The sequence below is a fragment of the Ovis aries genome, chromosome 7 (genome assembly GCF_016772045.2).
Source record: "Ovis aries strain OAR_USU_Benz2616 breed Rambouillet chromosome 7, ARS-UI_Ramb_v3.0, whole genome shotgun sequence".
In the NCBI taxonomy this organism is placed as follows: Eukaryota; Metazoa; Chordata; class Mammalia; order Artiodactyla; family Bovidae; genus Ovis; species Ovis aries.
Genome location: NC_056060.1, coordinates 73,897,596 through 74,022,672, shown reverse-complemented (window position 1 = coordinate 74,022,672; position 125,077 = coordinate 73,897,596). Strand labels below are relative to the sequence as shown.

Here is a 125,077-nt window from a genome sequence, read left to right as displayed (position 1 = left end):
ATTAATTCAGTGATGTGAGTATAATTTAAAGCAAATTTTCATAAAATGTTTGATAAAGATGAATAAATACTAAAATGTTTTTGAGTGTTTTATTAAATAAATACTTAAATGTTTTTATTTTTGTAATCACAGAATTTTATGTGGCAAAGACTTTTGATCACTAAAGCAATTTTATTCTTGTTAGCAAAGACTATTTACTCTTAAATTTTAAAACCAGCTGTTTAATCTGGACATCAGTAAGGATCAATTTTAAAAATTCAACTTTATAGTTGAATTAGTTCTTCTGAAAGGAGTTTTTGTTGTTTGCTGTGGAGATTATTTTGAGAAAGGGCAGCAGCAATGGTTTGAGAAAAGAGTAATTGGATGTAGTGAATGTTACTGTGTTGATTATTTTGTTAAATTTTGGTCATGTTCTTCCAGTTTTTGCTCTTGTACATAAGTTAAAAAGAAGACTTTTAAACTTGAATTTTAAGTAACTTTTACAGTTGAATTTTAATGGTGGTTACATAAGCTATACGCCTAATCCTTCTCCAGGGAATCTTCCCGACCAGGAATCCAACTGGGGTCTCCTACATTGCAGGCAGATTCTTTACCAGCTGAGCTACCAGGAAAACCCTGAAGCTATAAATAGCACAATAAAAAAAAGTTTCAACATGCTAACTACAAAGGACATTTTAGAATGCTCTTCATTTTTAAGCATACGAAACCACTTCAAATTTTATAAACAAAGCATTCCACACCTTCCTTGTGAGACATACATGAGGGAAAATTCAAAGAAAAATAAAATAAAATTTTTAATAAAAATGTTTACAGAAATGCTAACTTTTTAACCTCAGCTAGTTGATATTTCCTAATTTGGTCTTTTTTCCTTTCACCATGTTTTGTCTTGGTGTATTTCCCATGGATGTCTAAAAAGCCCAGCTCCTACTACTGTAATCAGATGTGGCAGGAATCTAACGGGTAATGTTAGGAGTGTTTTCCTGTCAGTTTCTGAAAGCCAGATGAACTCTAAGACTGCTTTCTGACCTGTACTGACAGACTGTATCATGACTGTCTACAGCATCATTGGGTTTATTTTCAGTCTCAAATGTCAGAGTTCATTATCTCAGCCTTTAAAAAATCATACATCTACTATTATGCTGTTTGCAATATTTGTTCGATTTAATAAATATTTTAAAAATTTCTTTTGTTACATAATGACATTTTCTTATGAGATGTAAAATGGATTCTTTTAAAAAATAGTTACTACAGTAATATTACCTCATGTTGCATGATTGCCCAGTCTCTAGATAGGTATGTGCATTTTCCAGGCAAAAAATTTCATAAGTTTTCATCAGCTTCTCAGAGATTGGTGATCTAAAAAAGTTTAAAAATATGTAACAGTCTACATTTTACTTCTTGTTCTGTTTTAAAGGTTCATGTTGTAAATGAATGCTTCCAATTCATCTAGTAAGAATTTTGTCACTTTTCATGCAAATATTTAAAGGATAATGATTTAGAGTCTTGAAATGTTTTGCATGTAATTACTACAATACCCCATTGTATACAATAGAATGTGATTTGTATCCAGATAAGTTTTAAGATGTATTTTCTTTCGAGTTAAAATAAAATCTGAGAAGAAAATATTCTGTATATGTGGGGATATAACTTTAGTGTCCAGTAATAAGCTATATAAATATGTTCTTGAGAATGTCATTTTGTACAGTTTGATGTTTAATCTTTCACATAACCAACTAATTCACAATCTGTGATTTTTATAATTAAAGTGATATTTACAATCAAAATGTAGATGAGATACAGTTGGGGCTTAAGTGTAAATTTTTTAACTTAAGCACTCCCCTTGCAGAGTCTACAGGCCTTGATGTGTTCTGCAACAAGGACTGTCTCCCAGGGGATGTGCTGGGATTTGTAGACATGCTCTGGGAGGGAACATTGTGTTCTTCAATTTATTTCCTAACCTACTATGCTTGAGACCGGACTTCCTTCTGTAGGTTGAAGTCAGAAACTATCACACATCCAAACAACCCCAGCTGCTTAAGATATGGTTTATAAGGGTGAGTGTAGGAAGGGGTTTGCTAGTAATCAGAATTGTTGTTCATTTGCTAACTCACGTCTGACACTTTGACTGCAGCACAGCAAACCACTCCGGTATCCTTGCTGCGAGAACCCCATAAACAGTATAAAAAGGCAAAAAGAATCAGAGAGACACAGTCAATATGTTCTGGACCTGTCAGGTAATCCACAGTACACCCATGAGCACCTCAGTTTTCTGATTCAACATTATTCTTCCAGAGAGCTCTTGGCTTCCTCATTAGAACTGTATATGTGTGTCTGTTACTTATTTTAAAAGGAAGTAATAGCTATATTGTCTTATTTTTACCTTACAATTAGCCCTCAAATATGTTAGTAGAGAGCACAGATCTCTTAAGGGTAACCATTCCATATTATTCACTTGAAACTCATTAAAAGAAAACTTTGGTGACTTTTCCATGATATGGTTTCCTAGCTAGAACAGAAAGATTATAGAATTTTGTTTAGGGAGCTTTAGGTGTTCCATGTCACAATTGGTTCAGTTCAGTCGCTCAGTCATGTCCAGCTCTTTGTGACCCCATGGACTGCAGCACGCCAGGCCTCCCTGTCCATCACCAACTCTAGCAGTTTACTCAAGCTCATGGCCACTGAGTCGGTGATGCCATCCAACCATCTCATCCTCTGTTGTCCCCTTCTAAGCTTGCCTTCAATCTTTCCAAGCATCAGGGTCTTTTCAAATGAGTCAGCTCTTTACATCAGGTGGCCAAAGTACTGGAGTTTCAGCTTCAACATCAATCCTTCCAATGTACATACAGGACTGATTTCCTTTAGGATGGACTGGTTGGATCTCCTTGCAGTTCAAGGGACTCTCAAGAGTCTTCTCCAGCACCACTGTTCAAAAGCATCAATTCTTCAGCACTCAGCTTTCCTTATAGTCCAACTCTCACATCCATACATGACCACAGGAAAAACCATAGCCTTGACAAGACGGACCTTTGTTGGCAAAGTAATCTCTCTGCTTTTTTAATATGCTGATAGGTTGGTCATAATGTTCCTTCCAAGGAGTAAGTGTCTTTTAATTTCATGGCTGCAGTCACCACCTGCAGTGATTTTGGAGCCCCGAAAAATAAAAGCCACTGCTTCCACTGTTTCTCCATCTATTTGCCATGAAGTGATGGGACCATATGCCATGATCTTAATTTTCTGAATGTTGAGCTTTAAGCCAACTTTTTCACTCTCCTCTTTCACTTTCATCAAGAGGCTCTGTAGTTCCTCTTCACTTACTGCCATAAGAGTGGTGTCATCTGCATATCTGAGGTTATTGATATTTCTCCTGGCAATCTTGATTCCAGCTTGTGTTTCCTCCAGCCCAGCATTTCTCATGATATGCTCTGCACATAAGTTAAATAAGCAGGGTGACAATATACAGCCTTGACGTACTCCTTTTCCTATTTGGAACCAGTCTGTTGTTCCATGTGCAGTTCTAACTGTTGTTTCCTGACCTGCATACAGGTCAGGTGGTCTGGCATTCCCATCTCTTTCAGGATTTTCCACAGTTTATTGTGATCCACACAGGCAAAGGCTTTGGCATAGTCAAGAAACCAGACATAGATGTTTTTCTGAAACTCTCTTGCTTTTTGGATGATCCAGTGGATGTTGGCAATTTGATCTCTGGTTCCTCTGCCTTTTCTAAAACCAGCTTGAACATATGGAATTTCAAGGTTCACATACTATTGAAGCCTGGCTTGGAGAATTTTGAGCATTACTAGCGTGTGAGATGAGTGCAGTTTTGCGGTAGTTTGAGCATTCTTTGGCATTGCCTTTCTTTGGGATTGGAATGAAAATTGACCTTTTCCAGTCCTGTGGCCACTGCTGAGCTTTACCAATTTGCTGACATGTTGAGTGCAGCATTTTCACAGCATCATCTTTAGGATTTGAAATAGCTCAACTGGAATTCCATCACCTCCACTAGCTTTGTTCGTAGTGATGCTTCCTAAGGCCTACTTGACTTCACATTCCAGGATGTCTGGCTCTAGATAAGTGATCACACCATCGTGATTATCTGGGTCATGAAGATCTTTGTACAGTTCTTCTGTGTATTCTTGCCACCTCTTCTTAATATCTTCTGCTTCTGTTAGGTCCAGACCATTTCTGTCCTTTATTGAGCCCATCTTTGCATGAAATGTTCTCTTGGTATCTCTAATTTTCTTGAAGAGATCTCTAGTCTTTCCCATTCTGTTGTTTTCCTCTATTTCTTTGCACTGAAGGCTTTCTTACCTCTTCTTGCTATTTTTTGGAACTCTGCATTAAAATGGGTAGATCTTCCTTTTCTCCTTTGCTTTTGGCCTCTTTTCTTTTCACAAGCTATTTGTAAGGCCTCCTCAGACAACCATTTTGCTTTGTAGCATTTCTTTTTCTTGGGAATGGTCTTGATCCCTGTTTCCCATACAATGTCACGGACCTCCATCCATAGTTCATCAGGGATTCTGTCTATCAGACCTAGTCCCTTAAATCTATTTCTCACTTCCACTGTATAATCATAAGGGATTTGATTTAGGTCATACCTGAATGGTCTAGTGGTTTTCCCTACTTTCTTCAATTTCAGTCTGAATTTGGCAATAAGGAGTTCATGATCTGAGCCACAATCAGCTCCTGGTCTTGTTTTTGCTGAATGTATAGAGCTTCTCCATCTTTGGGTGCAAAGAATATAATCAATCTGATTTCAGTATTGACCATCTGATAATGTTCATGTGTAGAGTCTTCTCTGGTGTTGTTCGAAGAGGGTGTTTGCTATGACCAGTGCATTCTCTTGGCAGAACTCTATTAGCCTTTGCCCTGCTTCATTCTGTACTCCAAGGCCAAATTTGCCTGTTATTCCAGGTGTTTCTTGACTTCATACTTTTGCATTCCAGTCCCCTATCATGAAAACGACATCTTTTTGGGGTGTTAATTCTAGCAGGTCTTGCAGGTCTTCATAGAACCGTTCAACTTCAGCTTCTTCAGCATTACTGGTCAGGGCATCAACTTGGATTACCATGATATTGAATGGTTTGCCTTGGAGATGAACAGAGATCATTCTGTAGTGAGACTGCATCCAAGCGCTGCATTTTGGACTCTCTTGTTGACCATGATGGCTACTCCCTTTCTTCTATGGGATTCTTGCCCACAGTAGTAGATATCATGGTCATCTGAGTTAAATTCACCCATTCCAGTCCATTTTAGATCGCTGATTCCTAGAAAATCGACCTTCACTCTTGCCATCTCCTGTTTGATCACTTCCAATTTGCCTTGATTCATGGACCTAACATTCCAGGTTCCTATGCAGTATTGCTCTTTACGGCATCAGACCTTGCTTCTATCACCAGTCACATCCACAACTAGGTGATTTTTTTGCTTTGGCTCCATCTCTTCATTCTTTCTGGAGTTATTTCCCCACTGTTCTCTAGTAGTATATTGGGTACCTACTGACCTGGGGAGTTCGTCTTTCAGTGTCCTGTCTTTTTGCCTTTTCATACTGTTTATGGGGTTCTCAAGGCAGGAATACTGAAGTGGTTTGCCATTCCCTTCTCCAGTGGACCACATTTTGTCAGAACTCTCCACCATGACCCGTCCGTCTTGGGTGGTCCTACACGGCATGGCTTATAGTTTCATTGAGTTAGACAAGTCCATGTGATTAGATTGGTTAGTTTTCTGGGATCGTGGTTTTCAGTCTGTCTGCCCTCTGATGGAGGATAAAGTGAAGTCTCAGTTGTGTCCAACTCTTGGTACCTGTACCTTCCAGGCTTCTCCATCCATGGGATTTTCTAGGCAAGATTACTGGAATGGGTTGCCATTTCCTTCTCCAGGGGATCATCCCAACCCAGGGATTGAACCTGCATTGCAGGCAGACTGTTTACCCTCTGAGCCATAAGAGGACTTGGAGAAGGATAAGAGGCTTATGAAAGCTTCCTGATGGGATAGACTGACTGAGAGGGATACTTGCTCTTGTTCTGATGGGCAGGGCCATATAAATCTTGAATCCAATTTTCTGTTGATGGGTGGAGCTGTGTTCCCTCCCTGCTACTTACCTGGGGCCAAACTATGGTGAGGTGGTACATTCCAAATTAGGGCTTCACTGGTGGCTCAGATGGTAAAACGTCTGCTTGCAATGCAGGAGACCAGAGTTCAATCCCTGGGTTGGGAAGATCCCCTGGAGAAGGAAATGGCAACCCACTCCAGTATGCTTGCCTCCCATGGACAGAGGAGCCTGGTAGGCTACATTCCAGGAGGTTGCAGAGTCAGACACGACTGAGTGACTTCACTAAACTAGGTGGAGGTAATGAAGATAATTACCTCCTTCAAAAGATCCCAGGCAGGTACTGCTACAGTCTATGCCTCCAACCGTGCAGCAGGCCACCACCAACCCACGCCTTCGCTGGAGACTCCTGGACACCCACAGGCAAGTCTCCTGTGGGGTCACTGTTCCTTTCTCCTGGGTCCTGGTGCACAAGGTTCATGTTGGGGCCATGCTCAGTAAATCTTTAATCCAATTTTCTGGTGAAGGGCGGGGCTGTGGCAACCTCCTTCAAAAAGACTTATGCCAGCATGCCCTTGCAAGTCTATCATGAAGTTGGTTTCAGATTCCCAGGTTGAAAGCAGTGATTTCTCTCAAATCCCGACCCTGATACAGAGCTCTTCATTTTTTACAGAACTCTTGTTCAATATTGTGAAAATTTTTTTGTATGAATTCCATTCTGTGTGAAGATGCTAGTCAACTGGAATTGACTTTTGTGTTTCTGTTCTATGTTTTCTCCAATAAATATAGTGATAAAACATGTGTGTCGAATAAAAGAAACAGACTCAAGCCAGTATGTTATAGATGATGCCAGAAGAGCAGAATTTTTGTTTTGATTTTGTCTTTGACTATAATTTGCTATATACCTTTAGGCACTAGCTCTATCTTCCATGAGACACTATGTCCTCACATAAAATGAAAAGGTTGGACTTGATATTTTCTAGGATCCCTTTCAACACTAGGTGGTTCAGAGGTTAAAGCATCTGCCTCCAATGCGGGAGACCTGGGTTCAATCCCTGGGTCGGGAAGATCCCCTGGAGAAGGAAATGGTAACCCACTCCAGTATTCTTGCCTGGAGAATCCCACAGACAGGGGAGCCTGGTAGTCCACAGGGTCACAAAGAGTCGGACATGACTGAGCGACTTCACTCACTCACTCACAGACCAAGCATGCAAAAACAAAGGAAATAGTTATACTGTTATTATTAGGGTACTGAAATTTAACAGAAGAAAAATTAACCCCTTTTGACTGAGGGAATACAGTTGAAGGAGCCTATTCTTATCCTGTCTGTAAATGGTTTGTAGACACCCCTCTAAGAAAGTTTTAAGTTTCTCCAAAGAGAAACAATGAGTTAATAGCTTTAGAATTGCCATAATAGGAGGTTGTAAGTCTCAGTCATAATTTTTGTTTGAATCACAAGGTTTAAAGTGACTGCTAGGTATTACCCAATTCAACCTACTATCCAAATAGTTCTAAACTGAAATCACCTAAACGAGATAGTTCTTTGTTTAAAAAGTAAAGTGGGGTGGGTTGGAGGCAGGGACAGGGTAGATGCCAAATTAGCTATGTAGTTCCATAATTCATTCAACATATTTTGCTAGCTATCAAGATGAACATGTAAATGAAAAAGAGAAAGAAAAAGAAAATTCCCTCTGGGATGCTCAATCAGAACTGAAACAAAAAACGAGAATTTTTTTTTAATGTAAAGACTACCTCATTACAAGCATAGAGCTCATTATAAACATAGAACCTTAGAAAATAAGACCCTTGTAATAAATTCAAGCCATTTAAAATTTGCAGAGTGCATTATCAATTTAAATTTTTAAAAATAGAGTAAGCAGAACATAAAACACTACCTTTGTTCATTAGAACATTTCTAAAATTTAACAGTGCTCACTGCCGTAAGGCATTTTTAAGAATATTTCAAAAGTTATGTTAGAAAACAAGATTAACAAACGTCTGTCAGCTGTTCTCTTACAGTGAAATTTTTTCACAGAAATGAGAAGTTACTTGCCACAAAAAAGTTACATGAGATATATATGGATACATTCGTGTTGTAAAAACAACCTCAAATACAAGAAAAGCAGAAGTCCTATCTTGATCGTTATAATGTGATGCAATGTAATGTGCTCAGTTCAGCTCAGTTCAGTCGCTCAATCGTGTCCGACTCTTTGTGACTGCATGAATCGCAGCACGCCAAGCCTCCCTGTCCATCACCAACTCCCAGAGTTCACTCAAACTCATGTGCATCAAGTCGGTGATGCCATCCAGCCATCTCATCCTCTGTCGTCCCCTTCTCCTCCTGCCCCCAATCCCTCCCGCATCAGGGTCTTTTCCAATGAGTCAATTCTTCGCATGAGGTGGCCAAAGTACTGGAGTTTCAGTTTCAGCATCAGTCCTTCCAATGAACACCCAGGACTGATCTCCCTTAGGATGGACTGGTTGACCTCCTTGCAGTCCAAGGGACTCTCAAGAGCCTTCTCCAACACCACAGTTCAAAAGCATCAATTCTTCGGCACTCAGCTTCCTTCACAGTCCAACTCTCACATCCATACATGACCACAGAAAAAACCATAGCCCTGACTAGACGGACCTTTGTTGGCAAAGTAATGTCTCTGCTTTTCAATATGTTATCTAGGTTGGTCATAACTTTCCTTCCAAGGAGTAAGCATCTTTTAATTTCATGGCTGCAGTCACCATCTGCAGTGATTTTGGAGCCCCCAAAAATAAAGTCTGACACTGTTTCCACTGTTTCCCCATGTATTTTCCATGAAGTGATGGGACCAGATGCCATGATCATTTCCTGAACGTTGAGCTTTAAGCCAACATTTTCACTCTCCTCTTTCACTTTCATCAAGAGGCTTTTTCGTTCCTCTTTACTTTCTGCCATAAGGGTGGTGTCATCTGCATATCTGAGGTTATGTGCTCAGGCATGTCCAATTCTTTATGACCTTATGGACTAGACCACAAGGCTCCTTTGTCCATGGGACTTTCCAGTGAGAATACTGGCGTGGGTTGCTATTTCCTTCTTAAGGGGATCTTCCCAATCCAGGGATCAAACTAGCATCTCATGCATCATAGGCAAATTCCTTACCATTAGCGTCATGATAACAACTGCATTCTCCTCCCAGGAATAATCACTGTTGCCATTTGGAGGGTTTTTTTCCTTTGTATGTATACATTCACATACAATGAAATATAAAATTGTGGTTTTTTTCATAATAGCATTTTATAAAGGTTGGAGTTTCTATGAAAAACAGGATGTTGTACATATTGTTCTGAAAATTGCTCCCCTTTTCCTTCCAATTAATGACATATGTTGGAATTCATATAGAATTTCTCTCCTAGGGTTATCTTTTTCATCCTGAAACACGAACATTTTCCTGACTACTATTAAATCTCTGCCAAGAGCATGCACAAACGTGCTGTCCCATGTCTCTGTTCTCTACTTCTTAAGAACTGACTGTATAATCTGTCTCCACTTTCTCACCACCTATTCCCTGTTTTACTTTAGGATTTTAGAGTTATAGAAAAGTTAATATAATATCTGTGTTCCCATTATATTAGTTTTGTGTGTACACTTGATTTGATATATGTATATATTATGGAAGGATCACCCCAATATGCCTAGTTAACATCCATCACTACACAGTCACAATTTTTTTTCTTATGATAATATCTTTTAAGATTTACTCTCAGCACCTTTCAAGTATATAATACAGTATTATTAACCACTGCCACTATACTGCACATTACATCCCATGACCTATTTATTTTATGACTGGAAGTTTGTATCTTTCGTCCCCTTCACCCATTTTGCTCACTCTTCACTCTCTGCCTCTGGCAACCACCAATCTTTTCTCTGTATTTAAGAGGTTCTTGTGTTTCACTTAGCATAATGCCTTTTAGCTCCAAGCATGTTGTTGCAACTGGCAACATTTCATTCTTTTATATGGGTAATATTGATAATATTTCATTGTGTGTATATATACACACATCACATTTTCTTTATCCATTCATCCACTGATGGGCTCTTAAGCTGCTTCATGTCTTGACTTACAAATAATGCTACAGTGAACATGGAAGTGCAGACACCTTTTCAAGTAAATGTTTTTGTTTTCTTCAGATAAATATCCAGACACAGAACTGCTAGATCACATAGTACTCCTTTTTAAAACTTTTGAACAACTGGAGTGGGTTGCCAGTTCCTTCTCCAGGGGATCTTTCTGACTCAGGGATTGAACCTGGGTCTCCTACTGTGCAGGCAGATTCTTTACCATCTGAGCCACCAGGAAAGCCCTTTGTACAACTAACATACTTTTTTCTGTAGTGGCTATTACAATTTACAAATTACTACAATGTAAATTTACCCAATTTACATGCCCACCAACATTGTACAAAGATCCTCTTTTCTGTACATCTTTGTCTTTTTGATAATAGCGATTCTAACAGGTGTGAGGTGATGGATTAGTCGCTCAGTCGTGTCCCACTCTGCTACTCCATGGATTGGGGCCCACCAGCATCTTCTGTCCATGGGATTTTCCAGGCAAGAATACTGGAGTGTGTTGCCATTCCCTTCTCCAGGAGATCTTCCCGACGAAGGAATCAAACCAGGGTCTCCTGCATTGCAGGCAGACTCTTCACCGTCTGAGCCACTAGGGAAGACTTTTGAGTCACTATTTGTGAGATGATATTTCATTATAATTTTGATTTGCATTTCACTGACTGAACTGAAATGAACTGATGATTAGTAATTCAGTCTATTTTTAAAGACATAAAATATTACAGATGAAGTGAAAACATCTTTTAATTACTGCCATATTCCCATCTCATGATTTGCAGAGGCAATGATTGTAATGAGTCCTTCCAGTTCATTTTTTTACTTTCATGCACTTACTTGTACATCTGTAACCAAATGTACAATATTTTATGTTATTTTAAATGTACATCAATGGTATCATTCAACAGTTGCTCTTCTTTGATTCAGCATTACATTTTTAAAATATATCCATGTTTATAATTTATAGATTTAATTCATTACCTACTGTATGGTATTTAGGGGCTTTCCTGATAGCTCAGTTGGTAAAGAATCTGCCTGGAATGCAGGAGACCCTGGTTTGATTCTTGGGTCAAGAAGATGCACTGGAGAAGGGACTGGCTACCCACTCCAGTATTCTTAACTATACCACAATTGATATATTTATTCCTCTAGAATGGATAGTTAAATTATCAATGTTTCATTAAAAATACAATAGACTTCTTAAGGGCAGCTTTAATTTTATAGGAAAATTGAGTGAAAAGTATAGAGTTCTGACATTCTACCACCTGCAGCTCACAGCCTCCACCACCATCAACATCCTGCACCTGTGCAGTACATTTGTTACAACAGAGGAAACACTGATACATCATTATTAACCAAAGCCCATAGTTTACATTAGGGTTCACTCTTTGTGTTGTATACCCTATGGACTTGACGTATATCCACAATTAGAGCATCATACAAAATAATTTCATTGCCCTAAAAATCCCCTTGCTCCACCTATACCTTCCCCTAAAGCTTTGGCAACCACTGATCTTTTCACTTTCCCCACAGTTTTGTCTTTTCCAGAATGTCATATAGTTGGAATCATACAATAATAGACTTTTCAGATTAGCTTCTTTCACATATTAATATGCAATTTTATATTAAAATTATGTACTTTGATGTACAACACAAAGAGTGGGCTCTAATGTAAACTATGAAGTTTTTGTTCATAATAATGTATCACTGTTGGCTTGTCAACTGTAACAAATAGATCACACTGATGCAAAAATTAATCGAAGTTGGGTAGGGAACTATAGGGCATATGGGTATTTTTCCTCCAGTTTTTCTGTAAATTCAAACTGCTCAAAAAAAAAATCTCAAGTTAAAAAAATAGGCTTATAAACATTAACTCAAAATGGATCAAATTAAGAGTTAAAAATATAAAATTCTTAGAAGGAAACAGAGACAAAAAATAAATATTTGTGACTTTGGATTAGGCAATAATTTCTTGTTTAAGTTTACTTTTTAATTGAAGGATAATTGTTTTACAGAATTGTACTGGTTTCAGCCAAACAACATGAATCAGCCATAGGTACACATATGTCCCCTTCCTCTTGAACCTCCCTCCTATCTCCCTCCTCATCCCACCCCTCTAGGTTGTTACAGAGCCCTGGTTTGAGTTCCCTGAGTCATACAGCAAATTCCCATTGGCTATCTATTTTACATATGGTAATATAAGTTTCCATGGTACTCTCTCCATGCATCCCACCCTCTCCTTCCTCCCCCTACCCTGTGTCATTAAGTCTGTTCTCTGTGTGTCTCCATTGCTGCCCCGCCAAATAATTTCATCAGTACCATCTTTCTAGATTCCATATGTATGTGTTAGTATGACGTTTTTCTCTTCCTGACTTACTTCACTCTGTATAATTGGTTCTAGGTTCATCCACCTCATTAGAAATGACTCAAATGCATTTCTTTTTATGGTTCAGTAATATTCCACTGTATTCCACAGCTTCTTTATCCATTCATCTGTCGATGGACATCTAGGTTGCTTCCATGTTCTAGCTATTGTAAATAGTGCTGCAATGAACATTGGGGTACATGTGTCTTTTTCAATTTTGGTCTCCTCAGGGTATATACCTAAAGGATTAGGCAATAATTTCTTATATATGACGCCAAAAGCACAAACAATAAAAGAAAAAAGATAAAATGGACTTCATCAAAACCCAAAACTTTTATGCCTCAAAGGATATACCATCAAAAAAGAAAAAAAGACAATCTGCAGAATGAAATGAAAATATTTGTGTGATATATCTGATAAGGATCAAGCATCTAGATTATGTAGCCATCTTGTAACTTAATAACCAAAGATTAAGAGCCCAAGTTTTAAAATAGGCAAAGGATTTGAATGACATTTCTCCAAAGAAGATATACAAGTGACCTAGAAGCACATGAAAAGATGCTCAACATCATCTGTCATCAGAGAACAGCAAATCAAAACCACAATGAGATATCATTTCACACACTAGGATGACTATAATAAAAAGAGATGCATGGTAGCAAGTATTGGCCAGGATATGGAGAAATTGGAGTTCTCAAACATTGCTGATGGGAATATAAAATGGTGCAGTGACTTTGGAAAGCAGTTTGGCACTTCTTCAAAATATAAGCAGAGTTATTATCAGTTCAGTTCAGTTCAGTCGCTCAGTCGTGTCTGGCTCTTTGCAACCCCATGAATTGCAGCATGCCAGGCCTCCCTGTCCATCACCAACTCCTGGAGTTCACTCAGATTCATGTCCATTGAGTCAGTGATGCCATCTAGCCATCTCATCCTCTGTTGTCCCCTTCTCCTCCTGCCCCCAATCCCTCCCAGCATCAGAGTCTTCTCCAATCAGTCAACTCTTCGCATGAGGTGGCCAAAGTACTGGAGTTTCAGCTTTAGCATCATTCCTTCCAAAGAAATCCCAGGGCTGATCTCCTTTAGAATGGACTGGTTGGATCTCCTTGCAGTCCAAGGGACTCACAAGAGTCTTCTCCAACACCACAGTTCAAAAGCATCAATTCTTCGACACTAAGGTTTCTTCACAGTCCAACTCTCACATCCATACATGACCACTGGAAAAACCATAGCCTTGACTAGACGGACCTTTGTTGGCAAAGTAATGTCTCTGCTTTTGAATATGCTATCTAGGTTGGTCATAACTTACGTCCAAGGAGTAAGCGTCTTTTAATTTCATGGCTGCAGTCACCATCTGCAGTGATTCTGGAGCCCCAAAAATTAAGTCTGATACTGTTTCCACTGTTTCCCCATTGATTTCCCACGAAGTGATAGGACCAGATGCCATGATCTTCGTTTTCTGAATGTTGAGCTTTAAGCCAACATTTTCACTCTCTTCTTTCACTTTCATCAAGAGGCTTTTAGTTCCTCTTCACTTTCTGCCATAAGGGTAGTGTCATCTGCATATCTGAAGTGATTGATATTTCTCCCGGCAATCTTGATTCCAGCTTGTGCTTCTTCCAGCCCACTGTTTCTCATGATGTACTCTGCATAGAAGTTAAATAAGCAGGATGATGGTATACAGCCTTGACGTACTCCTTTTCCTATTTGGAACCAGTCTGTTGTTCCATGTCCAGTTCTAACTGTTGCTTTCTGACCTGCATATAGGTTTCTCAAGAGGCATGTCAGGTGGTCTGGGATTCCCATTTCTTTCAGAATTTTCCACAATTGATTGTGATCCACACAGTCAAAGGCTTTGGCATAGCCAATAAAGCAGAAATAGATGTTTTTCTGGAACTCTCTTGCTTTTTCCATGATCCAGCGGATGTTGGCAATTTGATCTCTAGTTCCTCTGCCTTTTCTAAAACCTGCTTGAATATCAAGAAGTTCATGGTTCACGTACTGCTGAAGCCTAGTTTGGAGAATTTTGAGCATTACTTTACTAGCATGTGAGATGAGTGCAATTGTGTGGTAGTTTGAACATTCTTTGGCATTGCCTTTCTTAGGGATTGGAATGAAAAATGACCTTTTCTAGTCCTGTGGCCACTGCTGAGTTTTCCAAATTTGCTGGCATATTGAGTGCAGCACTTTCACAGCATCATCTTTCAGGATTTGAAATAGCTCAACTGGAATTCCATCACCTCCACTAGCTTTGTTCGTAGTGATGCTTTCTAAGGCCCACTTGACTTCACATTCCAGGATGTCTGGCTCTAGGTGAGTGATCACACCATCATGATTATCTTGGTCGTGAAGCTCTTTTCTGTACAGTTCTTCTGTGTATTCTATAAGGTCCTGTAATTTCACTCTTGGGTATTTACTCAAGAGAATTAAAAACATATGTCCATTTTGTGAGAGTTTATTTCTGTACAGAAAGCAAACTTATGGTTACAAAATGGGATAGAGAGAAAGAGAGGGACAAATTAGGAGTATGATATTAACAGATATAAACTATTATACTGAAAATAAAGAAGCAACAAGGATTTACTGTATAGCACAGGAAATTATATTCAATATCTTGCAATAACCTATATGGTATATAATTTGCAAAAAAAAAAAAAAAAAAAATTCAGTAGCCTGGAAACTCCATGAGGGCAGAGACCCTCTATCATATTCTCTGCATTATTCTCAGCACCTAGGATTAGTAAAGACTTACTATTGGTCCTATGAATGACTGAATGGATCTGCCTTTTAAAATTATACTGCTGCATGTTATAATTACATAAATCTATCACAATTTACTTAAAGACGGCCCTTTTAATGGACTTTCAGATTGTTTTTTGCTGTAACAATGCTATTCTAAAGATTCTTGCATGTGTCTATATTTTTTTGTCATTGCATGTGACTGTGAATAGGCAGGGAGCCAACAAGAAATGAATAAATTAGACTATATCCTGTCCTTTTTCCTGACAGCATTTCTATTTCCTTTTCCCACTGCGATTTAAAGTGCCCCTGTACACAAAGTAATTTTCAAACATAAAGAAAGCTTGTTTCTTTTAGTAGCTCAGATTCAGAGAGAAAGTTTCTGCTTTATCATCAAGATTGTATTCTCCGTCCCAGTCTAGTTAGATTTAACATTCTCTTTTAACTCAGAAATCAGCATGGGATTAAAAGAAGATAGAATGAGACCCTTACGATTACCTCTGCAAATAATTTTCAGTTTGATCTTTTGTCATCTCATCACCTTATTCATCTCTGTTGGCTCCCTGCCTGTACAGGTCTTCAACAAATTCTACTAAAATGTTAAAAAGTCCAATACTAAAGATATTTATTGGTATTAGTATTTATTAAAATGTTTTTTTTTTAAGTCCAATACTGAAGCTATTTATTGGTATTTGTATTCATTTTATATTCAATAACTTGGTATATTGAAGTAAACAAATATGTATAATTTAAGAAAATTAGAGGTTAAAGTCTGCTTCTGGAGGGAGTCTTCACAACATGTTTCACCTCAAGGACAAAAACCAATCAACTAAGAGTGTTTATGGGCTGTGTTGTGAAGAATTATTCAAATTCTTTTGATAGGAATTGGTTGGTTTAGTCGCTAAGTCATGTCCAACTCTTTGGGACCCCATGGACTGTAGCCTGCCAGGCTCCTCTGCCCGTGGGATTCTCCAGGCAAGAATACTAGAGTGGGTAGCCATTCCCTTCTCCAAGGGATCTTCCCAACCCAGGAATTGAACCTGGGTCTCTTGCATTGCAGGCAGATTCTTTACCAACTGAGCTATGAGGAAAGTCCTTGATAGGAGTGCTACAATCAATTACTGATAGGAGAGAAGGGGTGGAAGATGAGAAGTCAATGAAAAGGACACTAAAAAGGGAGGAGAGTATTCCCAGAAAAACAAAGAGATCCACAGTGTCAAATGCTAGTGGAAGGAGTCAGGACGAGGGTAAAGAAAACCCATGGGCTTCTTGTTTAACATTTAAGAAAGCAAATTAGATAATATATGTGATAAGGTTGCTGCTGCTGCTGCTGCTGCTAAGTCCCTTCAGTCGTGTCCGACCCTGTGCGACCCCATAGACAGCAGCCCACCAGGCTCCGCCGTCTCTGGGATTCTCCAGGCAAGAACACTGGAGTGGGTTGCCATTTCCTTCTCCAATGCATGAAAGTGAAAAGTGAAAGTGAAGTCACTGAGTCGTGCCCAGCAACCCCATGGACTGCAGCCTACCAGGCTCCTCCGTCCATGGGATTTTCCAGGCAAGAGTATTGGAGTGGGGTGCCATTGCCTTCTCCGGTGATAAGGTTAGTGGTCAAATTATAGTGAGTTGGGGGGGATTAAAGAATGAGGCAGTAAGTATATTTCTGAAGTTTTTTGATTTGTGAAATTGTTAGGTACTACATGCTAGAACTGATTTTATTAGATATAGTTTTAAAATCTACATTAAATCTAAGATTAGACTACATCTGAATCAATGTAAAACCTAAAGCTAAGGCTATCCGTCAAATGACTTTGTAGCACCTGATTTTAAGCAGTAAGTTTTAGTACCATTAGTCTAGCTTTTATCTCATATTTGTCAAACAGAGAGACATGAGGGAACTACATCAAGGGGATTAGCTAAACCACCTGGAACAGTGATTTCTCAGTGTGCAATACCCTGACCAGTAGTTTCCACATCACCTGGCAACTTATTATAAATGCCAAGTCCCAGGCCCCATCTCAGACTTACCAAATCAAAAAACCTTGGGAGCCTGAACCTAGCCATTTGTTTAACAAGGTAACTTGGTTGCACTCTTGTGTTATTGTATTATAATGGCACTTTCTTCTTAAATAAGACACATAGTTATTAAGTTACTAATCTACTTGGTGGGCTTGACCTAGATTCTGTACTGCCAAACTCTTTCTAGGGGTTAGAATCAACTGAAAGTCTTTGAAGGATATTGTGGTCTATTGGCCAGCTGTGATATAGTAAGAAAGCTGAAGAAAAGATGCTCACTCACATTGGGCACCAGTGATCCTACAAATGGGAGAAGAGCCTCTCCTTAAACTCCCTGGAGCTTAAGCAGAAGTCTCAGGTACCCAGAGCCAATTCCTAACACCTCAAAACTACATACAGTCATTTTTGACCTATTTGTCTATGAAGAACATGCTCTTTATTGAATTTTTGCCTCATTACCCATTCAAAAAATGAAGATCATGGCATCCGGTCCCATCACTTCATGGGAAATACATGGGGACACAGTGGAAACAGTGGCAGACTTTATTTTTGGGGGCTCCAGAATCACTGCAGATGGTGATTGCAGCCATGAAATTAAGAGATGCTTACTCCTTGGAAGAAAAGTTATGACCAACCTAGATAGCATATTCAAAAGCAGAGACATTACTTTGCCGACTAAGGTCCATCTAGTCAAGGCTATGGTTTTTCCAGTGGTCATGTATGGATGTGAGAGTTGGACTGTGAAGAAAGCTGAGCATTGAAGAATTGATGCTTTTGAACTGTGGTGTCGGAGAAGACTCTTGAGAGTCCCTTGGACTGCAAGAGATCCAACCAATCCATTCTGAAAGAGATCAGCCCTGGGATTTCTTTGGAAGGAATGATGCTAAAGCTGAAACTCCAGTACTTTGGCCACCTCATGCAAAGAGTTGACTCGTTGGAAAAGACTCTGATGCTGGGAGGGATTGAGGGGCAGAAGGGGACGACAGAGGATGAGATGGCTGGATGGCATCACCGACTCGATGGACGTGAGTCTGAGTGAACTCCGGGAGCTGGTGATGGACAGGGAGGCCTGGCATGCTGCGATTCATGGGGTCGCAGAGAGTCGGACACGACTGAGCGACTGAACTAACTCACCCATTTGTAACATGTGCCCTGCAAAAATTCTCCCCACCTCCCCTCTTTCCTTGCCTTTTTTTTAGTTTGATATATTCTGTGTGGAAGAGGATGTGGCAGGTTTTTTGTTTCGTTTTGTTTTTGTTTAGCTGCACTAAGTCTTATTTGTGGTACGTCGGATCTGTTGTTGCAGCGCACGAATCCCTAGTTGTGGCATGTGGGCTCAGTAGCTGTGGCGCCTGGGCTTAGTTACCCTGCAGCATGTGAGATCCCAGTTCCCTGCCAAAGGGATTGAACAAGGATCCTTAGCAGATTCTTAACCACTGGGCCACCTTTCCCTCCCCGCCCCCTTTTAACAACAGTTTATTTGTATATCTATTACATTGCTGTGTTACATATAATTTTACATAATAGTATAATTTTATACTGCATTTCAAAAAAATTAGATCCTTTAAAATCCTTTAAAAAGATCCCATCTTCTTGAAAGTGTGCTTCTCCTTCTGAGTTCTGGCTTGTAATTATTGAAGGTCTTTCCTAAGGTAATTAAAACCTGGCTTCTTTGTATAATATCAACCCAGTGTCTGAAAATCAATTATCTAGCCAGTATTTATAGGCAGTGTTGACTCCACTGAACTTGTGCTCACTACTCAAGGCCCTCTTACTTTCTTACTGTGGTTTGGTCCTGATTACCTCCACTGGTCAATCTGTACTATGGGCATGAGGCTTGAAGTGGCAGCCTCACGTTTGCCAGCCCTGTGTATGCCAGGGAAAGTCTAAGACCAAACCCCACCATTTAGATCAATAACTGCATGTCTCATATTTGTAAAAACTGGCCAAGAACATTTATTTTCAGTGGGTTTTTTTAATAAATTGTAAATGACCTTTACTAATTTTGTTTATAGCAAAACTTATAGCATGAGTTTAATAGATATCTGCATCATCAGTTTCAAAGCATTTTAAAAATAATTTTAATTTATTTTTGACTGTGCTGGGTCTTTGTTGCTGCTTGAGGTTTTCTCTAGTTGTGGTGCAGAGGACTCTCATTGTGATGGCTTCTCTTGTTGCACACATGGGCTCCAGGGTGCACGGGCTTTAGTAATTGCAGTGTTTAGGTTCAATAGTTGCAGCTCCCAGGCTTTAGAGCACAGGCTCAGTAGTTGTGGCACACAGGCTTAGTTGCTCTGCAGCATGTGGGATCTTCCCAGACCAGGGATCGAATTCGTGTCTCTTGCATTGGCAGGCGGATCCTTAATCTCTGAGCCATCAGGGAAGCCCTCAAAGCACTTTTTTTTACCAATAACCTTAAGAGTGACATCTTTGTTTCTCCTTCTGAACTTTGTCCTTAGTTTATCTCGTAATTGTACAAATCTCCAACATTCTGTGCTTCAGAATTATCACGTTACCTTGAAATGACTGATGATGTTTACGATTGTTTTAAATTCACATATTCAGCATCTTTGTAATTCATTGAAAAGTTTTCCAAATTTTGAATTCATTGCTACCAAATAAATGCAGGTCCATTATTATCCTCTATTAATCCACATTCCAAATAGTGCAATGAAAAATCTCAAATCACTAATGTTTATTAATAATCATGCAATAGCATTAACGACAATGTTTCAATTTGTCAACATTTAAATTGACAGTATTTTGTTGAAAAACTGTTGAAATGAAAATAATTTCTCCTGCCTCAAAAATAATATTCCTTATAAATCATGCTTTGGTTTGAAAGGAAAAAGGAAGAACATTTATGAAAGTTCATATAAAGATACATCTAGTACATTCTATAAAGTGTATTTAATAAACTCAGTTTCTTCAAGAGTAAGTTGAACTGAAATTTCTGACTACTGCCTTAAGTTTATCCAGATTTTGAAATTAACATTTTATTTTCTGTTATGCAAACTTTCCATAAAATCCTAAATTTGAAATACTTCACTTAAAGACATTTCTATTGCAAGAGAGAAAACCCATAAATTAGTACCATAATAATTATAAAAGGGTAAAACAGCTGGAAAGAAATCCATACCTCTTTTGCTATTGGAATAGAGGTGAGGAATGTTTTTCCAGGTCTAAAGCAAATCAACAAGAAGGTGAAAAGTTCCCAGTTGGTAATAATTACCAATTCAAACTATAAAAGGCTAATATGTATTATTACCAGCTTAGAAATCTTTATTGTCAGACTTACACAGATCTTCCTGTGCATATTCAAAGGACAGTAAGATAGTGATTTCCAATAATATATACCTATTAATGTATCATTAATAACATTGTCAGGAATATTATTAACCTACATACGCTACATTTTTCAAGGTTCTCAATATATAAATGTTTCAAGTAAGTATCCAATATAAATTCTGATGATATAAGTTGGCATTTCTTAAAAAGATTCTACTTCTGTATGTGGTATTTCAAGAACAGTATTCACAGTATTTTTATGTTATAGAGAGTGCTCCCATTAGAATTCTAATTACATTTATATTTCAAAATTTAGTAATATGTAGAACCACAGAAGAGAGGAACAATAGTTGTTTCTTCAAGAGAAAGAAGTTCCCTATTTCTTGTTGCTTTTCAAAATAATATGAGTCTTATTTTACACCTAAATGTCAATTAAACAAAATTCACCCTAATGCTTTCAGATGAACAATTTAATTTTTAAAGAGTTGGATGTTTAAAAGACAGACCTTTTTGATGCAAGTTTTAAAATTTACACATAAATTACTTCTATGACTTTGTAACTACATTTAAATTTTCCTTTAACAATGCTGTAGGAGGCATAACTTCCTCCTACAGTCAATATCTGGAAGAGCAAGTTTTCATGCGCTATCGCTGTCAATACAGACACTCTGTTCTTGGAGCTTAAAGGCTGCTTTTTTCTAAAACGGGGATTGCAGCAAAGATTTCTAAATGGGTACAAGACATTTTAATTTTAAGTGGCCATTTTGGTACATTGATTTTTTTTTTTTTAAGTTTATCACAACTTAAATAAAACTTATGAAGGAAGAAACAGACAGAACAGGCTCCATCTTGAAAATAGGACTCCATCTTGGGCTGGACTGTGGACCTTGAGCTATATGCCCAGTATCTATGGAAATGACATACCAACTGGAAAACCAGACCCCCCAGATGGAAGAACCGCAGGGCTCATACCTAGACTCTCCATTACCTAAAAAAATACCCTAATTATCTATGTAACCAAATAGAATCATAAATTTTATTATGCTTATTGGGGTATGACCACAGGCCTATTGATAATTGTCCACTGTTAACTACCTAGGCTTAAGGTATATGAATCACGGGGTTAACTTTGATTGTATCTTTCTCTTCCTTTGTTCAGACTAGTTTCAGGGAATTTGGGGAGGTGGGTTTGGGCAGGTACACTTATGGTATATAAGATTTTCACAAAAAATCATTGGGGTCCTTGGCTAAGAGGAGACCCTGCCTTAGGCCGGCCGGTGTAATAAACTGCACTTCACTATCTGCATTGTCCTTCTGAGTGAGTTTGTTTCCCGGAACACATGGCTACAACACTCACTTCTAGTTTCATGAAAAATTAAAATATAACAGATACAAAGAGAAGAATAGAAGTCTTCCTCTGGTCAAATAATTTCACTTCTCAGAAATAACCACTGTTGACCCTGTAGACTTTTTTTTAATGTATACAGTAGCATAAAAATCCCTTTGACAATTAAATAAAAATGAGCTCTATATATGGTTCTGTACAGTTTCTTCATTTAAAAATGTGTATGAAGGATCTACCTAATTTTAATAGCTACATATTATAGTACTCGTCTTTAAAAAGTATTTATTTATTTGGCTACAAATAATTAGTTGCAGCAGGCAGGATCTTCCATCGCAATACACATGCTCTCTAGTTGTGGTGTGCAGGCATAGTTTCTTGGTGGCATGTGCGGTCATCGTTCCCAGACCAGGGATGGAACTCATGTCCTCAGCACTGGAAGAATTCTCAACCACTGGACCACCAGGAAAAAGTCCATATTATTGTATTCTTGTAGCATAGTTTAACCAGTGTTCTATTTACAAATATAAGATATTGTTAGATTTTTAAAAATTACACGGATACAGTGACTATCCTTGTATACATATTTTAATCCTTTTATGCAAAGTATAATTGACAAGTCAAAGTTTCTGTGAATTTTTTTATCAAACTGCCCTTCAGATAGGTTATATAAATTTATAGCACCACTAATAGTATATGCAAGCACCTGCTTCATATTCACTTTATAATGTATATACTTTTGTTCTGTTTCAATATTTTTTTATCACGAATGTGAATCACCTTTTCAAAGTTCATAATTTTTCTAAAGAAGTGAGATAATTTAAATCAGTCCTTTTCTTTTATGGCTATACTGTTTTTCTAAATCTATTGCTGAATCCACCATCTTTTATTCATTATTCTGAAATGTCATCTTTGTCATATATTAGATTCCCTTATAAATATCTCTTTCTGGATTCTTTATTCAGCTTCATTGATTTATCTGATTGCTAAGAGTTTCAAGTACTGTGGCTATAACAGTTTAAAATTCTTGTGAAACTAATCCTTTATTAGTTCTTAAAAAAATTTTTTTTCCATCTACTGTCATATTTCTAGAAGACTTTTGGGAGGCAGTCAGATCTTTTTATTGTGGTAAGCTATATATGGAATTTACCATTTTAACTATTTCTAAGTGTATGGTTTTGCTGTGTATATTCACACTGTTGCACAACCATCAACACCATTCATCCTCAGAATCTAGGCACATTTTAATAATACTTGTTCAAGTCCCAAAACATAATGCTGTTGATATTCTGGTTGTTATTATACTCAATGTATAGATTCCTTTACAGAGAAACACTATTTTGACCACATTAAGTCTTTCTAACCAAGCACAATGTTTTTCCATCTCATTCACTCATTAAACACTAACTTAAACATCTATGGAGTGCCTATTACACCAGTCATTCTACTAGGCGCTAGAGATACAAATATAACTACAGTACTTTATCTGTTATCATGTTGGTTGGTTGGTTGAATGACTGAGTCGTGTCTGACTCTTTCAACCCCATGGACTGTAGTCCTTCAGGCTCCTCTGTCAAGGGGGTTAAATCCAGTAGGGGAGAGACTAAGCAAACAATTGCACATGTAAAATTGTGCAATTTTAAGCTTTAAGGGAGAGATACATAGTGGGTCTATATTAAGTGATTTGATCTCACCTTGGGGGTCTGGGCTGTCTTCCCTGAAGACGTGACAATCAAGCTCACTCAGATCATACTCAAATATACTCAAATCACCTTCAATATCTTCCAACTGGCTTCAGAGAAACCCAGCACATTTCTTAGCGTCAGGCAAGTGTATGCTTCTCGGTTCTTGTCTCGTCACAACAATGATTTGGAGCGATGGACATTAAAGCCCTCAGCACGTCACAGCTCTCAGGTCTTGAACAAACCATGTCATAACCTCTTAGACAAATCAGTGTTACAGCTCAATTTTATTTAAAGATAGCAGGAGAATCCATCCTCGAAGAAGAGAAGAGAGTGGAAGAGCGCAAGGCCATGCATGCGCGGGGTGGGAGTTGGGGGTGGGGGGTGGGGGTTGAGAGAGAGAGAGAGAGAGAAAGAGCGCAGGCACACGGGGTGGGGGGGGGGGAGGGGGGGGGAGGGGGAGAGAGAGAGAGAGAGAGAGAGAGAGAGAGCGCGCGAGCGAGAGAGCGTGCACGTGTGCACTTGGCTCCTACTTTTATATGTTTTCTCCCCCCCCCCCCCGCCTGTCATATGCAAATTGGGCTCAGCCAGGAGTGCTGTTCTACCTGAAGTCCTCACTCCAGTCCTCGAACCTTTCTTTGACCTTCCTTTGTTCTATTTTCGCAGGCTTTTCCCTTTCTTGTCTTTTAGCCACTGCCATTTTGGACTCCTTTTCCCTATTCTACCTACCTAGCATTCCCCCCTCAAGAAATGGGAGGCCCAATTCTTTGGGAATAGGGGCGTCGAGGTCTTTCTGGCTACTTCCTGCTGAACTGTGACGAGACAAAAACCGAGGAGCATACACTCGCCTAACATTAGGTTTTCCCCGGAGTATAAAATCTCTTAAATAGTATTATATGGTATCTTCTTTTCATTTTCTTTTCTTTTTTTAAATTGGAGTGTAATTCTTTACAATGTCGTGTAAGTTTCTGCTGTATAACGAAGTTACTTTCTAACTGGGTCTTTTCTGTTTATGGGAAAGCTATTGAACTTGTATATTAAATTTGTAAATAGCTGCCTTGGGATTTTCAACTGTTTTTGAGGGAACTCATTCTCTTTTTTTTTTTGTACATTTTGCCTCAGCTAGTAAGATAGGAATGTCTGCCAAAACTTTCATTCTTTGGGAAGTTTTACATTCACCTCTGTGAACGTAAGAGTGATTTATCTATTTGGTGAGATGGTGAGAATATGACATCTGCATTGAATAGAATTAACAAGTGAAAGGTGACCCATCTCTCTTGGCTCTTGATAGTCAACGAGAAAGGCAGATCCCAGTGCACTCTGCAGCAGGACTGTTTCACATGTTTGCTTTGTTGACATAGCTCTCCTGCTATAAACAGGATGCTTGAGTTCCACACACTGTGTAACTTCACTGTGTAAAACTGTTAGGCCAAGAAAAAAACTGGATATCTTATATCTTGTATTTTCACCTATTTTAAAATGAAATTAAATACTTAATGGAAAATAAAATACTTAATGGTGTCAGCCTGAGTTTGATTAAAGAGCATTCTGTCCATGAAGTACTTATTACTCACCAGATCCAACAGTCACCAAACTTCATTGATTGCACATTCATCATAAAAAAATTTAAGTATCTATTGCTAAAGTTTACTTAATCATCCACTATTATATGTACTATTATATAATTATATGTACTTGTATATATTAATTATACATATATTGTTATATGTACTAATATAATGTCATTTGTATTACAATATTTACATGGAATTGAAATTGCTAAAAGATGAGATTTCTAAAATAATTTTTACTTTACTTATTAATGATTCTCAAATATTTTGCTTTCAGCAATACTTATTATAATTCCATTTTTAAAAACATCTTAGTTTTACATTTTGAATATAAAGCATCTTGAAAGTTTTATAATACTCTCAATTTATTTCACTTCTTGGTTTTAATGTCTATAATGTAACTTATATGCAGAGTACATCACGAGAAATGCTGGGCTGGAAGAAGCACAAGCTGGAATCAAGATTGCCAGGAGAAATATCAATAACCTCAGATATGCAGATACCACCACCCTTATGGCAGAAAGTGGAGAGGAACTAAAAGCCTCTTGATGAAAGTGAAAGAGGAGAGTGAAAAAGTTGGCTTAAAACTCAATATTCAAAAAAAAGAAAAAACAACTCAATATTCAGAAAACTAAGATCATGGCATCCAGTCCCATCACTTCATGGGAAATAGTTGGGGAAACAGTGGAAACAGTGTCAGACTTTATTTTTCTGGGCTCTAAAATCACTGCAGATGGTGACTGCAACCATGAAATTAAGAGATGCTTACTCCTTCGAAGAAAAGTTATGACCAACCTAGATAGCATATTCAAAAGCAGAGACATTACTTTGCCAACAAAGATTTGTCTAGTCAAGACTATGGTTTTTCCAGTGGTCATGTACGGATGTGAGAGTTGGACTGTGAAGAAACCTGAGCGTTGAAGAATTGATGCTTCTGAACTGTGGTGTTGGAGAAGACTCTTGAGAGTCCCTTGGACTGCAAGGAGATCCAACCAGTCCATCCTAAAGGAGATCAATCCTGGGTGTTCACTGGAAGGACTGATGCTGAAGCTGAAACTCCAATATTTTGGCCACCTAATGCAAAGAGTTGACTCATTGGAAAAGACCCTGATGCTGGGAGGGATTGGGGGCAGGAGGAGAAGGGGACGACAGAGGATGAGATGGCTTGATGGCATCACCAACTCGATGGACATGAGTTTGAGTTAACTCCAGGAGCTGGTAATGGACAGGGAGGCTTGACCTGCTGCAGTTCATTGGGGTCACAGAGTTGGACACCACTGAGTGACTGAACTGAACTGAACTGAATTTATAAAAACTCATTTGAAAAGACCCTGATGCTGGCAAAGATTGAGGGCAGGAGGAGAAGGGGACAACAAGGAGGGACAAGGAGGAGAAGGATGAGATGGTTGTATGGCATCACCGACTCAAATGGACATGAAAGAAAAGAAAGTGAAGTCACTCAGTCGTGTCCGACTCTTTGCGACTCCATGGACTGTAGCCTACCAGGCTCCTCCGTCCATGGGATTTTCCAGGCAAGAGTACTGGAGTGGGTTGCCATTTCCTTCTCCAGGGGATCTTCCTGACCCAGGGATTGAACCCAGGTCTCCCGCATTGCGGGCAGACGCTTTACCATCTGAGCCACCAGGGAAGTTCAAACATGAGTTGGGTAAACCCTGGGTGTTGGTGATGGACAGAGACGCATGGTGTACTGCAGTCCATGGGGTCTCAAAGAGTTGGACACGACTGAGCAACTGAACTGAACTGAACTCAACTGAACGTATAAAAAACCATACCTCAAAGGTACCAAGATTTAAAAGGAAGTGGTACAAACTCAGGATTCTCATTTTTCTTACATATATCCTAATTATGGAAAGGTTTTTGTTGAAATTCCACTAGAAATATCTATCTTCCCTAATATCAGTCAGATGTTATATATTTGTATCTGACATATGGATTAAGTATCTACTGTCACTCTTCATTTGGAAAATTTTCAAACAAGTTTGACAGTTCTGTTTCCCAATATCAGCATACTTGAATTTTTACAGCAATAAAGTCAGAGACTGTTAGAAACATTGCCAAACATGTTTTCAAATTGTACTTGTTTTTGATAAGCAGTTACTTTCCCATTCATTGTTAAAAGGTCACTGTTACCTTGAAAGAACAGATAAAGTGTTCCTTTTTTCTATTCCTCAAAATATCTGCCAACATTGCATTTTACACAGAGTCAGTTGTCAGCACAGGAATGGACAGGAAATTTGAAACTTTCCTTTTAGTAAAAGGAAAATGTGAAACTCATCTTCACTTTGGCCACTCTTTTAAGGATTCTGCCACAAATATCAGTAAACCTCTCTCTGTTGTATTAAATATTTTTATGCTCATTCTACAGATAATTTAAAACTACTGTAAAGACCTTACACTGAAAATTTTATGTCTTATTTTTTATTAAAATAGATGATATCCTACAGAAGTTCAGTCTGGTGCCAACTTCCCTGTCATTTAACTTACCAACGAAGAATCCAACTATTTGATTTCACATTTGTCACTAGCACTGTAACCAGGTTCCAGAGAATTAATTTATCCTGGTGAAATCAGTTGCTCCACTAAGAAAATCAGTTTTGTTTTCCTATGTAAAATTGTTTTTATTAGCAAAGTCATTTATTATTGAAAACATAACCTCTTTGGAATATCTTTTTTTAATGACTCAAGAGAAATAGTTCTTCCTATATTTCATCCTTAACTCAGAATTTAACAAACACCATAAGCTGAATCAGATGAGAAACACTTTCATCCAAATTAACAGGAGCCCCCCAAACTGCATAATTTAATAGTTGAATCTTCAACTTTGTACAATATTTTCTATACATAAACACTTTAGTATATGTTATCTGAATAATGTATTTTAGTTTGTCTCTTTAAAAAAATTTTATTTTAGCTATTTTAACTGTTGCAGGAAAGATATATTTCTCCAGTGGTGTATGAATTGATTTCTTTTTAGTTACTGCCATTTTTATCTTGTTTTGTCTTCTACTTTTAAGTAAGAAACCTCAGAAGTAAGAAAATTTAGAAATCTAAACATTTACCACTTAGTTTAGTGCAACTGTATAAGTGTTACATGTCACATAATTTTAAATATCATTCAAAAGATTGTTGAGATTTAACTTCATATTCTGGATGTATCGATTTTAAATACCTTGCAAATAGTGTTTTTATACCATCAGCTAATATCTCAATCCATTATAGCCACTAAGGCAAGAATCATTTGCTAGAAAAGTGGATAGAAATCTGTATTTCAAAGTATTTATTTTTGGTTGCACTGGGTATTCACAGGCTTTCTCTAGCTGTGGCAAGCAGAGGCTATTCTTCATTGCAGTGCATGGGCTTCTCATTGCAGTGGCTTCTCCTGTTAAGCACAGGCTCTGGGTGCACGGGCTTTAGTAGCTCTGGAGTGTAGGCTCAGTAGTTGAGACTCGTAGGCTCTGGAGCACGGGCTCAGTAGTTGTGGTGTACAGGCTTAGTTGCTCCACAGTACATGTAATCTTCCCGGACCAGGGATTAGACACATGTCCCCTGCACTGGAAGCTGGTACAGCTGTGCCACCAAGAAAGTCCCAAATAGTCTTCCTTTGAGTTTCTAATTCTTTTGGCTGACTTGTAAGATCTCATTTTAAAAACTGTCATTTTTATCACATGTTTTGGATAAGAGGTTATCCTGAAAGGAGGAAAAATCTAGTCCTTCCATTTGGCTATTGTTTTTGCTTTTATTATTGATGTTTTTGTCTTGTCTTCTTTGCATAACTGTTTTAACATCAAATGTTTTACTATCTCACGTCAGGTTCTCAAGAAGCAGAGTCTGAGATAAGGATTCTTGTGCCAGTGAATTTTGGAGAAACTGAGGGATGTCAGATGAAACCTATAAGGCAGTGCAGGAAATAGAAGAGCACAGGGGAAGGGGCTCGGCAAAGCTGTGGGTTTACTGAAGTTTATCCTCAATCTGATCCTACAAAAAGCTCCAGTGCATGGATGGCGCCATGGAGTTGTGTGTGTCACCTCCAAGAAAGAAGGCAAGACTTTTATATCCCCTCATCACTGAGTCATTGGCTATAGGCCACCTGGAGTTAGGAGTTAGAGGTTGGTGGTAATTTCTAATCTCCCTGATTAGGCAACTCCCATCATTTAAGAACAAGCCTGACAAGCAGAAAGGTATAGCTATGAGCTGTTAGCAGCCAAGAGTCACAATATATGAAGAATGCAATGACCAGTAAGGAGGATCTTGGCAGGGTACCAATATCCATTTTGTGAGGTTAGTTTAGCTAAAACTAGGTGTCATCATTGGTAAATCTATTACTCTGCTACTGTACAATGTGTCACAATGTCCTGAAAAGGATTAATAAACACAAGAGGGTGACAGTTGTGGAATTCCTGCTTGTGTTGGTGGATACCCACTACCTTATGTGACCATCTGACCTTCAGACTGAGTAATGATGAAAGTGACATTCCACAGATGAGTAAAAATTAACCTATTTTCAGACAAAATAGAGACAAATTCAAGTTCTAATATTTTTTTTCTGAACCTCAGTAAGTCACCTTGCAAACTCTACCTTGGAGATCACTGTACCAGACTCTAATGCCCAGGCCGATAAAACAAGGACATGAGACCTATGAAACACGTGATAGAAAAATCTGGTATTCTACATCCTTTTACCTCCCCTTTCAGTGTCTTTTTTCTTATGTGTATGCCCTGTCCTACGTTTGCCTGCTGTTTTCATACTGTATGTCTACAGGCTTGCCAGAAACTCTCATTCTCAGTACAGCCTTTCTAAATAAAAAGTTTCTATAAATCAAAAAAAAAAAACAACACAATGATCCAACAAGGAAATGAGCATGAAATAGTTCACTAAAATGTAAACACGCTTATAGATATTTCATGGAAATCAAGTTTGGCAGTACCAATCAAAATGTAAAATGCATATCCTTTGACCCAACAATTGTTTCTAATTTATGCAAAAGATATACTTGTGTATGTGCATAAAGAGGCATGAACAAGGATATATGCATATGTGGATTTGCAAATATGTAAAACAGAGCAACTCTTCTTACTACTCTTTCGTTTTGGAAAACATATTTTTCATTAAAATATTATTTATATTACCATGTAATGTGTTTAATGATACTGTTACTTAAAATAAGTAAATATTTTACATTTTTAATTTCAAATATAGTATAGATGTCAATGAATAATGCACATACACAAAAACTTTGGCGGCCATAGATAATTGTTAAGAGTATAGAGAGGCCCTGAGACCAAAATGTTTGAGAACTGTCTAGAAGGTCTAGAACTGTCTAGAGAATGCTGTCTTCTTCATCCACCTTTTCTCTCTCCTCTCTCCTTCAGCATTATCATATTCCTTTTGGTACACAGATATCTGTATTATTCCCTCTACTTGAAGAGATGGAACTCTTTGTATTCACTACAGTACTCAGCAGTGCTTTGCATGTAACAGAAGTTCAATGAGTATTTTTCCAATAAGTATTTGCTGAATTAAAAAACGAATGTTGAACAAATGGGATCTAATTAAAATTAAAAGCTTCTGCACAACAAAGGAAACTATAAGCAAGGTGAAAGGACAGCCTTCTGAATGGGAGAAAATAATAGCAAATGAAGCAACTGACAAACAACTAATCTCAAAAATATACAAGCAACTCCTGCAGCTCAATTCCAGAAAAATAAACGACCCAATCAAAAAATGGGCCAAAGAACTAAATAGACATTTCTCCAAAGAAGACATACAGATGGCTAACAAACACATGAAAAGATGCTCAACATCACTCATTATCAGAGAAATGCAAATCAAAACCACAATGAGGTACCACTTCACACCAGTCAGAATGGCAGTGATCCAAAAGTCTACAAGCAATAAATGCTGGAGAGGGTGTGGAGAAAGGAAACCCTCTTACACTGTTGGTGGGAATGCAAACTAGTACAGCCACTATGGAGAACAGTGTGGAGATTCCTTAAAAAATTGCAAATAGAACTGCCTTATGACCCAGCAATCCCACTGCTGGACATACACACCAAGGAAACCAGAATTGAAAGAGACACATGTACCCCAGTGTTCATCGCAGTACCGTTTATAATAGCCAGGACATGGAAACAACCTAGATGTCGATCAGCAGATGAATGGATAAGAAAGCTGTGGTACATATACACAGTGGAGTATTACTCAGCCATTAAAAAGAATACATCTGAATCAGTTCTAATGAGGTGGATGAAACTGGAGCCTATTATACAGAGTGAAGTAAGCCAGAAAGAAAAACATCAATACAGTATACTAACACATATATATGGAATTTAGAAAGATGGTAATGATAACCCTGTGTGCAAGACAGCAAAAGAGACACAGATGTATAGAACGGACTTTTGGACTCTGTGGGAGAGGGAGAGGGTGGGATGATTTGGGAGAATGGCATTGATACATGTATACTATCATGTAAGAAATGAATCGCCAGTCTATGTTCGATACAGGATACAGGATGCTTGGGGCTGGTGCACGGGGATGATCCAGAGAGATGATATGGGGTGGGAGGTGGGAGGAGGGTTCAGGATTGGGAACTCATGTACACCCGTGGCTGATTCATGTCAATGTATGGTAAAACCAATACAGTATTGTAAAGCAAAATAAAGTAAAAATTAAAATTAAAAAAAAAAAGAATGTTGGTCTCCCACACTTCATCTAAATCTGTTCTCCTTTTCAAATTTATCTTTATTTGACTCTGTTTTTCATTATAGGTAGCCACTGACTTCTCTTTTTCCTTTCATTACCTTCTCAGATTAAGAACTTCTCAGCAAGCTCTTCACTTCTCTTTTCACTTCAGCAAGCTCCATGCCAAGTGTGGTGACTTCTGTCAGTGACAGTGTAAAAAGAAAATAGGCCAGGAGTTCAGTCTTGCCTCTTGCTGACTTATATATCAAACTTCCTCGGGTATTGGTAGTGTTATATTATTCTTGCTCAAGAGCCTAGAGAATCTCTGTTTACCACCTCAGTTGTAAGCACCTTTGTTTGTGTTTATGCTCACAACTTTATCCCACTTACCAACCTTATCTCCAATGAATTCAGAACATACCCTCTCTCTTCAAGACAGGATTCCACATGCTCTCTCCCAATGACAGATATTTTTTGTACTGGCTAACTCACTGCCTAGCTAGATATTACTCATATTTTAACCCCAGTTTAGTTTGCATGCTGCTGCTGCTAAGTAGCTTCAGTCGTGTCTGACTCTGTGTGACCCCAGAGACGGCAGCCCCCCAGGCTCCCCCATCCCTGGGTTTCTCCAAGCAAGAACACTGGAGTGGGCTGCCATTTCCTTCTCCAATGCATGAAAGTGAAAAGTGCAAGTGATGTCGCTCAGTCGTGTCCGACTCCTAGTGACCCCGTGGACTGCGGCCTACCAGGCTGCTCCGTCCATGGGATTTGCCAGGCAAGAGTTCAGTTCAGTTCAGTTCAGTGAGTTGCTCAGTCGTGTCCGACTCTGTGACCCCATGAATCACAACATGCTAGGCCTCCCTGTCCATCACCAACTCCTGGAGTTCACTCAGACTCATGTCCATCAAGTCAGCGATGCCATCCAGCCATCTCATCCTCGGTCGTCCCCTTCTCCTCCTGCCCCCAATCCCTCCCAGCATCAGAGTCTTTTCCAGTGAGTCAACTCTTCGCATGAGGTGGCCAAAGTACTGGAGTTGCAGCTTTAGCATCATTCCTTCCAAAGAAATCCCAGGGCTGATCTCCTTCAGAATGGACTGGTTGGATCTCCTTGCAGTCCAAGGGACTCTCAAGAGTCTTCTCCAACACCACAGTTCAAAAGCATTAATTCTTCAATGCTCAGGTTTCTTCACAGTCCAACTCTCACATCCATACATGGCTACGGGAAAAACCATAGCCCTGACTAGACGGACCTTTGTTGGCAAAGTAATGTCTCTGCTTTTCAATATGTTATCTAGGTTGGTCATAACTTTCCTTCCAAGGAGTAAGCGTCTTTTAATTTCATGGCTGTAGTCACCATCTGCAGTGATTTTGGAGCACAGAAAAATAAAAGTCTGACACTGTTTCCACTGTTTCCCCCTCTATTTCCCATGAACTGATGGGACCAGATGCCATGATCTTCGTTTTCTGAATGTTGAGCTTTAAGCCAACATTTTCACCCTCCTCTTTCACTTTCATCAAGAGGCTTTCTAGTTCCTCTTCACTTTCTGCCATAAGGGTGGTGTCATCTGCATATCTGAGGTGATTGATATTTCTCCCGGCAATACTGATTCCAGCTTGTGCTTCTTCCAGCCCAGCGTTTCTCATGATGTACTCTGCATATAAGTTAAATAAGCAGGGTGACAATATACAGCCTTAACGTACTCATTTTCCTATTTGGAACCAGTCTGTTGTCCCATGTCCAGTTCTAACTGTTGCTTCCTGACCTGCATACAGATTTCTCATGAGGCAGGTTAGGTGGTCTGGTATTCCCATCTCTTTCAGAATTTTCCACAGTTTATTCTGATCCACAGAGTCAAAGGCTTTGGCATAGTCAATAAAGCAGAAATAGATGTTTTTCTGGAACTCTCTTGCTTTTTCGATGATCCATCATGTTGGCAATTTGATCTCTGGTTCCTCTGCCTTTTCTAAAATCAGTTTGAACATCTGAAAGTTCATGGTTCACGTATTGCTGAAGCCTGGCTTGGAGAATTTTGAGCATTACTTTACTAGCATGTGAGATGAGTGCAATTGTGTGGTAGTTTCAGCATTCTTTGGCATTGCCTTTCTTAGGGATTGGAATGAAAATGACTTTTTCCAGTCCTGTGGCCACTGCTGAGTTTTCCAAATTTGCTGGCATATTGAGTGCAGCATTTTCACAGCATCATCTTTCAGGATTTGAAATAGCTCAACTGGAATTCCATCACCTCCACTAGCTTTGTTCATAGTGATGCTTTCTAAGGCCCACTTGACTTCACATTCCAGGATGCCTGGCTCTAGATGAGTGATCACACCATCGTGATTATCTGGGTTGTGAAGATCTTTTTTGTACAGTTCTTCTGTGTATTCTTGCCACCTCTTCTTAATATCTTCTGCTTCTGTTAGGTCCATACCATTTCTGTCCTTGATCGAGCCCATCTTTGCATGAAATATTCCCTTGGTATCTCTAATTTTCTTGAAGAGATCTTTACTCTTTCCCATTCTGTTGTTTTCCTCTATTTCTCTGCAAGAGTACTCTCCATCAAATCTGCAAATACCTTCTTTTCTTCCTATATCATCATAGCAAACATGTACCTGGTCAAGTGTCAAGCTCTGGACTAGACACTGGTGACAAAAGTCAAATTAAACACAATCCCTGTATCCAACAGGGAAGACTGACATGACCATAATAAATACTACATTCTAAGCATGTGTGTGTTGTAAAATGTGTTATATCATGTAATGCTGAACACAACCCTATTATGTCAGCTGCCTTACTTCTTACTTTCTTGTCTAAGAAATGAACCAAGTGGATGCTAAATGGATGTGTCACCTGTTCTGTCATGTATCCAGCAAGCGCTAGAGTCTTCGACTCCCAGCATTGGAGTTTTCAGTTACTATCTTATGATACTTCCTGAGTGAAACAGAATCAGAGTGTTAAGGGCAAAGTGGTTGGGGAGCAAAGAAGAAAAAAATCCTTTTTTTCTGGGAGGAATGTTTGGGTAGGAACTGTAAAAGTTACCTGGTGTCCTTCCATATGGTCACAAAGAGCCCAAACACACAAACAAGCATCACCAAGGGCATGAAGCTATGAATGAGGCACAAACTTGGGCAAGTTGTTGCTACTTCTCTTAGATTCTCATAGAATAGGTCACTGTCTATACTTTCATTCACACATCAAACTCACTGAAGTGAGTTTATTTTTTATGCATCTGTTTCTACCATTAGTGCAGTGAGGATGAGGAAGGTATCATATTCATCTTTTTATACCCACTTGCTCACAGCAGGTGCTCAATACATGCTCTTAAAGGAGTGAGTGACTGGAGTGCAGGATGCGTAAGGCTGGGGAGAAAGGGGTGGTAAATGAAATCAGAAGGTAGGTGGAGCTTGATTTTAAAAAGCATGCTCTGGGATTTAAGGCTTATTTGTAGGTAATAGGAAGCATGGAAGCAAAGAAGGTTTTTTGTTAACAGTACATACACTTTTCCAAAGTAATACAAGTCTATAGTTTTAAAAAGACATAGTACTGCCATAAAAAAGAATGAAATAATGCCATGTGCAGCAACATGCATGGACCTAGAGATTATCATACCAAATGAAGTAAGTCAGAGAAAGATAAATACATATTACTTATGGAGTCTAAGAAAATGATACTGATGAACTTATTCACAAAATAGAAACATACATACAGACATTGAAAACAAACTTATGTTTACCAAAGGGAAAAAGAGGGGAGGGATAAATTAGGATTAACAGATATACATGATTATATATAAAATTTATCTATTAAACAGAAAGGACCGACTGTACAGCACAGAGAACTATATTTAATATCTTGTAATAACCTATATGGAAAAGAATCTGGAAAAGAATATGTGCTATAATATTTATATAGTGTATATATATAATTGAATCACTTTATTTACACCTAGAACATTGCAAATCAACTACAATTAAAAAAAAAAAGAATAGTACTAAAACAAGAAATAGTACTAAAATTCTTTTACAATTAAAAGAGTAGTTCCCCGCTCTTCTCCCAGTCCTGTTCACTAGGCAAATATCCTCAATTCTTGTTTACTCGAATTTACAGCCATATTTCTAATCAGTGTTCTTAAATGGCTATTTTAAAAATTAATTTTAGACACTGACTTCCCAGCATGGTGGATAAGGGCTCTTTCTGCCATGGTCCACTCCCTCATTATTGTGAATGCATGTTCACTCTGCATCAGTTCAGTTCAGCTGCTCAGTCATGTCCGACTCTTTGTGACCCCATGAACTGCAGCACTCCAGGCCTCCCTGTCCATCACCAACTCCCAGAGTTCACCCAAACTCACGTCCATTGAGTCGGTAATGCCATCCAACCATCGCATCCTCTGTCGTCCCCTTCTCCTCCTGCCCTCAATCCTTCCCAGCATCAGGGTCTTTTCAAATGAGTCAGATCTTCACATCAGGTGGCCAAAGTACTGGAGTCTCATAGTACTTGTCATTAGCTGAAATTACACTATATACTTCTAAAATATAAATTATACTTCTAGTGTCCTCCCACCCGAAAGTAAACTGTGTGAAGACAGGCACCTTATTTTAACACTACAACTCCAGGAGGTAAAATATACTGAGTACATAACAGGTGATCTATAATATTTGTTAAATGAATGAATCAACTCATATTAAGGAGAAACATTTTCTAAATAAAGCACATTTTTTGTAAATTCCTGGCCATATAGGTGTAGTTCTTTATATTGCTTTTGCAGAGTGGTTTCCATTTCTCACTTTTTATTCTCCAGTTTCCTAATTATGCCCAGAGGCTTCTTTGTACAGAAGAAAGGATCATAATGGCAAACATTTCATGTTATAGTCATTTACCTCTATTTCACCATCTATCTACTTAAAGATCAGACCAAACTTTGAAGTCCTTGCTTTTCCTTATCTCTTTTATGTGTGTGTGTGTGTGTGTCTGTGTGTGTGTGTGTAGTGCATGGGCTTCTCATTGTGGTGGCTTCTCTTGTTGCAGAGCGTGGGCTCTAGGGCACTCAGGTTTTGGTAGTTGAGGCACAGAGCTCAGTAGTTGCAGCTCCCAGGCTCTAGAGCACAGACTCATTAGTTGTACTCTAGACTTCCTTGCTCCCTGGCATGTGGGATCTTTCTGGATCAGGGGTTGAACCTGTGTCTCCTACATTGGCAGGCGGATTCTTCACCACTGAGGCACCAGGGAAGCCCTCTCTTCCTTATCTTAGCTGATCAAATAGACAGTCAAGGCATTTACAAAGAGGGAGATTTGTTTTCTCCTGTACAGAGTACTCTCTCAGAGGTGAGGGACAAAAAACATAATTGAGGTCACTTAGTCTTCGTATTTATAACTTTGAAAGAAACCATTTTCTTCCCTTCACTGTTCATGCTGCTCTAAGTACAGTCAAATACATGTTTGGAAATATGTATTTTCTTAGTATGGAAGATTTATAGGAAAAATTAATACTTGCTACAAGCTTAAGTGGGAAGCAATTACCGAAGTCATCAGTTTTGTAGTACAACCAACAACTACCATGCTACTGTTCAGCTGCTAAATTGTGTCCAACTCTTTGCAACCCCATGGACTGCAGAATGCCAGGTTCCTCTGTTCTCCACTATCTACTGGAGTTTGCTCACAATTCATGTACTCTGAGATGGTGATGCTATCTAACCATCTCATCCTCTGCCTTCCCCTTCTCCTTTGCCTTCAATCTTTCTCAGCATCAGGGTCTTTTCCAATGAATAAGCTCTTTGAATCAGGTGGCTGCCGTATTGGAGCTTCAACATAAGTCCTTCCAATGAATCTTCAGGATTGATTTCCTTTAGGATTGACTGCTTTGATCTCTTTGCTGTCCAAAGGACTGTTAAAGAGTCTTCTCCAGCATCACAGTTTGAAGGCATCACTTCTTTGGTACGTACCTTTCTCTATGGTCCAACTCTCACATCTGCATGACTACTGGAAAAACCATAGCTTTAACTATATGCAAAAGGAAAGATATATCCATTTGAATGCAGAGTTCCAAATAGCAAGGAGAGATAAGAAAACCTTCTTCAGTGATCAGCACAAAGAAATAGAGGAAAATAATAGAATGAGAAAGATTAGAGATCTCTTCAAGAAAATTAGGGATACCAGGGAACATTTCATGCAAAGATGGGCTTGATCAAGGACAGAAATGGTAAGGACCTAACAAAAGCAGAATATATTAAGAAGAGGTGGCAAGAATACACAGAAGAACTATACAAAAAAAGATCTTCACAATCCAGATAATCATGATGGTGTGATCACTCACCTAGAGCCAGACACCCTAGAATGTGAAGTCAAGTAAGCCTTAGGAAGCATCACTATGAACAAAGCTAGTGGAGGTGATGGAATTCCAGCTGAGCTATTTCAAATCCTAAAAGATGATGCTGTCAAAGTGCTGCATTCAATATGCCAGCAAACTGATAAAACTCAGCAGTGGCCACAGGACTGGAAAAGGTCAGTGTTCATTCCAATACCTAAGAAAGGCAATGCCAAAGAATGCTCAAACTACCACACAATTGCACTTATCTCACAGGCTAGTAAAGTAATGCTCAAAATTCTCCAAGCCAGGCTTCAGCAATACGTGAACCATGAACTTCCAGATGTTCAAGCTGGTTTTAGAAAAGGCAGAGGAACCAGAGATCAAATTGCCAACATCCGCTGGATCATCGAAAAAGCAAGAGAATTCCAGAAAAACATCTGCTGCTGCTGCTGCTGCTAAGTCACTTCAGTCATGTCTGACTCTGTGTGACCCCATAGATGGCAGCCCACCAGGCTCCCCCATCCCTGGGATTCTCCAGGCAAGAACACTGGAGTGGGTTTCCATTTCCTTCTCCAATGCATGAAAGTGAAAAGTGAAAGGGAAGTCACTCAGTCGTGTCCAACTCTTCACGACCCCATGGACTGCAGCCCACCAGACTCCTCCATACATGAGATTTTCCAGGCAAGAGTACTGGAGTGGGGTGCCATCATCTTCTCTGAGAAAAACATCTATATCTGCTTTATAGACTATGCCAAAGCCTTTGACTGTGCGGATCACAACCAACTGTGGAAAATTCTGAAAGAGATGGGAATACCAGACCACCTGACCTGCCTCTTGAGAAATCTGTATACAGGTCAGGAAGCAAGTTTGAAGTGGACATGGAACAACAGACTGGTTCCAAATCAGGAAAGCAGTACATTAAGGCTGTATATTGTCACTCTGCTTATTTAACTTATATGCAGAGTACATCATGAGAAACGCTAAGCTGGAGGAAGCACAAGCTGGAATCAAGACTGCCGGGAGAAATATCAATAACCTCAGATATGCAGATGACACCACCCTAATGGCAGAAAGTGAAGAACTAAAGAGCCTCTTGATGAAAGTGAAAGAGGAGAGTGAAAATGTTGGCTTAAAGCTCAACATTCAGAAAACTAAGATCATGACATGCGGTCCCATCACCTCATGGTAAACAGATGGGAAACAGTGGAAACAGTGGCTGATTTTATTTTTTGGGGCTCCAAAAATCACTGCAGATGGTGACTGCAGCCATGAAATTAAAAGACACTTACTCCTTGGAAGAAAACTTATGACCAACCTAGAGAGCATATTAATAAGCAGAGACATTACTTTACCAACAAAGGTCCGTCTAGTCAAAGCTATGGTTTTTCTGGTAGTCATGTATGGATGCGAGAGTTGGACTATAAAGAAAGCTGAGTGTTGAAGAATTGATGCTTTTGAACTGTGGTGTTGGAGAAGACTCTTGAGAGTCCCCTGGTCTGCAAGGAGATCCAACCAGTCCATCCTAAAGGAGATCAGTCCTGGGTGTTCATTGGAAGGACTGATGTTTAAGCTGAAACTCCAATACTTTGGCCTCCTGATGCAAAGAACTGACTCATTTGAAGATTGAGGGCAGGAGAAGGGGATGACAGAGGATGAGATGGTTGGATGGTATCACTGAGTGAATGGACATGAGTTTGAGTAAACTCCGGGAGTTGGTGATGGACAGGGAGGCCTGGCGTGCTGCAGTCCATGGGGTCGCAAAGAGTCGGATAAGACTGAGTGACTGAACTGAACTGACCGTATGGACCTTTATTGGCAAAGTGATGTCTCTGTTTTTTAATACAGAGGTTTGTCATAGCTGTCTAGGTTTGCCATGCATAGCTTTCCCTCCAAGGAGCAAGCATCTTCTAATTTCATGGTTGCAATCACCATCTGCAGTGATTTTGGAGCCCAAGTAAATAAAGTCTGTCACTGTTTCCACTTTTCCCCTTTCTAGTTGCCATGAAGTGATGGGACCGGATGCCATGGTCTTTCGTTTTTTAATGTTGAATTTTAAGCCAGCTTTTTCACTCTCCTCTTTTACTCTCACCAAGAGCTCATTAGTTCCCCTTCACCTTCTGCCATTAGAGTGGTATTGTCTGCATATCCGAGGTTGTTGATATTTCTCCCAGTAATCTTGATTCCAACGGCCTGGCATTTTGCAAAATGTACTCTGCATATAAGTTAAATAAGCAGAGTGTCAATATACAGCCTTGTTGTATACCTTTGCCAATCTTGAACTAGTCAGTTGTTCCATGTCTGGTTCTAACTGTTGCTTCTTGGCTCATATACAGGTTTCTCAGGAGACAGATAAGGTAGTTTGGTACTCCCATCTCTTTTAAGAATTTTCCAGTTTCCCAAAGAAAGGCAATGCCAAAGAATGTTCCAAGTACCGTGCAACTGTGTCATTTCACATGCTATGAAGGTTATGCTTAAAATCCTTCACGCTAGGCTTTCACCATATGTGAACCAAGAACTTCCAGACATACAAGCTGGGTTTAGCAAAGGCAGAGAAACCAGAAATCAAATTGCTAACATTCTTTGGATCATGTAGAAAGCAAAGGACATCCAGAAAAACATCTACTTCTGCTTCATTGACTACACTAAAACCTTTGACTGTATGGATCACAATTTGGGAATTTAAGGGTGAGAAAATACTAACTAATTAGATTAATATATTCATGACTGAGACTTTATTTAATGTTCCTCTTTTAACCTTTCACTTCATTAGCCTGAGAGCAATCATCTGTAATCATTTATAATCGTCTGATTACAAACTGATGACTCTCAAGTCAAGCTTCTGACTCTCACTGTGACTCTGTATTTTATCACCATTATCACAACATATTTCTTTAAAGGAAAGAAAACTTGATTTTGCTTCAATGTGCTATTATTGCTCAGATATTAAGATGCTGGCAATCATGATGAGATCCATCTTTACAGTTCTTGGCACAGCTTAGGATTTTGTGTCATCTGGTATGGAAATTTATTTATTGTAATACAATGCTTAGAAAACTAAATCCAACTTCCTACTAAATATTTTTCTAGGATAGCGATGAGAATCAAACTATATGTAAATCCAACAATGGGTAGACAATGAGTGGGGTTACCAGTGGTATCTGAGTCTGAGAACCAAAAGTTCCAGAAATCTTTCAAAAGAAAACAGATGGTGTTCATATTTCTTTTACACCTCAGATGAATAATTTTGTATTACACCATTATATAAACCAATTGGAAATCACATGAAAAAAAGAAAAATCCTAAGGATATGATATGAGCCAATGAGTCTGTATTTCACATAAGTTCATATCTTGTCTCTTTACTATTACACTCTACTCTGCCTGTAACTTTGATCTACTTCATCATTTAAACCTTGATTCCACTTCTTGGCTGTTTTTTCTCCTAGTGTTATCATTAAATTTTTTTTTCAAGGATAATTTTTAACAAGTAAAGGGCTCAGCAAACATCTTTTTTTATCATCCTTCCTAGAGTCACTCAGAGCAAGTGGTATAAATCGACCAAGTGCTGGAATTTGAACCAGTAGCTCCTGAATGCCTATACTGTGGCAAGCACTGTGGGGAGTATTTTATTTACATTGTGTTAATTTTCATAATCTCATTGAAAGGAATATATTGTCACCTGATGAATAATTTGAAGTTTACAGAGATTAAATAACTTCTTAAAAATCATACAGTTTTGGGTAATAGTCCTTATTAAAATATTTGCTTATTTTAGTTGTATTTGGTGGGGGAGTCATCATTTAGAGATACAAAGAGTCCTATTTACAAATGAAATGACTTGCTTATAAATAATCTGATAGGAGATGTGGTGGGAAAGTGGGTGAGAGCATAGATACAAGTTTAGCCATCAGTTAAGTTGGGTGATAGGGTCATATACATAATGGTTCATGATACCATTTTTTTCTACTTTTGTATAAGATGGAACTTTCCCACACTGAAGTTTTTAACAGTAAGTAGCCTGGAATGTAGAATTACAATAAAAAAGAAAGTGTAAACGTGTAGTTGGACCACAAAGGCGGCTGAGCGCTGAAGAACTGATGCTTTTAAATTGTGGTGCTGGAGGAGACTCTTGAGAGTCCCTTGGACTGCAAGGAAATCAAACCACTCAATTCTAAAAGAAATCAACCTTGAATATTCATTGGAAGAACTGATGCTGAAGCTGAAGCTCCAATACTTTGCCCAACTAATGTGAAGAGCCAACTCACCAGAAAAGACCCTGATGGTGGGAAAGATGGACGACAGGAGGAGATGGGGGCGACAGAGGATGAGATGGTTGGATGGCATGACTGACTCAATGGACATGACTTTGAGCAAACTCTGGGAGACAGTGAAGGGTACTGCAGTTCATGGGGTCATGAAGAGTTGACAGATACAACTTAGCGAATGAACAACAACAAATCTGTAATAGTGTTCACCTTAGCAATTCAAGAACTCTTTCAGCTGTATCCTTCTAGAGCTGATCTGGAGGAAGAGCCCTGGATCAACTTTAACGTGCATGGGTAAATGGGTACTTCCATAACTTATTTAATAAAGAAGTGATGAGAATTCCCTGGAAGTCCAGTGGTTAGTACTTGGCACTTTCACTGCTGGCCCAGGTTCAATCTCTGGTTGGGAAACTAAGATCCTGCAAGCCTGGCAACACAGTCAAAGAAGAAAAAAAATTTTTTCAAAGTAATTATAAAGATTCTAAGCTGCTCCTGTTGATCCTAACCACACTTGTATAGTAAACTATGGTCCTAATTCTTACTTAAATAGAAGACCCAAGGACCAACCACTTGTCAAATACTCTAGTCTTTCTTTCTTCTCCTCTTGACTCCATTTAGTGTGCTATTTTACTATTTGTTCATTCTTTTTAACTTCAAAGAAGCAGGAAGAGAACAAACAGCTTAAACCATTCAATTCACCACTTTCGAGCAGCTTTGTGGGGAGGTCTTCTGGAGGTAGGTGGTGTTTTTGGTCAATATAATTATCAGTTGCAGTACCAGCTCTGCTTCTTCTTTAACTTTCAGCTGTCTAAAGGGGTTATAGGCAAGTCCATCTTAAAACTGAAGGAATTAAAATACTGCCACTATCTTGAAAAATTGGCATGGTGACTGGAGTAAACCAACTGGCACCTGTTACAGGATGTTCTAGCCACCACTCCACCCTGTGGCTTCAAGGGCAATGTTGTTGACACTTTCAAAAGCTCCAGAGCTGGTAGCTTGCCAGGAAGTCCTTCTCATACAGAGGCAGACATGCCTACAGGCGGGCCTTATACTGGGAAACCTCTGTGATTCAAGAGTTGGGCAACATATTCCTGGTGATAGGGAATTAAGCCAAAGGCTTCAAATGTAGGCTGTCAGGCCAACATCTCAAGGAATAGCCAAAGAGGCAGAAAGTTAGAGAAACAGGCTGGAATGGAGTTTGAAGGTAGAGCCATTCCTTTTAGACACATTTTACCAGAGAGTGGAAATGGAATTGGTTTGTATATCCTGTGTGCTTACACTAACCCTCTTCCCAAAATATAAGACACAATGTCAAACATAGTTTCTGGGAATGAGTTGCAAGCCTGAACCTCAACTCTCAAAGATCTGAAGTTCTTTATCTGTGTGCTGCCATGAAGGTATTTTGTAGATGTAATTACTGTTCATTATCAGTAGACTTTATTTATTTTTTTTTAAATTTTTTATCAGTAGACTTTAAATAAAGGTTATCCTAGATAATCTGGCCAGGCCCAGTTCCATTAGCTGAAGGGCTTTCAGAGTAGAACCGAGGTTAATAGGAAGAAATTCTGCCAGTGGATTGCAACTTCAGCGCATGCCTGAGATTTCCCGACTCCTTCTCCTGACACACTGCTCTACAGATTTCAGACTCGTCTTCTAGCCAGCCCCCATAACTGTCTAAGTCAATTCCTTGCAAAAAAAAAAAAAAATCCTTAATATAGATCTCCAACTGGTTCTGTTTCTCTCATTGAGCCTTGGTACAGTGATTGAGCCTGAATATTTCCAAATAGTATTATGTGTAATTCAGACTTCATATTTTAACAATAGCAAATAAAAATATTTTTGTGTATATACAGCAGTGATAGATTTTATTTTCTTGGGTTCCAAAGTCACTGCTGATGGTGACTGCAGCCATGAAATTAAAAGATGCTTGCTCCTTGGAAGGAAAGCTATAATAAACCTAGAAAGTGTGTTAAAAAGCAGAGACACCACTTCGCCAACAAAAGTCCATACAGTCAAAGCTATGGTTTTTCCAGTAGTTAGCACAGATGTGAGAGTTGGACCATAAAGAAGGCTGAGCCCAAGAATTGATGTTTTCAAACTTTGGTGCTGGAGAATACTCTTCACAGTCACTTAGACTACAAGGAAATCAAACTAGTCAATCCTAAAGGAAATCAACCTTGAATATTCATTTGAAGGACTGATGCTGAAGCTGAAGCTCCTATACTTTGACCACCTGATACAAAGAGCCAACTCACTGGAAAAGATCCTGATGCTGGGAAAGATTGAAGGCAAAAGAAGAAGGAGGCAGCAAAGCATGAGATGGTTAGATAGTATCACCAACTCAACGGACATAAATCTGAGCAAACTCCGGGAGATAGTGGAGGACAGAGGAGCCTGGCATGCCACAATCCATGAAGCCACAAAGAGTTGGACACGACTTAGTGACTAAACAACAACAGGAGTGAGAGTATGTGTGGAGTGTATATATATGTGTGCTCTTTTGACTAGGCTTGACCTTCAGCCCCATGTCCTTCCTTGTAGTGTTCAAGAATCCTATAGCAAGAATCCTGCTAAGGCAGTTAAACCAGAATCGCCCTCTCTCAATATCTGACTGAGTGCCTCATCCTTCATTATCCTCCAGGTGATGTCCAATTATACCTACCAACTTTTAGTAAGAACTGTTGAGTAATGCAGCAATAATCCCCCTAACCCTGAAATTTCCTCAGAGTAAACTTTCACCCACTGCCCCCCTATCCCCCTGGCTATAAATTCCTGCTTTCCCTGTTGGACTCAGAATTGACTCTAATCTCGCTCCCTTTTTACAGAACCCTACAACAGTACCTACCTTGAAGAAAGTCTGCCTTACCTTCTTAAAAAGTGTCATGAATAATTTTTTTCTTTAACACTTCAGGCTTTTTTGATCATGTATTTCTCAATAATTTTTTTTACCACTCATACATATGTAAACATATACATATATGTGATTAGGTTTCAAAGTTTATCCTGCTATATCATGTTCACAATTTTTAAAAATACATATATAAATAGACATATATATATATATATATAAAGAAAAGTGTTATAAGATTCCCACTGTCCCTACCTACTATCCAGTGAAACCACAGCCAAGGGAATGGGCTTGGCTGAATCAGCAGGGAGAGAAAACCCTGTTGAGCCTGCTTCTAGTCTAGCATGGTGAAGAGAAATGAGAGGTGCAGAATAAGTGGGAGGGCCCCTGGTGCCCCACCTCCCCTGTCCCTGCGAGGCAGCGGGGTGGGGTGCACCGCCCTTGCAGGCCACCAGTGAAATATTCTGATCATTCTTTCACTGACCGAGTGAGGCGCAGGGGTGGGGAGAGCGGAGTGTGTGGCAGTTGCAAGCCCTAACAGACTCTCATTTCTGGTGCCAAGTGCCCCACCGGGGCCAGTGCCAGGTGGGGAGTTTGACTGAGGCCGTATACCTGCAAATGGTGTCCTAAGGCGAGCTCAGAGAGAACAGAAACCTCCCATGGAACAGAAGGGCAAAAGCTCACTTGATCTTGATTTTTAGTACAAATACAGACCATGAAAGCGGATCCTCACGATCCTTCTGACCTTTGGGGTTTTAAGCAGGAAGTGTCAGAAAAGTTACCACAGGGATAATTGGCTTGTGGTGGCCAAATGTTCATAGTGACATTGCTTTTTGATCCTTTGATGTCGGCTCCTTCTATCATTTTGAAGCAGAATTCCCCAAGCATTGGGGTGTTCACCCACTAATTGGGGAAGTGAGCTGGAACTAGACTGTGGTGAGACAGATTAGTTTTACCCTACTGATGTGTTGTTGCCATGATAATCCTGCTCAGTAGGAGAGGAACTGCGGGTTCAGACATTCGGTGTATGTGCTTGGCTGAGGAGTAAATGGGTCAAAGCTACCATCTGTGGGATTATGACTGAATGCCTCCAAGTCAGAATCCCATCCAGGCAGAACAATATGGCAGCGCTGGGAATCCTCAGCCAGTGCCCTGCCATCCCTGCCAGCGGCCTGCCACCCATGTCCCTCTGTGCACAGCATGGCGTGCCCTGCTGCATGCTGGGACCAGGTCATGTATTAGGACCGGGTGTGGTGCAGAAAGCCTTTCATCCTAAGACAAGGGCCACAGTCAGAAAGGCAGCTGCCCTCTCGCCTGTCACCACCACAGGTTTGCGGGGAACCTGGTGCTAAACCATTGGTAGATGACCTGCTTCTGGGTTGGGGTTTCATAGGCAGCAGAGCAGCTCCCTTGCTATGATCTATTGAAAGTCAGTTCTGGACACAAGGGTTTGAAAAAAGGAAAAAAGCAAAAAACAAAAAAGATTTTTTAAAAAAGTGTTGATATTAAAAAGTAAACAGAGGAACTTTCCCTGGTGGTCCAGTGGCTGGGACTCCACACTCCTGATGCAGGGGGCCCAGTCTGACCTGGTCAGGGCAATAGATCCCGTGTGCTACAACTAAAAGGTCCCTCCTGTCATGACTAAGACCCGGGGCAGCCAAATAAATAAACAAGTAAATAAATAGTTTCAAAAAGTAAACACAAGCAGGGATTGTAATATTCGTCTCCTGTATCTCAAAAGTCATCTTGCATTTCTCTCACTTTGAGGTCATTTCTTAAAACTATTTCCCAACAGATGGTGTACAAAGATGATTCTTGGGTTAAAGGGAAGTAGTGGTGACTGCTGCAATTTCTATTTTTAAATTCTCAGTTAAAAAAACCAAAACTATTCGAGATATTTCTCTTTAAATGGAATACTTTGAGTGCTTCCAAAATACTCAAAAAGAGTGAACTTAGAACAGTTAATACAGATCAGCCAAATGGGCCCAGGATTCAGTTATTCAGTTGATTTGTCACTCTGCTGAACCATGCTAATTATAGTAGCAGTCTTCATATCTGCAATTTTTATTCTTAGTAATACAAATTTAATGAATATTCCAAATGGATCACTGATTTAAAATAGGGGGCAAAAGGAAAAATATTTTCAAAATGTTAGTTAAAGGAAAGCATTAAAACTAACAAATTTACATTTTTCTGATGGTAATTTTCATACCAATATATTTCACTGAGTACATCATATCAAATATTTAAAGGAGAAATATAGTGGTGGTTACACTCTGTTTGGCTCTTTATGTACAGAGAATTATATATTAAAAAAAAGAACACTTATGTTTCTCATGTTTCATTTACAAAGAAAACCTGAGACCTTCTGTCATCATTTACAAGAAACAAAAAATTACAAAAAACTGTAAAAGCAATTACTGCAGGCATCAGTCATAAATGCAGTTTCTGCTTGGCTTAAATCCTCTAAATTGTACTTAATTTTTTGTCCAGCAACAAGCTCTGTTTTTTCTTACACATATGAATGTTTGTATTACATATTAAATAGAAAAAAAAAGTTGTAAAGGGTCACTCAGAAAAACTTTCGGTGTTTATAGATTTTCACTTTTGCTAAACACAAAGCAATGAAATATTACTAAATGTGCTTACAGAAGTGAAAGGAGTTCATGATTCAATAAAACCAAGGAAGTGAAGTGAAGTCACTCAGTCGTGTTCGACTCTTTGTTACCGCATGGGCCCTACCACGCTCCTCCATCCATGGGATTTTCCAGGCAAGAGTACTGGAGTGGGTTGCCATTTCCTTTCCCAGAGGATCTTCCCGACCCAGGAATTGAACCAGGGTCTCCCACATTGTAGACAGATGCTCTACCATCTGAGCCACCAGGGAAGTCCTAAAATCAAGGAAACTGCCTTAAACCAGCATGTTTCCAATAAGATTGAAAACGGACTTCATAATACAACATTGAATAATATACAGTGTGTGTGTGCCTCCTGAAACTGGTCATGTTTGACATTTTAACTACAGCATTATTTTCTTATCAACACAGTAGCCAGTTCTGCTTTTATCATAACACTTGATTTACGTAAACAGACGAAACAGTATATATAACTGTCAAGTTTAAAGCATTTTTCAAATATTGTCGAGTGAACACGAACGTGAAAATCAAATACCATTTTGCTGTAAAAGCAAAAAACCCAAGACTTTTACTATCCACTTTGTATGTTAATCACGAACATCTAGCAGAGGGCTTCGCTGGTGGCTCAGTGGTAAAGAATCATCCTGCAATACAGGAGACCCGGGTTCGATCCCTGGAGGAGGAGGGCACGGCAACCCACTCCAGTATTCTTGCCTGGAGAATCCCATGGACAGAGGGTTACAGTCCATAGGGTCGCGAAGAGTCAGACACGACTGAAACAACTAAGCAGCATCAGCAGAGGCACAGTAGTAAAATGCTTTAAATACTAGTATTTACCTTTACATACATGAAGACCTTCTAGTTTTCCTAAGTGTCCTTTGGCTTTAATACTGCTGATAAGCGAAAGGATAAGAAAGCACAACGGAAAACAAGAAAACCACAGTAACTATCAGAGGTTGTTAACATGGAAGAAGTAGCAACAACAATCACATTCAAAGCTATGGGACACTTGCCCCCAGGACCACAAATCCCAGGATTGCCTGGGGTGGACGCGGAGCTACGTTCAAACTGATAACTTTTTCAGCCAATGACACAGCCAAGTCAAAGACCGCGAAAAGGCCAGACTCCTCTGCGTTCCAATACTGAAGTCATTATTTAAAAGTTCTGAGTGTATATGGGTGTTTCAGGGCCCGATTCGAAGTACTAAGTATTTCTCACCCGCAGAAACTTAATGGTCAACGTACCAACTGTCTACCCAAGTCTGGCTCGGTGGTAGTTCTAGCGTCTAAACGCTGAAAGGAACTCACGTCGCCTTCTGTCAACGGAAGGACCCAGTCGCCCAAGGAAGAGGCGGAACTCGCTTTCTTCTTGCCCTTTCTTGGACACGCTGCCAGGAGACATACGTCTTCGTTACAACCAATGAGTTATTAAAACTTCCGTTAACGTAACGTACTTCCGTAACGTAAAGGGCGATGTTGCCAGTCCCTATACGGAAGCTGGGTCTACGTCTGCGCAGATGTCTAGCGTTCTTCCAATCCGGAAAGAGGCCGACTCCCGACGTTTCTCCTCACCTCCCCGCCCCACCTCTTTCCCCGCCCCTGGGCAATGGCCCGCCTCTCTGCTGTTGACCAATCCTCTGCGAGCTCCTTTGCACGTTTACCCAATCAGAGAGATGGAGGGTGGAGTTCCGGTCGTCGGCTAGGCTACGAGTCTGTGCTCGAGTTCGTTCTCGCACCAGTCGTGGGCTTCCTGGTCAGGTATATTTTTCAGGCTTTGGGTGGGTAAGGTTCTTGGGATGGGCAGCTGTCTTGACGGTCGGCGACAGTGCCAGCTGACTCTAAAAAACCGAAGTCGCTGAGCCTGTAGCACTAGGGGCAGAAGGAAATTAGGGGAGGCGGTGAGAGGAGGGAGCCACGTGTTGGGACTTCTGGTGCAGTGATCCGAGCCCCTGGGTCATACCCGTGCTGTCACTGCTCCGCCGATCTTCTGAGGGTTCGGTTGGTGTCGCCGAAGCCGTCCTGTTTGGGTAAAAAGTAAGCGCCTGTTGGTCAAGTGTTCAAGGAGAGGTAGCTGGGACCTATTTTTCCGCTACCCGCACTCCCTCCCCTCGCATTCTTTCCTACCCACCTCCTGGGTTGGTTAATTTTCGGGATCAGAAAAGCAGATTCTCCTCTGGGAAGAGACGTCCTGGAGTACGTAGTACGAACTGTGAGACTAGCTACTCTGATAAGCACTTTACGTGTATTATGTCATTTAATCCACACAGCAACACCTAGAAGGGTAGATACTCATTTTCATGCGGAGAAACACATTACTAGTCTACGTGTTCTCTTCAGCGTCTTTCTAACCACTTGCGTGTGATATTCGGTTTCTATGCACGTAAAATTAAATTATGGTATTGCTTGTAAAATGTTGGCCTTGTTTTCTTTTCTAACTTGAAGTTATTTTAGAAGTTAATACAACATACCTAGACGTAGATCGATTGCTGTTTTCGAGGTAAAATAATCTAGTAGAAAGACATCGGAGTAGGAGCCATTTACTAACCTTTAACTGGGCAAGTCACCCTCTCACGCTGCTGCTTTTTCCACTGCAGAATTGAATTCAGTACCAGATTTGACTGCTTCCTAGAGTTGTGAGGATCAAATGAGATAATGAATATAAATTATTGATGGTAACTACATAGGACTCTCTGATTTTCAGTTTCTTTCCCATGGAAGCTAGACTACCTTTTTACTTAAAATATTATACACACACACAATACAGTGGATAACATGCAGCCTATTACCACTTGAGTTGAAATACCTCTTAAGCCTATGTAGCCCACTTAGCTGCTTATCCAGGGTTCAGGATCTTATTCCCTATTAATGCAGAAATGGTACTTGTCTGGTTTGTATTCTTATCTTGCACTGCTGTAGACAGCATAAAGCAAAAATAGTTCAGCTCATTTAACTGCTTTTCTGAGTTCTGATTACTTCTGGAGACTCTGAGAGGAAGTCCCATTTCTTTGCTTTTTTTCAGCTTCTAGTAGCCACTTATATTCCTTGACTTGTAGCTCCTATATTTTAAAAGCACATCTCTGAAATCTCTGGCACCCTCTGCCTTCCTCTTAATGGGCCATTTGTGTTTACAAATAGGTCCCACCTAGATCAGTCAGTTCAGTCACTCAGTCATGTCCAACTGTTTGCAACCCCATGGACTGGAGCATGCCAGGCTTCCCTGTCCATTACCAGCTCCTAGAACTTGCTCAAACTCATGTCCAGCGAATCAGTGATGCCATCCAACCATCCCATCCTCTGTCGTCCCCTTCTCCTCCCATCTTCATTGTTGCCCAGCATCAAGGTCTTTTCCAAGGAAAAAGTTCTTCACATCAAGTAGCCAAAGTATTGGAGTTTCAGCATCAGTCCTTCCAGTGAATATTCAGGACTTATTTCCTTTAGGATGGACTGATGGATCTCCTTGTAGTCTAAGAGACTCTCAAGAGTCTTTCCAGCAACACAGTTCAAAAGCGTCAATTCCTCGGCACTCAGCTTTCTTTATAGTCCAACTCTTACATCCATACATGACTACTGGAAAAACCATAGCCTTGACTACATGGACCTTTGTTGGCAAAGTAATGTCTCTGCTTTTTAATATGCTGTCTAGGTTGGTCATAGCTTTTCTTCCAAGGAGCAAGTGTCTTTTAATTTCGTGGCTGCAGTCACCATCTGCAGTGATTTTGGAGCCCCCCAAAATAAAGTCTCTCACTGTTTCCATTGTTTCCCCATGAAGTGATGGGACCGGATGCCATGATCTTAGTTTTTTGGATGTTGAGTTTTAAGCCAACTTTTTCACTCTCCTCTTTCACTTTCATTGAGGCTCTTTAGTTCTTTGCTTTCTGCCATAAGGGTGGTGTCATCTGTGTATCTGAGGTTATTGATGTTTTCCCCGGCAATCTTGATGGCAGCTTATGCTTCATTCAGCCCAGCATTTCACATGATATAATCTGCATATAAGTACTACTCTGCATATAAGTTAAATAAGCAGAGTGACAATGTACAGCCTTGATGTACTTCTTTCCCAGTTTGGAACCAGTCTGTTGTTCCATGTCCAGTTCTAACTGTTGCTTCTTGACCTAGATTTCTCAAGAGGCAGGTCAGGTTGTCTCGTATTCCCATCTCTTTCAGAATTTTCCACAGTTTGTTGTGATCTACACAATCAAAGACTTTGGCATATTCAATAAAGCAGAAATAGAGGAAGGAAGTTCACGGTTCACGTACAGTTGAAACCTGGCTCGGAGAATTTTGAGCATTCCTTCACTATTATGTGAGTGCAGTTGTGTGGTAGTTTGAGCATTCGTTGGCATTGCCTTTCTTTGGGATTGGAATGAAAACTGACCTTTTCCAGTCCAGACCACTGCTGAGTTTTCCAAATTTGCTGGCATATTGAGTGCAGCACTTTCACAGCATCATCTTTCAGGATTTGAAATAGCTCAACTGGAATTCCATCACCTCTACTAGCTTTGTTTGTAGTGATGCTTCTTAAGGCCCACTTGACTTTGTATTCTGTGATGTCTGGCTCTAGGTGAGTGATCACAGAATCATGGTTATCTGGGTCATGAAGATCGTTTTTGTATAGTTGTTCTGTGTGTTGCTGCCACCTCTTCTTAATATCTTCTGCTTCTGTTAGGTCCATAGCATTTTTGTCCTTTATTGTGCCCATCTTTGCATAAAATGTTCCCTTGGTATCTCTAACTTTCTTGAAGAGATCTCTAGAATTTCCTGTTCTATGGTTTTCCTCTATTTCTTTGCATTGATCACTGTGGAAGCTTTTCTTATCTCTCCTTGCTATTCTTTGGAACTCTGCATTCAAATGGGTATATCTTTCCTTTTCTCCTTTGCCTTTAGCTTCTCTTCTTTTCCCAGCTATTTGTAAGGCCTCCTCAGACAACCATTTTGCCTTTTTGCATTTGTTTTTGTTGGGAATGGTCTTGATCACTGCCTCCAGTACAATGTCACGAACCTCCATAGTTCTTCAGGTACTCTCTCAGATCTAATCCCTTGAATTTATTTGTCACTTCCACTGTATAATCGTAAGGGATTTGATTTAGCTCATACCTGAATGGTCTAGTGGTTTCCCACTTTCTTCAATTTAAGTCTGAATTTTGCAATAAGGAGTTCATGATCTGAGCCACAGTCAGCTCCTGGTCTTATTTTTGCTGACTGTATAGAGCCTCTCCATCTTTGGCTACAAAGAATATAATCAATCTGATTTCAGTATTGACCATCTGATAATGTCCATGTGCAGAGTCTTCTCTTGTGTTGTTTGAAGAGGGTGTTTGCTATGACCAGTGCATTCTCTTGGCAAAATTCTGTTAGCCTTTGCCGTGCTTCATTTTGTACTCCAAGGCCAAATTTGCCGTTATTCCAGGTATGTCTTGACTTCCTACTTTTGCATTCCAGTCCCCTATGATTAGTCAACAAAGGTCCATCTAGTCAAGGCTATGGTTTTTCCAGTGGTCATGTATGGATGTGAGAGTTAGACTGTGAAGAAAGCTGAGTGCCAAAGAATTGATGCTTTTGAACTGTGGTGTTGGAGAAGACTCTTGAGGGTCCCTTGAACTGCAAGGAGATCCAACCAGTCCATTCTAAAGGGGATCAGTCCTGGGCGTTCATTGGAAGGACTGATGTTGAAGCTGAAATTCTGATACTTTGGCCACCTCATGCAGAGTTGGCTCATTGGAAAAGACCCTGATGTTGGGAGGGATTGGGGGCAGGAGGAGAAGGGGACGACAGAGGATGAGATGGCTGGATGGCATCACCAACTTGATGCACATGAGTTTGGGTGAACTCCAGGAGTTGGTGATGGACAGGGAGGCCTGGCATGCTCCGATTCATAGGGTCGCAAAGAGTCGACACAACTGAGCGACTGAACTGGACATCTTTTTGGGGTGTTAGTTCTAGAAGGTCTTGTAGGCAGATAATCCACCTAGAGAATTCAGAGTAATCTGTCAATCTCAAGATCCTTAGTTTAATTACAAAATCCCTTTAACTTGTAAGGAAACATTCATAGGTTCCAGGAATTAGAGAAAGGATGTTCTGGGGGTGCATTATTTTGCTTGCCACAAAGGGTATAAAGAAGGGTAAAATAGGTTTTATACTAGTGCAGCGTAAAGACTAGTAGGATACGCTGAAAGAAAAAATATTAAGTGACTTCTGGATTGCTGTGAAAAGTGCTTCAGCTTTTCTACTGTGGAATAGAAGAGGTAAATGAGTATTCCTGTGATAATGTGAATACAAAGCCTGAATTAATCCCTTAGAAAAGTGAAATTTCTTTGAATTCTAATCTGCTGTAAAAGTCAATGTGAGTTTTGCATTCAGTTTCATAATATTTGTGTTTGATACTGTTTTGAACTGTTGCCATATCATAATCTTGCTATTCTAGGGAGAATATAGTTTATTTTGTAACTTCTTATAATAGCCAGTTTACTGTAGTCATAGGTGTGTCCCCTAGTTTAAGAAGCATGACCTCAGAAGATGGAGATGTATTATAAGGAAGTCAGCAAAGACTCAGTCTCATTCCTCCTAAGGCTAGAATATGCGTGAGTCTTCATGGAGACCTGGACTGATAGTCCCTCATCATTAATACCCTCCAGTCCCCCCAGCAAGGAGACAGTAACTCTGATGACTTCAGTTTTTACTCGTATCTTCAGAAGGTAACAATCTGTTGCTCTTATGTCTGGTTGGAATTAATAATTCTCAAGAGACAGAATCTGATGAGTGTGTTACCATCCAAGTATATATATATTGAAATAAGATAATATATGAAAGAACTCAGTTCAGTTCAGTTTAGTTGCTCAGTCATGGACCTCAGGGTCTATAGCATACCAGGCTTCCCTGTCCATCACCAACACCCATTCCCTTCTTCAAGGGATCTTCCTGACCGAGGGATCGAAACTCTGTCTCCTGCATTGCAGGCATATTCGTTACCATCTGAGCCACCAGGGAAGCCCAAGTCCTTTTTAAGTTGGCTCCCTTCCTGTGCCATCATCAACTCCATAGGAAAAACCCTCACATCCTTTGCCCTGAAAATAATGCATTGCAGTACAGCCATTTATCCTCGTTCTGTTTGAGCAGGTATCCAGCCACAGTCTCTTGGACCTTTCTAGGGATGGCTCTTGTATCAACAGTTAGCAGGGTACCAGATCAAGGTCTGAGCTACTCTCATAAAAGTAGGCATGAAGAAAAAATTCTGCAGTAGTTTTCCACAAATAACTTATTCCAAAAAATTATTTTTCATCTTCTTCCATGCTTTTATTCCTTAAAATGCATGTCATGCTACTGATTACAAAATTAGTTTTAGGCTACCTTCTTCGCAAGTCCAGTGTGAGTGGTCTGCTTCCTAACTTAGGACTGTGAGGGTATAGTACACAGTCTTAGACTCTAATATATTTTTTTACACTTAAGGTACAGTTTATTGGGTATTTTCTTGGTAATTTTAACTTTTTTTTTTTTTAATCTCCCAGTAGTTTGAATTAAAAAAAAAAATCCAAACCTAAGGTATTTCACTTGGGAGAAGGAAATGGCAGCCCACTCCAGTATTCTTGCCTAGAGAATCCCGTGGACAGAGGAGCCCGGTGGGCTGCTGTCCGTAGGGTCGCACAGAGTCAGAAATGAATGATGCAACTTAGCACACATGCAACATATTTCACTTACTAAATGTTTCTCTTTGGTTCACTAGTCTTCTGTTTCTTTGCCCTATAGTAATTCATATGAAATAAATATAGAGGAATGAATATTTTTGAAACTGTCTTTGAAACTGATCTCTGGGAAGCTAACATTTAAGTGATTGAGATGAGTGATAGAAGTGTTATTTTTTTTTAATCCTAGAAGATAGTATTATTGTAGAGTTACATTATTTCACATTTATGCATTTAAAATTGGATTTATTTGGCTTTATTTTATTTTTTATTTTGTGGCCATGCCACGCAGTATATGAGATCTTAGTTCCCCTGCATTAGAAGTGTAGAGTCTTAACCACTAGGTCACCAAGGAAATCCTCGCTTAGCTTTAAATGCAGATTTTTCTTGGGTTCCAAGTTTATTTTAGCTGAATTAACTAGTTCATCATTTCAGTTAGATAACTTGTACATCATACAATAATGAGATTTTTAGCAAATAGACCATAAAACTTCATTATGTTTTCTACTGTACATTTTCCAACTTTTCTTGGCTATAAAGCAACTTGAAAAGTATAAAGCTTAAAATTTTGGCAGCAAAATGTGATAAAAGAAGCACTTGGAGTCAGATCTATCTAGACCATGTTAACTGTTTAACTTCTCTGAGCTTCCGTTTACTTATTAAAATAAGGATAATAGTATTTGTCCTATTTCAGGGTTTTGAGAAGTAGATGAAATGACAAATACTGTAGTCCTTAGAAAAATGTGGTTCTTTCATAGAATAGGTTATATTAAGTATCGGTAGTGCCTTGAAAGAGTTCAAATATAACACTGATTCTATTGGGAACTCCACTAGTTCATGTGATTTTTGAAATTTTGCTGTTTCATAAGTTGACTGGACCAAAATACAATAAAAATGCTGTCTGTCAAGTCTTTTAAGTTAATATTAGTGTTAGTTAATATTTGTCTCCAAATTTCATTGTTTTGCTAACAGTAGAATTTCGTGGGAAAACTAAGAGCAACCTCTGTGCCATTATAGTTAAAATTGTTTCTCTGGTAGTAGATTAGTTTCTCATATCAGTTAATATATTTCTTTTACATGGTCCTTTGTATTGGTATATATACTGAGGTAAGTGATGGTGCCATTCTCTCTGTGGACGTTCATTCTGATCATTATTACTTCTTATTGGCTTCTTTAAAAAAGAGTGTCACTATTTCTTTTTTATTATTGTTTAATTGGAGGAAAATTGCTTTACAATGTTGTGTTGCCGTACAACAATGCAATATAGCCATAACTATACATATATATCACCTCCTCCTTGAGCCTCCCTCCTGCCCACCCCCATCCCACCTCTGTAGGTCATCACTGAGCAGCAGGCTGGGCTCCCTGTATTACATAGCAGCTTCTCACCAGCTATCTTTCACATATGGTCCTCTGTGTATGTTGATGTTAACATTCTCCATTCATTCCACCCTCTCCTTCCCACACTGTGTCCACAAGTCCACTCTCTACATCTGCATCACCGTTCCTTCACTGCAAATAGGTTCATCAATACCATTTTTGTAGATTCTATGTATATGAGTTAATATACAATATTTTTTTTCTCTTTCTGACTTACTTTACTCTGTATAACAAGCTCTAGGTTCATCTACCTCACTAGAACTGACTCACATGTGTTCCTTTTTATGGCTGAGTAATATTCCATTTATATATGTACCACAACTTCTTTATCCATTCACCCTTTGATGAACATCTAGTTTGCTTCCATGTCCTAGCTATTGTAAATAGTGCTGCCATGAGCGTTGGGGTACATGTATGTTTTTCAATTATGATTTTCTCAGGGTGTATGCCCAGTAGTGGGATCAGTGGGTCATATGGTAGTTTGGGGCTTCTCAGGTGATGCAGTTAAAGAATCCACCTTCAGTGCAGGAGACTCAAGAGACTCTTTTCCTGGGCAGGAAAGATCCCCTAGAGAAGGAAGTGAGAACCTACTCCAGTATTCTTTCCTGGAAAATTCCATGGACAGAGGGGGCTGGTGGGCTGCAGTTGATGGGGTGGCATAGCATTGGACACGACTGAGCACGTATGCACATGTGTAGTTCTGTTCCTAGTTTTTTAAGGACTCTCCATACTGTTCTGCATAGTGACTGTATCGATCTACATTCCTGCCAACAGTGCAAGAGAGTTTCCTTTTCTCCACATCTTCTCCAGCATTTATTCTTTGTAGATTTTTTGATGATGGTCATTCTGACTGGTGTGAGGTGATACCTCATTGTAGTTTTGATTTGCATTTCTCTAATAGTGATGTTGAGCATCTTTTCATGTTTTATTGGCCATCTGTATGTCTCTTTGGAGAAATGTCTGTTTAGGTCTTCTGCTCATGAAGACTCTTGAGAGTCCCTTGGACCGCAAGGAGATCCAACCAGTCCATTCTAAAGGAGATCAGTCCTGGGCGTTCACTGGAAGGACTGATGCTAAAGCTGAAATTCCAGTACTTTGGCCACCTCGTGCGAAGAGTCGACTCATTGGAAAAGACTCTGATGCAGGGAGGGATTGGGGGCAGGAGGAGAAGGGGACAACAGAGGATGAGATGGTTGGATGGCATCACCAACTCGATGGATATGAGTTTGAGTAAACTCTGGGAGTTGGTGATGAACAGGGAGGCCTGGCATGCTGCGATTCATGGGGTCACAAAGAGTCGGACACGACTGAGCAACTGAACTGAACTGAATAGTGATGTTGAGCATCTTTTCATGTTTTTTTGGCCATCTGTATGTCTCTTTGGAGAAATGTCTGTTTAGGTCTTCTGCTCATGTTTTGATTGGGCTGTTAATTTTTCTGATATTGAGCTGTATGAGCTGCTTATGTATTTTGGAGATTAATCCTTTGTCAGTTGTTTCACTCGCAATTATTTTCTCCCATTCTGAAGGTTGTCTTTTAATTTTGTTTATTGTTTCCTTTGCTGTGCAAATGCTTTCAAGTTTGGTTAGGTTTCATTTCTTTATTTTTTATTTCCATTATTGTAATTCAGTTCAGTTCAATCCCTCAGTTGTATCCGACTCTTTGCGACCTCATGAACCTCAGCATGCCAGGCTTCCCTGTCCATCCCCAACTCCCGGAGTTCACCCAAACCCATGTCCATTGAGTTGGTGATGCCATCCAACCTTCTCATCCTCTGTCATCCCGTTCTCCTCCTGCCCTCAGTCTTTCCCAGCATTAGGGTCTTTTCAAATGAGTCAGCGCTTTGCATCAGGTGGCCAAAGTGTTGGAGTTTCAGCTTCACCATCAGTCCCTCCAATGAACACACAGGGCTGATCTCCTTTAGGATGGACTGTTTGGATCTCCTTGCAGTCCAAGGGACTCTCAAGAGTCTTCTCCAACACCACAGTTCAAAAGCATCCATTCTTCAGCGCTCAGCTTTCTTAATAATCCATTTCTCACATCCATACATGACCACTGGAAAAACCATAGCCTTGACTAGACAGATCTTTGTTGACAAAGTAATGTCTCTGCTTTTTAATATGCTGTCTAGATTGGTCATAACCTTCCTTCCAAGGAGTAAGCATCTTTTAATTTCATGGATGCAATCACCATCTGCCTGAAGGTGATGACACCCCACTCCAGTACTCTTGCCTGGAAAATCCCATGGACAGAGGAGCCTGGTAGGCTTCAGTCCATGGGGTCGCTAAGAGTCAGACACAACTGAATGACTTCACTTTCACTTTTCATTTTCATGCATTGGAGAAGGAAATAGCAACCCACTCCAGTGTTCTTGCCTGGAGAATCCCAGGGATGGGGGAGTCTGGTGGGCTACCGTCTATGGGGTCGCACAGAGTCGGACACAACTGAAGAGACTTAGCAGCAACTGCAGCAGCAGCCATCACCATCTGCAATGATTTTGGAGCCCAGAAAAATAAAGTCAGCCACTGTTTCTCCATCTATTTGCCATGAAGAGATGGGACTGGATGTCAAGATCTTAGTTTTCTGAATGTTGAACTTTAAGCCAACTTTTTCACTCTCCTCTTTCACTTTCATCAAGAGGCTCTTTAGTTCTTCTTCACTTTCTGCCATAAGGGTGGTGTCATCTGCATAACTGAGGCTATTGATATTTCTCCTGGCAGTCTTGATTACAGCTTATGCTTCTTCCAACCCAGTGTTTCTCATGATGTACTCTGCATTTAAGTTAAATAAGCAGGGTGACGATATACAGCATTGACATACTCCTTTTCCTGTTTGGAACCAGTCTGTTGTTCCATGTCAAGTTCTAACTGTTGCTTCCTGACCTGCATACTGGTTTCACAAGAGACAGGTCAGGTGGTCTGTATTCCCATCTCTTTCAGAATTTTCCACAGTTTATTGTGATCCACACAGTCAAAGGCTTTGGCATAGTCAATAAAGCAGAATTGTTGTAGAAGGTGAGGCAAAGAGGATCTTGCTGTGATTTATGTCAGAGTGTACTGCCTATGTTTTTCTCTAAGAGCTTTATTGTTTCTGGTTTTACATCTACGTCTAATCCATTTTGAGTTTATTTTTGTGTATGGTGTTCGGAAGTGTTGTAGTTTCATTCTTTTCCATGTAGTTGTCCAGTTTTCCTAGGACCACTTACTGAAGAGGCTATCTTTTCTCCATTGTATTTTCTTGCCTCCTTTGTCAAAGACAGGGTTCCCATAGGTGTGTGGGTTATCTCTGGGCTTTCTATCTTGTTCCATTGGTCTATATTTGGGTCTATGTTTCTGTTTTTGTCCCAGTACCGTACTGTCTTGATGACTATAGCTTTGTAATATAGTCTGAAGTCAGGAAGTTTGAGTCCTCCAGCCCCATTTTTCTTTCTCAAGATTGCTTTGGCTCTCTGGGGTGTTTTGTGTTTACGTACAAACTGTGAAATTGTTTGTTCTAGTTCTGTGAAAAATTCCTTTGGTAGTTTGACAAGGATTGTATTGAATCTGTAGGTTGATTTGAGTAGTATAGTCATTTTGACAATATTGATTCTTCCAGTCCAAGAACATGGTATATCTCTCCATCTGTTTGTGTCATCTTTTATTTCTTTCAACACTGTCTTATAGTTTTCTGCATACATGTCTTTTGTCTCTTTGGGTAGGTTTATTCCTAAGTATTCTTTCTGTTGCACTGGTGAATGGGATTGTTTCCTTAATTTCTCTTTCTGATTTTTCATTGTTAGTGTATAGGAATGCAAAGGATTTCTGTGTATTATATTTATATCTTGTGACTTTACTGTATTCATTGATTAGCTCTAGTTTTCTGGTGGCATCGTTAGGGTTGTTTACATATAGTATCATGTCATCTGCAAATAACACCATTTCTTAAATTTCAACAGAGCTAGTGAGGTTAAGAGCACAGATTCTTAAACCAAACTACCTAATTGAATACTGGCTCCAATTATAACTACTTTGTAGGCTGTTAGGAGAGTTAAATGAGTAAATATTTGTGAAGTGCTTGAAACAGTGCCTGACACACACTATTTTTTTTAATTTACTTAGTTTAATTAGAGGCTAATTACAATATTGTAGTGGTTTTGCCATACATTGACATGAATCAGCCATGGATATACATGTGTTCCCCATCTTGAACCCCCCTCCCACGTCCCTCCCCATCCCATCCCTCAGGGTCATCCCAGTGCACCAGCCCTGAGCACCCTGTCTCATGCATTGAACCTGGACTGGCGATCTGTTTCACATATGATAATATACATGTTTCAAGGCTATTCTCTCAAATCATCCCACGCTCACCTTCTCCCACAGAGTCCAAAAGACTGTCCTATACATCTGTGTCTCTTTTGCTGTCTTGCATATAGGGTTATCGTTACCATCTTTCTAAATTCCATATATATGCATTAGTATACTATATTGGCTGACACACACTATTAAGTAAATTCCTTCCTTGAGGATTTTATTCATATATCATTCATCAAGTATTAATGTGAAATAATAGCAAGAAGAGAAGAAGCTCTAGATGATGGCTTATATTTTAAATTATATCTTATACCTGACATTATTTTAAATCTTTCTTGAAGCCTATAAATACTTGGAAATTTGCACAGCTAGGCATCTAAAATTGGCACTGGATTTCACATCATTGATATTGCCACCATCTTTTTAAAAACTTCCTTAGTATGAAGACTTTCCACATATATATGCTTTAAATATTTTAACTGTATGTCATTTGGTTGTATGAATTCATTTTTGTTAGTGCCAGTAAGAATTATAATAGCACCAGTTTATATTAAACTATTTATTTTTAATTTGGCTACGCTGAGTCTTCATTGCAGCATACAAAATCTTTTAGTTGCAGCATGTGGGATCCAGTTCCCTGACCAGGGATCAAATCTGGGCCCCTGCATTGGGAGCACAGAGTCTTAGCCACTGGACTACCAGGGAAATCCTGAATGGCCATTTTAAAATGCTTGGTGAAATATGTTCTTTATATCATTTGAGAGGTAGTATAAGGAAGTATTTAAGACTGTGGACTCTGAAGCCAGATTTGAGTTCCAATCCCTGTTCTACATTTGTGAGCTGAGTGACCTTTGGCATGTCACCTACCCTTTCAAGCTTTACTTCCTAATTATAAAATAGGGAAAGTAAGTGTATCTACATTGTAGGGTTGTCTGGGAGGGTAAATGAGATACTCATATAAGGCATTTAGAACAGTGCCTGGATTATAGCATCGGTTCAGTCTATCCTTAGTTACTGTTATTGTCACTGATGTATAAAGAAAAATTGGGAAACACAGTAAGTAGAAATGTAAGGAAACTAAGATTCAGACCGAATCTGTGATTTACTGAGGGTCACATGCAAAAAGAAAAAAGTAAGGGCCCTCACTTCTAGTGCAGATGTTTTCCCATGAAAAGAGTGTCTCCTTTTCTACGGTTAACACCTTTTTGCTCACACATAATGACTAGGTACATCCAAGAGACATGTTCCTTCATTTTTCATTGTGTTTCCAACTCTTGGCTGCTTGTTAGAATATTTTTATCTTGGTTCTAACTCTGTCAGACTGCTTCTCTTTCTCCATGAATCCGTCAGTCCTGCGGCATGCATGACAGGCATCTGTTTTCAAGAAAGGAGAATAGATATCGAAACGGAATTTTTCATAGTTAGTTTATTTTAAAACATTTGACTTCATTAGCCTATCGTTAATTGGTATTTCATGTAGCACTGAATTATTTTTGCAGAGCTATTTTATTCTTTCTAAACTTACCCTCCCCCACCCTGCCCTGCAATTATAAAGTCGAACTGAAGTTATTTCTTAGGAACTAAGAAAGGAGCTTGAAAATCACACAAATACCCTGAGCCATTCTAAAAATAGGAAGGATGCAATTTGTGAATCATCGGTTTATTTTTTAAAATTTTGAAAGATTATAATTTGGATGTATTTTTTTGGCATCAAAAACATGTTTATATCATATGAGCAAACCAAGTAGTATTTAGTGCTCTACACTGGAATTTTGAATTTTTTTGATCCTGTAACATGTTTCGTGAAGGAAGAGTTGCATTTTGAACATTTTTGCTCCAAATTTGGGTGTGTAGGACTAGTTATTAAATTACATTCAAATCATCAGGTGTTTGTTTGCTAAATACTTTCTACATATAGGGTGTTGTTCCTAAATCCTAGCCCATTCTTCAGTTGTGCTTTCATGGTGCTTTCTAGGAGGTCAAGTGAATTGACCTCAAAACTGTGGTTATGGGTTGTTGTTGTTGTTGTTTAATCATTATTGATAAGATTATTACTATTTAATTTCTCTAGAAAGGGGATAGCTGCTTCTAAAGGTTGGTCTGTGTGTGTGTGTTTCCCGTCTTTGGCTATCATTGTTTTACATCTGTGGGTAGTTCCTTATCTTTGCGACCTTGTCTGCCTCTCTTGAGTGTGTTTCGTATGTGCTTGTGTTTTTACACACCTCTCATGGGAAGTAGGATTTCCTGAGGCATGCTGTAGAGTTAGTCTCCAGCTGATAAAAGATTGATATTAGAGGACTGAAAAATGTAGTTCCTGTCTTAAGAAATTTATACTTTATACTGGGGAAAGAAGCAAATATAAATATATAACACATACAACTAGGGGTAAATAACATTTTAGTATATTTAGTATGTGATTGCTAAATGAGTAACAGTTGATATTTTGGCATTCAGAGTAAGTAGAAACACTTTAGGTTGAGTTAAGAAGGATTTTGTAGTACTGGTGAACTTTTAGCTAGATCTTAAAGAATGGGTATTATCTAGGTAACTCAAAATAATGTAGGATTCTTGGGAAGAGTAGTAACTCTTTTAGCAGCTATATTGTGGAGAAAATATTTTGCCTATTAAAATGTTGTTGAGTCTCGGCTTGCTATAAAATACACTGTGTAATTCACATGTTCAAATGTCTGCAGCCCATGTGAAACAACAATAGAATGTATGTCATACTTTATGAAAGTTATTTAGTTTTATGAACTTAAGAAATGTTCGTGAGATTATATATTTGCTTTTATTTCTGATATACTGAATGTCAATATTTTTTACAAGATGAAGTTGGCATCTAAGAATAAAATGCTTACATGCTGTTTCTCCTGTGAGAAGTAAGAAATTTTCCCATTCTTGCCATCTTTGTTCAGGAGTCAGTTAGCTGTTGAATCAAGTGTTTCCTGTCGTGCTCTGTATCAGGCACGGAGGAAGTTATTATAGTTGCAGACGAGAGGTAATGGAAAACAGGAAGACAGTGGCAAGACAAACAGTGAGGAGGTGGATGTGAAGGGCGATTTTCAAGGTAGGCTTTATTAGCTGGTGGAATCTTGTCCTTGGCCTCCCTTTAGTCAAAGGTTATTCTGAGATTTTGAGTCTTGGTGACTGAGAAGACTGTGCAGTTAACAGAGATGAAGAATATATGTTTGAGTTACATTTTTCAGTATATTTAATTTCAAGTTTTAGCAGCATGTTCGCCTGATGGGCTACAGTCCACGGGGTTGCAGAGTCAGACACGACTGAGCAACTTCACTTTCACTTTCACTTTTCAGGGGTAGAGGTCTAGGCAGACATTAGAAAAACAGGATTAGAATTTTGAAGAGAGATCAGCGTTGAGGATAAAAGCTAGGAATTCACATAGAGATAGTAATTTATTATTGCCTGGGGAAGAGAGGAAAAGAACAACTAAGAAAGTCTTAGTTGTCCTGGGAACAGTTTAAATTTCTTCTGTTTAGAGACTTTGTAGTTAAGTCCTAAATGATGTTTTTTGTCATTCTCTAATTTTTGCAGCTGTTGCTTTTTTTCCCTAATAAATTACTTTATTTTAATTGACGGCTAATTACTTTGCAATATTGTGATGGGTTTTGCCATACATCAACATGAATCAGCCACAGGTGTGCATGTGTCCCCCCCCATCCTGAACCCCTCTCCTGCCTCCCTTCCCACCCCATCCCTCTGGGTTCTCCCAGAACACCGACTTTGAGTACCCTGCTTCACGCATTGAACCTGCACTGGTCATCTATTTTAAATATGGTAATATACATGTTTCAACGCTATTCTCTCAAGTCATCTCCCACATAGTCCAAAAGTCTGCTCTTTACATTTGCGTCTCTTTTGCTGTCTTGCATATAGGGTCATCATTATTGTCTTTCTAAATTCCATATATATGCATTAATATACTATATTGGTATTTCCCTTTCTGACTTACTTCACTCTGTATAATAGGCTCCAGTTTCATCTACCTCTTTAGAACTGACTCAAATGCATTCTTTTTTTTATAGCTGAGTAGTATTCCATTGTGTATATGTACCACAACTTCTTATCCATTCATGTACTGATGGACATCTAGGCTGCTTCTATGTCCTAGCTATTGTAAACAGTGCGACAGTGAACATTGGGGTTCATGTGTCCCTTTCAATTCTGCTTTCTTTGTGCACCTGTTGCTTAATGGTGCTAGTCATTGGTGCCAAGAGCAAAGTAAGCAAGTATTAAAAAAGAATTTGATAGTTTAAGTCCAAGCTAAATGTTTTCATGTTTAGTAAAGTTTAAATTGACAGTACTTTATTTTCAGTCCTTTTTATCCTTCACATCAGATCTATATAGTAAGTGTGGAATTTTTTTTTTCTCTTAATATCCGGCTTTTGCAGGATGGTTCAAGAATTAGGCCTTTTGTTGGTTATTTCTCTGATATCAGGATCTTTCACTATGTTCAGAGAAAAGGAAATGAGTTTAGAACTTAACTACGTTCTTATCTTCCTGTGATATGGCACAGAGTGATTAAGAACACTGGTCTGTCCTATTGAATCTTTACACAAACATAAAACTATAAATATTTATGTTTAAGGGTTTTTACCACTCTTTTGATTTCTATTTCAACAGATCCCTTTTGGCTATTCACCTAGACTTTGAAATGTAAAAGATGTCTTTATCAATTTATAAATATTTATAAAATATAGCCTTTTGAATGAAAGATATGGTGACATGATTATAAGCTCTCCAGTATCAGGAAGCCTCATTCTGGCTTAATCTTATTTTAAGTACTGATTAACAGTGGAAATTAAAAGAATGTTAAGGTGTTCTTCCTACAGTGTGTATATTCAATTTGATGTCAGTTGTCATGGTTAATCATGGGCTTCCCAGGTGCTGCTAGTGGTAATGCCAATGCAGGAGACGAGAGACACAGGTTCAATCCCTGGGTCTGGAAGATCCCCTGGAGGGGAGGGCATGGCAACCCACTCCAGTATTCTTGCCTGTAGAATCCCACAGACAGAGGAACCTGGCAGGCTATGTATGGTCCATTGGGTCACAGAGTCAGACATAACTGAAGTGACTTAGCACAAACACATTGTTAATAGCATAGGTATGTGTGTGTGTGTGTGTGTTTATATATGTGTGTAAAATCTAATAAGTTATTCTGCAAGTTTATCATTTGACACTTGCATTTCTTTGAAATTTTCTATGTTGACACTTATAGTCTTATGGGCCAGCCATCATTTTGATCACTTAATATGTAGTAGTTAATTTGTATCTTATAACAACCCTAATAGGTTGTCTTATAACAACCCTATTAGGTTGGAACTGTTAATCCCTGTTTAAAGAATAGAAGCTGAAACACATAGCTAGTGAAGCCAAAATTTGAACCTTGACAGTCTGGCAGTGTACTCATCCTCTTAACTGTTGTACAGTATCTATTTCTCTAAGTCTCAGTTTCCTCACCTAAAGGGCAGTAATAAAAAGATTGTTTTTTAGAGTTACTGATTGGTAGGACTAAATAAAGCAATGCTTGTGAAGACACTGATTCAAGATCCTAGATATCAATGATCAGTTAATACTCATTTGGCTACTTTTTTGGGGTTCGTCTGTTTCTTTTTTCTTTGTCTCCTTTAGAGTTTTTATTTTTCCTCTGCCCATTTCTTTTAACTGGTGTTTCAGGGTTCCATTCTTGACCTGCTGTTGTATATCATTCTGTATAATTCCCCTTCAGGAGGTTCATCCGCTTCCCTAGTTTTTAACTACTGCCTACTTCCTATAGGTCAGTGATCCAATTCTATACTTTCCTCCTGAGTTGTAAGCTAATGTATCCAAATGTCTGCTGTACATCCTCCTTTGCCTACCCCCACATGTCCCTCCAGCTTGACGTGGATAAAAACTATAAAAGGTTTTAATCTAAAATGAAACTAAAGGATGGAGAAGGCAATGGCACCCCACTTCAGTACTCTTGCCTGGAAAATCCCATGGATGGAGGAGCCTGGTAGGCTGCAGTCCATGAGGTCGCGAAGAGTCGGACATGACTGAGCAACTTCCCTTTCACTTTTCACTTTCATGCATTGGAGAAGGAAATGGCAACCCACTCCAGTGTTCTTGCCTGGAGAATCCCAGGGACGGGGGAGCCTGGTGGGCTGCCATCTATGGGGTCACACAGAGTCGGACACAACTGAAGTGACTTAGCAAAGGATATGAAGTGGAGAATGTCACACTTTAGCTCTCAGAACAGCTAAACTTGAAGACTAAGAGACTGATTTTCCATAAATGCCTGATTTATAAAAGATTGAAACTTAACCTCTGACCAATGAATTGCTCCCCATCTTTGAGCCAGTTAACTGCATGGCCCCTAATTGGGCTCTCCCCTTTCACACTCTTGCCCATGAATGCAACCCATTCTTAACCTTCTTCAGTGGACTGACCTATAGCTCACTGCAGCTGTGTGTCCTGAATTACAGTATCTCCGCTGCTGCTGCTGCTAAGTCGCTTCAGTCATGTCCGACTCTGTACGACCCCATAGACGGCAGCCCACCAGGCTCCCCCGTCCCTGGGATTCTCCAGGCAAGAACACTGGAGTGGGTTGCCATTGCCTTCTCCAAATATCTCTGCTACTCCAGAATGAACTGGATTTTTGGTATCTCGTGTAGAAGGGAATGGCAATCCACTCGTGTTCTGGCCTGGAGAATTCCATGAACAGGGGAGCCTGGCAGGCTACAATCCATGGGATCACAAAGAATCAGAGATGACTGAGCGACTAACATACACACATATTTGGTGTCTTGAGTTTGCCTCAGCTTACCTCTTTTCTTTTAGGTTGACCTTACATGGTGTCATAAGTGGGATCTGAAGGCACCAACCACTTGAACCTCTGGAATCAAGTGAGTTTCCTGTACTTGAGTCCTTTGCACTGTTAGCTTCTGTGAGCCATTCTAACTTTGGTAAGTCTCCTCAGAGCTCAAGCTGCCTTCTTTTGTTTGAGCTCTCCTATTTTATTTAGGATCTAGGTAGAGACAGATTGCCCTTCTGGTAAGTACTCTTGTTTCTGATGATTGTATCTAGTCATCTGAATGTGCTAAAGGTACATTTAGTACTGAATGTACTAAAATATTCCCCCACAACCACCGCCTTGAGGGATCCTAGCTGGTTTTATGTTAAAAAAATTTATGGTCTTTCCTCATGTGCATGTTTGACTAAATAGACCAATTTTACTAAGGATGACACAGAACTCCAGTGGCCATTATGTGGAAACTTTGATCACTGCAGACTTGTTTTCTTTGAACTAGTTAGAAGACCATGGCTACAATATTAAGCAATCTGAGTAGGATAGTTATTTTAATTGGTATCTAGAGGCTACTAAATGTTCATGATTCTAAAATTGCCTCCTTATTATTTCTAAATTAACTGAAGCAAATAAACAACCAAAGATGGATTTAAAAAATCCCAGGTCTCTTCCTCAGGGCTAACTAAGGTTCTTTCTAACCCCACTGTTCTGCCTCCTCCATATCTCCCTTTACCCTTCCTGAGTCTCTTCTCTGAATTTACTTTCCTTACCAAACAGAACCCATTAAGACCTTCTTTTTCAAAATTAGACCTTCTGAGGATCCTACTAAAAACTGCCCTAGATTTCCTACACCCCATGGACAAAGGGCAACATAAGGGCTGTAATAAAGGATTTCCCCTCAGTAACTGAAGATCCCAATATATTTGCTGAAGAATTCAAGGCTATAACCCAAACCCACCAACCTCATCTCTCTAATCACTGTTAATTAGTCTACTTGCTTGTTGGAGAAGGTCAAGCCCCACAGTAGATTAAAACTGCAGCTTGGGGAAACCCTGAACAATTTCTAGGGTTTAAGTTAAACCAACCATTAGTCCTTTTATATGGTTAACCTCATGACAGAGCCAAACGGCTACACAAAGCCATCCCTGGAGCCTTCCCAAAACCTGTGGACTGGAATTAAAGTCAGGCATGCATCCAAAAGCCTGCTGAATCCTTCCATGACCATTACAACAAACTCCAAACCATTTCCAAAGGAAATTCTGGACTCTATAGCTGTTGAGTCCTCTCAGGTAGCTTTTAATTCCATATGTATAAATGGCCTACATAAGGACTTATCTTTGTTTGTCAAAAGAACCTGTATCAAAGAGGAGAGAGTGTTCACCCCTGACCTTGTCAATCTAGCTAATAAATTAGCTCACACCATATAAGATGACTCCAGAAAGAAAAAAAAAAAAAATGATAACTAAGATTTTGAATCTACAGCACCAATAGATGGAAACTCCAAAGCAAATCCATCCTACAAGAATGTGTCATTGTAGAAAACCTGACCAGGAGAAAGGATTGCTACAAATTGAACTCCAAATAGTTACAACCTCAGAACCATGGCCAAATCCAGGAAGATGGTGGGGCTTCAAGGACACACGGGGACTGTTCCTGTTCTGCCATTAAATAGACTAGGGAAAACTACTCTCCAGACCAGGGACAAATTCCTTACAGTGCTAACTGACACAGGGGCTGCTCCTGTCAGTGCTCCATCCCACTGCAATTGAACAGTCCCTTCCCTGGAGTAGTATATACGTTCAAATAGTGGGAGTCTTAAGTAAACTGCAATGTAAACTGCAATGTGTCCCTACTTCTCAGCCCATATTTTTTGGTCTGGACCTTTTGTAAGGCAAATGTCTGCTTCTTCTCAGTGATTTGAGTCCCAAACATTTATTGGGATGAGATTTTCTGGAGAAACACAATGCTGCCATTTTTTCCTATCAAAAGGTGGAAGTGAGAAAAAAAAAAAAAGGTGGAAGTATCTCTTGAGATTAAGTTCAACACTCAGGAAAATTCAACCCCCACTGCCATTATTTGCACTCTACAAACCACGGCAGTCCAAACTTTGTGCTCGTCTGCTCTATTAAACCTGGAATTCCCTGATCTTTGGGTAAAATCCTTAACTGAAGGCATAATTCATAGTGCCCCTCCCATTATGATCCAGGTGGACCCTGCAAAACCTCTCCTAAGAATAAACAAATACCCCATGAATAAGGAAGCTTACAGGTCATAAGGCAAATTATAGAGGACCATAAGGCCCAGGCACTTACTATCCTTTGTACTATCCTTGTGTTAATAATACCCTTATTCTGCCTGTTAAAAAAAAAAACAAAACAAAACCACCAGTGGCTGAGAATGGAGACTTGTGCAAGACCACAGGGCAATAAATAGCATTGTAATTCTCTGCCATCCCGTGTTTTCTAATCCCTGCGTGCTATTAGTATCCATCCATGCTGGAAGCACCTTTTATATTTTAATCAGTTTAGGCAGTGAGTTTTTAGTATCCCTGTTGAAAGGGATAGTCAGTGTCTCTTTGCCTTTACCTGAGAAGGACAACGGTACGTCTGGACAGTCATGCCTCAAGGCTCTAATGAGGCCTTCTTACTTCTCACAGTTTTGACAGGCTAATTTAAATGACATAAAATTCTCTAGGGGCTCCACCTTACTACTACATTTGGATGAGCTTCTTTTTTGTTTGCCCTCCTAATACTTCTTGCAATTTGCTGAAAATCTCAGCCCTTAAGGGACACACAGTCTTGAAGGAGAAATTACAATTTGTCCAAACTCAGGTCCAATCTTGAGGACATTTAATCTCAAAACAGGTGTTATACCTAGATGCTGATAGGCTTCAAGACATTTTAAACTTTTCAAACCATAAAAGCAAATGTTTCTTGGTTTTGGTTTTTTGGCCATGCCATGCAGTTTGTGGGATATCAGTTCCCCGACCAGGGGCTGAATCTGAACCTTGGCAGGGAAAGCCCAGAATCCTAACCACGAGGCCACCAGGGAACTCCCAAAAACAAATGTTAATTGTGAGGTTTTCTTGGGCTAGCTGGCCATTGGCATAATTGGATCCCAAATTTCTTTTTGTTGGTTCAGCCCCTGTATACCCTGCTAAAGAACACCAGCCTGACCCCATAGTTTGGGATGATCAAGATAGCTTGGCCTTTAAGATCTTGAAGGAAAGCTTAATAAGTCTACCTGCCCTTGGACACCTAAATTGTCAGCTACCCTTTTCCCTTTTTGTATATGAGAAAGAAGGGAATACCCTCAGATTACTTACCTAAAACCATGCGGCTATCACCAACCTCTAGGTTGCGCAGCCAACAATTAGATGCAGTGACCTGAGGATACCTCCCCCCCTCCCAGGCCTGAGAGCTATGCCTGCTTCCATTCCTTTAGCAAAGGCTACTGAAGAAATCGTTATAGGATCCTCTTTAATCATCTTTGTACCTTAGCCTGTTGAGCCTCTCTTAAATTTCATGCCACACTCAACATCTTTCAGCGAGCCATCTTACCACCTATGAAATCCTCTTACTTACCTCCCCTTGTGTCACTCTTATTCACTCTAACAGTCTCAACCCTGCTCTCCTTCTTCCCTCTTGCAATGATGAAATTCCCTATGTCTCTTTGACTTTGATGGATCACCTCTTGACCCCTCATGATGACTTACAAGAAAGATGTAAGATGTAAGAAGAAAGAAGAAAGATGTAAGATGACTTACAAGATTCATAAGCTCTTACCCTTTGAAATAATTACAGGTCAGTCCCTGCTTCCTTTGACCTACAAATAATAAATAGGGGACATACTTCAGTTTTGCAAAGGTGTAATTAAATCCACTGAGAATAATAATGCTTTGGAAAAATCATCTTTCTATGGCATGCTCCCAGGAGACAAAGATGTCAAATACCACATTTGCAGCCTGGTCTATTGGAAAAGGCATCTCTATAAAGTTTCCTTCCAACTTTGTCCGAAGGGCCCCTCACAGGTGTTGCTGACTAATGCCTGTGTTACTAAGCTCCGAGGGGTGGACTCCTAAATTCGTGCGTCTCTTCTATAAAAAGTGGATCTGCAACCTAACTGATGATTCAAAAGTAAAATTTTCTAATGACTGAAGCGAATGACATCACAAATAGGCAGCCTTCCTGAGATAACCAGATCAGGCCTGTTTCTTGTTGCTTAAAGTTCTAATGGTCCTTTCTCTGGATTTCTTGCTGCCCCCACATTTAGCTTTAGCACATCCTTTGGTTCTCTGCTTAGAAAAACTCCCAGATTCTACCAACCCTACTGAGAGTTTGACTTGTGCCAGAGCTAATAACACTTGTGATGAACCTGAACTGGTAGCCTGGGTATTATCCTTAGAAGGATGGCAAGGTCTCTCTGGCAGAGATATAGTATTTTCCTTTGGTCCCTTTGAACTGTTACACATTCTTCCTTCTGGCAAATTGGCACCAGACATTACAACATTCCGTTGGGTTGCCCCCCATCCAGAAAGGTATGCCCCTCACTCAAGTCTGGACTCTTACCCATAATCTTCCTTTGTGTTTCAAAAACATTAATGGGACTGGTAAAAACTCTGTGGTAGGATAACAAAAATTATGACGGTACTGGGGGATGGACAGCAGATGTCCTTCCATTCAGTGGTAATTTGGTTGATATGAAATCTAGTAAGTGGTGGGAACGTACCTTCTCCCTGGAGATTCCCCAGAACTCCGTCAGAACCTCACCCACAACACTCCAACTCTCCCATTATTCCAAATATATAGAAATTTAAGATGTTCTTATAGCCATTTCCACCATGCTGACTATCATGAGTTATATGTAAATGACTGTTTTGGGTCATGAGAGCTCTTCTTTTATCAGAGGAAAAAAAAAATACCTGGACTAAAGGGCCCACTTATGCCCTTTATTCAGAAACACTGGTTATTTCTTTCTGTGTGGAAGGAATATGCATTCCACATTCCCGCTTGAATGGAAGGGACACTGTGGAGTTGTTTCCCTCACTCCTGACGCCAGAGTCAGGAAAACCCTCCCCTCCACTGGAAGAACCCACTTGGGTTCTTTCTCCTCACAACTTAAAGGAGCATGTGAACCTTTTGTTCAGTTAAAGTTGTAAAGCAGTTGTGGGTTTAAAATATGTCCATAAATTCTTAGATATTCTTCCTTTCAATAGGTGGAACCTAATTGTCCTACCTGAAGTGGGCTTTAGTTAGTGACTCTCATCTATCAAGTAAAATGTGTCAAAAGTGACAGTGTGGTTTTCAGGACCAGATCGTGAAAGGCATAGTGGCTTTGTGTGTATGTATGTGTGTGCTTTATCTCTGTCTCTCCCTTGGATCACATCTTCTAGGGAGTCAGTTGCCACATCTTGAGGACACTCAAGCAGTTCTGTGAAGAGGTCCATCTAATCTGGAATTTAGGCATCCTGCCAATAACCAGTAAAGAGGTGAGGAAGCATCCACAGTGAGGAAGCATTCTGGGGAAGAAAGTCCTCCAGCATCAGTCAGGCCTTCCACTGACCACAGTCTTCGCTACCATCTTGACTGTAGCTTCATGTGAGACCCTGGGTCAGAAAAACTCGTTTAAGCCCCTCTTTTACTCTCAGCAAATGTGTGAAATAATGAATGCTTATTGTTTTAATCTGCAAAGCTTTGAGTAATTCACAATGCAAAAAAATTAACACGCCATATTATCTTTGTCATAGGGGTTTAATTTTAATAAAATGTGAAAACTAAAAAATCAATGTGAAAACAAACAAAAAAACTAGGATGGATATAATTTTGGATGGATGCCCTCTAATAACCCTGTAGTAGTTAGAAAAGGATTTGAGTGTGCCTTTGGCTGTCTTTTCCCCCTTGGGTTAGAGTAATAGACTGTGAAAAACCAAGTTGAAACCTCTCCATAGTCATGGGAACTACCTTCACTGCTTCTCTTAGAGCTTTTGAATAGCAGCAAACCCAGATAGATAGCCTAGCAAAAGTAGTCTTACAAAACCACAGAGCCCTAAACCTTACTGCACAGTAGGGAGGAACCTGTGCCTTGCTCTGGGAAGAATGCTATTTTTATGTTAACAAATAGGGAAGCACAGTGCATGAACTAAAAATTATGGACAGTATCAATCTCTTCTGAAATAGGCCAAGCCCTAGGACTTAAGACATTTTCAAGCTATTAAGTATAGGTAGCTGGGGAAACTGGTTGAGAAGTCTGTTCTAGTCAGTAGCTATAATTGGACTTCTAGCCCTGGGTATAATCCTTCTAATGAAATTTCTACTGTCTTGTTTCAATAGGCAAATGCCTTTCTCTCAGATATATGTACAAAATAAAGTTCATAAGGCTTATCCTAAGGCTTAATTGACCATGAAACCAAATTGACTCCCTTAGAGAAGTGTGACTGAAATTCTCCATGTTTAAATGAGGCAAAAAATCTACTTGTCATGCCCTCTTCTGTGGGACAGAGCATCCTAGGTTGGTTCTTTGCAGCTTCAAGGGATACGCAGCCCAACATCTAGCAGCATCTCAGACTAAACAAATACCCAAGGTTGATCACCAATACTTTTCTATGAAAGATCTTGCTCAAATGAGGAAAAAGTAAAAGGATTTTAATCTAAAATGGAACCAGAGGATATGAAATGGAGACCAATGCATGTGCCCTCAGAAAAGCAAAACTTAAAGACTGAGAGACTAATTTCCCATAAATACCTGACTTAGAGAATTATCAGTTCAGTTCAGTCACTCAGTCATGTCCTGACTCTGCGACCCCACGGACTGCAACACGCCAGGCTTCCCTTTCCATCACCAACTCCCAGAGTTTGCTCAAACTCATGTCCATCAAGTCTGTGATGCCATCCAACCATCTCATCCTCTGTCGTCCCCTTCTCCTCCTGCTTTCAGTCTTTCCCAGTATCAGGGTCTTTTCCAGTGAGTCAGTTCTTCATATCAGGTGGCCAAAGTATTGGAGTTTCAGCTTCAGCATCAGTTCTTCCAGTGAATATTTAGGACTGATTTCCTTTAGGATTGACTGGTTGGATCTCCTGGCAGTCCAAGGGACTCTCAAGAGTCTTCTCCAACACCACAGTTCAAAAGCATCAATTCTTCAGAGCTCAGCTTTCTTTATAGTCCAACTCTTACAACCATACATGACTACGTGAAAAACTATAGCTTTGACTAGACGGACCTTTGTTGGCAAAGTAATGTCTCTGCTTTTTAATATGCTATTTAGGTTGGTCATAGCTTTTCTTCCAAGGAGCAAGCGTCTTTTAATTTCATGGCTACAATCACCATCTGCAGTGATCTTGGAGCCCAAAATATAAAGTCTGTCACTGTTTCCATTGTTTCCGTATCTATTTGCCATGAAGTGATGGGACCGGATGCCATGATCTTAGTTTTCTGAATGTTGAGTTTTAAGCCAGTTTTTTCACTCTCCTCTTTTACCTTCATCAAGAGGCTCTTTAGTTCTTCTTTGCTTTCTGCCATTAGGATGGTGTCATCTGTATATCTGAGGTTATTGATGTTTCCCCCAGCAATCTTGATTCCAGCTTATGCTTAATCCAGCCCAGCATTTTGCATGATGTACTACTCTGCATATAAGTTAAATAAGCAGGGTGACAGTATACAGCCTTGACTTACTCCTTTTCCTATTTGGAACCAGTCTGTTGTTCCGTGTCCAATTTTAACTGCTGCTTTTAATCTGCATACACATTTCTCAGGAGGCAGGTCAGGTGGTCTAGTATTCTCATCTCTTTAAGAATTTTCCAGTGCTCGCTTCAGCAGCACATATACTAAAAGAATTTTCCACAGTTTGTTGTGATCCACACAGTCAAAGGCTTTGGCATAGTCAATAAAGCAGAAATAGGTGTTTTTCTGGAACTCTCTTGCTTTTTCAGTGATCCAGCAGATGTTGGCAATTTGATCTCTGGTTCCTCTGCCTTTTCTAAAACCAGCTTGAACATCTGGAAGTTCACGGTTCACATACTGTTGAAGCCTGACTTGGAGAACTTTGAGCATTCCTTTGCTAGCGTGTGAGATGAGTGCAATTGTGTGGTAGTTTGAACATTTTTTGGCATTGCCTTTCTTTGGAATTGGAATGAAAACTGACCTTTTCCAGTCCTGTGGCCACTGCTGAGTTTTCCAAATATGCTGGCATATTGAGTGCAGCACTTTCACAGCATCATCTTTTAGGATTTGAAAGAGCTCAACTGGAATTCCATCATCCCCACTAGCTTTGTTTGTAGTGATGCTTCCTAAGGCCCACTTGACTTCGCATTCTAGGATGTCTGGCTCTAGGTGAGTGATCACATCATCATGATTATCTGGGTCATGAAGATCATTTTTCTGTATTTCTTCTGTGTGTTGTTGCCACCTCTTCTTAGTATCTTCTGCTTCTGTTAGGTCCATTTCTGTCCAAAGGACCATTTCTATCCTTTATTGTGCCCATCTTTGCATGAAATGTTCCCTTGGTATCTCTAATTTTCTTGAAGAGATCTCTAGACTTTCCCATTCTATTGTTTTCCTGTATTTCTTTGCACTGATCACTAAGGAAGGCTTTCTTATCTCTCTTTGCTATTCTTTGGAACTCTGCATTCAGATGGGTATATCTTTCCTTTTCTCCTTTGCCTTTAGCTTCTCTTCTCTCAGCTATTTGTAAGGCCTCCTCAGACAACCATTTTGCCTTTTTGCATTTCTTTTCCTTGATAATGGTCTGGATCACTGCCTCCTGTAGTGTCATGAACCTCCATCCATAGTTCTTCAGGCACTCTGTCTATCAGATCTAATCCCTTGAATCTGTTTGTCACTTCCACTGTATGATCTTAAGAGATTTGAGTTAGGTCATACCTGAATGGTCTAGTGGTTTTCCCTACTTTCTTCAATATAAGTCTGAATTTTGCAATAAGGAGTTCATGATCTGAGCCACAGTCAGCTCTCAGTCTTGTTTTTGCTGACTGTATAGAGCTGTATAGAGGATTATCAGATTTACAGATTTATTGAAGCTTAACCTGTGACCTTCCCTTGTAGTTCAGTAGGTAAAGAATCTGCCTGCAGTGCAGGAGATGCGGGTTCGATCCCTGGGTTGGGAAGATCCCCTGGAGAAGGAAATGGCAACCCACTCCAGTATCCTTGCCTGGAAAATCTCAGGGACAGAGGAGCCTGATGGGCTACAGTCCATGGGGTCGCAAAGAGTCGGGCATGACTGAGCGACTAACACTTGCTTACTTAACCTGTGACCAATGAGCATCCTCCCAAACTTTCTTCCCATCCTTGAGCCAGTGAACTCTCTGCATATCTCCCAGCTGGACTGTCCCCTTTTGCACACTTTGTTCATAAAAGCAACCCACCCTAAACCTTAACAGGCTTGTCTGTAATTTGCTACAGCTTGGTGTCCCGAATTGCAGTTTCTCTACTGTCCCCAAATAAACTTGATTTCTGGTAACTTGAGCTTCACTTCTTTTAGATTGACATTTTATTTTCTTAACCAATTTTCAGAAAACAAAAGTTTTAAATTTTAATTAAGTCAAGCTTTTCTTTGCTAGTTTGTGCTTTTGTATTCTAAGAATTCTTCACCTAACCCAGGGTCATAACTTCCCTACTTCTTTCCTAGAAGTTTTGTAGTTCTTGCCCTCACATTTAGGTTTATGATAATTTTAAATGGATTAATAGTCCTTGTTCAGACCTCTCCTTTATCTGATATTAATAAGCCACTGCAGTGTTGGGTTGTAAGTTAGTATGTTGTTGTTTAGTTGCTAAGTCTTGTCCAGCTCTTTTGCAACCCCATTGACTGTAGCCTACTAGGCTTCTCTGTCTATGGGATTTCCCAGGTGGCTCAGTGGTAAAGAATCTGCCTGCCAAGGTGGGACATGCAGCTTCAATCCCTAGGGTAGAAAGATCCCCTGAAGGAGGGTATGACAATCCACTCCAGTATTCTTGCCTAAAAAATGCTATGGACAGAGGAGCCTGGTGGGCTACAGTCCATGGGGTTGCAAAGAGTCAGACACGACTTAGGGACTGAGCCTGCAGTGTTGGGATGCTGGAGGGCTTTCCTCATTGTCCCTCCTCCACTCATAACTTTAGGCAGGCACTGCTGTGCTGTGCCAGATAGGAGATTTCTCACCTCACCCTTCCTCCACCAGCAGTAGACTTGTTCCTTTTTACTCAGAATGAGAATCTTGATGGAGGCCGAAGGTCATTCTCCTCCATGATGGCTTGTTTTTTCAAATTTGTACACATCTGGGTATAATCACCACTCAAAAGTCCTCTTGCTCTCTTTCTCAGTCTGGATCCCACCAAAAGATAAGCAGTATTCCAGTTGCTACCATTACAGATTTGTTTTTTCTGTTCTTAAACTTACTATCAGTGAAATCCTGTAGCACCCTGTTGTGCCAGGCTTCTATCATTAAACAGTTCTGAGGTTCATCCACCTTGTTTCATGTACTGGTGGTTTGTGGCTTTCTGGTTTCTTTGCTGTGTATAATTCTATTATATTGATATATCAATACCACAATTTATGAGCTTCCCAGGTGGCGCAGTGTTAAAGAACATGCCTGCGAATGCAGGAAACATAAGAGATGCAGATTTCCCTGGGTCAGGAAGATCCCCTGGAGGAGGGCATGGCAACCTGCTCCAGTATTCTTGCCTGGAGAATCCCATGGACAGAGGAGCCTGGTGGGCTACAGTCCATAGGGTCGCAAAGAGTTCGACACTACTAAAGCAACTTAGCGAGCACATAGGCTCCACAGTTTATAAAGACTATTTAAACAATTGGATGATTAATTATCTAATTAATCATCTTTTAATTATCTTAAATGCTTATAATTATCCTAAAAGTAACATGCCAACGGACTATCCGCCTTGTCCCTGAGGTCAGAAACCTAAGAGCCATCTTTGACTCTTCTCATACTCCTCTTGAAGTCTAATGAGAAAATTCTGTTGATTCCTCTTTCATAATTACAGCCACAATCCAGCCACTTCTCCCTGTTTTTCGTATCTCTTGTCCACAGTTGTGCAACAAGGCTTTTCACTGCCTCATTCTTACCCAAAGGTGTGTTCTCCAGGCTAAGCCAGCCAAGGAATCGGTCACAAACGTTTCTCACCTGCTGTCAACCTGCAGTGGCTTGCTTCCTTACCTGAGAGTAAAAGCTGAAGTCCTCACCATGGCCTGCAAAGTTCTTCTCTGACTCCAGCTACCTCTTCAACCATAATTCCTTACCGCTTTCTTTCCCTGATGCAGCTTTAGCTGCTCCAGCGCACCTGCTGTTTTTCTTTGCCCAGGAGGCTCTTGGCTCACATGGTCCAATACTTTGCTTCTGAATTTTATTCTGGTCTCAGCTCAAATGTCACTTCATGAGAGAGGCCTTGCCTCTAATGACCAAATCTAAAAGGCTCTTCCCGGGACTCCCCTCACAGTCCAGGGATTAGGACTTCACCTTCTAAGGCAAAGGGTTCAGGTTCCATCCCTGGTCAGGAAGTTAAGATCCCATGTGCCATGTGGCCAAAAAAACAAAACGTAAAGCAGAAGCAATACTGTAACAAGTTCAATAAAGACTTCAAAAATTGTCCACATCAAAAAAAAAATATCTAAAATAAAAGGCACTTCCTGTCTCATGTCTTGACTTACACATTATTTTTTATAATATTTATCACTGTTTCCATTAGGACTTCCCAGGGGGCGCTAGTGGTAGAGAACCCACCTGCCAATGCAGGAGACATAAGAGATGCGGGTTCCATACCTAGGTTGGGAAGATCCCCTGGAGGAGGAAATGGCAACCCACTCCAGTATTCTTGCCTGGAAAATCCCATGGACAGGGGAGCCTGGCAGGGTATAGTCCCCAGGGTCTCACAGAGTCTCACAGAGTCGGACATGACTGAGGTGCCTTAGTACGCACGCATGGTTTCTGTTATAATCATCTATATATCTATATATATCTGTCTCTTCACCACCCTCTTTTGAGAGCAGGGACTTTGCCTGTGTTCTTTGCTAAATCCATTGTGTTTTAGGCCTGTCATGTCAGTCATTCGAGAATTATTTCTGAATTACTGAATAAGGATTTAATGATATTGCTTATCGGTTTCTAACTGTAACGGTATTCAAATGACTGATTCTTTGATGTTAACATCATTCTATTATAAGCCATGATTCTTTTTGTTCTCCCTCCTATCTTCCTTTTTTCTTTTCACAGTTATTAAAGAGAACGTTTGCTTAATTTTTAAAAGCATCTATTGAGAATTATAAAAAGAGGTAGTAAACATAGAGTACCAATTCAAGATTTGAACTCTTCCACGTTGCTACTGTCTGTTCCAAATTAAGACATCTGGTGATTGGGGAAGTTTGGTTCCTCTCTGTTTGGTTCACCAGCTGGTTGTTCTGGAAAGGCAAAAGCAATTCATTGTTCTTCTTGAAAGAAGCTGGGTGTTCATAGACTTACTATAAAGGATGGATTTGGGGTGGAAGATTTACTTGAGAAGCTGGACACCTCAAGATGTTACTGAGAAAAATGCCTGTTTTTTAAAAGATACTTTGAATGTTATATCTGGGAGCTGAAGGATAATCTCATACTGCTTGAGAGACTGTATGTGTGTCATTCCTTCCTCCCCCCTCCCCCCTTTCCCTTGGTAACAAATTCTTGCACTTTAAAAACTGTGCTCTCCCTAAGAATTTTAGTGTATTTAATGCATGTAGTACCATATGTTGCTGCAACCAGTTATCTTGAACATTCGTGTGAGTAAGAATAGCATATTCAGTCTCACTAAACAGGATTAATTTACAAAGACATTAAGTCTCAGTCATTAATGAATGTGATATTTGAAATTACACTGAAATTGTAGCAGATGTCAGTTTAGCATACCTTCCATTAAATATGTAGCACTTCCGCCCAATTTAAAACAAATGGTTCTTTGACAACCCAAAGGGTTGGATGGGGTGAGAGTTAGGAGGGAGGTAGGTTCAAGAGGGAGGGACGTATGTATGTCTATGGCTGATTCATATTGACATGTGGCAGAAACCAGTATTGTAAAGCAATTAGCCTTCAATTAAAAATAAATTTTAAAAAAATTTAAAAAATAAAACAAATGGTTTCTTGATAAATTGTTTAAAGCCAATTCTCTGTTAGTTTAAAACATACACACAAATTTCTCTACATTTGTTATATGAAAGTTTTCTGAGAAACATTTACCTGACATTAAGCCAGTGCTTGCTTTTTATCCCAAGATATTCTCTAGGACATATTGGTAATGCATAGGAGTGACTGTTCTGTAATGTCCAGTATAGAACTTTTTTAACTACCATCAGATTTTTCCCATTTGCCATCGACCTTGCCAGTAGCACATGTCATGAGATATCAGCAGTTACTTCTTCCAAATTCTCTGCTAACACCTCTTCCCTTAAAAAATAAGTATAGTGTATGTTTATTATATAGATAACATAGCCTACAGAGAAGGAAATGGCAACCCAATCTGGTATTCTTGCCCAGGGAATCCTGTGAACCGAGGAGCCTGGTGGGCTGCCGTCTGTGGAGTCACACAGAGTCGGACATGACTAAAGCGACTTAGCAGCAGCAGCAGCAACATAGCCTACACCTATTTCTAAAATGCTAAGTGCTTACGATAGAGATAGTATAGTATAGGAGTTCCCCACTCCAGTACTCTTGCCTGGAAAATCCCATGGACGGAGGAGCCTGGAAGGCTGCAGTCCATGGGGCCACTGAGGGTTGGACACAACTGAGCGACTTCCCTTTCACTTTTCACTTTCATGCATTGGAGAAGGAAATGGCAACCCACTCCAGTGTTCTTGGCTGGAGAATCCCAGGGACGGGGGAGCCTGGTGGGCTGCCGTCTATGGGGTCGCACAGAGTTGGACACGACTGAAGTGGCTTAGTAGTAGTAGTAGGGCTCTGGAACAAGAATACTTGAGTTCAGAAGCCAGCTTTTTCAGAACCTCCCTCCCACCTCCCACCCCATCCCACCCTCTAGGTTAGCTGCATGTTAGCTGTGCTTTTCTTATCAGTTTAATGAACATATAGTAGTTATGGGATTATATCATCATTAAAAATTTTAACAATATAGAAAAAGTACTGAAAAGGCAACATATTCCCTCCATACACACACACATACATACATACACACACACACTCCAGATACTTGAAATACATTTTATGAACATTATTCCAAGACCTTTCTTGTGTATATACAGATAAGATGAACAGAATAGGAATAATTTTATTAAATATAATATTTATATATTTTATATAATATTTATTAGTATATATTTTCTCTGAATAGTATTGCATTTAACTTGGGTTTAATTAACAAAAACATAAAATGAAAGAAATAGCTAGAATTTAGGTGTTTCTTTAATATGAGTTCCTTTGCAAATTCCCTTTGAGTTAACCCAAAGAAAAGATGAATGAGATTAAAAAGTTTCAGGTAGCATCCACATTGCTGATTAATTGATGCAGTCAGATGTAGGTTTTTCTGTGGTGATTGGCAGAATCAGACTCCTTTCATTTTATGACTCAAACATTCTTTTTCTTTGGTTGCACTGAGCCTTCCGTGTAATGCTCGGGTTTCTCATTGCGGTGGCATCTCTTGTTGCAGAGCACAGATTCTCAGTGTGAGGGCTTCAGTAGTTGTGGCACTCAGGCTTAGTTGCTCTGTGGCTTGTGGGATCCTCCTGGACCAGGGATCGAACCCGTGATTCCTGCACTGGCAAGTGGATTCCTATCCACTGCACCACCAGGGACGCTTGACTCAACCATTCTTCAGGGCCTTGGAATCCTCTGCATCCAGCCAGCAGGTGGATGAAGAGAAGGTGAAGAAGGCATCACCTTTTGATCACCTGACCCAAATACAACCATTGCTTCACTACTACTGGCAAAAAGTCATCACAGGCTAGGGCTGAGGCAATTTTGCTGGGGAACCTGGACTCTTTTCCCTTCTGGGATCCCGTGAATATCCTGTACCAAATCCCAGATATATCTATTCCTATGGGCTGCTTCTCATGTCTTAAACTCAGTGTGGAGACCTTGGAAATATAGTAGGCAGCCCTCCTTCACCCTTCTGTACCCTTCACATAGCCATGATACATTTGTCAAAACCAGAATTAACACTGGTATAATACTATTAACTAAAGTACAGAATTTATCTGGATTTAACTGGTTTTCCCACTGATTTCTATTTTTGGTGAAGAATCTAATCAAGAATATCACTAATCTAATCAAGAATACCACCAATCTCTCAGACCTTCCTTCTTTTTCATGGCTTTGAAACTTGAAGAGTACTAGCCACATATTTGTAGGTTGTCCCTCAGTTGAGTTTGATGTTTTCCCAAGAATAGACTGGGGTTATGAATTTTGGGGGCTTCCCCAGTGGCTCAGCAGTAAAGAATCTGCCTGCATGTCACTGTATGGCAAAACCACTACAACATTGTGAAGTAATTAGCCTCCAATTGAAAAAAAAAATAAGAATCTGCCTGCAGTGCAGGAGCTGCAGGAGACATAAGTTCAGCCCTGGGGTTGGGAAGATCCCCTGAAGGAGGGCATGGCAACCTACCCCAGTATTCTTGCCTGGAGAATCCCATAGACAGAGAAAACCAGAGGGCTACAGTCCATAGGGTTGCAGAGTCGGACACAACTGAAGTGACTTAGCACTCAGACACACGTGAAGTTTTGAGAAGAATGTCACAGAATGTCATCACATCACATCAGGGGGCAAGTGACATCAACATAATTTACCACCAGTGATGTTAACCAAAAGCAGAGAAATTACTTTGCCGACTAAGGTCCATCTAGTCAGGGCTATGGTTTTTCCTGTGGTCATGTATGGATGTGAGAGTTGGACTGTGAAGAAGGCTGAGCGCTGAAGAATTGATGCTTTTGAACTGTGGTGTTGGAGAAGACTCTTGAGAGTCCCAAGGAGACTTCAAGGAGATCCAACCAGTCCATTCTGAAGGAGATCAGCCCTGGGATCTCTTTGGAAGGAATGATGCTAAAGCTGAAGCTCCAGTACTTTGGCCACCTCATGCGAAGAGTTGACTCACTGGAAAAGACTCTGATGCTGGGAGGGATTCGGGGCAGGAGGAGAAGGGGATGACTGAGGATAAGATGGCTGGATGGCCATGAGTCTGGGTGAACTCTGGGAGATGGTGATGGACAGGGAGGCCTGGCATGCTGCGATTCATGGGGTCACAAAGAGTCGGACACGGCTGAGCAACTGAACTAAACTGACTGAACTGATATTAACCTTGATTGGTTTTTTAAGGCGGTATCTTCTGGTTTTCTCTAGTTAAAGTCTCTTTTTACTCCTTCCTTACTCTGTTCTTTGGAAGCAAATAATTAAGTCCAGCCTATACTCCAGGAGAGGAGAGTCATTTATTTTTATCAATATGGATTCATGGCTATTTATTCTTTTTTATCTTATTCTTTAGATTATAACCCAGTGTTATTTTGCTGCTCAGATTGGTCTAGAGTGACCAGTGGGAGATCATAGCTCTTGCATCTTTTTTTTTTTTTAATCACTTCTTTACTTTTGGGCACTATTTGTTGCTTTAGGCTCATCTTCTAGTTTCCCTGTCCGAGACCTAGATTCAGGCCATTTTTCCAAGGAGATCAAAGGATATTTTTAATAGGATAGATATTAAGCCTCTCTAATTGGTACCTAACTTCCCTGGTGGCTCAGCGAGAGACCTGGGTTTGATCCCTGGGTTGGGAAGATTCCCTGGAGAAGGAAATGGCAACCCACTCCAGTACTCTTGCCTTGAAAACCCCATGGACGGAGGAGCTTGGTGCAGGCTACTATCCATGGGGTCGCAAAGAGGTGGGCACGACTGAGTGACTTCACTTTCACTTAAAGAATCTTGGAGAAGTTGACTGAGAACTTGAGTTTCACTTCAGTGAAAGTATATTCTCTTCTAAAACGTATTGAAGTTCATTTGCTGTTTAGAAATGTATTTTTCATTATGAAATGAAACAATCTTAAAAAAACACTCACTCAATTTGATATGTTTGATATGGGGCTATTTTAGATCTTCAAAAATAGATTAATTTAAAAATACACAGAAACTTAGCAGATAGAGTTTTATATTAAGTTTTAAAATGTTGTATCATTTCAGTGGTTCATTTTTTGTTGTTGTTGTTGATGTCTTTAGAATCAAGGATCCTACCAGTATTACTTGGCATAGATTTTTATAGTCTTCTGACAATTCCTTTTTGTATCCTATTTTTTTCCCTTTTATTTTTGGGAAAAAACAACAAACAAACAAATAAGTAAAAAGATAGGAAAAAAAATAAAAAGATAGGAAAGGGAGAGGATAGAATGTTCTAAAGGGAACATATTTTCAAAATCCCTCTCTTTAAAATGAGTGAAATTTAACTTTTTAAAATACGTTTCCTAAGTCTTTCTTTTAGAAGCCTCTTACATTAAGTCAGAATAATGAACAATGAAGTCTTGGTAATAAAACCCAAGACTTTATCTCTAATTAGTTTGGGTGGTTCTGACTGCATTAACAAAAACTCTACTGCAAATTTACTTAAATAGTCAGGAAATGCTGAATCTCATAAACATGGAATAAAAGTTCTTTCCATTGGTTGGATTGGGTGCACTTTCGAATTTGTGTTTCACATGTGAACAGATTATAGTTGAGAGGGGGATACATGTGTTGAATTGGCAAAAATGTAAGATTTCTTTACCAATTACAGGTTAAAAGGAATGGCATTGCTATGATTAGGTTAATCAGAATTCAGTTCTGGGCCTGTGGTCAACCCCGAAACCATGTTGATGCCGCATGGAGAGGGAAGAGGGGTGGTTGGAGGGTTTCCCTCATACTAGTTGGCCTCTAGACTTTCCTAATTGCCCTTCAAATAAAATATGATATATAAATGACCCCTCTGCCCCTAATAATAACTTTTGAGGAGTGTAATTGTGGTGAATAACAGGTTGCATAGGGGTTCTTTTACTATGCCCTAGTCCATACAAAGTCTGTGATTAAAAATGGAACCCCAAAAAATGAAAAGTGATGGTTACTAGGTGGCAGCATTGCTTTTACTTCTCTGCTGTTTTAAGAGAAATTTCAGGAAGAATGACCGTTTTCAGTTAATTTTGCATCTTGCGGCATTTGTGCACTTACTTGGTATTATCCTTACAGCATCAAACTCATCCTAGGAGAGAATTATGGGTTTGGTTTTTGTTCAAATTACAAAAGTTTTATGTTTACAAGGAACTTGTGACAAAATAGAAAAATAAAAATCTTTTTTGGGGGCAGGGGGGGCTCCAGTGAGGTTCTGTGCACATGTCTGTGTTGCTCTGTACTTAGCTAATGGAGGATTCACCTGTAACTTAATTTGGAAGAGTCAGAGGGCCCAGTAGGAAGAGTGGCAAGGTAAGAAGACATCAGGATGGGCAAGAACACTGGAAAGGCAGGCTTTTAGAATCTCCCTGTGGTGAACTCTTCCTCTCTCCTGTCCACCATATAGTTTCTGTGACTAAACCTGTCTGAATTCAGTCATAAAACATAGAAAAACGTATGTGAAATACCTGCCAAAGTTCTTAGTGTGAGCTAATGAATGACTGTATCTGCAGTTCTCAACAAAATCTATACAAATCGCTTTAAAATAAAGGTCCACTCCCTCTTAAACAGGAATTCTAACTTGGTAGTTAGGGGTTGGAGAGAATGGCCAGTTTTGTGTTTTTGAGCTCCAGAGGATTCTGATGTATGTCCAGCTGGGATGGAAAAGAGTAAATTTGTCCCCTTCTAAGCTCAGAGCAGCACTTTGTCCACTCTTGATTTTCATGGTGGAAGAATAAGGCTCATGGATTTTAGCCAGTGGTTCAGTATCAGGCTTCCCTGGTGGCTCAGAGGTTAAAGTTATCTGCCTGCAATGCAGGAGACCTGGGTTCAATCCCTGGGTCAGGAAGATCCCCTGGAGAAGGAAATGGCAACCCACTCCAGTATTCTTGCCTGGAGAATCCCATGGACAGAGGAGCCTGGTGGGCTACAGTCCATGGGGTCGCAAAGAGTCGGACACGACTGAGCGACTTGACTTTCACTTTCACTTACTATAGCCTTTTTCCATGTTGGTGTGTGTGTTTGCAATCATCTTGCTCCCTTTTTTTCTCCATCTGCTTATGCTGATGTGTAATTCCTCCTCTCAAAGCCTAATAGGCATATTCTTTAATTAAAGTCAACACTAATATTTTAGTACTTACACAGAAGAAGAATAGCATAGAATTGAAATGAACACAGGTTCACAGATTTTGAAGTTACAATTTGAGTTTCAGATCAGACTCTCCCTGTATTTTCTGCTTATTACCTGTGAAAGCATTGGCAAGTTACTCAGTTTTTCTGACCTTCAGTTTCTTCTATAAAATGGTGATAAAAATGCCTATTTCATAGGGTTAAATGATTAAGATTTTAAAAAAATACTAGATGTAAGTTTCTAGCACACAGTCTAGCATTTGTTGAATACCAATTATGATTGTTTTCTTTTCTACAAGCCTCTGTCGTCCTAGCCCACCTTGCTAGTTGTTTCAGTATTATTGTCGTTACATTATTAATGTGGACTGTGTTGTTGTTAAAGACCATCTCTGAATGACTTTTCTCATTTAGCTTCTCCCTACATTTGGGACATTAGCTGAATCTCTGCATTTTACCGTCATCAGAGTTCCTTGTGGTCAATGGGCAATATTAAGTATCAGCTGTGGGGAATTTGGTTTTCTGACCCAAGTCTGATAAATTGTTTCAAAAGAAAACGAGTCCTTTATCCAACATATAGTTTAAATACAACTGTTATTCTTTAGTAGAAAAATGTAGTAGTATTTGTTGCTTATGTTGTCAAATATTTCAAGTATGATGAACATTCATACCAGAAAGATAGAAATGCATCCATTTCTAAACATGCTCCTCATTTCTGACTTCCTACACAATAATACATGGCCAAAGATTTTTAGTATAGTGCCTTTTGTAATCAATAGTTTCTAAATAGGTATAAAATGTGTGTTTTCTTTTAGTACTTTTTTTCATCTTGTTTAAATGGGAAAGAAAGCTACTTCCTCTTCCATTATCAGCTTCCCTTGTGGCTCAGCTGGTAAAGAATACGCCTGCAATGCAGGAGACCTGGGTTCGATCCCTGGGTTGGGAAGATCCCCTAGAGAAGGGAAAGGCTACCCACTCCAGTATTCTGGCCTGAAGAATTTCATGGACTGTATAGTCCATGGGGTCGCAAAGAGTTGGACACAACTGAGCGACTGTCATTTCCATTATGGAATTATTTAGAAAAGGCAAAATGATAGGATACCAAAAGAGGAACTCCCCAGGTCATTAGGTGCCCAATATGCTACTGGAGATCAGTGGAGAAATAACTCCAGAAAGAATGAAGGGATGGAGCAAAAGTGAAAACAATACCCAGTTGTGGATGTGACTGGTGATAGAAGCAAGGTCTGATGCTGTAAAGAGCAATATTGCATAGGAACCTGGAATGTCAGGTCCATGAATCAAGGCAAATTGGAAGTGGTCAAACAAGAGATGGCAAGGGTGAACGTCGACATTCTAGGAATCAGCCAACTAAAATGGACTGGAATGGGTGAATTTAACTCAGATGACCATTATATCTACTACTGCGGGCAGGAATCCCTCAGAAGAAATGGAGTAGCCATCATGGTCAACAAAAGAGTCCAAAATGCAGTACTTGGATGCAATCTCAAAAACGACAGAATGATCTCTATTTGTCTCCAAGGCAAACCATTCAATATCATAGTTATCCAAGTCTATGCCCCAACCAGTAACGCTGAAGAAACTGAAGTTGAACGGTTTTATGAAGACCTACAAGACCTTTTAGAACTAACACCCAAAAAATATGTCCTTTTCATTATAGGGGACTGGAATGCAAAAGTAGGAAGTCAAGAAACACCTGGAGTAACAGGCAAATTTGGCCTTGGAATATGGAATGAAGCAGGGCAAAGACTAACAGAGTTTTGCCAAGAAAATGCACTGGTCATAGCAAATACCCTCTTCCAACAACACAAGAGAAGACTCTACACATGGACATCACCAGATGGTCAACACTGAAATCAGATTGATTATATTCTTTGCAGCCAAAGATGGAGAAGCTCTATACAGTCAGCAAAAACAAGACCAGGGGCTGACTGTAGCTCAGATCATGAACTCCTTATTACCAAATTCAGACTCAAATTGAAGAAAGTAAGGAAAACCGCTAGACCATTCAGGTATGACCTAAATCAAATCCCTTATGATTATACAGTGGAAGTGAGAAATAGATTTAAGGGCCTAGATCTGATAGATAGAGTGCCTGATGAACTATGGAATGAGGTTCGTGACAGTGTACAGGAGACAGGGATCAAGACCATCCCCATGGAAAAGAAATGGAAAAAGCAAAATGGCTGTCTGGGGAGGCCTTACAAATAGCTGTGAAAAGAAGAGAGGTGAAAAGCAAAGGAGAAAAGGAAAGATATAAGCATCTGAATGCAGAGTTCCAAAGAATAGCAAGAAGAGATAAGAAAGCCTTCTTCAGTAATCAATGCAAAGAAATAGAGGAAAAGAACAGAATGGGAAAGACTAGAGATCTCTTCAAGAAAATTAGAGATACCAAGGGAACATTTCACGCAAAGATGGGCTCTATAAAGGATGGAAATGGTATGGACCTAACAGAAGCAGAAGATATTAAGAGGAGGTGGTAGGAATACACGGAAGAACTATACCAAAAAGATCTTCATGACCCAGATAATGATGATGATGTGATCACTAATCTAGAGCCAGACGTCTTGGAATGTGAAGTCAAGTGGGCCTTAGAAAGCATCACTACGACCAAAGCTAGTGGAGGTGATGGAATTTCAGTTGAGCTGTTTCAGATCCTGAAAGATGATGCTGTGAAAGTGGTGCACTCAATATGCCAGCAAATTTGGAAAACTCAGCAGTGGCCACAAGACTGGAAAAGGTCAGTTGTCATTCCAATCCAAAGAAAGGCAATGCCAAAGAATGCTCAAACAACTGCACGATTGCACTCATCTCACATGCTAGTAAAGTAATGTTCAAAATTCTCCAAGCCAGGCTTCAGCAATACGTGAACCGTGAACTCCCTGATGTTCAAGCTGGTTTTAGAAAAGGCAGAGGAACCAGAGATCAAATTGCCAACATCCGCTGGATCATGGATAAAGCAAGAGAGTTCCAGAAAAACATCTATTTCTGCTTTATTGACTATGCCAAAGCCTTTGACTGTGTGGATCACAATCAACTGTGGAAAATTCTGAAAGAGATGGGAATACCAGACCACCTAACCTGCCTCTTGAGAAATCTGTATGCAGGTCAGGAAGCAACAGTTAGAACTGGACATGGAACAATAGACTGGTTCCAAATAGGAAAAGGAGTACGTCAAGGCTGTATATTGTCACCCTGCTTATTTAACTTCTATGCAGAGTACATCATGAGAAACGCTGGACTGGAAGAAACACAAGCTGGAATCAAGATTGCCAGGAGAAATATCAATAACCTCAGATATGCAGATGACATCACCCTTATGGCAGAAAGTGAAGACGAACTAAAAAGCCTCTTGATGAAAGTGAAAGAGGAGAGCGAAACAGTTGGCTTAAAGCTCAACATTCAGAAAATGAAGATCATGGCATCCGGTCCCATCACTTCATGGGAAATAGATGGGGAAACAGTGGAAACAGTGTCAGACTTTATTTTGGGGGGCTCCAAAATCACTGCAGATGGTGACTGCAGCCATGAAATTAAAAGACCGCTTACTCCTTGGAAGGAAAGTTATGACCAATCTAGATAGTATATTCAGAAGCAGAGACATTACTTTGCCGACTAAGGTCCGTCTAGTCAAGGCTATGGTTTTCCTGTGGTCATGTATGGATGTGAGAGTTGGACTGTGAAGAAGGCAGAGCACCAAAGAATTGATGCTTTTGAACTGTGGTGTTGGAGAAGACTCGTGAGAGTCCCTTGGACTGCAAGGAGATCCAACCAGTCCATTCTGAAGGAGATCAGTCCTGGGTGCTCATTGGAAGGAATGATGCTAAAGCTGAAACTCCAGTACTTTGGCCACCTCATGCGAAGAGTTGACTCGTTGGAAAAGACTCTGATGCTGGAAGGAATTGGGGGCAGGAGGAGAAGGGGACGACTGAGGATGAGATGTCTGGATGGCATCACGGACTCCATGGATGTGAGTCTGAGTGAACTCCGGGAGATGGTGACAGACAGGGAGGCCTGGCATGCTGCGATTCATGGGGTCGCAAAGAGTCGGACACGACTGAACGACTGAACTGAACTGAACTGAAGTGAGGCTGTCCTTCAGATTTCATATTCAAACTTGGTCAATTCAAGAATAAGAGGAATGCCTAGTTGCAGTTTGATGTATTTTGAATGTACTTTATATATAGAAATAACACTTTGCTGGGTTTATTTTAATAGGAAGTAAAATAAAAGAACATTTTGATTGATAAAGATAACTTAAATCGTACTAAGGCAAAAGCCCCAGAAGAAATACTTAATGTTTAGGGATGTTGTTAACAAGTTAAATCAGCTCTCTATTATCTAAGGACTGTTCCTCAGATTAGAGATTAATGAGCATTTTCTATCTAATGTGTTTCAAGATGGCTTAATGAAAACTTTTTAGCCAACACGGCTTTAGACTCTACTGAACTTCCTTTTTCTGGACTTTTCCTCCTTGTCTCATCTCAGTATTGGTAAAGTACAAAGTGCAGTGTGAATTAAGAGGTGGTGGCAGTAACTGCCTTCCCTTCTCTTTTCTGTTCTGTTCTCTTTGGGCTTATCTTCATTTCTGTTCTTTTCTCCTCCCTATTCTTTGGTTCAGCATTCTTTTCTGTTCTTTTCTATTTGTGCCCTTTTTCATTTGTGTGTGTGCATTAGTATAAGAAAGGCATCCTCAGCTCTCACTAGCCTTTTGAGGTCTAAAATGCTAACTTAGCTTCCTTTTATGTATCTAACAGAAACAAATAGAGAAAATATTAAAATTACGGTTAATCTTATTTGTTCTCTTTATACATTTTTGTTAGGTTGAACCGTGTGAAGTTGTCAATATTGTTTTGATCTCCAGAAATAGATTGAACCTTATACTTCAGTTAGTAGCCTGCAGCAAAAGATTTGAAAAGGGATTGGATGAGAGCCTGAGTAGGAGAACTGGATATTCCCCAGAGATTCTGGCTTAGGTAACTGAGTAGATGAGAGTGTTGTCATGGTGCCAATACCATCGACCAACATGGAGAACATTGAAAAGCATAATTTGGTTTTATTTTTACGGAGAATGTTTCACAGAGGGGAAGCACAAATAATCAGTTTAACTTGGAGTTGTAGTGGGATCCAAGGAGAGATGGCTAGTTGACACTTGGAAAAATGGACTTGTAAATAGGTGAGCTTATTGGCATGTAGGTGGCACTTGAAAACATGAATTTCAATGAGGTTACTGAGTGAGAAGAAAAGAGAGACTATGGAGAGTGGGAAGAGGATCATGCCAAAAAAAAAAAAAAAACCCTTCAGATAAGGGCATACATAGAAGTAAAAGTTTTATTTATCATTGAACAATGATTCATTAGTATGTAAAATTAAGATTAACTGTGTAACCTTGGAAGTTATACTTCAAATATGGCTCATTTGCATAGGCATATTAATGTGTTAAAACGTAAGTCAGAGGTTTTCATCTTTTCCCAAGGAGATTAAAGTAATATTTTACTATTTGTACCTGTGGACAAATGAATATAAACTCTATAATATTGAGAGCATTGTGGGATCTACCTGTCTTCTAATATCTTTCTCTTTTTTTGAAGCACTATACTGCATTTAAACAGTGTGTCAGGTGGAACACTAGTGAGATTGTTACCATCACTGCTGTCTTAAAATGTTGGTTTGCTGTAGCATTCCATCTGGGGCCCACTCTGCTTGCATCGATCCCAGAATCCTTTGGATTAAAGCCTTGCAGGGGACTGTTCCAATGCGAAACAGACTCTGGGCAACACTGTTGGGGGAGGAGTACAGCACGGCTATATTGCTTGAGGGTAGCAGTGCACAGCCATAGTGCTATAACTTACTGTTAACTTAAAAGTCGCATTCAACTTCCTTATTGTTTAAAATTCTCATCAATCTGATATTTCATATGCAGAGATCAATATGAAACAGTAGCAAAGAATTGTTTCTTTTGTAATCTTATTAACACTTTGATTATTTCAAGAGTGGGTAGTTGTTTTTTATCTGGAATTTAGAAGGATTTTTTACTTGAAGTGTGTAGGCAGTATACTCTTAAAGTGAACACACGTTTTAGGACGTAGTTGAATAGCTTGTAGTAAAAAAAAAAAATTATGTTAAATAATGTTTCTTTCACAAATATAAAGTCTTTTTATTTCCTTTTTGTGCTTTATTTAAAGTACTGCTAAAGAATGCCATTATGTTACTAATTTCCATAAGCAGAGCTCTCCCTGCAAACATACAGACATATGACATATCATTTTAGGTTTATTCTGCTTCTCCTGGAGCTCTTCAGCTCCTTATGCATGAAAGCTGAATCAATTATTCATTCATTGATTCAGCAACCATATTGATAACAAAAAAGCAAGAAAGTCAGGTAAAATCAAGTTTTTCAAAAATATTGAGTGAAAAGAGCAAATTGTAGCAAAGATACATATAAATGTGGCGCCATTTTTAGAATTTCTTAATCATAGAAGTTGTATCTGTCGTTTCATTTCTTTAAATAAAAAACTGAGGCAAATGTGGCAAAATGTTAACATCTGTTAAATCTAGGTGATACAGTATTTGCGTATGTTTCCTTTTTTCTACACTTCTTTGTACATTTGAAATAGTTCATAATTAAAGCATTTTAAATTTTTTATTTAACAAAATGGGCAATATGATAGGGAGTGACTGCCGCTTTAGGTTGGTTGATCAGGGAAGTTCTCTCTGGGGAGGTAACATATTGAGACCTGAATAACAGGCAGGAGTTACTCACACAAAAAATGTATAGCTAGTATTCCAGACAGAGAAGCAGCTGCTGCCGCAGTCCTGAGACAGAAGCATGACGCGTTCAAGGAGAGAAGGCCATTTAACCTATCTGGTTTTAAAACCAACAGTTATGCTCTGGAGGTAAATGGCCTTCTAGTCTCTGAATACTTAAAGGAAGCTCACCATTTTCGGACTTAGCTTATTCTTATACAGAGTTGTTCCGTGTAGGGACTTACAGACTAATTGTGATAATGACATATCACAAGCACACAGAAGCTGGCCTAAGGAGTTTCTCAGTGGTCAGGTCAGAGACAGTTTGAGCACCAGCAACTTAAGGAAGTGATCAAAGTTGTTATTATGAGCCTCTATGATGTGATGCAATAAGAAGTCCCCAGCATCAGATAACGGAGAAAGCAATGGCACCCCACTCCAGTGCTCCTGCCTGGAAAATCCATGGACGGAGGAGCCTGGTAGGCTGCAGTCCACGGGATCGCTAAGAGTCGGACACGACTGAGCGACTTCACTTTCACTTTTCACTTTCATGCATTGGAGAAGGAAATGGCAACCCACTCCAGTGTTCTTGCCTAGAGAATCCCAGGGACGGGGGAGCCTGGTGGGCTGCTGTCTATGGGGTCGCACAGAGTCAGACACGACTGAAGTGACTAAGCAGCAGCAGCAGCAGCAGCATCACATAAATTGTATCCCTGATAACAATGTTAAACTGGAATCTAATCTCAAAGAGAAGACAATTAGAAAAATCTAGAATATAGGACATTTTATGAGACAACTGGCCGGACTTTTTAAAAAATTCAGTGTTAAGAAAACAGAAGATTGGGGAGGTTCTCTGTGTCAAAGTATTTAGGAGTGAAATGATATTTTGTCTGCAGTTCACTTTCAAATAGGCCATCAAAAATGCGTGTGTTTGTGTTTATAGAGATAGAAGAAAGCAAGTTGGTGATCCTCGGAGGTGAAAGACTGTGTGTATGTGTGTGGGTGTCCATTGTACTATTCTTTCAACTTTTGTAAGTTTTAAAGTATTCAAAATTTAAAGTTGGAGAAGATGCTTATTCTTTTGAACCTCAATCCAACTTTTAATATATTTTGCCTGTTTGTTTAATTGTGCTGTTTGGAGCCACTCTGATGGTTTGAATTCTCTACCATGTGGTGTTAGTGTTATTGGTAATGGTAATCCTGGTCATTTTTATGTAACATTTGTTGAATGTGCACCATGATCTGCCAGACACATTATTTCAGTTAATCTTTCTAACCACTCTTGAGTTCATATTCATTTCTCCTTGTAAAGATGAAAAGACAGCTAAAAAGCTATCACTAAAGCAACAGGAAAAAAAAAAAAGCATTTCACCTTAAGAATGAAAATGTGAATTTGTGAGGCTGGCAAGAATATTCATTTGGTGAAACCAAGATAGAAAAACTTGGGATAAAGGCACTAGACTTTATGCATATTTTTCTGGCCTGAAAGTTGTTCTATATACAACCTACCATTGAGAAGCAATCTAGTGTGGTGGTAAAGGTCACCGTTCCTGAAGCCAAAATGCCTGGGTTCAAATTCCAGCTCCACCATTTGCAAGCTGCTCCTGCCTGAGAAGCACATCTCTGCAATTCCTACTGGGTACCTCTATTAGTTTTTTTGTTTTTTTTTTTTTTAATCACTGCTGTAACAAATTACTGCAAAATTGGTGGCTTGAAATGACATAAATTTTTTTTATAGCTCTGGAGGTCAGAAGTTCAAAGTGGGTCTCACTGGGCTAAAATCAAGGATCAGCAGAGTTGCACTTTCACGTGGAGGCTCTAAAGGAAGCTATTTCCTTGCCTCTTCCACTCTCTAGAGGCCACCCAATTATTGGCTTCCCTCGCCCAAATCAGTAATGTATCTCTCTGAACCTTTCTTCCATAGGAACATCTCCCATTGATTCTCATATTCTGCCTGCTTCTACTTTTAAGGGCACTGGTGATTACTTTGGGTTCACCCAGGTAATCCTTAATAATCTATTTTAATATCAACTGATTAGCAACTTAATTCCATTTACAACCTCAATTCATCTTTGCCATGTAACCTAACATATTCATAGGTTCCTGGGATGAAGGCATGAACATCATTGAGGGACTATTTTTCTGCCAACACATCTGTGTTAGATTCTATAACTGTATAAGGTAGCTGGGGCCAGGAGAAGATGATCCCAAAGTAGAGATCCTGGCTAATGCTGAGGACCATGAGTAGGACCAATAATTAGGTTTGAGCTGAAAGGAATTACTAAGCAATGTATGTACATGTACATACATTTTTATAATCTCTTACTGGCAGTAGATTCAGTATATAAAAAGTGGTTGCATTACAAGGAAGCAGCTGAGTTTTAGTTACATCATGGTAGGGGAATGATTAAAATACTAGATTTTATTTCTGTTTTCTTGTGCCAGCTCTCAGAGGGAAATGTTCTTGATTTAATTACAATGTAGAGACGCTTTGGGTTTAATTTCAATTTTTGTTTTTATTACAGATTTTTGCTACCCTTGGATGCACTCCTGATATGGAGAAGATTGAAGAACAATTTGCCAACTTGAACATTGTTAAACGTTCCTCAGAAACTAAAGAGCCTACTTACCTGCTTGGCATAGACACATCAAAGACTGTACAAACAGAAAAAGGAAGCTTGGTTGCTGTTTTATGTTCTAATGGATCAATCAGAATATATGATAAAGAAAGGTTAAATGTAATACGAGAATTTAGAGGATGTCCTGGACTTAATGGAGTCAAGTTTGCAAATTCGCATGACAGTGTGTATTCCTCATGCACTGATGGCACTGTGAAGTGTTGGGATGCTCGACTGGCCAGTGGAAAGCCTGTCCAGCTGTTCAAGGGTTACCCTTCCAATATTTTTATCAGTTTTGATATCAGTTCTAATGATCATGTCATTTGTGCTGGTACAGAAAAAGTTGATGATGATGCATTGTTGGTATTTTGGGATGCCAGAATTAATTCTCAGGACTTGTCTACTACCAAAGAGCCACTTGGTGCATATTCAGAGACACATAGTGATGATATCACTCAAGTATGTTTCCATCCCAGTAATCCAAACATGGTAGTCTCAGGTTCAACTGATGGCCTGGTAAATGTATTTGATATTAGCGCAGATAATGAAGACGATGCACTGGTCACAACCTGTAACTCAGTTTCATCAGTAAGCTTTATTGGTTGGTCTGGGAAAGATTATAAACAGATTTACTGCATGACACATGATGAGGGATTTTGTTGGTGGGATCTTAATCATCTGGATACAGATGAACCAATTACATGTTTGAACATTCCAGATGTCAGAGAAGTAATTAACGTGAAAGAAGGGATTTTGGACTATTTGATTGGTGGCCTATATCATGAAAAGACAGACAAATTATTTGTTGTTGGAGGGACAAACACAGGAATCATTCACATAATGAGCTGTATGACATCAGGATTGGTCCATGTGACCAGCCTTCAAGGAGGGCATGCTGCTACAGTCCGGTCCTTCTGTTGGAATATGCAGGATGATTCTTTGCTAACTGGAGGAGAAGACGCACAGTTGTTACTTTGGAAACCTGGAGCAGTAGAGAAGACATTTACAAAGAAAGACAGCATGAAAATAGCATCCTCTGTATACCAGCGAGTTCGCGTTCACAGTAATGATTCTTATAAGAGAAGGAAAAAGCAATGATGTTACATTGGGCGTTTACTTGATAAGTTTTATAGTTGCAAATAATTATTTCTGTGTACTACCTGTGGTAGACATATAAAAGCTCATATATAAATAAAAACAAGCCAGTTAGCAAACAGTCCTGGGAAAATGCTGAGAATGGTTTAATTCAAGTCTTCGTGTATTCTAAAATTATTTTTTTAAAGCTGCCAGTTGAGTATATAATCAGTGAGTTGAAAGTAAAATTACATTCCTCATTTTAAAAACCCATCTGTTGAATTAGTAAATGTTGGGTTTGAAGAAATAGCTTTGATAAGGGTTTTTTAGAAGTAGACGGCTGGTGTGACTTTTAAAAACAGGTGGTTTGGGTTGTGTTTTTTAAGCTCAATTTTTAACTTTTTAAATCATCTTTATTATTTATAAAACCAAATAAGACTGTTTTTTCTTTATTTGAGAAGCCCCTACTTGCTTAATACATGTGGATTACACTAGCATTGTAGTTGAGTCGCAAAATCATGTTCAACTCTCTGCGACCTCATGGACTGCAGCACGCCAGCCTTCCCTGTCCTTCACTGTCTCCCAGGGTTTGCTCAAATTCATGTTCATTGAGTCAGTGATGCCATCCAACCATCTCATCCTTTCTCATCTTCTTCTCCTTTTGCCTTCAGTCTTTCCAGCATCAGGGTCTATTCCAGTGAATCGGCTCTTTACATCAGGTAGCCAAAGTATTAGAACTTCAGCTTCAGCATCAGTCCTTCCAGTGACTATTCAGGTTGATTTTCCTTAGAGTTGACTGGTTTGATCTCCCTGTAGTCCAAGGGACTCTCCAGAGTCTTCTCCAACACCACAGTTCAAAAGCGTCAGTTCTTTGGCGCTCAGCCTCCTTTATGGTCCAACTGTCACATCCATACATGACTACTGGAAAAACCATAGCTTTGACTATACAGAGCTTTGTTGGCAAAGTGATATCTCTGCTTTTTAATATGCTGTCTAGATTTGTCATAGCTTTTCTTCCAAGAAGCAAGTGTCTTCTAATTTCATGGCTGCAGTTACCATCTGCAGTGATTTTGGAGCCCAAGAAAATAAAGTCTGTCACTGTTTCCACTTTTGCCCCTTCTATTTGCCTTGAAGTGATGGGACTGGATGCCATGATCTTAGTTTTTTTAATGTTGAATTTTAAGCCAGCTTTTTCACTCTCCTTTCTCCAGCCTGGCATTTCACATGATGTACTCTATATATGGGCTTCCCTTATAGTTCAGTCTGTAAGGAACCTGCCTGCAGTGCAGGAGACCTGGGTTCAATTACTGGGTTGGGAAGATCCCCTGGAGAAGGAAATGGCAACCCACTTCAGTATCCTTGCCTGGAAATCTCATGGACACAGGAGCCTGGTGGGCTGCAGTCTATGGGATAGCAATGAGTCAGGCACGACTGAGCGACTAACACTTACTTACTCTATGTGTAAGTTAAATAAGCAGGGTGACAATATACAGCCTCGTCTTACTCCTTTCCCAATTTTGAACCAGTCATTTGTTCCATGTAGGATTCTAGCTGTTTCTTCTTGACCTGCATACAGATTTCTCAGGAAACAAGGTAGTCTGGTATTCCCATCTCCTTAAGTGTGTGTGTGAGTCACTCAGTTGTGTCTCACATGTGTTTGAGACCCCATGGACCATAGCTTATCAGGCTCCTCTGTCCATGGAATTCTCTAGGCAAGAGTACTGGAGTGGGCACCATTCCCTTTTCCAGGGGATCTTTCCGACCCAGGGATTGAACCTGGGTCTCCCACATTGTGGGCAGATTCCTTACTGTCTAAGCCACCAGGGAAACATTTTCCACAATTTGTTGTGATCCCCACAGTCAACAAAAAGCAGACTGGTGGCACCAGTAGTAAAGAACCCGCCTGCCAATGCAGGAGACATAGAGATGTGGATTCAACCTGTGGGTTGGGAAGATCCCCTGGAGGAGGAAATGGTAACCCACTTTGATATCTTTTCCTGGAAAATACCATGGACGGAGGAGCCTGGCAGGCCACAGCTCATGGGGTCACAAAGAGTCGGACATGACTGAAGTGACTTAGTACCAAAGTCAAGACTTTAGTGTAGTCAATGAAGCGAAAGTTTATGCTTTTCTGGAATTCTGTTGCTTTTTCTATGATCCAGTGGATGTTGGCAATTTGATCTCTGGTTCCTCTGCCTTTTCTAAACCCAGCTTGTACATCTGGAAGTTTTTGGTTCATGTACTGCTGAGGCCTAGCTTGAAGGATTTGAGCATAACCTTACTAGCATGGGAAATGAGCACAGCTGTACAGTAGTTTGAACATTCTTTGGCATTGCCTTTCTTTGGGATTGGAATGAAAACTGACCTTTTCCAGTCTGGTGGCCACTGCTGAGCTTTCCAAATTTGCTGACATATTGAGTGCAGCACTTCAACAGCATCATCTTTTAGGTTTTTAACTAGCTCAGCTGGAATTCTATCACCTCCACTATCTTTGTTTGTAGTAATGCTTCCTTAGGCCCACTTGACTTCACACTCCAGAATGTTTGGCTCTAGATAAGTGACCACAACATTGTAGTTATCTGTGTCATTAAGACTCCTTTTGTATAGTTCTGTCTATTCTTTCCACCTCTTCTTAATCTCTTCTGCTTCTGTTAGGTCTTTACTCTTTCTGTCCTATTTATATTTAAATACACTGACATTTAAATATAAATACTCTAAATAGAATTAAACTTTTTCAGAAATAGTGATTTTCATTTTTGAGAAAAATATATTTAGTAAATTTGCAGTTATACTTTTAATACTATTTGTACTTTTGAGAAAAATATATTGAGTAAATTTGCATCAATACTTTTAATATTACTGGTTAAACAGTTGTTTCACTGATAAAAAGGAAAATATCTTATAAAATTTGTTTTGAAACTCAAAGTATACAAAAATGAAAGTATTTATAATAGTGGAAAAACTTTTTATTTTCTAAAGATTCCAATATTTTGTGATAAAATTTTCTTCTAAAGTGTTTCCTCCATCCATAATTTTAAACTTGAATTTTTGTTTACTGCTAATTCTTCGTACTTCCTTTTAACTATTTCTCCAAAGCATCTTAGTTAAAAAGTTGATCCTTCTAAAGGTTTTGTACATTATCTATGAGAGTGTAGCACTGGGGGAAATTTTTTTTTATGGAACATTTGTAACTTACATTTAGATATGATCTAACTTAACTTAAGACTGAGCAGCTTCACTTATCTTCCCTGGTGGCTCAGAGGTTAAAGTGTCTGCCTCTAACGTGGGAGACCTGGGTTCGATCCCTGGGTCGGGAAGATCCCCTGGAGAAGGAAATGGTAACCCACTCCAGTATTCTTTCCTGGAGAATCCCATGGATGGAGAAGCGTGGTAGGCTACAGTCCACCGGGTTGCAAAGAGTTGGACAGGACTGAGCTGCTTCACTTACTTACTCACTTAACTTAACTCAAGTGAGACTGAACAATAAGTGAAACTGAAAGTCTCTCAGTCGTGTCCAACTCTTTGCGACCCCGTGGACTCTATAGTCCATGGAATTCTCCGGGTCAGAATACTGGAGTGGGTAGCCTTTCCCTTCTCTAGAGAATCTTCCAAACCCAGGGATCATACCTGGATCTCCTGCATTGCAGGCAGATTCTTTACCAGCTGAGCCACAAGGGAAGCCCAAACAATAGGTAAGTAACTATTAAACATATTGAAAATACATGATTCTTATTTCAAGAAATTCAACTATGCTTGGTATTATCCAAACCATACACCTGAGGGCAACTTAGTAGTTTTCCTTTTTCTCTTAATCACCCACCAAGTCCTGTGCCATTCTACTTCCTAATAGAAGTAGAAACTTGTCATCTTTTTTTTGCTTTACCCCCTACCACTACTGCCTTAGATAAGACTTCCATCATTTCTCTCAAGATTATAGACTCTTATCTACTCCAGTTCATTTTCTCTACTCTTCTTGACTGAACATCAAAAACACAGGTTTGATAATGCCTCATGCTGCTTAACAGAGAAGGCAATGGCACCGCACTCCAGTACTCTTGCTTGGAATATCCCATGGACAGAGGAGCCTGGTAGGCTGCAGTCCATGGGGTCGCTAAGAGTCGGACACGACTAAGCGACTTCAGTTTCACTTTTCACTTTCATGCATTGGAGAAGGAAATGGCAACCCACTCCAATGTTCTTGCCTGGAGAATCCCAGGGACGAGAGAGCCCGGTGGGCTGCCGTCTATGGGTTCACACTTAGTCGGACACTACTGAAGTGACTTAGCAGCAGCATGCTGCTTAAAATCTCTGATACATTCAGATCTTTTGATAGAGGACTATGTAAAAATGAAAAGCCATGTTTTTAACATATTTAGGATATGAGGTAATGCTGACTATGTTGTAAGTGGGAAAAAATTCAATTATTAAAATGAAATAAGAGGCTATCCCAGAACTTATCTTCAGGTTGAAAGGCCCAACAAGAGTGTCAAGTGTAATGACAATAATAAGACCGCCCAATTTTTTCAATGGTCAAAGGATCTGAATAGACATTTCTCCAAAGAAAATATACAAGTGGTCAATAAACACACACAAAAAGATGCTTAATATCATTAGTCAGTAGGGAAATGCAAATTGAAACCACAGTGAGATACCATTTCACACTCACTAGGATGCCTATAATTTAAAAAAAAAAAAAGTATTGGTGAGAGTGTAGAGAAAGCTTCACACACTGCTATTAGGAATATAAAATGGTACAGCTGCAGTCTGACAACTCTTCAAACAGTTGCTATTTGATGCAACAGTTTCACTCCTAGGTATATGCTGAAGAGAATTGAAGACAAATCCACACAAAAACTTGTATATGAATATTCATAACAGTTATTCACAATAACCAAAAGTGGGAAATTCAAATGTCCATCAGTTGATGAATGGATAAAAGTACACATATGGTGGAATATTATTCATCCATGAAAAGGAAAGAAATATTCATCCATGTACTAATGTATGCTACAACTCTGATGAATCTTGAAAACACACTAAGTAAAGATAGCCACAAAAGACTACATATGTATGATTCCATTTACATCAAATTTTCAGAATAGTCAAATCTATAAAGAGAACATATATACAGTATTTGCCTGGGGCTGGGAGGTGGGGGGAAAATGGAAGGGTTGATGGTTGATTGCTGATAGGATTTCTTTGGGGGATGATGAAAATATTCAAAAATTGATCGTGGTTATGGTTGCATAACTCTGGGCATATTAAAAACTATTAAGTTGTACACTTCAAATAAATGAATTATATGTGAAGTACATCTGAATAAAGCTGTTGCAAAAAAAAAAAAAAAAAAGATACACCAAACAAATATGAACCAAAAAGCTAGGTGGCAGTCTTAATTATTGACAAATGGAATTTACAAATGTAATTATTGACAAATGTAGCATTGATTCCAAAATCAGAAGAAAATGAAGAAAAAGGCTTATTTTGCTTGTTATGAATATATATTCACAGTTTAAAATATTAGCTACCAAATCTAATGGTGTATTTTTTAAAAACATGACCTATAGGGTTTATCTCAGGGATGCTAGGGTGACTCAACATCAGAAAATCTATCAGAGTGATAGACAAAGAATGACATAGAAAAACACGTGTTAAGGCTTCATACCTATTTATGAAAAATCTAAACCTCAAGCTATCAATAGAATAATTTTAACTTGGTTAAAATTCACATATAAAAAATATGCACTAAATGTAATTCTTAGTGGAGAAATGTTAGATTAAAATACATTTCTTTGAGAAATTGAGACCGGAATGCAATGAGGAAGCCTAGTGTAGTAGTACAGATTCTGGCTAATACTATAAGGAATGATTAAAAAAAAAACTATAATGTGTAAGGATTGGAAGAGAAGAGGGAAAAAAACTCCTTTGCAAATAAAAAATACCTGAAAAATCCAACAGTTAGCAAACGATTCGAACTATAAAGAGGTTCAGCGAAGTTGCCAGAGGACGGTCAGTCTACAAAAATCCAAACATCATTTAACAAAAGCAAAAGTTAAAAACTATCCCAGAATTGACCAAGATTACAGGATATCTATTTGAAAGTGAAAGTGAAGGTCGTTCAGTGGTGTCTGACTCTTTGTGACCCCATGAAATTTTCCAGGCCAGAATATTGGAATGGGTAGCCTTTCCCTTCTCCAGGGGAATCTTCCCAACCCAAGGATTGAACCCAGGTCTCCCGCATCGCAGGCAGATTCTTTACCAGCTGAGCTACAAGGAAAGCCCAAGAATGCTGGGATGGGTAGCCTATCTCTTCTTCAGTGGATCTTCCTGAACCAGGAATCGAACATGGTCTCCTGCATTGTAGGTGGATTCTTCATCAGCTACCAGGGAAGCTACTATATGGCCAGAGAACAATGCAAATAAATAGAACTCAGAGATAAAGCATGGATTGCCAACATCCACTAGATCATGGAAAAAGCAAGAGAGTTCCAGAAAAAAACATCTATTTCTGCTTTATTGACTATGCCAAAGCCTTTGACTGTGTGGATCACAATCAACTGTGGAAAATTCTGAAAGAGATGGGAATACCAGACCACCTAACCTGCCTCTTGAGAAATCTGTATGCAGGTCAGGAAGAAACAGTTAGAACTGGACATGGAACAACAGACTAGTTCCAAATAGGAAAAGGAGTACGTCAAGGCTGTATATTGTCACCCTGCTTATTTAACTTCTATGCAGAGTACATCGTGATAAACGCTGGGCTGGAAGAAACACAAGCTGGAATCAAGATTGCTGGGAGAAATATCAATCACCTCAGATATGCAGATGACATCACCCTTATGGCAGAAAGTGAAGAGGAACTAAAAAGCCTCTTGATGAAAGTGAAAGAGGAGAGCGAAACAGTTGGCTTAAAGCTCAACATTCAGAAAACGAAGATCATGGCATCTGGTCCCATCACTTCATGGGAAATAGATGGGGAAACAGTGGAAACAGTGTCAGACTTTATTTTTGGGGGGCTCCAAAATCACTGCAGATGGTGACTGCAGCCATGAAATTAAAAGACACTTACTCCTTGGAAGAAAAGTTATGACCAATCTAGATAGTATATTCAAAAGCAGAGACATTACTTTGCCGACTAAGGTCCGTCTAGTCAAGGCTATGGTTTTTCCTGTGGTCATGTATGGATGTGAGAGTTGGACTGTGAAGAAGGCTGAGCGCCAAAGAATTGATGCTTTTGAACTGTGGTGTTGGAGAAGACTCTTGCAAGTCCCTTGGACTGCAAGGAAATCCAACCAGTCCATTCTGAAGGAGATCAGCCCTGGGATTTCTTTGGAAGGAACGATGCTAAAGCTGAAACTCCAGTACTTTGGCCACCTCCTGGGAAGAGTTGACTCATTGGAATAGACTCTGATGCTGGGAGGGATTGGGGGCAGGAGCAGAAGGGGATGACAGAGGATGAGATGGCTGGATGGCATCACGGACTCCATGGACATGAGTCTGAGTGAACTCCGGGAGATGGTGATGGACAGGGAGGCCTGGTGTGCTGTGATTCATGGGGTCACAAAGAGTTGGACACGACTGAGCGACTGAACTGAACTGACTGATATGGCAACTTAATATTTTATAAAGGTGACATAATGAAAAAGGAAAGTTTTTTCATTAAGTTATTTAAAGGATACTAGCTAACTATATTTGAGAAGGAAATGACAACCCACTGTAGTACTCTTGCCTGGAAAATCCCATGGACGGAGGAGCCTGGTGGGCTACAGTCCATGGGGTCTCGAAGAGTCGGACACGACTGAGCGACTTCACTTTCACTTTTCACTTTCATGCATTGGAAAAGGAAATGGCAACCCACTCCAGTGTTCCTGCCTGGAGAATCCCAGGGATGGCGGAACCTGGTGGTCTGCTGTCTATGGGGTCACACAGAGTGAGACACGACTGAAGTGACTTGGCAGCAGCAGCAGCTTACTATATACAGAAAAACAAAACTAGATTTCTTAAATGATAAATGTCATTCAGTTGATAAGCCTTGTCCAACTCTTGTGACCCCGTGAATTGCAGCATGCCAGGCTTACCTGTCCTTCACCATCTTTCTGAGTTTGCTCAGACTCATATCCATTGGGTCAGTGATGCCATCCAACCATCTCATCCTCTATTGTCCCCTTCTCCACTTGCCCTCAATCTTTCCCAGAATCAGGGTCTTTTCCAGTGAGTCAGCTTTTCACATCAGGTGCCTAAGGTATTGGAGCATCAGTCCTTCCAATGAATATTCAGGGTCAATTTCCTTTAAGATTGACAGGTTTGATCTCCTTGCTCTCCAAGGGACTTTCAAGAGTCTTCTCCAACACCACAGTTTGAAAGCATCAATTCTTTGGTATTCAGCCTTTACAGTCCAACTCTCACATCTGTGCATAACTACTGGAAAAACCATAGCTTTGAGTATATGGACTTTGCTGGCAAAATGATGTCTCTGCTTTTTAATACACTCTTGGTTTGTCATAGCTATTCTTTCAAGGAGCAAGTGTCTTTTAATTTCATGGCTGCTGGGACTGTCTGCCTTCATTTTGAAGCCCAAGAAAATGAAATCTGGCACTGTTGCCACATTTTCCCCATCTATTTGCCATGAAGTGATAGGACCAGATGCCATGATCTTAAATGAGACTAGCTCTAATTTAGAGATGGTAAATGGCTTCTTAAACTTCAAAAGTATACAGTATAAGGCATTCTGGTCACAAAAGATCTATAGATAAATGACAGATGGAAGAAAAAATACTTGGAATCAATGAGTGGGTAAATAGACTATAGAAGGAATTTTGCAAATCAATAAGGGAAAATACCAATGGAAAAATTAGCAATAAATATATAAAGGCAAATTTCAGATGAAACCCACAAAAATTGTCAAACTTCTTGGCAGTCAGAAAAATGAAGACTTAATCACCTTTTAGAATTAAAAACCTTTTTGGACTTAATCATATCTTTTAGAATTAAAAAAATTAGGAAATTAAATGATACCAAAATGTTGGAGACACGTGGGCACAGAGGAACCCTACTGCAGTGCTGATGGCAGTGTAGACACACAGATACAGCTATCCTGGAGAGCAAAAGCACTTGTTCATGTACCCTCTGACCTAGCCATTACACTCTGCGATGTGATAGCCCAAAGATATTTGCATCCAGGTTCATTGTTGGGCATTGTTTGTGCTGTCATAGAGTAGTAGGCAAATCTGGATATGCATCCCTGGGAAACAGGTAAAAATGTGATGGATGTACACCATGAAGTATTCTGCAACACTTAACAAACCACCAACTAGATCTATATACTTCAGACATATGGCTTAATCATAAAAATATAGTACCCAATGAAAATAGTAAGAAATGGAATGCATGTGTGGGAAAACCATTTATATAAATTTAAAATATACAAAAAGCAATTCCCATTTTGCAAGCACATACAGATGATTATATGTGTTAATCACCATAGGGTGGTTGCCTAGTATGGAAGGAGAAAGTAATGGAAGAGGGTTCAGAAACAGGGAGAATGAGAGAGGGAGGAGAGAAAGCAAAGACAATCATTTTAACAGGAAAGAAAAGATCACATTGATGGGATATTACAACCCCATTTCTGCAGTTTGTGGGTCATCTGCTTGGCAGCTATATGGTGGGTGGGGTTAATGAAGACCTCCTCCAAAGGGGTTACGCCACAGGCTGTGTCACCCAGGTAGCTGCAGCTTTCCTTCCAAGGACATTCCTATTCCATACCTACGCCCCTCATGACTTTCAGAGCTTCAGGCTCTGGTCCTTTCATCAGTCTCTAGCTCCATCACAACTTCATTCTTTGCAATGAAGCCCCATCCAAGCCCAGAAATGCAACTGCAACCCACACAACAAACCACACACGTGTAAGTGTTCTGTCTACTGCCCCAGACTTCCATGACCTCTGCCTCACCTTCCTGATAACAACCACACCGTGAACCAAAGACCCCTGCAACAGATATCCATGGCTCCTGCTACCACACTGATTATATTCTTTGCAGCCAAAGATGGAGAAGCTCTATACAGTCAGCACAAACAAGACCAGCAGCTGACTGTGGCTCAGATCGTGAACTCCTTATTGCAAAATTCAGACTTAAATTGAAGAAAGGAGGGAAAACCACTAGACCATTCAGGTGTGACCTAAATCAAATCCCTTACGATTGTAAGTGGAAGTGACAAATAGGTTCAAGGGATTAGATCTGATGGAGTACCTGAAGAACTGTAGACAGTTTCTTGACATTGTACAGGAGGCAGTGATCAAGACCATCCCCAAGAAAAAGAAACGCAAAAGGCAAAATGGTTGTCTGAGGAGACCTTACAAATAACTGGGAAAAGAAGAGAAGCAAAAGGCAAAGGAGAAAAGGAAAGATACACTCATCTGAATGCAGAGTTTCAAAGAATAGCGAAGAGAGAGAAGAAAGCCTTCCTAAGTGATCAATGCAAAGAAACAGAGGAAAACAATAGAATGGTAAAGACTAGAGATCTCTTCAAGAAAATCAGGGAAAACAAGTGAACATTTCATGCAAAGATGGGCACAATAAAGGACAGAAGCAGTATGAACCTAACAAAAGCAGACGATATTAAGAAGAGGTGGCAACAACACACAGAAGAACTATAGAAAAACAATCTTCATGACCCAGCTAACATGATGCTGTGATCACTCACCTAGAGCCAGACATCCTGGAATGCGAAGTCAAGTGGGCCTTAGGAAGCATTGCCATGAACAAAGCTAGTGGGGGTGATGGAATTCCAGTTGAGCTATTTCAAATCCTAAAAGATGAGGCTGTGAAAGTGCTGCACTCAATATGCCAACAAATTTGGAAAACTCAGCAGTGGCCGCCAGACTGGAAAAGGTCATTTTTCATACCAATCCCAAAGAAAGGCAATGCCAAAGAATGCTCAAACTACTGCACAATTGCACTCATCTCACACACTAGCAAAGGAATGCTCAAAATTCTCCAAACCAGGCTTCAACAGTACATGAACCATGAAATTCCAGATGTTCAAGCTTTATTTAGAAAAGGCAGAGAAACCAGAAGATCAAATTGCCAACATCTGCTGGATCATAGAAAAAGCAAGAGAATTCCAGAAAAACGTCTACTTCTGTATTGATTACACCAAAGCCTTTGTGTGATCACAACAAACTGGAAATTTCTGAAAGAGATGGGAATACCAGACCACCTGACCTGCCTCCTGAGAAATCTGTATGCAGGTCAAGAAGCAAGAATTAGAACTGGACATGGAACAACAGACTGGTTCCAAATAGGGAAAGGAGTACATCAGGGCTGTATATTGTCACCCTGCTTATTTAACTCACATGCAGAGTATATCATGTGAAATGCCAGGCTAGATGAAGCACAAGCTGGAATCAAGATTGCTGGGAGAAATATCAATAACCTCAGATATGCAGATGACACAACCCTAATGGCAGAAAGTGAAGAGGAACTAAAGAGCCTCTTGATGAAAGTGAAAGAGGAGAGTGAAAAAGCTGGCTTAAAACTCAACACTAATATACCAAGATCATGGCATCCGGTCCCATTTCTTCATGGCAAATAAATGAGGAAACAATGGAAACAGTGACAGATTTTATTTTGGGGGGCTACAAAATCACTGCAGATGGTGACTGCAGCCACAAAATTAAAAGACACTTGCTCCTTGGAAGAAATACTATGACCAACCTAGACAGAATGTTAAAAACTAGAGACATTACTTTACCAACAAAGGTCCGTCTAGTCAAAGCTATGGTTTGTCCAGTAGTCATGTATGGATGTGAGAGTTGAACTATAAAGAAAGCTGAGCACTGAAGAATTGATGGTTTTGAACTGTGGTGTTGGAGAAGACTCTTGAGAGTCTCTTGGACTGCAAGGAAATCAAGCAAATCAATCCTAAAGGAAATCAGTCCTGAATATTCTTTGGAAGGACTGATGCTTAAGCTGAAACTCCAATAATTTGGCCACCTGTTGTAAAGAGCTGACTCACTGGAAAAGACCCTGATGCTGGGAAAAATTGAAGACAGGAGGAGAAGGGGACACAGAGGATGAGATGGTTAGATGGCATCACCGACTCGATGGGCATGAGTTTGAGCAAGCCCTGGGAGGTGGTGATGGATAAGGGAAGCCCGCATGCTGCAGTCCATAGGGTCGCAAAGAGTCAGACACGACTGAGCAACTGAACTGAACTGAACAGGCCCATTGGAGGGTTTGAGAACTAATTATAGACACATGGAAAACTATGCAATTAAAAGAGGTGGGGGGTGATTTTTAACTCTAAGGGGGAAAATTGTATGAGAAAAGAAACGGAATTATAGTATACTGTTTGACCCAGTGGTGAATAATATTTATGAAGTCATCATGGAAGTACAATATTGATCTAATCAAAAGTTGTAAAACTATGTTAACAGCAGGGAAGGGAAGTGGAAGGGGTGTGCAAATGCTTAGCTTCCTTTTCCACAGTAAAAAGTTGGCATTCTTTCTATGGAAAAATCAAGAAAATAGCAAGGTAAGCATATTATCAATATTTAGAAGTATGTAAGTAAATCATCTGCCAAAACAGTTAAAAGTTGAAAGTGATCCCCTCTAGAGAAGAAAAGTAGAAGAGAAAGGAAAAGAGATTTCTGTTTTTATTGTTGATTTTTGTTATATGTGGGCTTCCTTGATAGCTCATTTAGTACAGAAGCCACCCGGAATGGGGGAGACTGGGTTTGATACCTGGTTTGGGAAGATCCCCTGGAGAAGGGAAAAGCTACTCACTCCTGGAGAATCCCGTGGACTGTGTAGTACATGGGGTTGCAAAGAGTTGGACATGACTGAGCAACTTTCACTCACACCTTGTGGTAGAATGTCAGGATAGTTTTGGCTGCAAATAACAGCTCAATTCAAATTAACCAAATGAGGAACATACTACCTGGCATAAGTTCAGAAGTAAAGCATTGCCAGGGTTGCTAGCAAGAATGCAAATTCTTTCCATTTTTCTGCTCTGCCAGTTTTCATCTTGTCAGGTTCAAGTTCACAAGATGACTACAATCAGCCAATAAGAACATCCATACTCAACAATGTTTAATGGGAGAGCAGCTTCTGATACTTTTTACTTTGCTTCTGATACTTGATACTCGGCTTTTGATACTTTTTATTAATTAATGTTTACATATATTTACTGAGAAGCCTTGTAGCAAGTGTCATTGGCTGAAATTTCATGTGTGCCCAAACCAAAAACAATCACTAGCAAGAGGAATGCCATCACCACCGACTGGCCCAGTCGTGATTCATTGCCTTTAGGGCTGAAGATAGCACATGCTCCTCGGAAGCACATGGGTTCAGAGAAGGGTGTGAAAAAGTAGGTTGGGGTTGATGAATAGTTGTTCTTCAACAGAAAGACTACTTCAATTCTGTGTATGTGTTATTTCAAAACAATTTTCATTTTATCACTGAGTCAATATTTGTGAGGGAAGGATTAACTTGCATGGTTTAATCAACATGCATTAAATGCAAATTATTACATCTTTATTGGACTATTGTTTAGAGGGGAGGTAGACATTCAAAAATTAAAAGAAAAACTACTACATATAAAACAGACAATGTCCAACTACATAGCACAGGGAACTATATTCAGTACTTTCTAATAAACCATAATGGAAAAGATTGTGAAAAAGAATATGTATGTAAAACAGTCATTTTCCTGTACACCATAAACTGAGAAAACACTGTAAATCAACTACGTGTGTGTGCTTGCTAAGTCACTTCAGTTGTATCCAACTCTTTCTGACCCTATGAACAGTAGCCTGCCAGGCTTCTGTGTACATGGGATTCTCCGGGCAAGAGTGCTGAAGTGGGTTGCCATGCCCTCCTCTGGGGATCTTCTCGAGCCAGGGATTGAGCCCTCATCCCTTATATCTCCTGCTTTGGCAAGTGGATTCTTTAATACTAGTACCACCTGGGAAGCCCATAATACTTAAGTAAAATAAAATTTTAAAGAGAAACTGAAAAATGTGTCAGATGAGTTTTGTGGTCTTTTTGGCAAAGTTTACAACACTGATTGCTTCTGATGTTGGTAATATTATTTGAATTAATTTATTATTCAATTTACTGACTCATTAGTAAATACATCTCTCAGATCCACAAACTAACTCTCAGTTATCTAGCGTTGAGATTACTCATCTTATGTCTTCTGCACTTTAGTGCTGCCTGGGTTTTGTGCTTTTCACTAGCCATTACCTTTTTGATCATGTGACATGTCAGAATTAAAATCATACAACTTTGCAGCCTCATCACCTTTTATTCCTCCCACTTTTACACTTGTGCATCAGCCAAAAGAAACTGCTTGAAATCCCTGAATGCACCATGAAAATAATGTAACCACACTTTGCATCAGTTTTGTTATATGAAAAATGAAGGTCAGTTCAGTCGCTCAGTCATGTCCAACTCTTTGCAACCCTATGAACCGCAGCACGCCAGGCCTCCCTGTCCATCACCAACTCCCGGAGTCCACCCAAACCCATGTCCATTGAGTCAGTGATGCCATCCAACCATCTCATCCTCTGTCGTCCCCTTCTCCTCCTGCCCTCAATCTTTCCCAGCATCAGGGTCTTTTCAAATGAGTCAGCTCTTCGCATCAGGTGGCCTAAGTATTGGAGTTTCAGCTTCAACATCAGTCCTTCCAATGAACACCCAAGACTGATCTCCTTTAGGATGCACTGGTTGGATCTCCTTGCAGTCCAAGGGACTCTCAAGAGTCTTCTCCAACACCACAGTTCAAAAGCGTCAATTCTTTAGCGCTCAGCTTTCTTTCTAGTCCAACTCTCACATCCATACATGACCACTGGAAAAACCATAGCCTTGACTAGATGGACCTTTGTTGACAAAGTAATGTCTCTGCTTTTGAATATGCTGTCTAGGTTGGTCATAACTTTCCTTCCAGTGTGATAAAAACTTAATTGTCTCCCATTATCTGTTCTCCCTTTCCATAGTATGGAACCCCTACATTTTAGGATGGGGATGTAATGTCCAGAATAAAGATTGTATTTTCCAGAGTATTCCTTAACTGTTTGAGGTTCTAAGATTTCGTTGAGGGACTTCCCTGGTGGTTCAGTGGCTGTGACTCCCAGTGCAGGGGGCCCACGTTCAATCCCTTGTCAGCGCCCTAGATCTCACACGCCACAACTAAGAGTTTGCATGCTACAACAAAGATCAAAGATCTCATGTGCTGCAACTAAGACCAAAGCAGCCAAATAAATAAAGAAAAATAAATATATTAAAAAAAAAAACAACAACACTAGTTTGGGTTGGGAGTTCCCTGGTGGGCTGGTGGTTAAGATTCCAGGCTTTCACTACTGTGGTCCAGGTTCAATCCCTGGTGAGGGAACTGAGATCCCACAAGCCATGTGTGGCATGGCCAGAAAAAAAGACTAAATTGGGTTAATGAAACATATGTAGAATTTCCACAAAATGACAGTTGAGTTCCTTTGCTCCCTTCTGCCATCTGGAATGTGGTGTGATGGCTGGAGCTCTAGCCAACATCTTGGACCAGGAGGATGAAGGCCTAGAGTAGTTGGCTGAAAGAAACCTGGGACCCTGAGGTTTTACGGAGAAAGGACCTATTAAACTAGCATTTAAGCCACTGTTATTTTAGGTCTCTGTTATAAGCAGTGGAACCTGATAACGCTGTATAAACTTCTCAAGATTGTTCAAAACATTACATGAACTGACATATGTCAAAGCTTTTAAGGCAGTGTCTGAGAATAGAGTGAGTGCAAACTAATATTTATAATGTTATAGACTGCAAGGAGATCAAACCAGTCAATCTTAAAGGAAAGCAACCCTGAATATTCACTGAAAGGACTGATGCTGAAGCTGAAGCTCCAGTACTTTGGCCACCGGATGTGAAGAGCTGACTCACTGGAAAACACCCTGATGCTGGGAAAGACTGACGGCAAGAGAAGATGTGGGCAACAGACGGTGAGATGATTAGATAGCATCACCAACTCAATGGATATGAATCTGAGGAAACTCCCAGAAATAGTGGAGGACAGAGGAGTTTGGCGTGCTGCAGTCCATGGGGTTATAGAGTCTAAGGGGACTGAGTGACTGAACAACAGTAAAACTATTTCCATGATATGGTAAGGTTGTTCTACCTGCCTGGGGGTTTATTTGGCAAACTTGTATTTGTTCTTAAGCCCCAGATCAATCATTTCTCCTCTCTGAAACTTTCTGATCCCCACCTGGGGAGGTAATCATTCCTTTGCTTTATACCGGTTCTTAATCTTTTTTTTCTCAATACTTTTATAGCAGGTGACATTTCAGTTTACACATTTGTCTCCGTACTAAATCACTTTTTCTCATTCAAAACAAAACAGAAACAATTGGAATCCTCTCTCAATAAACATAAAAATCTCATGGCTCATGTGGATTCTAATACTGCCCCTAAACTTATTATTGCCCCTAAAGCTTTCCTGGTGGCTCAGACATTAAAGAATCTGCCTGCAATTCAGCAGACCTGGGTTTGATCCCTGGGTTGGGAAGATCCCCCAGAGAAGGGAACGGCTACCCACTCCAGTATTCTTGCTTGGAGAATTCCATGGACAGAGGAGCCTGGCAGGCCCCAGGCCAAGGGGTCGAAAAGACTCAGACACGACTGAGAGACTTTCAATTGCACTTTCAAATTTATTACAGTATTACTATGCTAATCCTGCAACCCCCTCCCCACTCCCCACCACTGCTGCCTAAAGACCCTGATGCACCACTCTTAGAGGAGACACACCCCTCCTCCCCTCTCCTGGCTGACTCACCTGATGAGTTAAGATGAATGCCTATTGAACTGGACACTGTGGCAGATGATGCTGGAGGAAGAGATTTGGTCTCGTCCTTATAGGGCTTGCACTGTGCTAGATGAGCCAGGGTCTCTAATAAAAATAATAAAAGTACAGAGTGAACAAGTAGGCGGGAGGAGAGTGTGATTCATTCTTTTCTCAGGCACAGGTTAAGAAAAGATGATGCCTGGACTGTGTTTGGAAAGAAAAATAGTTTACCTGATAGACTGGAGATCGGGGAGAGAACAGCAAGGAAGATAAATCAGGCAGAAGGAATAACATGTGCACAGGCGCAGAGGCATAAAATTCATGGTTAATTTTAGTTATGAGCATTGGACTAGGGGCTTTCTGAGATTCTATGCAAACGCATTCACAAAATATTTCAAGGGGTGAGCTACCTCTGCAGATGGTTCATCACACCTTCTGTCTTGATTTTTCACTGCTTTAGTCTGAGGGTTGTGTTTCCCTGAGCCTCTTTTCTGGACTCAATAACATGATATAATAGCTGAAATTGTTCATTTCTCTTCTGGAGAAATATCCCTTGATATTTTCTGGAGAAAATCAGGGCCTCACTGTTGATTCACCCTGCAATTGTGCATATTCAGAAGCTCTTCATTCTAAGGCTCATGCTCTTCTCTGACATTCAGAGCATTTGCAAGATTATTTCGTAGAAACTTAGCGGTTAGTGCTTAGCTTTCCTTTTCTAGTTAATAGCAGGTTGGTTAGTTTTCTACCCTCTGTCTTTAGTCCCTAGCTTAGGGACAATGCCCTGCTCATTTAGCCTTAGTCATTCTGTGTTTGTTTTTTTTATTCCTATAGCCTCCTCATTGATTAAACTAGACTGTATTTATAAAGTTCCTCTCTGTGCTTAGATTTCTCTTCTCTTGGCAGGAACAAAGGCTACATATTTCCTTGCTGCTGCTGCTGCTGCTAAGTCGCTTCAGTCGTGTGCAACTCTGTGCGACCCCATAGACGGTAGCCCACCAGGCTCCTCCGTCCCTGGGATTCTCCAGGCAAGAATACTGGAGTGGGTTGCCATTTCCCTCTCCAATGCATGCATGCTAAGTCACTTCAGTCGCATCCGACTCTGTGCGACCCCATAGACGGCAGCCCACCAGGCTCCCCTGTCCTTAGGATTCTCTAGGCAAGAACAGTGGAGTGGGTTGCCGTTTCCTTCAGGGCTTTGCAAATAATGTAGTTTGGCTCAGGTGTTGAATGAGCTCCTAAAAGGAGGTTTAACCCAGTATTCTCTCCTTGGAGACCTTCAGTGGCTATGAGTCTCACAGTGCACTGGACCTGGCATGATTTTACTGTCACCTGGCTGGATAGAGCTGCCACACTCCACCTGGCAACTCCTTTTAAATTTGGATTGAGTTTTGTGAGCCCTGAAGACTATTTTGGATCCAAGCACCAACTGTAAGCGCCTGCCAGTACCGGGCTCTCTCTGTTTCCTTTGTAGTTTGCTCACACACCTCAGCTGTTACATATAGATTACAGTTTACATTTCTAACTGTACTATTAACTGCCGCTACCATTTGTATTGGCCAAAGCCAAAGAACTGAATTATTAAGAAGTGAGTCTTGGGATTTCCCTGGCAGTCTGGTGGTTAAGACTCCGAGCTTCCACTGCAGGGGGCACGAGTTTGATCCCTGATTGGCGAACTATGATCCCACCTGATGAGCAGAGTGGACAAATAAAAGAAAAAGAAAAAAAAAGGGGTGCGTTTTGTGAATGCTCTCTCCTCTTCACCAAGCCTGCTCACTTGGCATGGAGTCTTTGATAAGGTGCAACTTTGAGTGCTGTGTCCTTGGCATCATCAGGACCACACATATGTAGCCAACAATAGATCTTTAGCTCCTCCTAGATTCGGAGTACTTATTCCCTGCAGCAGTGTGGTCCCTTTGCTTCTCTTTCCTGCCACACCTGTTTTGATACAATCAACCACTTGCTCTAGAATCTAGGTCTGATCCCCGACCCTTCAGAGAGACCTATGCTCTCTGAAGCAGTTTTAGGAAGAATCCTCCAGGCAACTTTGTGCAATAGCAACCATTAATCCCAAGAGGAAACAGAGGACACAGGAGAAAACAGAGATTCGCAGAAGTAAAGTTACTTTTGGTTCCAAGATTAAGAACGGGAAGTAGCTGGCTTCTGTTCTGACCTGCTGACATTCTCAGGATTGTAGGTAGGAGGCTGTAATGTGATCTATGTGGTTAACAGTGTGGACTCAGATGTCAGATTGCCTGGGGTTAAGTCCTGGCTGTATTAGTTGTTGCTTCTGTGGTTTGAGGGACAAGTCACATAATCTCTCTGTGTCTTGGCTTCCTCATCTGAAAAAAAAAAGAAAAATGGAGCAATTAATAGCCTTTACTTTTTCAGTTGTTCTAAAATTTAATGAGTTGATACAATTGAAGCATGTAGCAGAGTGTTTGGGACATGAAAAGTCCTTGATAAATGTTAGTTGTCATCATCATCATTGTCATCAGTGGAACTGAGTTTGTCAGGTAGTAGAAGTCAGATAAAATGAGGCCCACGACCGTTCGTCACTGATCACACAAATTTGTTGCTTCCACGGTGTTTTTCAGTGTTCACAGAACTTTCACATTTATTATCCTGTGTGATTCCATCACTCTATTGGCTGGTGTAGTCAGTTATGCCATCTTCATTTTATGGAGATATTCAACCGTACTTAGTGAGAGTTATGTGCCAGGCACTGTTATGTTCTGTAAACTCAGAGATAGAAAGATAGCATGGTTCCTGCTCTAGGTCAGTAAGAGCTATCTTTGGGAGTGAGTTTTGAGAGGCCTTTTCTGTTTCTACACTTTGTTTAAATTTATATGATAAAAATATATTAACTTTATGGTCAGAAAAGTACAAGGTGTGGCATAGGGGATGTGTCTAATGGGGAGACAGGGGTGCAAATTACTGATTATAGTATAATTGTCACAGCAGAGGTGCAGATAAGGGTCAATGGACATGTAGGAGTTTCAGGAGGAAAGTCAGAGGAGTGGCATTTAACCAGGGACAGGAACTTTAGGAAGTTTGCAAGTAAATGAAGAGAGGAAGGTATTCAAGCAGAGGAAGCATGAATGACTGTATTATAGCTTCAGAAAATTATGAACCATTCAGTGTTGCTTGACACAAAGTGAACAGCAAATGATATAAATGGCAGTGTGGAGCTTCCCAGGTTGCTCAGTGGTAAAGAATCTGCCTGCCAAGCAGGAGACGCAGATTGGATCCCTGTGTTGGGAAGGTCCCCTGGAAGAGGAAATAGCAACTCACTCTAGTATTCTTACCTAGGAAATCCCATGGACAGAGAAGCCTGGTGGGCTGTAGTTCATGGGGTCACAAAGAGTCAGACACGACTTAGTGACTAAATAGCAGCAGCAGCAACAGTTGGCAGTGTAGACAAGGGGGCGATTATATTCTAAAAGGCTAAAATTGTCAAACCAATACCAATATCAGAACTTCAGTCTTTTGACCCAAGTTTAGCATATTTTCCATTAAACCATGCTGACCCTTCTACAGAGCAGTTTATCAAAGGTCCCACTCTTTATTGATTTGCTAGTGTGAATTTAAATTCTGAACTAAGAGAATAGGAAAAAATTTCATATAGTCACTAAACAACTTAACTCTGTCTTTCCTCTCTTTGGGGAGATGTGCCTATTAGAAGATAATTTTCTCTTGAATTCCATCTCTTCATTTGACAATGAAAAGAGCTATGAAATTTGGAAAAGAGCTAGTTCATTCATTCTTCAGATATGCACAAAGCATAGATTCTACCAAGCAATTTGTTCTAGTGCAGATATCCTTTATAAATTCACATAATTTTTAAAGTCTAAATTTAATTTTCTTTGATACAGTGTAATCCCACTTCTCCTTTCATAAGATATATAAAGTCCCAAGATGTATGGACAGCAGCCTTTCACAGTAAAAGCTTGCTTTCTCCATGTGACAATAACTACCCTCAGTGTGTTTAACACTCTTTGCTTCTACACCCCTGTCCCCAACAGAGGGCATCAGTCAGCCTAATGCACAGCAAACTGGTCATCACGGATTCTTCCATTTGGGGTGACAATGCTTTTGCTTCTGATGCTCTCTACCCAGGGCTCCTGCTGTCTGGCAGAAGAGAAGGGAAAATACACTATTACCTACACTGCACTACACTATTAGCGCCCTCTCTCGGCTTTTCCTACCTAAAGCACTATCCTGTCAATTTGGCAGGACTTTATTAGTATTCCAAGGGCTTCCCTGTTTGCTCAGATGGTAAAGAATCTCCCTACAATGTAGGAGATCCGGGTTTGATCCCTGGATCAGAAAGATCCGCTGGAGAAGGGAATGACTACCCACTCCAGTATTCTTGCCTGGAGAATTCCATGGACAGAGGAGCCTGGTGGGCTATAGTCTGTAGGGTTGCAAAGAGTAGGACATAGCGGCTAACACTTTCACTAATTTTATTAGACTACCAAGGGTTTTCTGAGCTCCCCAAATCCTCGTCATTAATATGATCCTATGTTACCAGCAGAGATTTAGTCTGAATTCATCCTAGGGATGTTATCATCGTTCTGGCAAAATTCACGTCATTGAGTGTTTCTTTGCCATCTGTGTTCTACTTCCTGCTTGTTGGAACAAGAAGTGCTAAACTATTCTTTCTCATCAGTGACAACACCCACTTCTGGGGTTAAGTTCAATCTTTTAAACTATAACCAGAAGCATGGTCTTTTACTCATATACTCATTCATTTATCCATTTTTTGCCTGTTTATTCAATGCCAGCCACTGGCAGCCTTAAGTAACTACTTGAGGCACAGTGCTGGACAAAACAGAAAGATCCTTCCGTCATGAATCTTCTGACCTAGTGACCCTGATGGGGGGTGGTATTAAAAGTGAAGAACAGATTATTAATTGAGAATGGGAGGAAATGGAAGCATTTACACTTGCCATCATTGTAACTGATGCATTTTAAGTAAAAAGTTTAAACACACTTTAATTGTTATAGAGGAGCATGGATTGTTATTTTCAATTTTATTAGAGGGAAGGCAATATACTGTCTCTTAACATATTGCAGGAGAGTCCATGAGAATGGGGCTATTTGTTTAAAAGATAACTTGTTCCTTAAAACACTAAATATGGTCCATATGATCCAGCAATCCCACTTCTGGGTATATGCTGTTGTTCAGTTGCCCAGTCGTGTCCGACTCTTTGTGACCCCATGAATCACAGCACGCCAGGCCTCCCTGTCCATCACCAACTCCAGGAGTTCACTCAGATTCATGTCCATCGAGTCAGTGATGCCATCCAGCCATCTCATTCTCTGTCGTCCCCTTCTCCTTCTGCCCCCAGTCCCTCCCAGCATCAGAGTTTTTCCCAATGAGTCAACCCTTTGCATGAGGTGGCCAAAGTACTGGAGTTTCAGCTTTAGCATCATTCCTTCCAAAGAAATCGCAGGGCTGATCTCCTTCAGAATGGACTTCTTGGACCTCCTTGCAGTCCAAGGGACTCTCAAGAGTCTTCTCCAACACCACAGTTCAAAAGCATCAATTCTTCAGTGCTCTGCCTTCTTCACAGTCCAACTCTCACATGCATACATGGCCACAGGAAAAACCATAGCCTTGACTAGACGGATCTTAGTCAGCAAAGTAATGTCTCTGCTTTTGAATATGCTATCTAGGTCGGTCATAACTTTTCTTCCAAGGAGTAAGCGTCTTTTAATTTCATGGCTGCAGTCACCATCTGCAGTGATACCATTTCCCAAAGTTTGCCCAAGTTCATGTCCATTGCATTGGAGATGCCATCCAGCCATCTCATCCTCTGATGCCCTCTTCTCCTGCTGTCTTCAGTCTTTCCCAGCATCAGGGACTTTTCCGATAAGTCAGCCCCTCGCCTTAGATGACCAAAATACTGAAGTTTCAGTTTCAGTATCAGTCCTTCCAACAAGTATTTAGGGTTGATTTCCCTTAAAATTGACTGGAGTGATCTCCTTTTTGTCCAAGAGACTCTCAGGCATCTTCTCCAGTACCACAGTTCAAAGGCATCAATTCTTCAGTGCTCTGCCTTGTTTATAGTTCAGCTCTGACAGCTGTGCATGACCACTGGGAAGACCAGAGTCTTCTTGACTACATGGACCTTTGTCAGCAGAGTTATGTCTCTGCTTTTCAACACACTGTCGGGTTTGTCATAGCTTTCCTGCCAAGACAAACACCTTCTGATTTCATGGCTACAGTCACCATCCGCAGTGATTTTAGAGCCAGAGAAGAGGAAATCTGTCACTGCTTCCACCTTTCCCCCTTCTATTTGCCATGAATAATGTGGCCATCTCACACGCTAGTAAAGTAATGCTCAAAATTCTCCAAGCCAGGCTTCAGCAAAATGTGAACCATGAACTTCCAGATGTTCAAGCTGCTTTTAGAAAAGGCAGAGGAACCAGAGATCAAATTGCCAGCATCCACTAGATCATGGAAAAAAGCAAGAGAGTTCCAGAAAAACATCTATTTATGCTTTATTGACTATACCAAAGCCTTTGACTGTGTGGATCACAATCAACTGTGGAAAATTCTGAAAGAGATGGGAATACAGACCACCTGACCTGCCTCTTGAGAAACCTATGTGCAGGTCAGGAAGCAACAGTGAGAACTGGACATGGAACAACAGACTAGTTCCAAACAGGAAAAGAAGTATGTCAGGGCTGTGTCTTGTCACCCTGCTTATTTAACTTGTATGCAGAGTACATCATGAGAAACGCTGGACTGGAAGAAACACAGCTAGAATCAAGATTGCCGGGAGAAATATCAGTAACCTCAGATATGCAGATGACACCACCCTTATGGCAGAAAGTAAAGAGGAACTAAAGAGACTCTTGATGAAAGTGAAAGAGGAGAGTGAAAAAGTTGACTTAAAGCTCAACATTCAGAAAACTAAGATCATGGCATCTGGTCCCATCACTTCATGGGAAATAGATGGGGAAACAGTGGAAACAGTGTCAGACTTTATTTTTTTGAGCTCCAAAATCAATGTAGATGGTGATTGCAGCCATGAAATTAAAAAGACGCTTACTCCTGGGAAGGAAATTTATGACCAACCTAGACAGCATATTAAAAAGCAGAGACATTACTTTGCCAATAAAGGTCCATCTAGTCAAGGCTATGGTTTTTCCTGTGGTCATGTATGGATGTGAGATTTGGACTGTGAAGAAAGCTGAGCGTTGAAGAATTGATGCTTTTGAACTGTGATGTTGGACTGCAAGGAGATCCAACCAGTCCATCCTAAAGGAGATCAGTCCTGGACGTTCTTTGGAAGGACTGATGCTAAAGCTGAAACTCTAGTACTTTGGCCACCTCATGTGAAGAGTTGGCTCATTGGAAAAGACTCTGATGCTTGGAGGGATTGGGGGCAGGAGGAGAAGGGGACGACTGAGGATGAGATGGTTGGATGGCATCACTGACTCAATGGACATGAATCTGAGTGAACTCCTGGAGTTGGTGATGGACAGGGAGGCCTGGCATGCTGCAATTCATGGGGTCACAGAGAGTCGGACACGACTGAGCGACTGAAATCAACTGAACTGAACTGAATGGGGTCGGATGCCACGATCTTAGTTTTTTTAATATTTAGTTTTAAGTCAGCTCTTACATTCTCCTCCTTCACTGTCATCAAGAGGCTGTTAAGTTCCTTGCTTTCTGCCATTAAAGTGGTATCATCTGCATATCTGAGGCTGTTGATGTTTCTCCCACCTTATCTTGATTCTAGCTTGTAACTCACTCATACTGGCATTTCTCACAATGGCCTCAGCATATAGAATAAAAAAACGGTGACAGCAGACAGCCCTGTTGTACACCTTTCTCAATCTTGAACCAATCAGTTGTTCCATACAGGATTCTAACTGTTGCTTCTTTACCCACATACAGGTTTCTCAGGAGACAGGTAAGATGGTCTGGTATTCCCATCTCTTTAAGAATTTTCCAGTTTGTTGTGATCCACACAAAGGCTTTACTATAGTAAATGAAGCAGAAGTAGATATTTTTTGGAATTCCCTAGCTTTCTCTATCAGAGAAGGCAATGGCAACCCACTCCAGTACTCTTGCCTGGAAAATCCCATGGATGGAGAAGCCTGGAAGGCTGCAGTCCATGAGTTTGCTGAGGGTCAGACACGACTGAGCGACTTCACTTTCACTTTTCACTTTCCTGCATTGGAGAAGGAAATGGCAACCCACTCCAGTGTTCTTGCCTGGAGAATCCCAGGGATGGGGGAGCCTGGTGGGCTGCCATCTATGGGGTCGCACAGATTCGGACACAACTGAAGTGACTTAGCAGTAGGAGTAGCTTTCTCTATGATCCAGTGACTGTTGGCAGTTTGATCTCTGGTTGCTGTTCCTCTCTAAACCCAGCTTGGACATCTAGAAGTTCTTGGTTCTTATAATGCTGAAGCCTAGCATGCAAGATTTTAAGCATTGCCTTAGTAGCACGGGAGATGAGTGCAATTGTCTGATAGTTAGCACATTCTTTAGTACTACCCTTCTAGGGAATTGGTAGTACTAAGCTCCCAGTCCTGTGGCCACTGCTGGATCTTCCAGATCTGCTGACATATTGAATGCAACATCTAGATGGCAGCATCCTTTAGGGTTTTGAATAGTTCTACTGGCATTCCATCACATCCGCTAGCTTTATTAACAGCAGTCCTTCCCAAGGCCCACTTGATTTCACTCTGCAGAATCTGGCTCTGGTGGCTGACCACACCATCATAGTAATCTGGTTAATTAAGATCTTTTTTGCGCAGTTCTTTTGTACAATTCTTCCATGTATTCTCTCCATCTCTTCTTGATCTCTTCAGCATCTACTAGGTCTCTACCATTTATGTCCTTTATTGTGCGCATCTTTGGGTAAAATGTTCCCTTGATATCACCCATTTTCCTGAAGAGATCTCTAGTCTTTTCCCTTCTGTTGTTTTCTTCTAGTTTTATACACTGTTCATTGAAGAAGGCCTTCTTGTCTCTCCATGCTGTTCTTTGGAAATCTGCATTTAGTTGGATATACCTCTCTCTTTCTCCCTTGCTTTTTGCTTCTCTTCTTTCTTTAGCTATTTGTAAGCCTCCTCAGAGGGAAGGGCTTCCCTGATAGCTCAGTTGGTAAAGAATCTGCCTGTAATGCAGGAGACCCTGGTTTGATTCCTATGTCGGGAAGATCCACTGGAGAAGGGAAAGGCTACCCACTCCAGTATTGTGGCCTGGAGAATTCCATGGACTGTATAGTCCATGGGATTGCAAAGAGTCAGAGACGACTGAGCGACTTTCCCTTTTAGAGAACCACTTTGCCTTCTTTTCTTTTTCTTCAGGATGGTTTTATTTGCTGCCTTCTGTAAATTATTACAAACTTCCATCCGTAGTTCTTCAGGCATGCTGCTTACAAGTTCTAACCCCTTGGATCTATTCATTACTTCAACTGCAAATTCATAGGGGATTTGAATTATGTCATACCTGGCTGGTCTAGTGGTTTTCCCTGCTTTCTTTAGTTTAAGCCCATATTTTGCTATGAGATGCTGATGATCAGAGCCACAGTCAGCTTTAGGTCATGTTTTTGCTGACTGTATAAAGCTTCTCCATCTTTAGCTATAAGAATGTAATCAATTGAATTTCAGTATTAACCATTTGGTGATGCTCATGTGTGAATTTGTCTCTGGTGTTGTTGAAAAAGGGTATTTGCTATGACCAGTACATTCTCTTGGCAGAATCAGTTAGCCTTTGTCCTGCTTCATTTTGTTCTCTCAGGCCAAACTTGCCTGTTACTCCAGGTATCTCTTGACTTCCTATGTTTGCATTCCAATCCCCAATGATGAATAGAACATTTTTTTTTGGTGTTAGTTCTAGGAGGTCTTCTAGATCTTCATAGAACTGATCAACTTCAGCTTCTTCAGCATCAGTGGTAGGGGCATAGACTTGAATTACTGTGATATTGAACAGTTTGCCTTGGAAATGAACCGAGATCATTCTGTTATTTTTGAGGTTGCATCCAAGTACTTCATTTCAGACTCTTTTGTTGATTATGATGGTTACTCCATTTCTTCCATGGGATTCTTGCCCAGAGTAGTAGATATAATAGTCATCTAAATTAAATTTGCCCATTCCTATCCATTTTAGTTTATTGATTCCTAAGATGTTGAAGTTTATTCTTATCATCTCCTGCTTGATCATGTCCAGTTTACCTTGATTCATAGACCTAACATTCTAGGTTCCTATGCAATACTGTTCTTTGCAGCATCAGATTTTACTTTCATCACCAGACACGTTCACAACTGAGCATCATTTCCGCTTTGGCCCAGCTGCTTCTTTCTTTCTGGGGCTGTTAGGAGTTCTCCTCTGCTCTTCCCAAGTAGCGTATTGGACACCTTGAGACCTGAGAACTCATTTTTCAGTGTCATATCTTTTTGTCCTTTTATACAGTTCATGAGATTCTCATGGCAAGTATACTGGGGTGGTTTGCCATTCCCTCCTTCAGTGGATCACATTTTGTCAGAACTCTCCGCTATGAGCCATC

General features: G+C 40.0%; 1 protein-coding gene and 1 long non-coding RNA gene across 8 annotated transcripts; one reads left to right on the top strand and one right to left on the bottom strand.

The window, feature by feature from the left end:
* Positions 1–7,757: 7,757 nt before the first annotated feature.
* On the bottom strand, positions 7,758–49,336 carry LOC132660064 (uncharacterized). Its single transcript, XR_009601255.1, has 2 exons — positions 48,733–49,336; positions 7,758–48,150 (listed from the first exon to the last, which is right to left on the bottom strand). It is a non-coding gene; the product is annotated as an uncharacterized LOC132660064 (long non-coding RNA).
* A 240-nt stretch (positions 49,337–49,576) lies between these two features.
* On the top strand, positions 49,577–103,026 carry WDR89 (WD repeat domain 89). 7 transcript variants are annotated; one of them, XM_012181797.5, is made up of 4 exons: positions 49,577–49,652; positions 68,077–68,141; positions 73,437–73,532; positions 96,551–103,026. In XM_012181797.5, exon 4 carries the CDS (start codon positions 96,581–96,583, stop codon positions 97,739–97,741), a length of 1,161 nt encoding a protein of 386 aa, XP_012037187.1. In that variant the 5' UTR covers positions 49,577–49,652; positions 68,077–68,141; positions 73,437–73,532; positions 96,551–96,580; the 3' UTR covers positions 97,742–103,026. The 7 variants fall into 7 exon arrangements, with proteins under 7 accessions (XP_012037187.1, XP_012037184.1, XP_012037185.1 ...); XM_012181794.5 differs by having other exon boundaries at positions 68,077–68,201; XM_012181795.5 differs by lacking the exon at positions 73,437–73,532.
* Positions 103,027–125,077: the final 22,051 nt, after the last annotated feature.

Coding starts and splice junctions, on each gene's coding strand:
- WDR89 (XM_060418144.1), top strand. CDS start 96,581: ATGGAGAAGATTGAAGAACAATTTGCCAACTTGAACATTGTTAAACGT.